Below are 144,179 nucleotides of genomic sequence, written 5' to 3'. Positions count from 1 at the left end.
TTATGGTTGATTATCGTGTCACCGAACCACATTTTCAGGCTTTGATTTCACTAATTTTCCGCTGATAACTATAGGTTGCCGATTATAAGTCCGGATCGCACTGAGCTACTTAGACACTTTGTACAAACAGCAAAGGCTAGATCGCCGATTAGAGTCACGGTTCGCCATTAGGCGTGCTCCTGCACAGGTGGTGATAACTTGAACAGATTCACAACACATCGGACAGCATGTCCGTCTGGATTTGACTTGAGTAAGAATGAACGTCGTATCTTTATTGTATCTTTCTTAAATACTAGTTTACAATTGTCTTCTTGCGTTCAGGTACGTGACCCAAACACGTGAGTAGGTAAAATAATAATATAACGGTGTGGTGTCTGACATTGGAAGTGTGCTTAAGGTTAAGGCGTTTATTGTTGATGTTTATAATGTGATGTTTTGGGCAAAACCCGTTAGTGGGTTTGTTTTAGAGTAAAACCGTAAAGAGTACTTTTCGTAGACAAATGACAATGACAAGATAATGGTAGCTAATTAGGTATTCGATAATTTATGCTAATGGGTTTATCCTTATTGCTGATTGTTGGATTTTCCTGACATGATATGCTAGTATGCTACAGCTTTTCCTTGTTGCGAATTGTAGGTGGAAAACAAAACTTGTGAGATATCCGAATTCCATTTTTAGTTTTTTTTATTGAGTATGAAAAATCGTCTACATTTATCAGAAAACTGTATTTAATCAAGCATCTTAGATTCAATTGCTTGTTGACTATTGGTTAGATTAGAGTGCTCCTAGCAGAGCAAAATGACAAAAAGTATTTTCCCGTTTATAATATTTGAAGTTTTATATGATCTTACATCAGCTGTAATAAACTTTATGTTGCTTAATTTGTATACTGCAATCTATCATTAGAAAGTACATTTAACGGAAAAGACTATTTCGAAACAAATAATCAAAGAAAGGGCATCCCTATGTGAGAAAGAATGGGAACATTCGCTACAGCGCGTCACATGAATACATACACAAACAACACATACAAGTGGAAAGAATACATTCATTCATTTTTATTATTAATATTATGATAGCTATGATTATTAACCAATATGAGAAAGTACTATTATTATATTTCGATTCGACGGGAAATGATAATATATTCTGTATATGATCGTGAGATAAAACAAGGAGAGGAATTTGGAGACGCTATAAACATATGACTGATCCGAAATTCATTGAACTATCTGATAAGAATGTATTAGGGCGGTACACAGCAGCGCCATCCTTGCGTCAATGAGGCACGGATTGGTGGGTCAACTCATTGCTGATGTAGTAGGAGTGTCATAGTTTTTATCGATTACAGCCCCCCACCGATAAACCCTGTGGTTGCGTCACTAATAAGTTTTCTTAATCATCAGCTTCGTTCTACTGATAGTATTCTGCAACTAATGTGCTTCTTCGTTGGCTTTGGCTTTTGTCTGGCTGTTGTAGCTCCACTTTGAACTTGACGTAGGGGAAAGAGGGGCAAGATCGCCGGCCTAAGATCGTATTTTTTTTAAAAAACGATCCTTCATTGAGAAAGCCCTTAATTGGCAAACTCTGGCTCTTGTGGGACACAAAATCCTTTATCCTTTATCTCTTATCCATCTGTTTTGGGTCTATTCTATAATATTAGCATGCAAGAATATTGATTACACTGGTCGATAGTAAATTTGTATTCACGAGGCTCATGTGTTGCATTTGTAGTTCTCGACCTCCAAAATCGACTGTTTACTGGCGTTTGTTGTTTGATTGGGCAAATTCCGAGATAATTTGGTCACAGAATAGGAAGGGGATCATCGCTTTAAGGGCATTGAAGTCACTTGCATGTTTGCATGATTACATTTTCAGATAAGTTAAAAGTTATTACGATATCTGAATGTCCCCAAAAAAAAAAAATCCCAGGCAAAAATGGGCCTCACAGAGGAAACGATAGGTAGGGATTTTGAAACTAATGGGAACTCCGGATACAAGCAGGGAAATTAAAAAAAAAAGACGTTTACTAGAACTTTTTTGTTTCGACCCATTTACTCGCCAAGTCGAGTCGAGTCAAGTACGAAACATTGAAGACGGCATTACTGTTGATGTCGGAATTAGCATCCGTCCAGTAGCGTCGCGTAACCCAACTTTTCACCTGTGCACTGAAACAAAAAATGACCCCACTATCTTACCTGTTTGAGAGTGAGACGAAGGGATTTAATGACTCATGTTACATAATTGCTCAGCCCCATATTACCCGAACATCCCCACAGAGAGGCAAACACTCTCACCTAAAATCAGCTTGAATCATTGAATTAATCGATACTTGAGAGTAATAGGCAAGCTCAAACCAGTGCGCAGGAAGCCACGATAGGGTCCAAACACACTAAGGACAAGCGCATTTAAATGTCCATTGTTCTGTTTTAATTGTTAAACAACTGTAATAAATGTAAATAGTTCTAAATAAATGATTGTAGTGTTAATGTAAATCATGTTGTTGTGAACCTAAATATACTATGTGGAAAGCGTAAATCTTGTGTTAATTGTGAAGAAGTAAGAACATTCTAAGAGACAAGAAAGGAGCAAAGGAAAATGGCCACGCAGGAAAACAGTTCGTTTGGTTTTTTTTTTCTAAAACATGTTGGGCCTAGAACAATGATCATTCATTTCATTTTCATTTATTTAGTCTACATCTAAACAGATAACACTGAATCAACAATTTGACGCCACAATACACGGTTCGAGGCCGCATCTCTCCATCCTCGGATACGCCCCACGCTCGCCAAGTCGTTCTGCACCTGGTCTGCCCATCTCGCTCGCTGCGCTCCACGCCTTCTCGTACCTGCCGGATCGGAAGCGAACACCATCTTTGCAGGGTTGCTGTCCGGCATTCTTGCAACGTGTCCTGCCCATCGTACCCTTCCGGCTTTAGCTACCTTCTGGATACTGGGTTCGCCGTAGAGCTGGGCGAGCTCATGGTTCATTCTTCGCCGCCACACACCGTCTTCTTGCACACCGCCAAAGATGGTCCTAAGCACCCGTCTCTCGAATACTCCGAGTGCTTGCAAGTCCTCCTCGAGCATTGTCCATGTTTCATGTCCGTAGAGGACTACCGGTCTTATTAACGTCTTGTACATGACACATTTGTTGCGGTGGCGAATCTTTTTCGACCGCAGTTTCTTCTGGAGCCCCTAGTAGGCCCGACTTCCACAGACGATGCGCCTTCGTGTTATGACTAACATTGTTAACAGCCATTAGTAAGGATCCAAGGTAGACGAATTCCTCGACCACCTCGAAGGTATCCCCGTCTATCGTAACACTGCTTCCCAGGCGGGCCCTGTCGCGCTCGGTTCCACCCACAAGCATGTACTTTGTCTTCGATGCATTCACCACCAGTCCAACTTTTGTTGCTTCACGTTTCAGGCGGGTGTACAGTTCTGCCACCTTTGCAAATGTTCGGCCGACAATGTCCATGTCATCCGCGAAACAAATAAATTGACTGGATCTGTTGAAAATCGTACCCCGGCTGTTACACCCGGCTCTCCGCATGACACCTTCTAGCGCAATGTTGAACAACAGGCACGAAGTCCATCACCTTGTCTTAGTCCCCGGCGCGATTCGAACGAACTGGAGTGTTCGCCCGAGATCTTCACACAGTTTTGCACACCATCCACCGTTGCTTTGATCAGTCTGGTAAGCTTCCCAGGGAAGCTGTTCTTGTCCATAATTTTCCATAGCTCTAAGCGGTCTATACCTGGTATTCCTGGTCGGACCTGGTATTCACGGCAGTTTTGAAGGATTTGCCGTACAGTAAAGATCTGGTCCGTTGTCGAGCGGCCGTCAACGAAGCCGGCTTGATAACTTCCCACGAACTCGTTCACTAATGGTGACAGACGACGGAAGATGATCTGGGATATCACTTTGTAGGCGGCATTAAGGATGGTGATCGCTCGAAAGTTCTCACACTCCAGTTTGTCGCCTTTCTTGTAGATGGGGCATATAACCCCTTCCTTCCACTCCTCCGGTAGCTGTTCGGTTTCCCAGATTCTGACTATCAGTTTGTGCAGGCAAGTGGCCAGCTTTTCCGGGCCCATCTTGATGAGCTCAGCTCCGATACCATCCTTACCAGCTGCTTTATTGGTCTTTAGCTGTTGAATGGCATCCTTAACTTCCCTCAAGGTGGGGGCTGGTTGGCTTCCATCGTCCGCTGAACTGACGTAGTCATCTCCTCCGCTGCCTTGACTTTCACTGCCTGTACTCTCAGCGCCATTCAGATGTTCCTCGTAGTGCTGCTTCCACCCACGTTCGTCCGTCAAGATGCTCCCATCTTTATCCCGGCACATTTCGGCTCGCGGCACGAAGCCTTTGCAGGATGCGTTGAGCTTCTGATAGAACTTGCGTGTATCTTGAGAACGGCTCAGCTGTTCCATCTCCTCGCACTCCGCTTCTTCCAGGTGGCGTTTCTTCTCCTGAAAAAGGCGGGTCTGCTGTCTCCGCTTCCGTCTATAACGTTCCACGTTCTGCCGGGTACCTTGCTGCAGCGCGACCGCCCGCGCTGCGTCCTTCTCCTCCAGAATCTGTCTGCACTCTTCGTCAGAACCAATCGTTCCGTCGACTTCGACCCATATACCCGACGTTGTTCTCCGCTGCGTCGTTAATGGCTGCTTTAACTGTATTCCAGCAGTCCTCAAGAGGGGCCCCACCGAGCTCACCCTCTTCCGGCAACGCTGCCTCGAGATGCTGCGCGTATGCAGTGGCGACATCAGGTTGCTTCAGTCGCTCTAGGTCGTACCGCGGCGGTCGTCGGTACCGAACATTGTTGATGACGGATAGTTTTGGGCGCAGTTTAACCATCACCAGATAGTGGTCAGAGTCGATGTTAGCGCCACGATATGTCCTGACGTCGATAATGTCGGAGAAGTGCCGTCCATCAATCAGAACGTGGTCGATTTGTGATTCTGTCTGCAGTGGTGATCTCCAGGTGTACCGATACGGGAGGCTGTGTTGGAAGTAGGTGCTGCGAATGGCCATATTCTTGGAGGCGGCGAAATCAATTAGTCGTAGGCCCTTTTTCGTTCGTCAGCCGGTGTGCGCTGAACTTCCCAATAGTCGGTCTAAACTCCTCCTCTTGGCCAACCTGAGCGTTCAAATCTCCTATGATGATTTTGACGTCGTGGCTTGGGCAGCTGTCGTACTCACGTTCCAGCTGCGCGTAGAATGCGTCCTTATCATCATCAGTGCTTCCGGAGTGTGGGCTATGGACGTTGATTATGCTGAAGTTGAAGAACCGGCCTTTGATCCTCAACCTGCACATTCTCTCGTTGATCGGCCACCACCCGATCACGCGCCTTTGCATATCGCCCATCACTATGAAAGCTGTTCATAACTCGCGTGTGTTGCCGCTGCTCTGGTAGATGGTATGTGTTCCGGAGAACAACGGGCTCTTTCCGAGTCTTGAAGCAGATCACAAAGTCGCTTTTGCTGATTCAGCTATTAGCTATAATGCTTTTATTATTTCATTAGTAATTCACAAATACATGTACTCACATAATTCGGTATATGTAGAGCGTTTTTTCTACTGTTCTGCTAGTGTCTCTGTTGTCTAATTGAATCGATGTATCCACTCTGTTTTAATTTATAGGTTAGAAATAGTATAATCTTAAGTATAAACTAAAGACTTACTTTCTCTGTGATACAAGCTGTGATTATTTAGATTAGGATGTATTTTAGCTTCAGATGATATTAGGTTTTAACTAGGGGTAATGACGGCTTTGGCAGATTTTGTTCTATTATTGGCAGGGGGTCTTTTATGACTGATTATGCTCAAATTTGGCCCAAACATTCTTTGCATATCAAAGAATATTGTGGCCAAATATCATAAAATTCTGTCGACAAAAACCCCCTGTCAATAATAGAACAAAACATGCCAAAGCCGTCTGTTCCCCTACATATAGGAATAAGAATACAATTTAGTTATAAATTTAATTATTTCTGGTGCAACCTCATTACTTATATGTACTGTTCCACACTTCTATATTATCAACTGATCTGCTGGTCTCGAGGAAATATACTTGACATTGACATTTCTTGGTGACGTACTCGTACGTTAGCATCAACTACCCTAGCAGTGCGCCCAGTTCTCAACAGTATGAATGCCTCTAAACGTTCGCACCATTGATCCCTTCCAACAAACCTCCTGCAGCGCTACGATGCCGAATCCACGGTCCTTGAGCACATCGGCGAATATGCGTGTACTCCCGATGAAGTTGAGAGATTTGCAGTTCCACGAACCGAGTTTCCAATCGCTAATCCCTTTTCGTCGCGGTGGTCTTCGCCGATGGTTCCGGTCTGTACTAGAGATGTGCAAAACAGCTCATTGCAGTGAGCGGATCTGATCCGTTCAGCTCATTGAAAAGAGCCTGCTCCTTAGATCAGCTCTTCAGTTCTTTAATGCTACATATATTAAAAAATAATTTTTATTATTATTATTATTTTTATTTTAATTATTGTTAAAAAATTTGAAACATGAAATTGTTGAATGTTAAACCATATAGTGACGTAATGGGACCCTTTCTGAGGGTGGTTGGGTTCGATTCCCGGTGCCGGTCTAGGCAATTTTCGGATTGGAATGTCTCTCGACTTCCCTGGGTATAAAAGTACATCGTGTTAGCCTCATGATATACGAATGCAAAAATGGTAACTTGGCTCAGAAACCTCGCAGTTAATAACTGTGGAAGTGGTTAAAGAACACTAAACTGCGAGGCGGTTCTGTCCCAGTGTGGGGATGTAATGCCAATAAGAAGAAGAATAAGACATAAAGTGTAATCAATGGGCAGTACCTAATACCTCAACAGGTTTACAGAGCCTACTATCAAACCCCACCACATCCAGAGCGAGAGTTAGGTCGAATGATTAGAGTAGTATGTGTTAGCGCGAACTGAATGAAAGAGGTGAGCATCCAAGTCAGACTCATATGGAGCGTTAGCGCGAGTGCAAGCATGGAGTGCATGAGCGTATATCAGGTGGTTGGGTGAGCATACAAGTCATATTCACACTGTATGATAGAGGTGGGCATACAAGTCAGACCCACATGGCGTCAAGCTCGGTGAACTCGGCGCCGACGTACGTCGAATAAGACGTACCCGGATGGGCGAGATGATCCTCGAGCTGAAGCGGGGCGTCTCGCAAAAGGGCGCCGCCTACAAGAAGTTGGCGGAGGAAGTCCTAGGCGAGACGGTCAAGGTGAGGGCACTCACGACGGAGGTGAATCTAAGGGTTAAAGACCTGGACGAGATCACCGAAGTCGAAGAGCTCGTCACGGCACTGCGGCGACAGTGTGAAGTGGAGACGCCCACCGCAGCCGTTCGGTTACGGAAAGGTCCGGCAGGGACGCAGGTAGCATTGGTTCGGCTATCTGCAGCGGACGCCTCCAAGGTAGTCAAGTTAGGGAGCGTCAAGGTGGGATGGTCGGTATGCCCTGTGCGCATATACGAGCAACCCGAAGTTTGTTTCAAGTGCCTGGAACCGGGGCACAAGCAATGGGACTGCAAAGGCCCTGACAGAAGCAATCTCTGCCGACGCTGTGGATTGGAGGGACATAAGGCACAATGCTGCACGAACCCTCCCAATTGTTTGATTTGTTCCAGCAAAGCTGTGAACAGCAAGCACCCCATGGGGGGTTCAATGTGCCCGGCGTTTAAGCGTGCTGCAAAATCAAAGTGCAGGTAACGCAGCTGGCTTGCTCGGCCTCGGCCGAGTGCTTGGTGTGCGCAGGTTCAGAGGAAACGGCGGAACACGTGTTGTTCGTGTGCTCACGTTTTCGCGCAATGCGTGACCACATGCTTGCCACATGTGGTCTGGACACTACCCCGGACAACCTAGTTCGGAGGATGTGTAAAGATGAAGTTGGCTGGAACGCCGTTTTATCGGCTATCGCCCAAATCGTCTCGGAGCTACACAGAAGGTGGCGCGTGGACTCAAGGATGGCTAGGTCAGGCGCAAATAAGAGGTCAAATAATAAGGTCCAAGGGATCGTAGTCGGCTTCATGGGTCATACCGGTGGTCATGCTCTGTGGTCGAACTCGATCCTTCTACCGAACAAGTGGCCGCGCGAAGAACAACATGGTATCGTCGCTTTCGCGGCGTCGGTCAACCGGGCGGGTTCCGAGCCCGAGGACGGAAAGGGGTCCTCGTCAAGGCTGGGGCAGGCGTAGGCACCGCGTCGGCAAGTCCCTCTGTGTACTGGCGAATAGGCCCTATCGCAGAAAGGTCAATTTGGGGTGCACGCGGCATCATCATTCTTGATACCAGTCGTGCAGAGGGAAGCAGGCGCGAAGTCGACCCTTCCCACCTTCCGAGGACATAGGGCGTGGTAAGGCCACCTGGAAAGCCGGCAACGCGCTGGCACGATACCATGGTGTTCTTCTAAAAAAGCGAGTTGCGATGTTCGGTGCTGCAAGGACACGCAGCTAACCTCGAGGGTGCGTTGTGCACTGGCCCCCCTTTGAAGCATTACTTTCTGGTTGTACCGAAGGGACTATGGGCTTGGCGACAATGGAAACGGTTTAGCGGGTCGAGGATGTAGTCCTGCCTCCTTCGGTGAACCCTAACCCCGCACTTCCTGGTCAACCCAGGATGTCTGTTGAGCATTGTTTAGGAAGAAAAAAAAAACATGGCATGATAGAGGTGAGCATACAAGGCAGACTCACAGGGTGTGACAGAGCATGTAGGGTGTGTTAGAGGGTGCGATAGAGCGAGCACCCAAGTAAGACTCGCATGGGACGGGTGATTGTGTGAGCGAGAATGGCGAGTACGTTAAGTACTGCCATCCCCCAGAAGTAGTACTGGGAGGTAGTTCATGGGGGAACGATGGCGGAGCCCAAGGGAGTTTAGTCACCAGTACCGGTACGGTCGAGTCCGAAACTCCAGCACACTTCCGTGTGGTAGTTTGGCAAATATAATGCACGTGTGCTGGGTTAGTGTGTAAATGCATTCTCCCTTGCAAAAAAACCACCACATCCTAGCTAGTCAGTTGCTCTAACTCGCAGTAGCCATGGGGAGGGTTCGTCAAGCCGTTGGACATAGTCCTTGGTGCCTCTGAGTTCAAGTGGTCTTGACTTGTGCTCTATTTTGTCACCGAATGCTGCTGCCGCTACTCGCATATCAGTCCCATTTCGGTTTTCTTCACTTTCGAGTTAACTCCTTGAATAGTATTCAACTTTATCATACTTCCTCATAACATGATAAAAAATGAGGCTTTGTTCGGGAGAAATGTGAAAAAATACCAAATCAACCTTGTCCCATATTGAATGTACCCGCATACCAGTCCCATTAAAAATTTACATAAGCTGATTGCTAACATTAACTCATTGAATGAGGAATGATTCTGCAAAATTTGAAACAAATCGCAGAATGTTTGAATTTATTAGATTTTTTAAAAGTTTTACATGGAAAATGCGTTTTGAAACTTCATCGGCTATTATCTCAGTATGCGAAAAAACAATATGGGACTGATATGAAAGTACCGGCAGTGCTGTAAAATGAAAATAATATGGAAATGATATGCATTATACGCTTTATTGATTGGCTTGATCCTTATGATACTATGCGCGAGAAATATCATTATTAGGGGTCATATATTGATAATCCTCCTTAAAGTTGCCATAAAATATGATAAAAGTGCTGTAAAATTGAAATTGAATCATCATCCAGTTCATTGACTCGTTCATTCTTCGGTAAGATTATTTCACTCCACCTTGAGCAATCTGAATCTCAGCTCGAGATCCGCCGACCGGAGACATGTGATATTATAAATTCCATAGCTTTAACTACCATTATTAGTAAATCTCCTCGAGGGATTGCGAGAATAAAAACCGAAAACACTCTTTCCGAAATCCATGCCATAAATATACAAGCTGAAGAACCCCCTCACCTTCGGCAACAACGGCTTATGTCAAAAGACGTGTGAGTGAAGAGCCATCGTAAAATATGACGATTGTGCGCATCTGAGGACAAAAACAAGCAGATCACGACGACGGTGTTGCTGCGCGTTCCAAACCACCTACCACCCGGCCTACTATTCCATTAAAACTCGACGCATCGCCGCATCATCATCCGCCGCAACAACGGTAGTAGGCCAGAACGCGCGGCAACCGCTCTCTAGCTTCAGGCCAACACGCACTACTAATCCTTCTCAATTACATTCAAAATACACTCATCAAAAACGATAAATTTTCCGAAATGATATCTTTATTGGTCGACTGGGTGTCGTCGCATTCGGAGTTCTTTTTGAGTGTTTTTTTCCTCCATGCCCCGTTGGAAAATCGTGAGTGGGGTGTTCGGCGGAGGCGTCGAGGCGCGCAAACAAATTGAGAGGATCGACCGGATCATAATCGGGGGATTTTTATACATTGATATAATTTATTGAATGTCTTCGTCCTCTTGACGAGAGTGTGAGGCCTTTGATTGCATTCTCGAGTCTCAAGTGACTGATGCGTCTATTATAAACTCGTTATTCCTCTGCACTCGAGTTCGGATGCAGATCGGTTCGTGTTGGTGATGAGCGCTTTCATATATTTGTTAAATTGGGTTACGAGCTAGTTTTCTTCTAACAATAATAGACAAGCATCTCATATTATTTCATAGAGAATTATCAGTAAATGATTAAATAAAATACACGGGTTTTAAAAGTTTATTAAGAAAACATGCAGACATGACCCTAGTAACATTTTGTTGTATACTGGTTTTATAACACTCTTGAAGGGTAAATTATGGTATTCAAGAGTGCTATAAAACTTAAAATATTAATTGGGGATTTTATTCCAATTCATCTCAGTAGTAAAGAACAGAATGTACTGATTTGGCAGGAATTTAAAATCTAGCCAAACCTAGTTCCGGGTTATTGTTCGTTCATTCACGTAATCTAGATTCTCTTAAATAAAAACCAACTTAATTCACCGAGTGGTGATACTGCCTTTCTCGCATTTAGCCAAGACACCAACCTTATATGGCGCTTATATAGTTCGATTCCATTTTCTTAATAACTTTTAAACGCGATGGCCGATAGTTATCAAATTCAATAGTGATCAACAAGACTTTGTCCCCTGTCGAATGCAACTTATTGCGAGAAAAACGGTTAAGAATTACTATATGAAAAAGTGGCTAATGTTTTTCGGTTTTCGTGTGCACACACACACACACACACATACACACGGACAGACAGACATTTGTTCAGTTCGACGAGCAGAGTCGATTGGTATATAACATCATGGGTCTCCGAGACTTCTATAAAAAGTTCGATTTTGGAGTGAAATGATAGCCTTTCGGTACAACTTTGTTGTACAAAAAAGGCAAAAAAAATGTTTGAATAACTCTAGCATTTCAGCACATACTAGTAGCCATTTTCAATGATGAACATGTCAAGAGAGAAAACCTGGTTGAAACTGGGTTTGCATCCGCGCAGCCAAGTGGCGAGCTGCGAAAAGATCGACATTGCCGCCTCGCTGCTTAGTGTTCATTAAGCACTTCCACAGTTATTAACTGCGAGGTTTCTAAGCCAAGTAAGTTACCATTTCTGCATTCGGCTAACACGATGAAACTTTCATGCCCAGGGAAGTCGAGACGATTTCCAAACCGAAAATTGCCTTGACCGGCACCGGGAATCGAACCCAGGCACCCTCAGCATGGATTTGCTTTGTAGCCGCGCATCTTATCGCACGGCTAAGGAGGGCCCCGTCACCATGTCGTTATTATCACTGAATTCTGCGAAAGGTCAGTCCGTATTCTTTCATTGTTGGCCCAAGGTTACCTATCCACCGGGATGAGGCTGCCATCTTAGTTATAGCTTCCGGGGAATAACATTTCAAGTTCAGCCGCTGGATGCCAGGACAGACGCTGTTTCCACCCAAGGACCAGGACTAGGCTAGTGCGCTTTGAGCGGCATAGGTCGCTTTGATAGGGCCTGCTTTTGCGGATACTTGCAGCTTTTTAAAGAAGTTCAACAGTTAGAACTGCTACAAAAATATTTTGTGCATAAACTTAGGTGTTCAGATCATACAATGAACACAGCCCATATGCTTTAGCGGTCGCTTATGGAACTTCAACGACGAAGCCAAGGGATGAAACTTAACAGAATTAAAAAAGATGAGTATACAAATTTACGTTATGCAGAAATGAGATGGCAGTAAATATTCCATCGTTGATTTATGACGGGATAAATTTAGTTCGGAACGTTGGAATTAGCTTCTAAACCGCTACTTCTGATACAAGATTTACAATCGGTTGATAAAGCTAAACGCGACACGAAACATTTACATCAGTGTACGAGCAGTTGATATCTAATCGCCGAAGCTTCGCGTTGCTGAAAATTTTGTTTATTTTTCGGTTACATGACTGGTGACTTTTTCGATAATTACATGACTGGCGAAATCGTCTTTTGATATTGATTTAATGCATTACAAAATCGATGGAAACGGGAATGATTTATAACTTGACCACCTTAAATCTATGAAAGAATGAAATGGCAGTTTTCTTTCCAAGGCTTATGATAGAAAAACAATAGTTCAGGAACGCCGCTGTATCGGTCTTTGAGAAGGTTCAACAACCCAAAAACTTTTTTGGACCATGTTGCGGCGACACCCCTCGTTGCGGTAACATTCAAGGATGTTATCGATCATTTAGGAATTCGCGTTCGATCATTTAGTAGTTTGTCAATAACTCATTACAGAAGCTGAATTTCAAAATGTGTTGTATGGTGGACTTCTAGTGCGAAGGTTTTTCTACAACTCTGCCTAATGGTTCGTTGTTAGAATTCAACTAATAACGGAGTTATAGCGCTAGTTACAGTAACTTAAACTAAATGATTGGAATTTTGTTATCATTTAGTCTAAGTTACTGAAACTATAGTTATAACTCCGTTACTAGTGGAATTCAAACAACGAACCATGAAGCAGAGTTGCAGAAAAACCTTTGCACTAGAAGTCCACCATACAACACATTTTGAAATTCAGCTTCTAGAATGAGTTATTGACAAACTACTAAATGATCAAACGCGAATTACTAAATGATCGATACTTACTTATGGATCCTGTACACCTCCGGTGGTACAAAGGGCCGACTTGAAAGATCTCCATCCTGAGCGTTGCCCGGCTATCGCTTTAACCTGTTGCCAGGTTAGATTTCGGTCGACTTCTTTTCTTTCTTTATTGAGGCTTCGCCGCCATGAGCCTCTGGGTCTACCTCTGCTGCGATGTCCCCCTGGGTTCCAGTCTAATGCTTGTTTACAGATTTCGTTTCCGCCCCTACGTAGAGTGTGGCCGACCCAGCTCCACTTTCGATCCCGAATTTCTGTTGCTATCGGCCTCTGGTGACAACGACGATGGAGCTCGTTGTTTGAGATCCAGTTGTGAGGCCACCAGGCCCGAATTATATACCGCAGGCATCTATTAATGAACACCTGCAGCCGTTGAGTGTTCTCCACTGATACACACCATGTTTCGCTAGCGTAAAACAGCACAGATTTCACGTTAGAGTGAAAATTCGTATTTTGGTGCGTTCACTTATCTGCCTGTTTTTCCAGATATTTCTTAAACTCGCAAAGGCAGCCCTTGCTTTCTTTATCCGTGCGCCTATGTCGATCTTGGTACCGCCGTCTGACGCCATTTGGCTACCAAGATATTGGAAGCTTTCAACATTCTCCACTGGTTGCCCGGCTACTGTGAAACTGGAAGGAGTCACCGTGTTTACATCCAACGATTTGGTTTTGTTGACGTTGATGACTAAACCTGCCGAAGAGGAGTGTTCGGCAAGGTCGTTGAGCTTACTCTGCATATCAGAGCGCCGTTGCGCGAGGAGTGCAACATCATCTGCCAATTCGTAGTCATTTATGTGCTCCATGGTTACAGGCTGCCATAACAGCCCGCGGTTTGGTTCACGGTCAATCGCATCTACCAGAATCTCGTCGATTACGATGAGGAACAGTAACGGTGATAGAATACATCCTTGCCTCACACCAGTTACGACCCGGATAGGGTCGGACAAGACCCCATTGTGCAGCACTCTACACGAGAAGGCCTCGTACTGTGCCTCGATGAGGCCGATGATTTTCTCAGGAACTCCCTTGCGTCTCAGGGCGCCCCACATATTCTCGTGATTGAGACGGTCGAAAGCTTTTTCGTAGTCAATGAATACCAAGTAAAGGGACTCTTGGAATTCGTTGACCTGCTCCAGAATGATGCAGAGCGTGACAATATGGTCCACACAGGATCTTCAGGCACGAAATCCGGCTCGCTGTCGCCGGAGAGTTGCATCGATCTTCTCCTGAATCCGGGCTAGGATAATTTTGCACAGAACTTTGAGAACGGTACACAGCGACATAATGCCTCGCCAGTTATCGCATACAGTCAGGTCACCCTTTTTGGGCACCTTCACTAAGATACCTTGCATCCAGTCGACCGGGAAAGTTGCGGTGTCCCAGATATTACGAAATAAACGATGCAGTAGTTGAGCGGATGTCATGGGGTCAGCTTTGAGCATCTCGGCTGATATGCGGTCGACCCCTGGGGCTTTATTCAATTTCATGCTTTGGATGGCTGTTTGAATCTCTAGCAGTGATGGAGCTTCGGTATTGACGCGTGTTATACGTCGGATCCTAGGCAGATCATGCCGAGGTGGTGATGGCCTGGCTGGCACTTGAAAAAGTTGTTCGAAGTGCTCGAACCAGCGTTTCAGCTGGTCAGTTGGGTCGGTCAATAACTGATCATTCGCGTCTTTCACAGGCATCGTTGCATTCATATTCGCCCCGCTTAAGCGTCGTGAGATATCGTAGAGGAGGCGAATGTCCCCGGTTGCGGCGGCTCTCTCTCCTTCGTCGGCCAGAGAGTCTGCCCACGCTCGCTTGTCCCGTCGACATGAGCGTTTTACTTCCTTCTTAAGAGCCGAGTATCGTTGACGGGCTAAGACTTTGGCTCCTCTGGTTTTCGATCGCTCTATCGCGGCTTTGGCTTCTCTTCGCTCCTCTATCTTTCTCCAGGTCTCATCGGTGATCCATTGTTTTCTCTGGGTGCGTAGTTCGCCCAGATTGTTCTCGCTGGTGGTGATGAAGGCATTCTTGATGGCGGTCCATTGGTCTTCCACGCTGCCACCTTCCGGAATATCTGCAGCACGCGTCTCCAGTTCTTCAACGAAGGACCGTTTCACCGTGGCATCTTCCAGTCGGCGTGTGTTGAATCGTCGTCCAATTTTTTCCTCCTGCCGACGAATCCGCGCAATGCGCAGGCGTATTTCGCCGATCAGACGCGATATCGGCCCTACGTTTATTCCGTACATCAAGAAGGCTCCGTTTCCATTTCCGGCTGATGCAGATGTGGTCGATTTGATTTTCTCTAAAGCCGTCACGGGAGACCCACGTGACCTTGTGAACCGGTAAGGAAGAGCGATCCCCCGATCACCATGTCGTTATTACCACAAAATTCTGCGAACAGCTCTCCGTTTTCGCTCATTTCTCCGAGACCATGGCGTCCCATAATGCGCTCATGGTTCGAGTTGTCGGATCCGATCTTCGAATTGAAGTCGCCCAAACAGATCTTGATATCACCCTTCGGAATTCTATCTACGACGGCATTGAGTTGACTGTAGAAGTTCTCTTTGTCTTGCAGATCGGCAGCATCGGTTGGCGCATAACATTGGATTATAGTAAGGTTTCGGACCCGTGTTCTAAATCTGGCAACGATTATCTTTTCACTTATAGGTTCCCACTTCATAAGTGAAAATGTGCCTGAGCGCTTAGTAGGAAGCCAACTCCGCGATGCCGGGGAGCGTGTTCACCTCGTAAACCAGAGTATAGCAGAACCTGTACTGATGGCGTTCTGTGTTCTCCAAAGTTTGGCCAACGGACTTCACTCAGTCCCAGGATCTCAAGCTTCATGCGGCGTGCCTCATTGGCAAGTTGTGCCAATTTACCCTGCTGGGCTAGGGTTAAAACGTTCCATGTTCCTATTCGTGTCCGTTGTTTCGCGCTAAGAGTCGTCGCCGTAAAATCAGTCCGTATTCTTTCATTATCGGATTCTCGAACAAATTGATATTTCGGGAACAGTAGGTTGTTGGCTCAAGGTTCCCTATCCACCGGGATGGGGCTGCCATCTTAGGTATAGCTTCCGGGGAATAGCATTTCATACTCAGCCGCTGGATGCCAGAACAGAATGATCGATAACATCCCTGGTAACATTACGGATTGAAGCACACCTGGCGGTAGAAGAGAAAACTTCATTGGGGTAGAACCGTCAGATGAGCATGATGCAGCGCTATTGAACTTGTTTTGATTATAGTAGCTAGATCGTCTATATGAATGACATGCAAACTACCGTGCCGAAGTATTATTAAAATTACAATTTTCCCTAATCAACGTCACAATAGAGAAATAATTCGACGGTTTTCATTATCGTGAGTAGTAACTAATTATAGCAAACGTTTGAAGTAGAACCTAATTAGAGAAATACGGTTTAAGATTCCCTACATACGCTGCGCCTTATTGGTCGTGAATTGATCCTTATCTGCTAGGTTGATCACCAAATTTGTAGGTATAGACAACATTACATTGTATTCCCAACTGAATTCATATTAAATTTTAGCTTGAAGCTGCCCCAACACTTACTGTGTTTGCTATCGAGACTTGGAGAAACCTCATTCCCACAGAACTTCAAGAAATTTGAGATTTGTGGATCGAAAGATGGAAGGACTTTACGAAGGTAGCAGCAATTTCCATTGCCGGAGATGCCACTGACCAGACGCAGCCGAGTCCCAAATGGTCGCCTGCGATGTTTGTAAGCAGTGGGGATATTTTGGATGGGCAGGAGTCGATAACTCGGTGAAAACCCGCCCATACAGCTGCAGGGAATGTATGCTGGGCAAATGTTCTCAAGCGAAAAGTAACATCAAACCAAACAAATCAGGGAAAAGTATTGCCTCCAAGCGGTCGAAGAAGACGTCATGTGCCCCTGCTGTCAGTATTTCATCTAGCGTACGGGTCGCCTTGCTAGAAGCGCAAATGAAATTGTTGGAAGAAGAACAGTCGATGAAGGAACAGGTCGCCCAAGAACACGAAGCACTACGGGAATGGAAACTTAAAGAGAAACAACGGCAAATTGAAGAAAAGAGAAAAATGATGGAAGAGGAGAAAACGTTGAGAGAGCAGAAGCTTGCAGATGATAGGAAATCTCAGGCTACGCAAGCATTAATGAGGCAAGAGTCACTGGATCAGAAGCGGAAACTATTGCAGCAGATAGCAGAAAGCAGCAAAGGAGATTCGTTCGTCAGCTCGGTAAGCGGCGCTAATGCAAAGGTGAAGAATTGGCTAGAATCACAAATCGGCGAAGAACTGGAAGCTGCTCAGTTTGATCCTGTGAAAACCCTTCAAAAGGGCCTCTCGGCAGTAAATTTAGACGAACGGCGACAGGCATTAGATACAGCGATTCAACGAGACAAAAAATCGACCCTAAACCCAAGAGCTACCAATGAACGTATCCCAAATGATCCCATGCGATCGGAGATCCCTACTGGTGAGAGCATTGCGAGTTCCATTGAAACTGTGGCGTTACTGGGAACACAACAAATCGCAGCTAGACATGTACTGGGCAAGGAGTTGCCAGGTAACCCGGAAGATTGGCCAATTTTCATAAGTAGCTTCGAGCAGTCGACAATAACTTGTGGATTTTCGGAGGCCGAAAACTTGGTGAGGCTACAACGTTGCTTAAGGGGTCACGCACTCGAGTCAGGGAAGGGGGGGTTTGCTCCTCTCCGGAGGTGCAAATCTTACTGAGCGTCTGTTCTCCATGTCAGTATCGGCTCATAACAGCGTCTGTTCTTCATGTTAGGGGTGGCTGATCATCGTCCGAGTGCCAGCAAGGGACTCTAAGTGAAACTGTGCACCATGGTCCACCGGGAATAAGGAGGAATGGTCCTCCGGAAATTTAGGGGGTTTGGTGTCAGGCCCTGCAAGCCAACCTTTAAAAAAACATAAGCAACGAACAATCAACAAGAGAGTACGGACCGGAACCATCGGCGAAGACCACCGCGACGAAAAGGGACTAGCGATTGGAAACTCGGTTCGTGGAACTGCAAATCAACTTCATCGGGAGCACACGCATACTCGCCGATGTGCTCAAGGACCGTGGATTCGGCATCGTAGCGCTGCAGGAGGTTTGTTGGGAGGGATCAATGGTGTGAAAGTTTAGAGGTAATCATACCATCTACCAGAGTTGCGGCAACACACACGAGCTGCGAACAGCTTTCATAGTGATGGGCGATATGCAAAGGCGCGTGATCGGGTGGTGACCGATCAATGAAAGAATGTGCAGGTTGAGGATCAAAGGCCGGTTCTTCAACTTCAGCATAATCAACGTCCATAGCCCACACTCCGGAAGCACTGATGATGATAAGGACGCATTCTACGCGCAGCTGGAACGTGAGTACGACAGCTGCCCAAGCCACGACGTCAAAATCACCATAGGAGATTTGAACGCTCAGGTTGGCCAAGAGGAGGAGTTTAGACCGACTATTAGGAAGTTCAGCGCTCACCGGCTGACGAACGAAAACGGCCTACGACTAATTGATTTCGCCGCCTCCAAGAATATGGCCATTCGCAGCACCTACTTCCAACACAGCCTCCCGTATCATCAACAATGTTCGGTACCGACGACCGCCGCGGTTCGACCTAGAGCGACTAAAGTAACCTGATGTCACCACTGCATACGCGCAGTATCTCGAGGCAGCGTTCCGGAAGAGGGTGGGTGAGCTCGATGGGGCCCCACTTGAGAACTGCTGGAATACAGTCAAAGCAGCCATTAACGACGCAGCGGAGAACAATGTCGGGTATATGGAACGAAGTCGACGGAACGATTGGTTCGACGAAGAGTGCAGACAGATTCTGGAGGCGAAGGACGCAGCGTGGGCGGTCGCGCTGCAGCAAGGTACCCGGTACAACGTGGAACTTTATAGCAGAGCGTTAATGAATAAAGCTTCCAATGAATGATTAAATTAGTTATGATTAAATCATTCAACTCTATGATTAAAGATTATGATTAATGATTTATTCATTTTTGACAATGAATAATGATTATGATTAATGATTAAATTAATTTTTGACAATGATTAACGATTATGAATAATGAATAAAACGTTTTAAGTATGATTAATGATTACCGATCGTGATTAAATGTTGACACAATATGTGTATGATTAATGATTAACGATCGATATGATTAATGATTAATGATTATGAATAATCAAATTAAACGATTTGCATAGTGATCAATAATTAAGTAACCGTTTGACAAAATTATGTTTTTCACCTTTGAAATTGTATGATTATGATTAAAGATTAATGAATAAAAGCGACGTATGCAATGATTAAAATTGATGATTAATGAATAAACTCAAAACAATCATGAATATGATTAGTGATTAATGATTAAATGCAAAAATCTATTATTAACGATTAGTGATTAATGATTGAATCGTATTTTTTGTATGATTATGATTAATGAATAATGATTAAATAACCCATTATTCATTAATCATGATTAAATCTATGATTAATCACTAATGCTCTGCTTTATAGACGGAAGCGGAGACAGCAGACCCGCCTTTTTCAGGAGAAGAAACGCCGCCTGGAAGAAGCGGAGTGCGAGGAGATGGAACAGCTGTACCGTTCTCAAGAAACACGCAAGTTCTATCAGAAGCTCAACGCATCCCGAAAAAGCTTCGTGCCGCGAGCCGAAATTTGCCGGGATAAGGATGGGAGCATCTTGACGGAGGAACGTGTGTTGATCGAAAGGTGGAAGCAGCACTACGAAGAACATTTGAATGGCGCTGAGAGTACAGGCAGTGAAAGTCAAGGCAACGGAGGAGATGACTACGTCAGTTCAGCGGACGATGAAAGCCAACCAGCCCCCACCTTGAGGGAAGTTAAGGATGCCATCCAACAGCTAAAGACCAATAAAGCAGCTGGTAAAGATGGTATCGGAGCTGAGCTCATCAAGATGGGCCCGGAAAAGCTGGCCACTTGCCTGCACAAACTGATAGTCAGAATCTGGGAAACTGAACAGCTACCGGAGGAGTGGAAGGAAGGGGTTATATGCCCCATCTACAAGAAAGGCAACAAGCTGGAGTGTGAGAACTTTCGAGCGATCACCATCCTTAATGTCGCCTATAATGTGATATCCCAGATCATCTTCCGACGTCTGTCACCATCAGTGAATGAGTTCGTGCCGGCTTCGTTGACGGCCGTTCGACAAAAATGCCGCTCCTTCAAAAATGCCGTGAATACCTGGTCCCAACGCGCCATCTGTTCATTGATCTCAAGACGGCATACGACAATATAGACCGTGTAGAGCTATGGAAAATTATGGACGAGAACGGCTTCCCTGGGAAGCTTACCATACTGATCAAAGCAACGGTGGATGGTGTGCAAAACTGTGTGAAGATTTCGGGCGAACACTCCAGTTCGTTCGAATCGCGCCGGGGACTAAGACAAGGTGATGGACGTTCGTGCCTGTTGTTCAACATTGCGCTAGAAGGTGTCATGCGGAGAGCCGGGTCTAACAGCCGGGGTACGATTTTCAACAGAACCAGTCAATTTATTTGTTTCGCGGATGACATGGACATTGTCGGCCGAACATTTGCAAAGGTGGCAGAACTGTACACCCGCCTGAAACGTGAAGCAACAAAAGTTGGACTGGTGAATGCCTCAAAGACAAAGTACATTCTTGTGGGCAGAACCGAGCGCGACAGGGCCCGCCTGGGAAGCAGTGTTACGATAGACGGGGATACCTTCGAGGTGGTCGAGGAATTCGTCTACCTCGGATCCTTGCTAACGGCTGATAACAATGTTAGTCGTGAAATACGAAGGCGCATCATCTGTGGAAGTCGGGCCTACTATGGGCTCCAGAGGAAACTGCGGTCAAAAAAGATTCGCCACCGCACCAAATGTGTCATGTACAAGACGCTAATAAGACCGGTTGTCCTCTACGGACATGAAACATGGACAATGCTTGAGGAGGACTTGCAAGCACTCGGAGTAATTGCGAGACGGGTGCTTAGGACCATCTTTGGCGGTGTGCAAGAAGACGGTGTGTGGCGGCGAAGAATGAACCACGAGCTCGCCCAGCTCTACGGCGAACCCAGTATGGGCAGGACATGTTGCAAGAATGCCGGACAGCAACCCTGCAAATATGGTGTTCGCTTCCGATTCGGCAGGTACGAGACGGCGTGGAGCGCAGCGAGCGAGATGGGCAGACCAGGTGCAAAACGACTTGGCGAGCGTGGGGCGTATTCGAGGATGGAGATATGCGGCCTCGAACCGTGTATTGTGGCGTCAAATTGTTGATTCAGTGTTATCTGTTCAGATATAGACTAAATAAATGAATGAATGAATGAGGAACATAGCCAAACTTTCGCAATCCATTTTTAAAACCAACTCTTACACACGCATTGTTTTTGTGCAATGCCAACCGAGTGGATGTGCCTAGTGTTGGAAATAAATTATAAATGGCACACGCCCTTATCAATCTATGAAATCTATAGTCAAGCATATCTGATAGACGCGATTAATCTTGTATGCAAAGTTTTTATTAAAATGTGTGTATGAAAAATGTAATAAAGTTAAGTTTTTAGTAACTTGGCGCAATATATGGAAAGATTATTGAGAAAACAAAATTTATCTAGTGAAAAAGCCTTAAGGGAACGGAATCTTAAAATTTATTTTTTAATTTAATGTTGATCTAAAACCATATTTGGACGTCAGCTGCCATCGGTTGTGTAATTTAATTGAGTCTATTTTCCCACAAAATGCTCGTATTAGATGACTGGCGCATTTTAAACCTAGTTTTTCTTCTTTGGCCTTGTGGATTAAGCCAGCAAGCCAGCATTTCTAAAAGTTCCGGTTGGCCGTGAACAAGGAGAGGGTTGATTATAGCTGAATTGTTCCTAACGTTGACTTTCAGAAATGGCAACATTGCTTCATTTCTCTGCGTCAAGTCAATCAAACTGTCTAACTTTTTATTTGGCTGTATACTGTGTTACCATAGCAACGGAAACGCATCCAACAACTAGAATGCGTTGAAGGGCATAGATGTGGGTAATGTTGTTCAGAAAAAGGAAATTCACAAGGGATGCACAGCAAAGCAGACGAGAGGAGAAGACAAAACATGCATATCGTTCGGAAATAGACCGTGTCAGTTTCATGCTTTCGAGTGACAATTTACATTGATGCTGGAGTTGCTATGCAACTGTACTGTGAGAATCTAGAGGGCAAAATGTCGTGATCTTATATGCCTCTATTAATATTTAAGTTTATCATTTTGAACGTTTGAATACTATATCTTATAAAACTTTCAACCTCGAGAAAAAAAATACGCTATGCTGCTTAAACCTCTAATAAATTTAAGTATTTTGGCTTCGTAATTTTTTAAGATACTCATGGAGTCTTCTATCAAAACAACTTTTTTGATATAATATTACAGCCTTTCAATTAAAATATAAAATAACAAATCACAATATCTAAAATTGTAACAGATAATAGGTAAATATACACATTTTTTAGATTTTTAACTACTTAGAACCGAAATTTCTCAAAAGAATTTCTTGATGTCTGTATACATAGAAAAATATCGATTTATTTTTCTGCACTCAGACAAAATTTCTATTTCTCTTGGCAACGAGAATCTTGTTCAGAACACATGAAACGTGCATAATAATTGAATATATTTAACCACCTTTTTCCACATGAATACCCATAGTGAGCCGTTTTCCTCTGCAGGAAAATGGATGTTATTTCAAATCGGAAAAATGCACCCTGACGGACGGATGCCTGAACGTGCCAAATCTTTGTTTATGTGCTGGGATTATCCCCATGGAATGAAGTGCTGCACGGCTCATCGGTTGCTTGAGGTTAGGGTCGTTGTCGGTGAGTTTCAGTCTGACAGATAGTTCCGAGTTTGGATTTATTTTTGGCTCATATTGTTGTCTTTTCTCTTACTAATTTTTCTGTGACTAAATGAGTTTCAATTAGGCGTAAAGTATGGAATGCACAGACTTGGGAGGGACCTCCAGTTGAGTCAAACCCCGTTCCGGGTCGTGGATTGTCAACTCACACGAACTGGATTTTCTGAAATTAAACAAAGTTTGATTTACTGTTGGTTCGATTTGTTTTAGATTGAACATACTTGTTGTAAAAAACTAGGACTGTCCTATTATCTGGTCGCTCAAACCCTACAACAACAATTCCAGAATAGTCACTTTTCACTTCAAAGCGAACCGATCCCTCCGTGATGAATCGTGAAAAGTGACCTAATGCGTAGAAAATCGGTTGTTTGTACACCTCCTCTCCTGACGTTGCATTAACTACCACCGCCGTTTCCACGTAATTATTAGCGTAGTTGGGACCGCCAATCTCATTCAACATCAAATTCCAGTCGATCCAGCCATGTACGCTGTGCTGTAAATCCTGCATTATGCTCGTTATGTAGGACTCAGCACGAGCCCAAGACCCCAGTATGGGTCCATGTGTTTGAAATGGTTTGTCACCTAGCGATGCCTCTGTGTTGAAGATTAGCTTGTCCGGATACAAATTCAAAGCTTGATCCAACAATTCAGGAGGAGTCACTCCATCCCAGTACCAATGCACGGCCAAACCATCGACGTACTGCGTAGCATTTGGATGACCCTGATCCATCTGTGAGAACCACCAAGGAAACGTGTATCGTTGATCATCTCCCGCAAACAGTTTGACATTTTTGAACTCTGAATTTCGCAACGCTGGTCCAAGATTTTCACCGACCCATTTTCCTTGATTCGCCGCTATCCAACCTAAGCTCATGAATCGGATGAATAAGAATCCAATCACGGCATTCATTGGTTCATTGCCCGTTGAAATCGCCCAATAATCCAACCCGGCATCCTTCATCAGCTGCAAGTACTTGATATGGTAGTCTGCCCACGTCTGATAATACTGTGGCTTTAGTCGATTTGATCCACTCCAATCGTTATTGGATTTCATCCATCTCGGTGGACTCCATGCTGTTCCCATTAATTTAATTTCATGATTATCCGCCACCTGCATTAGCTCTTTGATCTGTTCGATCCTCACCTGATCTCTTTTGTCCAATACAGTGAAGTTCAGCAACAGCTTATCATCCATTGGGGACTCATTGTAGGCCCATGGTTTCAAATCAAAATCACTGCCTCCAATAGGAATTCGCATCAAACTGTAACCGATTCCCACCTTCTTCGAGTAATACGAACGATACATGCTGTCCCTCAACTCCGGTTTTAACAGTCCCAAATTGTAAGAAACGGCTCCGGTAAACGCCCCACCAAAGCCCACAATCTGTTGATATTTCCGTCCACGATTGATTTCAACACTAACCGGCCGCGTGCTTCTCACCATCCGTTGTTTAGACCGCAACATTACCGCCGGTAGGAACGTTGCATTCTCCGCCTGCACAAACCTTCCACGGGCTTGTCCGAATCTGGTGCCATTGCTAGCGCTCGAAACCAGTACGAATTCTCCCGGTTCGGTTGGATCCTCAAACTCCAAGGTATCGCAGTAGGTCACATTGCACACACAAACCGAACCGGTCGGGTACTGACGTAACGCGCATGGTAGCGAAGCGACTGCAACATAGCAAACCCAAACAAATTAAACCGCAGTCAATTTGTAGCGCACTTTGGAGACAAGAGAGGTGCGTATTATATTCCGCCTTGCGTCATGCTTACTTACCTCTGTCGAAGTAGCTGCTGCCGATCACAACGCTGGCGATCGTCGAAAATAGCGCCAACCGCAGTAGGCTATCCAGAGCGCCGATCAAGTTCAAGGTTGGCGTGCTCCTGCACGAAGAAGGGGGAGGCATTGTTGCTCTCTTTCTACGGCGATGCAATCAAGCACCGGAGTGACAATGTTCTGTCCGGTTCTAATGGGTGGAGAGCGCAAATTTAAATGTTTGAAGCGATATTTGCGCGACAGCGGTGCAAAGTGGACTGGATTATGCACTCACTTCGTAACGAAATGTACGCCATACGACGCAATGGCACTTATGTTCGGTGGATGGAAACCAAAGCGCGACGTGAGAGAATGAAGAGGAATTTGCGATAACGATGAAAGGTTGATGGGCGATATAGAGAATGAGAGCTAGACATAAATATTGTGAGTACAAAAATTGATAATGCTAAGCTTTGAAACATTGAAACCAGTTTATTGGACTTATCTACAAATCCAGAAGATGAGGTCTTGAAATTTTACATTAGACAGTTAGGGAATATTATTAGGATATCGCCAAATATTCAACGGCTGCAATGCTAGCAATAAATAATGCAGGGGTGTTCAAGGATAAGCAAGGGTTTCAACTTTTGGTGGGAAATTCTTGATCCCGATAGTCAGAACCAACACCGTTTTTTTACAGTTGCAGGCTGAGCAGCTTCAAGTTGTACTTTATTCAGGAAATTAATACATGATATCAGCACACATTATCATTTATTTATTTATTTATTTATTTATTTATTTATTTACTTTTCTTCATCAACAGACTACAGTTAAACCTCCATGAGTCGATGTTCTATGACTCGATATCGACTCATAGAGACAAATTATGCCATATTAAAAAATATTTTCTGGGTTACTGTGACGGTCCCTTCAAACAGCTTTGATAGCGTTTCGCACAGTTCCCTTCACACATTGTATGCGCTTCACTCTTGAAGTCGATAGTTTCACAACACTTATTGCACTGCATTGTTCTGTATCTCAAAGCCAATATCTCTGTGCCAATATGGTGATTGGTTCGCGATTACTTGATTTCGATATTGCGCACTTAGTTCACCACTGGACTCCGCACTTCATAAGTGCGACTACCATCGAAGTGCGGATTAAGTGCGAAACGTCAAATGAAATGTCAGCTGAAATGTCATTCTGATTTTTGTTTTGTTTGTCGCCGTACCTGTTGCAAAGTTCATCAGTAGCTTAGAATCAAAACTGATTATTTTTCATTAAAAGCAAATGAAAATGTTTCCTAAAACATCTAACAACATCCTCTGCAATGTCCTGTATCGGCGAGCTAGTGTGAACACCAAATACCACTGTTTGTACGGATATTATTTCTTGGGTTTATCGAGGGCCCGCCTATCGGTGATCTACCGGAAAAGTAAAACCACAATTTCCGGATGGATCCAAGACTATGAGGACAACGGCTTATTAACGGAAGCGCAGCGCACTAAGGTGTTCCGGAAGTTCAGCGTTGAACATCGCAATTGGATCATTCAGTTGTACATGTCTCAATCAGTGCTTTTCTTGGACGAATGCTGTCAGCTATTCCTAAAGCATTTCAACATAACCATCAGCGCCGGAAGCGTTTGTCGTATACTACATGCGGAAGGACTAACCTGGAAGGCTCTAGAGAGAAGGGCCATCCAAGTAAGAGAAGATCAAATTTTTCACTTCTTCTCTGAGTTATGCTCCATAGACTGGGACCTGTATAACTTGGTCTTTCTTGACGAAGTTTCTCTAGATAGCAGAGACATGCTACGAAACCGCGGCTATGGCATGAAAGGCAAAAAACTCATATTCCAAGGCGAGTTTGTGAGGCGTCCAAGAGTGTCTTTCCTATGTTTTTTGGGACAGCAGGGAATGTTAGATAGCTTCCAGACAGAAGGCACATTTACAAGAGCAATATTCTTTGAATGTTGTCGATCATTTGCCTTGAATAATGAAAATGTGCGGTGCTATCCTGGTCCAAATTCAGTCTGGATCATGGATGGCGCTCGCATTCATTGCGATGAAAACATAGTATATTATCTACGGTCAATTGGAATCATTCCACTGTTCCTTCCTCCCTACTGCCCTTTTTTTAATCCCATCGAGATAATATTTGGTCTCACTAAATCTCGTATGGGTCGACTGTACAAAGAAAATCGAAATGAAATTCCATCACACGTTGCGATTTCAGCGTTTACTGAATATTCATCATTTGATTGTACCAATTTGTTTCGCCATTATGGTTACCTACCAAATGGAGTTTTCGATCCTAGTATTGGCCTTTTACAGAACCAAAATGATTCAAATTTTGATGTTTCTAATGAGTAATAGTTTTAAAGTAAAAATGATAAATATTGTTCAGTTTTGTTAAAATCGTTTTATTAAAACAAATAATTTTAAAATCAACAGTATTTAAATTCATTCAGAAATAAACAACAAGCAGTTCATAACAAAAGTTGCAATCCCATAATCAAACCAGAAATAAATCATTTATGCATGGTCTACATCCGGCATATCCGAAACCCTGCCAGCAATGTCTCGATTAAATTCATCCTCCTCTGGCCGCACAGCAGAACTCATTGCTCCGACCAGAGCCGAATTAACATCCGAACGTGTCCTCATACTTGCTAAACGGCTTTTAAGTCGCTGAGCCCAAAATAGTAGCTGATCAGTATCGTTTTCGAGTGCTTCCAATTCTGCGACAAATCCTTGGTTAATCGTATTAGCCACGGACAAACCACTTCGAACTGACTCTAACTTCACAGCCTCGGAAATTGGAACGCTTCGGAAAAACTTCAGCAGGTGTTGTGGCGGCATTTCAGTTAATCTTTGTTCACGTTCGTGGGCTGGTCCAGCATGTATGAAATTTGCCCACAATCTCCATGCACTTGACTGTGCTTGAAAATGACCATTCTTGTGCCGAAGTTCTTCAGCCAATGACGTCACGGCCTGGTTGCTAGGAGCACCCGATCGATCTGCATTTTGATGACGAATCAATTGTTTCTCAGTAACTTCCCACAGTGACTTGCAAGAAATCGAAGTAGAGTAAACATGTACATGAACACGTATCTCTTTGCACCGCCAGCTTGTCAGTAGTTTGCTGCTGACTTTTTCTATGGTCACTCGTTTCTTCTGGCTGTGGTCCTGTAAAACGACGAACTTGCCCATCTCTTCGAAAACGGGTAGCCTGTCAGCCCATGTAGGAACTTGCGTGCCACTATTCTCGACAAAAATCACTTCACGGCATAGAAGTGGCTTACATATCCCATATTCCGGTCAAAATCTCTTGTACAGTATCACCGGAGATCAAACGAGTACCAATCAATCCGCCAGACGTTTCCCCGATGAATCTACGTTTGTAAAACTGGCCATTGAACGTAAAATTTGCATCGCCGGTGCTCAATTTCATTAACTTTGCGTTGGGGGTTTCGTTTGATACTGACGGGATTGATGTTGGGTCGATTTCACTGTCGTCCCCTACGCAGTGCTGTTCTTCAGCTCCGGACCCTGCATTAGCATTCGCGGTGGTTGCGGATTCATTTTCGTCCGTCGCATCTGCGTACACATACTCGGGAATAGTGTAATCAGATTCCAGGGCTTCCACAATGTATCCATCTGGTTCCTGGGCATCATCCTCCTGGCCTCCATGATTCGAAACAATCGAGAAGGCAGCCTCAAAATCGTCGCGGAAATCCATCCAAAATATGGACTGTAAGGATGCATTGCAGAAAACAAATTCCATAATTTTAATATTACGAACTTACCTAGCCAGTAGTTTCACAATAATACAGCCTAATTACGGTGAAATTAACGAAACAATTAGTAGAACAACCAAGATAAAAAAACTTTTCGTGCGATCGCTTTCTTCAATGTAAATAAACAGTGAGAATGTTTTTGTTATGATATGGGCGAAGGCTTTCTGGAAGGGCTGCCAGATTAACTGTATTAATATTTTTTTTGTTTATTATAAATCTTTAGCGATTTCAAATATATTTTTTTATGGTTTTCAATAATTGAAGCAAATTATTTCTAGGAAAAGTTCATTCATTTGAATTTAAGTTGAAAAATTGAAACTCGTTGGTATATAAAGACGAATGTGATCGGAGTGTGTACATTTACTAGTAATTAACGTTGCATTCATTTAATTTGGCAACATTGTCGTTCCACTCACAACTGCGACACCAGAAGTCGACAGAAGTCCATTGATGAACGCAAGAAGCAATACGATGTTTGCGGCGAATTTAAACTATCATTTAGTTCCTTTACCTCATGTAATTTATTATCCTCAAACGGAATGAAGGTAAAAGTGATGATGCGGTTTATTAAAACTTATTTAGCAGTCGTTAGTTTTAAATAAACAGAGACCGAAGTGGAGTACAAGAGACAAACAACCGTTCAGCAGCAGCGACTCTTTCCCTTTCCCTTTCATTTGAACATTTAATGATGATCCTGATAGCCAGCGCAGTTCGGGGTTTGTTCATGTTGCGAGGGTTTTTCTATACAACAAAAAAATTTCTTTGCGCTTTGTTTACTGAGCAAAAACATAACTTAGATCGATATCCCTTCATTTCATCAGTATCTTTTCTCAGAATGATGGGATGGATTACAATGCCTGTAATTGATGGAAATGATCAATCAATGATCATACAAACTTAGGTGGGAGGGTTGAAAATCAGTTAAAAACCCAGATTAATCCACCTAGCAGTTATGGTGCCTTTCTCGTGCGAATGAAAAAATAGTATTTTGGCCATAATTTCCGAGCCCATAGTCCGATCTGGGCAATTTTCAATAGGAAACAGTGGTTTTTGCGTCGAATGCAATTTATTGCAAGCAAATCGGTTAAGGATAAGCGCCTGAAAAATGAGTGACACTTTTTTATGCGATCATTCCGTAGAAAAAGTATTTTGGCCATAACTTCCGATTCCATAGTCCAATTTTCAATAGGAAACAATGGAATAGAAGTCTGCGTCGAATGCAACTTGTCGATGAATGCAATCAGTCGATGATAAGTACCCGAAAAATGATTGACACTTTTGCTACATTTTGGTACGTGAGTGCGCACAGACACACACACTGACACACTGGGCTGCGAAATGGTGAGTTGACATCTGGGAAGGAGCAACCTACACAGCTCTGGTCCTCACAAGTTCCAACACTCAAAATAATTATCACTTTAATTCCACTATAAAAAGTCATGTAGACTTTAAAAATCGAAACTTTCATCGGCCTTACTGGAATCAGATAAAACTTACTCAAATCACAAGTGCATCTTAATAAGAAAAGTAGTGGAATTCATTAGAAAACATAGAAAATAATATCTATATACTCTTCTAGTGAATTCTACTCAAAATGAATGTATGAAAAATATATGAGTGGGGCTCTCAGAGCGAAATGCATGTTGATTAACCATCGCTAATGAAACATTTTGCAGAAGCATTATGAGGACGATTTGCACAAATTATGCTTGAGTGTGAATTAATTTTCTACTCCTATTTTTGCCCTCGTCCGCTTCTAGTGGACGGGATATCAACTACAGGGATACTATAAAAAAAAATCTCGAAGTTTCACTTAAAGTTTAAGTACATGGCCAAACGAAAATTCACTTAAATTTTATTTTATTTTCTAGTGAATTAAGATTAATGAGTGCCATCACTAATGAATCATTTAACTTTTACACCCGAAACTACATGGAAAATATCTGCATATGTTTTCAAGTAGCTTCTAAGTGAAAATTATTTTGAGTGAATCTCACGCTTCCACGGGTCTTCCGATGACAATCGACCACAAGCACACACACTGACAAGCATCCCATGGGGGGTTCGAAGTGCCCAGCGTTTAAGCGTGCTGCAAAATCACAGTGCAGGTAACGTAGCTGGCTTGCTCGGACTCGCTCGAGTGTTTCGTGTGCGCAGGTTTAGAGGAAACGGCGGAACACGTGTTGTTCGTGTGCCCACATGCTTGCCACATTGGAAGACATTGGTCTGGACACTACCCCGGACAACCTTGTTCGGAGGATGTGTAAAGATGAAGTTGGCTGGAACGCCGTTTTATGGGCTATCGCCCAAATCGTCTCGGAGTTACACAGAAGGTGGCGCGTGGACTCAAGGATGGCTAGTTCAGGCGCAAATAAGAGGTGGTCCAAGGGATCGGAGTCGGCTTTATGGGTCATACCGGTGATCATGCTCTGTGGTCGAACTCGATCCTTTTATCGAACAAGTTGCCACGCGAAGAACAACATGGTATCGTCGCTTTTGTAGCGTCGGTCAACCGGGCGGGTTCCGAGCCCGAGGACGGAAAGGGGCCCTCGTCAAGGCTGGGGCGTAGGCACCGCGTCGGCAAGTCCGTCTGTGTGTTGGCGAATAGACCCTATCGCAGAGAGGTCAATTTGGGGTGCACCGGCATCATCATTCTTGATACCAATCGTGCAGAGGGAAGCAGGCGCGAAGTCGACCCTTCCCACCATTCGAGGACATAGGGCGTGGTAAGGCGTGGAAAGCCGGCAATGCGATGGCACGATACCATGGAGTTCTTCTAAAAAAGCGAGTCACGACGTTCGGTGCTGCAAGGACACGCAGCTAACCTCGAGGGTGCGTTATGCACTGGCCCCCCTTTGAAGCATTACTTTCTGGTTGTACCGAAGGGACTATGGGCTTGGCGGCAATGGAAACGGTTTAGCGGGTCGGGGATGTAGTCCTGCTTCCCTCATTTGCTGTTGGAGGTGGTCCCTAACCCCGCACTTCCTGGACAACCCAGGATGTCTGATGAGCAAATTCCCCCTCCATTGCTTAGGAAAAAAAACACACATGGGCTGCGAAAAGGTGAGTTGACATCTGGGTAAGAGCGACCTACACAGCTCTGGTCCTCACAAGTTCCAATCTCACGCTTCCACGGGTCTCCCGATGACAATCGAGCGCCAGCTAAGGGTTTTGTACTTAGCTGGTAGTGCAGCCTGGGCACTGTTGTCCTTCTGACATCAGTTAGAGTGAGGGGGTGCGACCAAGGGGACCATCGTCCCTAACCCCTAATTCCAAGGCGTTAAGCGATCCGTGCCGAGGGGATGCATGGCCAGGGGGGGTGAAATAATAAGCTAGGCCTTTAACGGAGCCTATGGGGTACCTGGGCACCCTCCACAGTAATTGTCCCTTACCGCGTCATGCTGGGCTCTGGTGTGGTGGACCTCTTTTCCCGAGCAACTCGTGGGATCAAAATGGAAAACCAAGTTAATTCTTCAATTGATGGTAGTAGTGTAGGCGACAACCCCTTCATAAGAAGTGGGTTATCCAGGTCTCCGCCTAGGAGGCTAGAGGCAATAGTCGGCAGCTTGGTGCGCAGCGCCAGCGTGGGCCACTTAATCTTCTTCCCGGCTACACCGGTAGAGGTTATAGACGACTCATTGCTTGTGAGGGCGATGAACCGCAAACGCGATGGGCTTCCGGCCTTCGAGGTGGCGACGGAACAGCTGGACGCCATCATCGAAGCATAATATCAGTAAGAACCTCAAGGGGAGCTTGCTTAAGCTTCGAAAGCCATGTGCCTAAGAGTTGCGAGCGCGTACCGTACCGTGTCGCACGATGAACTCTGCGTCATCACCGGTATGATGCCTATTGACATCGTTATCGGTGAAGACATAGAGTGCTACGAAATACGCGGCACGGGAGGCATCCGTAGAACTGTCAAATGGTCAAATGGCAGCGTGCGTGAGACAGTTCCACTAAGGGTAGATGGCGAAACTGGCGGGCCAGGTTGCTACAGGGAAGAGAGAAAACCTAAACTGTAATATCAAACGACATCCTGATGATCCGCAACATCCAAAGCCGGACAGTCGTCGTCCGGAAAAAAGCGGGAACCCCGGAAATGGCGACTAAAGTTCTGCAAGTGAACCTCCACCATGCTGAGAGCGCCACGGGTGTGCTCTGTCGGAGGTTCACCAAAGAGAATTTAACCGTGGCCCTCATTCAAGAGCCATGGGTCAATAAATCCAGAATACAAGGTATTCCACAACACTCATGTAAGTTGGTATATGATGACAGCCAGCTTTCTCCTAGAGCGGCTATTTCATTACATAACAACTGTAAATACTTTCCAATTTCAGAATTCATTAAAAGGGACATCGTAGCGGTCAGGATGGAGGTACCTTCCGCCAGAGGGAGTAGAGAGATCTTGGTGGTCTCGGCATACTTCCCAGGTGACGTGGACGAAATCCCTCCTCCAGAAATAGCTGCGCTCGTAGCCTACAGCCACCGACACAACATCCCCTTCGTCATAGAGTGTGACGCAAATGCACATCACACCGTATGGGGAAGTACAAATATAAACACCAGAGGTGAGTACCTGTTACAGTTTCTCTCTTCCAAGAACATTGACATTTGTAATGTTGGTGACAAGCCCACGTTTGAAAACTCCATTCGTCAGGAAGTTTTGGACTTGACTCTATGTAGTCGGTCTATCTCTGATAAAATAAAAAACTGGCATGTTTCTGAAGAAATATCAATGTCAGACCATAAACACATCATCTTCGAATGGGAAGGGGGTCTAACGATGGAAAAAACGTTTAAAGATCCTAAGAAAACTGATTGGGAATCCTACTCAGCTATCCTACGATCCGAAGAGTACATCATAGAAAGTCACATCAAGTCTATAACATAATTGGAAGATGCGTCCAAATCCATTAAAAACAAAATCCTTAACGCCTACCAAGAGAGCTGTCCAACTAAATCAACTAGTTCGAGTAGAGACGTTCCATGGTGGAATAAAACTCTTGAGAAGCTTAGGAAAACTGCGCGTAGGGAGTTCAACCGTGCTAAGCGAACCGGCGATTGGAGCCTATACAGAAAGGCCCTGACGAACTACAACAGAGAAATAAGGTCAGCCAAACGGAAATCGTGGATTCTAATGTGTGAAAGCATAGAGATTACACCCGTAGTGGGCAGACTCCAAAAAACTCTTTCAAAAGACCACTCCAATGGTGTGGGTAGCCTCGGAAGACGGATGGTTCGCTCACTGTAGAGCCTAGCGATACACTGAGCGAATTGTTAAAGATCCACTTCCCTGATTCAATCCCTGAGTCGAGCATCGGCGACCAAGGCACTGGAATTGTTGTCTCAGATCCACAAGAGATCCAATCATGGGTTTCTGGATCTAAAAAAGATGCAATAAAGGTTGCAAAGGAAGCTTTCACTCGGGCCAGGGTTGAGAGGGCAGTGAGATCTTTCGAGCCATTTAAGTCTCCTGGCATGGATGGAATATTCCCAGCGTTGATCCAAAAAGAGGAGAAAACACTGGTTCCACCCTTGGTTGAAATTTTTAAGGCGAGTCTGATTTTGGGGCACATACCTAACGATTGGCGTCAAATCCGGGCTGTCTTCATTCCGAAGGCAGGCAAGAGAGATAAAACTAACCCCAAAGCATTCAGGCCGATAAGTTTATCCTCTGTAATGCTCAAAATTATGGAAAAGGTACTATGCGAGTACATAAATTACAAATTTATGAAAGCAATGCCTTTGTCAAAAACCAATTCGCTTATCAAAGTGGAAAATCTACGATCTCGGCACTACATACGGTAGTTCAAAAATCGAAAAGACACTTAATGCAAAAGAAATTGCTCTTGTAGCATTTCTTGATATTGAGGGCGCATTCGATAACGCTTCTTATTCGTCTATAGGGTCAGCAATGTTGAGGAGAAAATTCGACCCATGCATTGTTACCTGGGTACATGCTATGCTAGCTAATCGGAAAATCTCCTCTGAGCTTAGCGGTTCATTCATCACTGTTAAAGCAACAAGGGGGTGTCCGCAAGGCGGAGTGCTTTCTCCTTTGTTGTGGTCACTGGTGGTGGATGAGCTTCTAGACAGCTTAGAGAGAAGAGGCTTCGAAGTGGTTGGATATGCTGATGACGTTGTCATTATTGTACGAGGCAAATTCGAAAGTGTTATCGTGGAAAGAATGCAATCTGCCCTAAATCACACTTTTCCTGGTGTCAAAAGGATCAACTAGGCATAAATCCTACAGAAACTTCCATTATCCCTTTCACCAAACGGAGAAAGGTACAACTGAAACCCTTTTCTTGAATCAAACACAATTAGTTTATTCAAGTGAAGTAAAATATCTAGGTGTCATACTCGACGCAAAGCTTAATTGGAACTCTCATCTCCAATCAGTTGTGCAGAAAGGTCTCAATACACTTTGGGTTTGTTCAAAAACCCTTGGTAAAAGATGGGGCCTAAAACCAAGTATGATCATGTGGATATATAAAACCATTGTCCGTCCCAGGACAACTTACGCTTCCCTTGTCTGGTGGCCTAAAACTAATGAGGCTGCTGCAAGGGCTAAGCTCAACAAAATCCAACGCACCGCTTGCATAGCCATCACTGGTGCAGTTCGTAGTACACCCACTTTGGCCCTAGACGCAATGCTTCACCTGCCCCGGTTAGATCAATTCATAAAGCTGGACGCGGAAAAAAGTGCTCTAAGGTTAAAGAGAACAAAAACACTGCTGTCGGGAGACCTTACGGGTCACCTCAGCATATTAAATTAATTTGCCATAAATCCCGCAATAGGTATTTGTAGTGACTGGATGGAAACGGTAGTCAATTATGACTTACCTTACGATGTGTTCATTCCTTCCCGCCAGGAGTGGGAAGGAGATGGACCAAGCGTTCCAACAGGCTCTATAAATTTCTTCACAGATGGTTCGAAAATGAATAATCTGACAGGATCCGGAATCTATGGCCCCACAACAAAAATTTCTGTCCACTTAGGACAGTGGCCCACAGTATTTCAGGCGGAAGTATTATTATGCCTGTTATTATGCCTGAGGAGAAAGTATAGATTTGCAAAAATATGTATTTTCTCTGACAGCCAAGCGGCACTTTAGTCGCTTAATAACTACACTTGTAACTCAAAGCTAGTGTGGGAATGCATTCTGGCTTTGAAAAACTTATCCATACGCATTCGAGTCTACCTATATTGGATCCCAGGACATACGGGTCTAGAGGGAAACGAGATTGCTAATGAGCTAGCCAGGAATGGATCTAATGAAAGGTTCATTGGCCCTGAGCCCTTCTGCGGGATCTCAGACTGCTCTGTAAAAATGGAACTGAACAAATATATGGTCAGTCAAATCACATCAAACTGGAATGCACTTCCCCATACGAGCCAATCCAAAAGGCTCGTAACGATTAACCCCAAGAAAACCCAACAACTATTAGGTCTCAACAAAAGGGATCTCAACATCTACACCAGTCTAATAACTGGACACTGCCCCTGCAGATACCATCTACAAAAGATCGGAGCAATCCAAACCTCAAATTGCCGCTTCTGTGACGAGGAGAGAGAAACATCAGAACACATCCTCTGCTATTGCAGTGCACTCACCCAACGTAGGTTCAAAGTTCTCAGCAAGCCCTTTTAGGGCCTGCTGACATATGGATCTTATCCCCCAAGGACGTGGTTGGCTTCATAAAGCTAGTCTCGCCAGAATGGGGGAGTCACATACTGTAACTCAGGATCTCTATTCATCAATAATAGATGGTCTTGAGTTCAGTCGATACCAAGGTATCTCAGTGACAAACATGTTACTGAGATAACTTGCGTATTTCACAGCAAAAGGGTATATCACAATAGTCCTAAAATCTGGACGCAGTGATCTTCACCCGACAAACGAGGAAAAAAAAAGGGTAGATGGACACATATTTTGATACCGGAGATAGGTACGTGGGTCAAGAGGCGCCATGGGGAAATCACTTTCCACCTGACCCAGGCCCTTACAGGCCATGGTTGCTTCAGACAGTATCTACACAGGTACTTCATAGGACACTCGGCCTCGCCCGGGTACTTGCTGTTAATAGGTCAGAAACGTTTCAGATTCACTACTTCACTACTACTATTTCGTTACTTACCTCAAAGTTATAGGAAAACGAGGAAATAAATTTTAAAAGTTAGAGAGTTACCCCAAATTAAGAATTACAATGGCGGGAGTAGCATACACAAATATTTCTGACGGCTGGCTCATGAAACTGAAAATCATTCCAAATACAAATGATGTTCGTTAAGGGGCAAGACTAAACAAATAAGCATTCACAATCCGGAAGATTTTTTTTACACTATTTTGTACTACCATAAACGACTGACAATACATCTAAGAATCAAAACAAAATCATCCAGTGATGAGATGATTCTCTTTTGAATTTATGGCGATGCAGTCTACGAGCATTTCGGTCATATGGAAAGCATCGGAAGCGAAGAGAACCCCACGCGGATGATAAATCTGTTCCTAACAGGATTATGATTTCGTTCAGTGTAGTAATTCGCGGACAGGTAACGGCCTAAATTAGTATTAGCATTAACAATTGCATTTTTCTCCCACAAAAAAAATTTTTCTCCATAAAAAATAAAAACTTTCCACGAAAAAATCAATAAAGAGCAATAAAAAAATATGAAAATTTTCACAAAGAAATATGAAAAAGCAATAAAACTGAGCATTTTTCCATAGATGACACCTTCTAAAAGCGTTTCAAATTCATGAAAAAAATATTAATTTTATTGGTTTTTGTACTTTATAACGGAAATTTTCTTATTTTTTATTGCTCTTTATTGATATTTTGTGGAAAATTTATAATTTTCTATGGAAGAAAAAAAAATCTTTTTAGGAAAACTTCATAGTTGTTTATTGTTAAAATTGATTTATTTATGGAAATTTTGTATATTTTCCGTGGTACATTTTGATTTCTCTATGAAAAGTTCTTCTTTTATAATTGGAATTGCAATTTATGCTTTTAAAATTCTAATCTATTTTAGTTTCTAATTCTTCATAGAAATTTTATTTTGCTGACCATAGATATTAAGGTACGTTACATTGCAAAGATGGAGGAAGCCTACATCAAACAGAAGAGTGAAAAAAAAAACATTCAGTATTCAATTAAATTTGACTGAATTTTACAAGCAAGCACAGTTTAAATTTATTTCGATTTGAAGGATCAACGAGATCGAATTAATATTATGTTTATTTGCATGCTCCAAATATGTGCATGAAAATACATTTAAAACCACAACATATCTTTATCTGTGCTCTGGGAGTTTTCGAAAGGAAAGAGCTGCGTACTATCTATCGTGGAGTGCAGATGGTGAACGGTGCGTGGGGGAGGCGAATGAACCACGAGTTGCATTAGCTGTTGGGGGAACCATCCATCGTTCACACCGCGAAAATCGGAAGACTGCAGAGGGCCGTGCACGTAGCCAGAATGTCAGATAGTAATCCGGTGAAAATGGTTCTCGACAACGATCCAACGGGAACATAAAGGTGAAGTGCACAGCGAGCAAGGTGGATCGATTAGGACGATTTGCGGACCCTCCGCAGACTGCGTGGTTGGCGACGTGCAGCCATGGATCGAGCTAAATGAAGAAGACTTTTATGCATTGCACAGTCTTAGCAAATAATAATAATAATAATACCAGTCGATTCGTGAGAAATAACCTATCAATATTGAAAAATATAGGAATACCACTGTTTTGGCGTCGCATGAATCACGAGTTGTACCAGGTGTATAAAGGGCTGAATATTATTAAGGTTATACAGCACGGCAGACTACGGTGGGCTGGACACGTTGTTCGTATGCCGGAAGAACGTCAAGCGATGATAATATTTAGTAGAGAACCCGGAAAAGGCCGAAGGCTTCATACACAATGTTTTTTTGCAGTTGAAGAGGACCTGAGAGCGCTCAATGTTCAGGGTGACTGTAAGCGATTGACCTAGGATCGAGTCCAGTGGAGAAGGATACTCCATTCGGCGTAGGTTCTTCGAAGAGCTGTACTGCCGTTCTACGCATACTTGTACCAAATAAAAAAAACGCAACTGAGAAAATCTCAAATAGAATAAAACTGCAATTTTCATTTGTGGCTTCTAGCGGGTAGGAGATTTAAGGAGTTTACATCTCTAGACTAATGGGAGAGCTCCATTCTATTGAAATCATTCATATTTTGAATATATAAATATAATTTGCAGCCTAAATCATGAAAATAGTTTAGCGCACGGTATACAGAACACTAGCTTATGGGAAATTTTCTTTCATCATACAAAGTTCTTAATGCTCTGACAATTAATTATTGTATTCATACTATATCGGTACTTTACTTCTATAATTACAATCGCTAATTCTTCTTTACATTCTCTTCAGCCTCACCTAAACTAAATAATCTTTGGCATTCTAATGACTCGAAAAAGCGATACCCAGGACAGCGTTGTTGTTCTCTGTCGAATGAATCCCCTATCTCGTTCCTAGACTATTTATTCTGTTCTCTATAAACTAGCCTGAACGTAAAACCTACACAAGCAGAACTTAGCTGCAGAAATGCGCGTAATTTTCCATTTCACCTTTCACTTTTGCATCCCGCAAGAATGTCGTAAATTGACTTATGATGCTGCACTGCAGCCGCGCCAAAGAACGGAACACAAGAAAAGCATTGTTAATTCTCAACGTAGCGAATATTTACAATTAATTAGCGAGTGAGGATCCCCCTTGATGCCGCTGGCCTTTCGTTTATGCGGCAGTAGTCTGCAACTAGGAATGTCCGCGGGCAACAAGAGACATTTAATATTATATTGCACTTATTTGAACTATGGCATTTATCTACATTACAAATACGAAACGAACGCACCGATCCATGGGCAGTCTGCCCTGGTACCTCATTTCTAAGGTAACGCTGACGTTGTCCGGATCGCCGTTGTTGCCGCCGACAACGATGGGCCAGGTAGCGGGGACACCGAAGCCGCCGAGGATGAGGTTGACGACGAGGACGATGGAGACGCGAATGCAATTTGGTTGAGCGGTGCGCTGCTATGATGATGGTGGTGCCCACTCGAAGAGGAAGGCCCGCCACTCAGGCCATTAGACGCCGACCCAACGGCCGCTGCCGCCGTTGTCACGTTGGTAATACTTTGCACGATCAGGTTCAGGCAGTCCAGACTCGAGCCGTTGGCCGCGCTCGATGGTGTGTGGCCTGCGGGGATGAAAGAAAATGAGGAATGCATATCAGCTCGATTTAGAACCAATCAGAATCAGAGGTTTGTAGCCTCGAGATGGATGGTTGCAAGATTTGTTATTGTTTTATTTTTGGTAAATTATTAGCGTGTTGACTTGATGGAGGGTTATGATAAGTCATAATTTAAACTTACTACCGAATATAAATTTAAATGATGTAAAAATAGAAATATCTAACGTTTAACTCTCATGAGATCACTGCCTTTCATAACTAATCCAATTATTCGCTGTTTCAAGAATAATAAACCGCATTCAAATCACTGGCAAGAGATCTTACACGGTGAAACACAACTGAGATAAATCAAGGCACGGATGAATTCCTAATTTTCTAATTTGGAACAAAATCAACTCGCTTGCCGCTTTCTCCTCCCTCTTATGTTCACCGATGGTATGGTGATATAGTTTTGATGGCATTAGATGATGAGTAGTAGCATCATAGCTGTAGAACGTTTCTGGTTTCTTCGCCAAAGGTCCGTTGGCACATCATTAAGTGACGAAATGCACCACTTTATCGAACCGAGGTAGTCTTCAATTTGATGAAGCTTGGCTAGGGCGAGTCTACTAATGCTTTAAAAATTATGTGCAATAATATGTAGGTACATACTTAATGTTTTGTTGCGCTCAGAATCGTTGTGTTTTTTCATTGTTACATGTTTGTGCGTAAATAAATTTGTCGACTAAGCAATTTCACATTACCGGAGATTGGTGTCCTTTAAAGTCTTATTCACAAACTGGAGTAATATCGAGAGGCACGGGCTTCATTCGAATCCACTTATTTAAGACTAAAGTGATTCATTTTGTCCAAAATTCGTACAAAGCGAGAGGCACCAAGGGAAATGGCACCTGTTCCGGCTCAGCAAATGCGAGTCAAGCTGCCGGAGATCAAACTGCCCACTTTTGATGGCACTATTAAAGAGTGGCCTTCCTTTCGGGATTCTTTTCAGTCACCAATTGCTTCGAACATGCAACTTAGTGACGTGGACAAGTTTTATTATCTCCTTTCATCCCTCTGGAATGAGGCAAAGCGTGTAGTCGAGGTGATAGAAGTGACCTCTGACAATTATGCGGTGGCGTGGGAACTTCTTGAAAAGCATTCCCAAGCAACCAAAAGTACGGATAAGATGGAATGTTTTGGCTTAATCAGCTAGCATTTTAAGTAGCTTTTTGTATGGCGGGAGCGCAGAAGTGAACATTAAAGTTCCGTTATGGGGCTTGGAACTCAAAATGTGAACCAAGAGTGAACTAATTGGTTCGGTTAGGAACAAATTTAAGTAAAATCTGAACTTTTGGTTGCTTGGGTTATGCAAATAAATATCTAATCGTAAAGTCGTATGTCGAAGCGCTTTTCACAGCTGATCCTATTAAAAGAGAGTGTCACGAGTCTTTGAATCGCTTGATCGATATATTCGAGCAAAATTTGAAAATGCTAGAAAAGGCGGTGTGGGGAATAAAGTGAGTCCGAAAACTGCATTTGCATTTGTTGGTTACATTGGTAGATAAAGTGGAATGTATTTCTTATTCCATGATAAAAATAATGAAATTCAATCGTAGTTGGCATTTTAAATGCCAGCATACTAAGAAGCTAATGAAAAGAAATTTGAAATTCAATCTCAGTAGGCTGACAGGAATTTCAGATTATTCTAATGGTGAAAATAAACGATCATTCATTGTTCTGTTTTTGAGGCGTGAACATGCAAATTATCCTTCGGTGTTCCGCACTTGTTTTTGTTGGTAAAAGGCAAATCCGAAGACGGATTTGCTTGGCTACGACAGGCGGGAGAACAATCCTGTAACTCTCCGCAATTGGGAGACCCACCGGAAATCAACGTTGGTTCCTAGCTACACCGATCTCGTGAATTTTCTGCGCAATCATAGTCTCGTCCTGCAATCCCTTGACGCTTCCAAAGAAAGCCGATCAACTGATTCCTCATGCTTATCCACACACAGCTTCCCCTCACACCCAGCTAAGCCGAACCTAGTGCATTCAGCCGTTACCGCTCAGAAATCATGCCCCTTCTGTAAACAGTTGGCCCGCTCACCATATCAATGCGAAGTGTTTCGTAAAATGACTCCCTTTCAACGATTTGAAGCCACAAAGAAAAACGCTCTCACCAAACCAACAGATCCACAGACTTCGTCTTCGTACACTCCGAACAATCGTCAGCGGTCTGCTTCGTCGAGCAAACAGTCATTGCAACCGGAAAGCCAAACCCAAGCCAACGCGGTTCACCGATGCCGAGCATATCGTTCCTGCTACCGTTCTACTGTCGAAAGCTCTGGTAAAAGTATATTCTTCATCTGGCTCCTCGTTGTGGGCCCGCGCATTGTGGGATTCGCAGCTATATTTCGTTTCGAAGAATATTGTACAAAAACTGAAGCTTCGTCGCACAAAGGAGTTCGTCCCAATCATTGGAACTGCCAAATCTAGTTGTTGATGTCAGACATCGTATTATCCGATCCCACATTGGATCAACCTGGCACAATCGATCTGATTCTAGGCGTTGACATTTTCTATGACCTTCTACGAGATGGTCAAATTAAGGATGAAAGCGGAGATCCTGTGTTGCAGAATACTACCTTTTAGGATGGGTAGTGTCCGGGAAGGTTCAAGAACAGACAAACAGACACAACACTCGTCAAATTTCGCCAAACATCCATTATGTGTGTTTGTCTGTGGTTCAAGCAAAGGTACCTTCTGCCTCGGTATCGAATTTTGCACATGTTGCACTTAGCCCAACGATTGAAGATCAACTAGCACGGTTCTGGGAAATTGAATCGTGTCGCACGTTTAGCACTCACTCCGTAGAAGAAGCTGAATGTGAGAAGTTTTTCGAAATAACAGTCAAAAGGGATCCTTCTGGTCGTTTCATCGTCGCTCTACCGACGAAGTCGTCAGGGATTTCCATGCTTGGGAGTTCTAAAGATATTGCAGATCGTCGTTTCCACTGGCTTGAGCATCGGTTGAACGCTACTCCTGCACTAAAGGAAGCATACACTGCTTTCATACACGAGTACGTGCAGCTCGGACATATGCAGCCAATATCGGATGCGGAAACCTGTGTAGCCCCAAATGGCCGGAGCGAATTGTTATGACAGCAGCTCTCCGTGGGTGCGTGTACACGCCACCGAGGTCTGACCAGAAGAGGGCGAGTCATGGCTTGCTGCGCACTGATCGACAAGCTGAAGTGTTAATGTACAATCACACGCTGATTGTAATATACTCAAACCCCACATTTCCCTTCTTCTCTCATTAAAAAAGGCAAAATAATCCTCTAGCATAGAACGCATTGATTTTTTTTAAAGTTATTTGCGCGAGACGAAGATGAACATATTGCTTTTGAGAAACCGATGATTTCCTTGGAAAACTGAACTCTAAAATAAACTTGTATGATCATCGTGGTTTTCATTCGCAGAACAACAAAATGCAAGTGAATAGGTTGTGTCATCAAAATGTTAAACTAAATTGGTAATTGATCTCAAAAAAACATTTTATATTATAGCAATGATCTAAATATCTTATACCGTCCATTAAATTCAACTATCAGCTTCATATATAGTAATACCAGCAAGCTGACCTTCAACATATCGATGTTGAACTTGCTAACAACCGCTTAGAACATGTGTTCCCAAACTGTGGGCCGCGACTCCCAGGGAGGTCGTGGGCTGATCAATGATGGGTTGCGAAAGACGAATCTTGAATCATTATTTTGTCCCTATTTTGTCCCACAGATCTATCACAGCCATTAGATTTGGATCTATGTAGTGAATGAAGAACAATAAATTTTGAGATTTTGTCAAATACAATGAAATCCAAACAATTCAAATCCAATCCAAATTCAATCCAATTCCAATAAAAATCCAAGCCACATTCAATCCAATAATTCCAATCAACATCAAATCCTAATCCAATCTTAATCCGTTCCAAATCCAAATCAAATCAAATGCAATTCTAATCCAAATCTAAATCAAATCCAATTCAAATCTAGTTCAAATCCAATCCATATCCAATTCAAATCCATTCCAATCAAATACAAATCCAATTAAAATCTAATCCAAATCCTATCCAAATCCAATCCAAATCTATTATTCCACATTCAATCCTAATCCGTTCCACATCCATTCCAAATTCACTGCAATCAAAATCTAATCCAAATCCGATCCAAATCCAATCTAAATCCGTTCCAAATCCAAATCCAATCAAATGCAATTCTAATCCAAATCTAACCAAAATCTAATCCAAATCCAATCCATATCCAATTCAAATCCATTCCAATCAAATCCAACCAAAATCTAATCCAAATCCGTTCGAGTTCCAAATCATTGCCAATCCATTCAAAGTAATATAATGATGGGATATGAAGCAATTCATAATGGTTTGTACAATCTAACGCGAATTTTATTTTTATCCAAATTCTAAAAGCCAATGTGGGAGGGTCGCAAGCAATATGTGATTCTGCTAGGTGGGTCGCATGTACAAGTAGTTTGGGAACATCTGGCCCAGGATATGATATTTATCTAAAATTTCGCAGAGATATCATACTTAAATGGGATAGCATAAGTTTATTCCTAAATTTTAGACTTATGTTAACCAGTACTATTAGCCAATAACTCCAAAATTATGACTTTGTGAATGCTGGCATAGTTTTTTGAGCTTCATGAATGTTGGATATCTCATCCAACGGGTAATTCCGTTACGACTACTAAGTCAGCAAATTCCAAAATAACTTCAAGATAATATATCAAGCCTTCCAAACAACTTTGTAGCATATGATAGAACTCCATATCTCTCAGATTTCGATAGAACTAGCTTAACTGGTAGTCTCATGTACACTAAAGCTAAGTTATACATTTCAAACTAAATTTATTTTAACCAAAATAAATGTTTCCTTGGGATTTTCTAGATTGTCAAAACAATTTTCGGCAGTCTCCCAGACATGCCATGTGGTATTTCAAACCACAAACCAGCGGTCTCCCATGCTTTGTGATTTTCCAAACCACAATCCATTTTCCAGCGGTCTTCCAGACGCGCTTTGTGGTTTTCCAAACCACAATCCATTTTCCAGCGGTCTTCCAGACACGCTTTGTGATTTTCCAAACCACAATCCATTTTCCAGCGGTCTTCCAGACGCGCTTTGTGATTTTCCAAACCACAATCCATTTTCCAGCGGTCTTCCAGACACGCTTTGTGATTTTCCAAACCACAATCCATTTTCCGGCGGTCTTCCAGACACGCTTTGTGATTTTCCAAACCACAATCCATTTCCCAGCGGTCTTCCAGACGCGCTTTGTGATTTTTCAAACCACAATCCATTTTCCAGCTGTCTTCCAGACACGCTTTGTGATTTTCCAAACCACAATCCATTTTCCAGCGGTCTTCCAGACGCGCTTTGTGATTTTCCAAATCACAATCCATTTTCCAGCGGTCTTCCAGACACGCTTTGTGATTTTCCAAACCACAATCCATTTTCCAGCGGTCTTCCAGACACGCTTTGTGATTTTCCAAACCACAATCCATTTTCCAGCGGTCTTCCAGACACGCTTTGTGATTTTCCAAACCACAATCCATTTCCCAGCGGTCTTCCAGACGCGCTTTGTGATTTTTCAAACCACAATCCATTTTCCAGCTGTCTTCCAGACGCGCTTTGTGATTTTTCAAACCACAATCCATTTCAAGCGGTCTTCCAGACACGCTTTGTGATTTTTCAAACCACAATCCATTTTCCAGCGGTCTTCCAGACACGCTTTGTGATTTTCCAAACCATAATCCATTTTGCAGCGTTCTTCCAGACGCGCTTTGTAGTAATACAAACCCATTGCCTTGTGTTTTTTTAATCGTCAGATGTTTTAACACATTAGCACATTACCAATTGAATTCAACTCACCTTTTGAAATCAGCATCAGGATCCAACAAATAACCTGGCAGGATCGCCAAAATGTGTAGCCCCAAATGGCCGGAGCGAACGTGTGGTTTTCGATGCGTCATGCTCAAGCGACAGCGGTGTCTCACTCAACGACGCGCTTCTGGTTGGTCCTATCATTCAAGATGATTTGCTGTCTACCTTTCTGAGATTCCGGATGCCGCAGTTTGCAATCATCGCCGACATTGAAAAAATGTACCGGCAAATCAGGGTGAGGAAGTGTGATCATCCATTACAACCTATTTCGATGGAGAGATTCCGCAACCCAACCGCTGCAAACGTTTTAACTTACAACGGTTACGTACGGAACATTTTCGGCTCCGTACCTCGCGACTAAATGTCTTCAGAAATTAGCTGAAGATGGGTCCGATAGTCATCCAGAGTCAACAATGGTTCTTGGGCGTGCTTTTTATTTGGATGACATGCGTACTGGAACAGATAGCATCGAAGAAGGTCAGGAGCTCTGTCAACAGCTAATCGACCTGACTAATTCCGCTGGTCTACCCCTGCGGTAATGGGCGTCTGTTTTAGCAGTAATTCCATCACACCTGAGAGATGAGCGCACCCTTTTCGAACTAGACTCTGTTGCTGCTCTCATAAAGGCGTTAGGATTACAATGGGACACTATTTCGGATGAGTTGCAGTTTAATGTTCCAAATTACAACACACAACTGCCAGTAACCAAGCAGATAGTACTTTGGGATATCGCCCGCCTATTTGATCTATTGTGTCTAGCTGGGCCAGTGCTGGTACAAGCAAAGTTGTTTCTCCAAGATCTATGGCGAGATGGCTGTGATTGGAAGGAACCGCTAAACGAAAATCGTCAACATCAGTGGCTGGAACTTCGGGACAGTTTTCAGCACTTGGCGGCCCTTAGAATCCCTCGATGGGTCGTTGCAACTACCGGAGTCGTGAGTTTAGAAATCCATGGATTCTCCGATGCATCGGAGAGAGCGTACGGGGGCTGCATATACCTCCGTGCTGTGTCGTCGACAGGCAACATCAATGTCAACCTGCTTACCGCCAAATCAAGAATAGCACCAAATAGCAAAAGCAAAAGTGCAGGAGTCGTCCACGTTTGGAACTGTGTGGAGCTCTGCTATTAAGTTATTTGTTCGAGAAGGTCGAGTTCAGTCTGAAACTTAAGGCCCAGAACTTCTTCTGGACGGATTCGGAGATCACGCTTTACCAAATTACAGCCAGTCCCTCACGTTGGAAAACGTTCGTCGCAAACAGGTGTTCCGAAATCCAGCGTATCACGGCGAATGGCATGTGGTCGCATGTTCCTGGCTCGGAAAACCCGGCAGACATAATTTCCCGAGGAATGTGTCCAGAACAGCTGCAAAACTACACAGTCTGGTGGCATGGACCAGATTGGTTAACGCAACCATCACGCTTTTGGCCGCCACTGGGGCGGCCGACTAAACGAAGCTTGAAGAACAAACGGTATCGCTTCCTGTGCAAATACAAGAACCAAACGAGTTATTTTTGTTGTATTCCACGTACTCTAAACTCGTTCGAACCGTAGCTTGGCTACAAAGATTTGCTCACAACGTAAGAGCCAAAGATAGAATAAACTGTCGTAATAGATTTCTCTCGACCGCGGAAATCAATTATGCTACCCTGCTACTCGTCAAAATCGCTCAACACTTCGTCAAGACTTGGCGGAGATCTCTCGAAATGGACAAGTTAAGTCCAATTTTCGCTTGAAGTCACTATTCCCAATCCTCGTAGATGGTGTGATCCGTGTAGGTGGCCGGTTACGTCACGCCCCTGTTCCGTATGACCAACGTCACCCTATAATCCTGTCGGACAAGCATCGTCTCACAGAAATAATAATGGTGCACTACCACCGGAAACTTCAACACGCCGGAACGCAGCTCTGGTAGCTCTCGTACGGGAACGGTTTTGGCCGCTTCGTATACGGAATCTCTCTCGTCGAATAGTTCACGCATGTACCAAATGCTTCCGGTGCAAACCCAAAGTCTTAGAGCAGCTAATGGGAGAACTACCGGTAGAACGTGTTACACCCACCTTCCCTTTCGCTCATACTGGAGTGGACTATTGTGATCCATTTTCATATCGCCCAACCCGCCGTGCTACTGTCATCAAGTGCTATGTCTCTTTGACCACCAATGCATTCAAACGATTCGTGGCACGTCGGGGCAAACCCGAAATGATCGAGTGCGACAACACCCTCAACTTTCAAGGTGCTAAGCGAGAGAGCTAACTCGCTTGTTTCGGTCGCAGCTGTTTGGAAGACGGAATAACTTTTAAATTCATACCACCCAGGTCCCCGAATTTCGGAGGACTCTGGGAAGCCGCAGTAAAGTCGATGAAGAGCCATCTACGCAGAACTGTGGGCAATGTGATCCTCAGCCTGGACGAATTTCAGACTGTTTTAGCCCAAGTCGAAAGCTGCCTAAACTCTCGTCCGTTGACACAGCTGACATTCGATCAAAGACTAATTAGTCTTTGATCCGATCCAAATGATCTGGAGTTCCTCACAACGGGGCATTTCTTGGTGCATAGGTCCCTCACCGCTATACCGGAGCCCAGTCTTAACGGCATCCCGACAAACCGACTAGACTGATACCAACAGACTCATGAGTACGTTCGAAGAATTTGGAACCAATGGCAGTCCGAATACTTATCCGGGCTACAACCCCGTACGCGTTGGACTCAGCGGCGTAACAACATAAAGATCGGAACTTTGGTTCTGGTCAAGGAGGAGAACCTTCCTCCACTGAAGTGGAGAATAAGGGGGATCACAAAGATCTTCATGGGAGATGATAATTGCATTCGAGTCGTCGTTGTGCCAACGAAAGACGGCGAATTTTACTTACTTACTTATGGATCCTGTACACCTCCGGTAGTGCAAAGGGCCGTCTTGAAAGATCTCCATCCTGAGCGATGCCCGGCTATCGGTTTATACTGTTGCCAGGTTAGATTTCGGTCGACTTCTTTTATTTCTTTATTGAGGCTTCGCCGCCATGAGCCTCTGGGTCTGCCTCTACTGCCATAACAGCCCGCGGTTTGATTCACGGTCAATCGCATCTACCAGAATCTCATCGATTACGATGAGGAACAGTAACGGTGATAGAATAAATCCTTGCCTCACACCAGCTACGACCCGGATAGGGTCGGACAAGAACCCATTGTGTAGCACTCTACACGAAAAGACCTCGTACTGTGCTACGATGAGGCCGATGATTTTCTCAGGAACCCCCTTGCGTCTCAGGGCGCCCCATATGTTCTTGTGATTGAGACGGTCGAAAGCTTTTTCGTAGTCAATGAATACAAATTAAAGAAACTCTTGGAATTCGTTGACCTGCTCCGGAGTGATGCGGAGCGTGACAATATGGTCCACACAGGATCTTTCGGTACGGAATTCGGTCTGCTGCCGCCGGAGAGTCGCATCGATCTTCTCCTGACTCCGGGCTAGGGTAACTTTACACAGAACTATGAGAACGGTACACAGAAACATAATGCCTCGCCAGTTATTGAATACAGTCAGGTCACCCTTTTTGGGAACCTTCACTAAGATACCTTGCATCCAGTCGACCGGGAAAGTTGCGGTGTCCCAGATATTACGAAATAAACGATGCAGTAGTTGAGCGGATGTCATGGGGTCAGCTTTGAGCATCTCGGCTGATATGCGATAGACCCCTAGGGCTTTATTCGATTTAATGCTTCGGGTGGCTGTTTGAATCTCTAGCAGTGATGGAGCTTCGGTATTGACGCGTGTTATACGTAGGATCCTAGGCAGATCATGCCGAGTTGGTGGTAGCCTGGCTGCCCCTTGAAAAAGTTGTTCAAAGTGCTCGAACCAGCGTTTCAGCTGGTCAGTTGGGTCGGTCAATAACTGATCATTCGCGTCTTTCACAGGCATTGGTGCATTAATCTTCGCCCCGCTTAAGCGTCGTGAGATATCGTAGAGAAGGCGAATGTCCCTGGTTGCAGCGGCTCTCTCTCCTTTGTTGGCCTGAGAGTCTGCCCACGCTCACTTGTCCCGTTGACATGAGCTAAGACTTTGGCTCCTCTGGTTTTTGATCGCTCTATCGCGGATTTGGATTCTCTTCGCTCCTCTGTCTTCTTCCAGGTATCATCGGTGATGCATTGTTTTCTCTGGGTGCGCAGTTCGCCCAGATTGTTCTCGCTGGTGGCTATGAAAGCATTCTTGATGGCGGTCCATTGGTCTTCCACGCTGCCACCTTCCGGAATATCTGTAACACGCGTCTCCAGTTCTTCAACGAAGGACCGTTTCACCGTGGCATCTTCCAGTCGGCGTGTGTTGAACCATCGTCCGACTCTCTATTCCTGCCGACGAATCCGCGCAATGCGCAGCGTATTTCGTCGATGAGGAAGTGATGATCAGACGCGATATCGGCACTACGTTTATTCCGTACATCAAGAAGGTTCCGTTTCCATTTTCGGCTGATGCAGATAAGGTCGATTTGATTATCTGTAAAGCCGTCACGGGAGACCACCGTGACCTTATGAACCGGTCGATGAGGGAAGAGCGATCTCCCGATCGGCATGTCGTTATTACCACAAAATTCTGCGAAAAGCTCATTTCTCCGAGACCATGGCGTCCCATAATGCGCTCATGGTTCGAGTTGTCGGATCCGATCTTCGCATTGAAGTCGCCCAGACAGATCTTGATATCACCCTTCGGAATCTGCGACGGCATTGAGTTGGCGCATAACATTGGATTATAGTAATGTTTCGGATAGACCTGTGTGCCGGTCATATAATCGGCGGCGGCGGCGTAGTGGTCATTTTTGCCTCGGCGGCGGCGCCGTTGGCTTTTATCGGCGGCGGCGGCGTGAACCGGCGTGAATAAAAATTCAATGAAAAAAAAAAACAATTTTAACGCGGATTTTTGAATTCACGTGGTTTTGATTCACACCGTACGAATCGCCCGTATAAAAATCGACTTCAGTGGATTCAAATTGAAATATTCTATTTTTGTCGATCATCAACAGCACATTACATTGTAAATTACCAGCGACACTAATAAGTACCTGATCTCAAAATGTTATTTAAATTAAAACTATTTTATTATTCTCTGATTTTGATGAATCAAAATTTAACAACGAATCCTGCTTCACTTTTCGTAACCCTTGAGCAGTATTGAGCATTAGACTTCGGTGTCATAAGACTAATTTGTTAATATTTTTTCCAAAAGTTTTCCCAATTTATGATTTTGATAAACTCCAGTCGATTTACTTCTCAATATATCTAAATTTCAAAAAAAATCTAACTACTATTCTTTGAGTTACATATACAATTGGGCAATGTTTGAGCGGCTGCATATATAGTATATTTAGAGAATTTGCAGTGCTACTCCGTTCATCTGCTGTGACCCTTGGATTCTAGAAGGTCATTCACGATGGAGTCCAATAATGACAACCACAATGGACAGTTTACTCCCCACCTCGCGTTCTTGTATGCACAAATCTCAAAAGACGATCAACATAACTAAAATGAGCTCTGGCTGAGTAAGACCAAATTGAATATTGATCAACCAAATTGAATATTTTCCTCAAATTTTTGCAGGAATTGATTTTCGGAAAGTATATCCGAAAGAATTTCTAAGGGAGCTACGAAAGAATTCCTGAAGGATTTTATGAAGCAATTCCTAAGAAATTTTCAAAGGAATTTCCAAAAGAACCAACCTTAACGAATTTCCTAAGGTTTTCGTAAACAAAAGAATACGTGGAGGAAATTCTGACGTAATCCCTGATGTAAATTTTAAGAAATATCCGAAAGAATTTCCGAAGATCTTTCTGGAATTCGTTTACGGAGGAGTTTTTGTAGAACGTTTTGAGGCAATTTTCTAAGGAATTCCTGGACAAATCTTCAAAGGAATCTCTGGAGGAAATTGTGAATAAATTACTGATAAAAATTCCAAAGGAATTCTTGAAGAAACCTAGGAATTACATCAGAAAAACCAGTAGGCATTTTCTCTGAAATTCTATTAGGATTTTCTTCGTAATTTCCTTTGAAAATTCCTTCGGAAATTCCATCATAAAATCCTTCAAAAATACCTTTATTGATTCCTCTGGAAATTCCTTTAGGAATTCTTTATGGAAGTATTTTACCTTCAAAAAATCTTTTAGAAGTTCCTTTAGGAATTATTTTCGAAAATCCATTCAGGTTCTCTTTTGGGAATCTCTTCAAAAGTTTATTTGGAAATTCCTTGAGCTTGAGCTTGAGCTTGATTGACTGCTCGTAGTTGCTACTCCATTATGACCAAAAAGCTGTTCTTGCACAAGGAACCAACAGATTTGCTTGGGACTAGCACACATCTTCAATGTACAAGTACTGGTGATCTCATTTGTAAGGTCATACTGGCGCCTGCCACGTCAGAATGCAAGTCAATGTAGGGAAGGGGGAGGAAATGATGATGCAATCACTCGCCCACTGCAAGCCGAATATACCTCTGCACTTGCCACGAGTTCATGCGGAATTTGTTGGAATTTCTGGGTTAGGTTGGAGAGGCAGGGGTCCGTCTTGGTTAACGAGCTGCCAATGTGATAGATAGGAGAAGGTAACTGATGGAATTTCTAATTGGATGTAGGAAACGAGCTCTATAGTTCATTTCCAATTCTAGCAGATTACTGATAGAATACTCAAGTTGAAGGTATAGGAATAGTAATGGAAACGGTATGGAAGTCCATTTCCAGTTCTAGCGATTGCTAGAACATGAGAAATAAAGAGAAAGATAAAAAGTAGGAGAATGGAACGGACCTGGGATTGAACCCACGACCTCCTGCGTATGAGGCAGAAGCAGTAGCCATATGACTACCAAGCCCGCTTCTGTTTATTTGGAAATTCCTGCACTAAACCCAACACAAATTTCTTTAAAACGCCTCCAAAAATTTATTTGGGAATTCCTCCAGAAATTTATTTCTTAAATAATAAAAAAACCGCCAGGAATTTATTCGGATATTCCTCCAGGGACTTCTTTAAAAGATTATTCGTAAAACCTCCGGAGATTTCTCCAGATTTTTTTTTTCGTGTGATCTTTTAGGAAATCCTTTGTAATTTATTGAAAATCAAGTAGTTTGCGATGTAGTTACTTATCGAATTTCCAAAAAAATCCAAGAATAAACAACAAACAAACTAAGACTTTAGGAAAGATGAAGGCATTTTCGAAGAAATTCCTACAGGAAGTTCCGGAGGAATTCCCGAAGAATGTTTTGAAGGAGTTGCTGGAAGAAGTTCTGAAAAAAAATTTTAGGCAAAATTTGAATGAATTCCTTATGGATATCTAGAAGAACTTTTTCCAGCGATTCAAGAAATAAATTCCGAAATAATTTCAAAAGGAGAAATTTCTGAAGAAATTCTCAACAAAATTCCGAAGAAATTCTCAAAAGAACGAATGTATTTGTTTGAGGAATTCCTTAAGGAATTTTCACAGAAATTGCTAAAGAAACATCCAAAGGAATTCCTCAACGAGTCTCCGAAGGAGATTGTAGGAATTTTTTTTTATTCCTTTCTTTATTTGTTAGGCGTGTTACTTAACCGCTGATGTGCCGAGATCTACTGTGGTATTCTGCTGTACAGAATCCACACAGAATCTATTTTTAGATTTCCATTACTATTATTGTTGTCGTTGTCAGTCCATCTCATCGTGAGTCCATTGTGTCCATTTGTCCATGTCGTGCATCCAATGTTCGTTGCATTGTTCAGTTACCATTAAGCCGGGTCCGTTGGAGGGATGCCTCCAAGAAGATGTTGTCAGTCGTCATCAGGCAACCGTGACGGTGAGACGCGTCCCCAATACGTTACCGCATGGGCTGCGCATCCGGTGACTGACAAGGGTTTGGTGGAGGGGCTGGGAATCGAACCCATGACCATTCGCTTGTTAGGCGAATACCCAAAAAAAATTTAGGAAGGATTCCTAAAATAATCTTCTAAGGTTTTCAAAAGAAACTTTTCGGAGGAATATCTGGAGGAATTATCAAATAAATTTCGAGATTTATTTCCGAACTAATTTCTGGAGTATTTTTCGAAGGAATTCATAAATGAATGTTCGAATATTCTCAGAAATTCCAGGAATTTCACAATAAGGCTTTTACAATACAGTATTAAATAATTTCAAGACAATAACATTAAATTAAATTATGTTTGAAAATACCTGACGTTTAACTAAATAATTTGACTAAATACTATTCAGCGAGGCGACAACCAGGGAATCAATTTTTCTTCGATGCGCATGCGAAACAAGCAACAAAAAAGAGTCAACGACAAAGCTTTGTTTTTGTCGGAGATAATAATGACAAAGATCCGAAAAGTTTTATCAGCAATAAAAAAGAAGACAATTTTGTTAATAACTTTTCATCCCTTTATTTTGCACCATCTATACAGAAAATCTTTGTTTTATGCTATCGTAGTTTCTGATTTTATGGAAATATTCAAGAATATAACTCTGATTACAAAACAGTATCGTATTCTCGGAAATATCAGAGCATGCAAGGCAAATGATTCTTGTCATATTGTGTTCGGATTCTGATAAAGGCTTGTTGCGAGGTGCGTTTGTCAGTAACAAACTCTTGTGATGACAAAGGGTATATTGTTAGGCGTTGCTCGAATATTGATTCCCTGGCGACAACACCCCAGTTCTGGGTTACAATAGCTGTGAATAAGAAAATAAGAAGCGTTTTCAACTGATGCTCGTAATATTTGCTCAGCAATATTTGCTTTGCTGATGCTCAGCAAGTGGTTTTGTCAGTTATATTCAGAAATTGATTTCAAAATATAAATTACTTACTCGGGAGTCGGAACAAAAAAATCGGTAAAGCATTCACAGTTGAGATTTAACTATTTTGCTAAATCAGTTTGCCTTATAAGCCGAATAAAACCACCGGCGGCGGCGGCGTGGCGCAGCGGTGCACAGGTCTAGTTTCGGACCCGTGTTCTAAGTCTGGCAACGATTATCCTGTCACTTATAGGTTCCTACTTCATAAGCGCAGTAGGAGGCCAACTCCGCGATGCCGGGGAGCGTGTACACCTCGTAAACCAGAGTATAGCAGAACTTGTTCCGACGGCGTTTTGTGTTCTCCAAAGATCTACTAATAGCGTCCTCGAGTACAATGTTGAACAATAAATTCGAAAGTGCATCACCCTACTTTAATCCGTCTAAGGTCACAAACGAGGTTGACACTTCGTCTGCACGCATCAGTCTAATCAGTTTTGTCGGAAAACCATGTTCGGACATTATCTGCCACAGCTCATTTCTCTTCTTTGAATCGTACGCTGCTTTGTAATCAACAGATAATGAACAGATGGTGAGTCTGCAAGTTGTTCTTCCGAAATTTATCAAGGATCATTCGCAAGCTAATCATCTGATCCGTCGTTTATCGGCCATCACGAAAACCTGCCTGGTATTCGCCGACGAAGGACTCCTCAAGCGGTCTCAGTCTGTTAAACAGAATTTTTTTACGCCGAGTTCAGAAGGGTGATCCCTCTGTAATTGGCACACTCTAGTCTGTGCCCTTTCTTATGGATTGGGCATATGAGGCCATCCAACCAGCCGGCAGGCAGTTCTTCATCCTCCCATATTTTCTGGATAATGTGGTGGATCGATTGATGCAGCTCGTCCTTCCCAGCAGCTTTACTGTTTTTCAGCTCGTTTAGAGCCTTCTTAACCTCGTCCAGCGTTGGTGGTTTCACAGCTTGACCGTCGCCGACTATGTCCATCCTGCTCCTTAATACACCTTCATTTTCACCGTTCAACAAATCTTCGAAGTGCTCCTTCTACCTGGCTGCCACCCCTCTCGGTCATTGCACATGGTGGGCATTGGCGCAGTCTTAGACCGCGCGCCATTGACAGTTGCATATCGTTTCTATCCATGCGCTCCTGCGCTGCAGCTATCACACTCTCTTCGTGTTGCCTTTTTCTTCTGCGGTGGGTTCGTTTCTCTTCTGCCCTTGCTGTACTGTACCGCTCTCTGTTGGAACGCGTACGAGCCACTAGCATTCGACTCCTAGCAACATTTTTCTCGTCCGTCACTAATTGGCAATATTCATCAAACCAACCATTTTATTGGCGTCGCTGTGCAATGCCTAACACTTCCTGCGCTGTTGTAGTCACATATTCGTGAATATTTTTCCTCAATCTGTTGACGTCGCTGTCGTGTCCTTAGGAGACGGCTGCATCCGAATCAGCCTTCTCCAACTGCTGCTCGATTCGTAGCAGCTCCGAAGCACTACTGCTTCCCGCGAATATATCACAAAACTGAATGCTCACTTCATTCAACTGCAACCTCTCGCATCTAGTACTCATGACTATATGCCTTTTTATTCAGTCAATATATTTACTTATACCCCTCTCAATCCCAAAAGTCGCCAGATTCGGTGGCATCTCCTATCCGCTCGTCCAGCTTCTGGTGGTACTGTTCAGCAACTTCTTCAACTGACAAGCGTTGGATATTGAAACGCATCGTTCTGTTGTTTCGTGAATTCGTGACGCTGGAAAATCGCGTCCGAATTTTTGTAACTATACAAGGTTGCGATCCGAGTCAATGTTCGGATCTCTGAAGGGCCTTACATCTATAACATCCAAGAAATGTCGTCCGTCGATCAGCACGTGGTCTATCTGTGAGCAAGTGTCTCCACTCGGATGTTGCCAGGTGTGTTTGCGGATATTCTTACGTGCGATGGAGGTACAGCTTATTGCCATCCCTCTAGCATCAGCAAAGGTACCAAAGCGCAAACCATTATTGTTGGTAGCGGAACGAAGGCTTCCCGTACCAATGACAGGGCGATAGTCACTTTCTCTTCCGATCTGCGCATTTACATCCCCGATGACAATCTTTAAATCGTGTGTTGGGCACTCTCCGTATGCCTTATCAAGGCATAGAACTCATAGAACTCATCCTTCACGTCATCAAGCGTATCGTTCGTTGGGTCATAGACAGGGTTCGGATTTCTCACTCACTCACGTGACAACTGATCACTCCACCATGTATTTAATCCGGATAAATTACAGTGCGATAAACTGCGGCACAAGCGATGGTGCGAAAAATTGTTATCCTTCTTCCCATGTTTCGCGAAAATCAAATGTTGCTTACTTTGCCTCTCCAAACTGATTGAATCTGACGATGCGCCACGATAAGCAAAAGGTTAAATACAGCAGTTTTTCCCTTCGCTTTCAATCAATTCATGTGGTGGCGTGGTTATAGTGGGCGCTCTAAACATTTTAAAATTGTTTTGGGTTCGAATCCCGTTGCGGTCCTAAATTTTTGTAAATATGCTTGTAAAATTTATCTGGTGAGGCGACGAGAAGGAAAATTTGTGGATTAAAATTAAATTATCCGGCGAGCCGGCGCTCACGAATTTATCACCCGCCATTCTATCCGGATAAAAATGTTGTGTGAGAATACTTCCTCACAGGGCAACATGAAAAATCACACTCCGCTTAATGGATTAATCGCAGGTTTTTATTCATATGAGTGAGAATTCCGAAGCCTTGTCATAGATGCTGATCAGACTATGGTTGAAGAATTTGTCATCCATTCTCAACACGCAAATGCGGTCACTTATCGGCTTCTACCGGATAACACGCTTCATCTGCTTCCCGATCACCATGAAGCCAACTCCACGTTCTACTCTGTCACCGCCGCTACAGTAGATGTGGTACTTGAATGAAGTGTTCGCTATGGGATCCGCCGCCCGGAATTCACGTTCTCCAGTTCTGGGCCACCGTATTTCCCGGATTGCTGTCACACTCACGCTGACCTTCTGCTGCTCACGAGCCAGGAGCCCAACACGTGCGGGTTCATTCAAGGTTCTAACGTTCCAAGATCCGACTTTCCAATCGTTTTCCTTTATTCGTTGCCGGGTCTGTTGCCGTTGAATCAATCCGTTGGCTCTACTTTTGCCTTTCTTAGTAACTACCTACATCGTGTTGAAGGGGCTACCATCTCGATGCTGATACGATGCACTCGGACGATGATCAGCTGCCCCTAACATGGGGAACAGGCGCTGCGCTGTTGTGGTGAATCGCTCCTAAAATGGAGAACAGACGCTCGATCAGATTTGAACCCTTGAAGAGGAGCAAATCCCCCCTTCCCTGTCAGCACACGACCAACGGGGTTGGTTACCAGATCTTCCCTTAGGTTGCTCGTATCCCGGCCAGCGCCACGAGGAGGCAGGGATAGGAGTTTCTGGGTAAGAGGCTAAGGACGAGATGGGGTCTAATTTATTCCTACAGGTACGCGAAGTACCAACACGGTTATTGTGGAAATCCTCTTAAAATCATTCTCTTAACTTAAACTAATTCTAATGACTTTTCACATTTTCCGTCTCTTTTACAAAGTTGTCAAACTGGCAAAAATATATGTTTTTACTGAACATTGTAACTTTCTATCTCTTATTAAATCAAAGTTATTCAAATATTGTGATTTTTTATGGTTTTACAAGTTTTAAACACAGTAATCGAGAAGACTCTTGTCGACAAAAGTTTTCAATGTCAGTATGAAAATGAAATAAGCGATTTTCAGCAAATCGTGAAGAAATTTGCGACTTTTTGCAATTAAGGGAGTAATCACAGGTGGAAATACCTCTAAAAATATGTATAATTTAAAGATAACTTTTGTTGTATGTGAGATGGAATGTTACAATGTTTAGCAAAAACATGTAATTTTGCTTGTTTGACAACTTTGTAGAAAAGACGGAAAATGGAAAAAATCCTTGGAAAGAGAAATATGAAAAATAAGATTTTAATGGGGTTTTTACATAAAACGACTTAAGTTTGTTATATATGAGAGATAGAAACTCGGGATGTTCAGCAAAGTTGCTCGTATTAACATTTACTACAACTTTGCGGAAGACACTACGTGTCTATTTCATTCTGGTGGAGAATAATTTTCTCAACTTACTTTTAGGGGGATTAATCATCAAACTGTTTTTCTCGAAAGATGCGCTCCTAAATATCTTGAAACTTCTGTGAACAAACCCTATATCCAAAATCAACACTTTTCGAGTTTTTGAATTTCGATCGTGAAAATGACGAAATAAAACACTGTGCAATGGTACGCTTTACCCAGTATTTGCCGTACCTCTGCTTAATTAAAACTAATCAAATAAAACACTAATACGCAATAAGCTTTTACAAACTAAATTATTTGAATAATTGACTATATGACTTTTCAAACCATATCGAAATAGCTCCTTCCGAGTCAAAAAAAAAACGTTGCATTTTAAATAGTTATTTGAAAACTACTAAATTGTAATAGAATTGTGGTTTAATATAATCATTTCAACCCTTTGATCATGGACTAATTTGCATTCACTTACATTTTGCATTAGTGTCGAGCCTCACTTCAACCCATAACTATCCTACCCCATGGCGTTTGAGTGCAAGGACTCTTCTGCCATTATTACCACCAAAGAGAGATTGTTTTGACGTTTTCAATCTATCCCATCTCTATAGACTCAAAGGATTATAAGATAATAAGGTAAGACAATATGATAATAAGATAATTCATATGATTTATTAGGGAACACATCAGAACAAAATTCTGCACATTCAAATCATGTTCCAATACATACGCATAGTAAAATCACTCACAATTCATTGTCAAACCAAACCTTCCACATGTGTATGCGTCCGATTTGAGAATCTCGTGCTCATTCAGTAGCCGCAAAGTTGCGAAAAAGCCGAAGGAGGTCCTTCGTAGCTTAGTTGGTTAAAACTCCAGTCTAGCGTACTGAGGGTCGTGGGTTCGAGTACCTCCAATACATTTTTCAAATCATTATCATCCACATAATGTACATAATCACATCTGAGTTTTCAGAACATTGTAAATTAATGTCCAAGTCGGAAACATAGGCAATTAACTTTGATTGAGCTGCAAATCTTTCAACTTCATCGGGAGCACACGCACACACTTAGTTTTTATTTCTGCAGCTCGGCAAAAACCTGCACAGCCGTGCGCCAGCAAAATAAAAAACTGATTTTTCAGCAAAAATAGCGTTTGTTAGCTGATCCTCGGCAAAATATTTGCTGATTTTCAGCAATTTTGACAGAAATCTCTGCAAAAACATGTTTGCTAGGACACGGCTGTGCGAATCTCGGTAAAAGTTCAACATTTTGCTGAAATCCCGGTAAAAAAATTAAGTGTGCATGCTCGCCGAAGTGCTCAAGGACCGCGGTTTCAGTATCGAAACGTTGCAGGAGGTTTGTTGGAAGGGATCAATGGTGCGAACGTTTAGATGTAACCATACCATTTACCAGAGCTGCGACAACACACACGAGCTGGGAACAGCTTTCATAGTGATGGACGATATGCAACGGCGCGTGATCGAGTGGTAGCCCATCATTGAGAGAATGTGCAGGTTGAGGATCAAAGGCCGGTTCCTCAACTTCACCATATAATCAACGTCGAGTCAGTGTTCGAATTAACTTGAGCAGGACTGGCTAGTTATTGTTATACTTGTAACTTACCGGTGATCGGTGAATATCGATCGCTATCCTTGCTTAGCTGGTGTAACCGTTCACGCAGGTAACTGTTGGAGCAGCAGTTCTGAAAGTTATAGAAAAGAAACAAAAACAAGATAAGTCGATATTGTCTGACAAATCCGATGTTACGGTGAACATTGTAGTCAAATGGCATTTTGATCCGTCTTTGAATAGCATCGAAACCTCACAACAAAATTGAAGCGGCAACAAAATAGCCCTAATTTAAACGAACACACGAAAGCCGACAACTTTTCAGTTCATCTCGGGAAACGTCTCATAACTCGGAAGAGACTTTCGAAGGGGGGACAGTTTTACGACACTTCTATATCGTCAATTAAAAAGATGACATTCGGTAGTAAAATAGAATGAAGTCGTAACTTTTGGTGGGGATATGCTCTTTCCACTGTTCGTGCTTCGGCGAAGGCTGAGTGAGTAGTCGTACAAATAGATCTTCACTGCGGAAAAGGTACGGCTGTAGGTCTATTTTTGGAACTCTGCAATTTGATTTCAAGCCGGAATTATGGGTGAACTATCAATTGTGTTATTCAGCAAGCTTGTTTTGATCGGTTTTCTAATGTTGTTGAGAAATATTATAGGAGAAAAGAAATTTGTTAAGGACTAAAGATGGTCACGACAGGTCACGACAATGATCGACTGCATTTTATACCACGCAAAATAAATATCCAATTAATTTTTTGCTTACTATTTAATAATCTCGAATTTAACAACTATCAAACGTGTTTTCCGCGCTCCAGCTGATGTGAATGCATAGCAAATAACTTTATTTTGCTAGAACTGTGCATGATTGAATTAGAGGAGCACATGCCACATCAAATTCAAGTAATTTAGGGATTTTATCTACATTGAAGATCAATATAAGGCATTTATCTCCAGACAAGCAGGGAACCTGGAAAATGATGGAAAGGATGGAGAGAACCCTCAAAAGTGTTCGAACGATGTATGTTTGTTTGGCCGTTCATAGGATAAGATAACCTGCCGCCTGCGTATGAACTCCTAAATTCCAAAGAGCTGGCTTCCTGTCAAAATAAATTTCCCACTCATCTCACAGCACGGCGTTGCGAGCCGAGAGTTCAAAGAGTTTCACGGCATCTGTTAAACGACGGCGGCGAAATTTCACCGCAAACTGTAAGGTCCAATTAAACTAAACGTTTTTCCGCACGCGCTTACGCGCATCCGACGGACGAACAACCGCCCGACCCGAACTAATGAGTAAGTGCTAATTGCATTAAACAGTGTCAGAGGGCGTGTCGCTGCCGCAGATTTACACCACCAACACATAGCATATAGTGCGTATGTGCAGCCCTATCGCACAATTCCCGCAAGTTTTATGATCCTTTCAACAGACGATCACATTGGATCCCGTCGCCCCCACACTCGCGTCCGTTGTTGGTAACCGCCTCCCGTATACGATCATCGTTACTCGAAGTTCAAAGGAGAATATTTCCTGAATGGTACCGCCGTCTTCGTTTGTCGCCTTAGCGACATCTTCTTACATGACGCTTTCTTTCGGGGCTACTTGGATCAGTGCATTTGATTAATTAGGAAATTAGAATTTACACTCAGTGCAATTAATTAGTGGAAAGTTGGTTGTATCGCTTGTTTTGGTTTGATGTCTTCGAACTGGAGCGAATCTGCAACTATTTATTCTGAATGTTACCACGCTATGTGAACCGTCTGTATCAATCGTTTGAAATTTCCTTTGCTGAAGCGCAAACCGCAAAGTTCTGCTCTAACAACAAGATGATTTACGGTCCCTGCGGGGAACAATATTTTGAAAGCAATTACCACGAGATCGATTATCGCTCAAATTGCCGCTCAGCGTAGGACGAATTGGCCTCGTGGGACATCAATGAGTAATTTTTCGGTAGTTTCAGTTTCAAAGAAGTCAGCACCACATGTAGGGTAAAGGAGGTATTTTGGACCGCTGTAGGAGATGGCCGAACGATTTTTCGAATAAAAGTTAGATGTGGTAATAATGCTTGATCAATACCCTATGAAACTATAAAGTGGTGAATGCTAGGTAGGATTTGTAGGTCAAAATGTTGTAAGTCCCACTGAAAGAACCAAACTATCATAAATTCTGAAGATATGTAAGATTTAATTTTGGACCGCCTGTTTTTATTTTGGACCACCTATTGAACATATTTTGGACCACTCCAATAATTTTGTATTGCTTGCAAAGTTATGTTACTATTAGATTAAATTAGTGATCTCCAGCATTTTTGGGGTTTTCATCCTGAAAGTCCTTGTTAAGCAATCCATGTTTATAAGCACTCAAAAGCTTAGATATCTACAAGCTAAGGGTATTGAAACTAATATCAATTTCAGTACCACTCAGTACAGCATCATGAAAGCAAAACAAACGTGCGGCCCATGGCCGTGATGTATGCACCTGGTTTATGTAGTTTGCCAGATCTGTTCCATTTGCGCCATTGATAGTAGTGGGATGGCCGGTTCTTTCTTGCTCCTTGCTCCTCCTAATCGTAGAACGCGAAACTCTGTTGCATTGGCAAGACGGAGCACAGACGGAGAGCTCTAGCAAAGATTGATTCTTGTCATGGAGCTTTCTTAACTATTCTGCCCACAATAGCATATTTGTCCCATATGGATAGGAATTTCAGTAAAGATGGGACTGATATGCGATAATAGGCAGTATTTTCGTATGGAAATAATAAAAACATTTACATGTTGGGTTGATAGACATTTTTTAATGTCTTTCATTTTTCTACATCAATGAACGGTAATTTATAAATGCTATATGAACAGTAATTTATTAATGATTTGATACTAGAGAAACAAATGGTTGGTAAAAACAAAAGTTTAAGAGATCTAGAACTTAAAAAGAAGATATGTCGAAAATTTGTTCGGCTCAATGAAAAATGAACCTATTTTGGACATGCCTCAGAATACTGTTTTTAAACTTACAATGTTTTGCTCGAGATAGGAAACTGCTTCTATTAGGTTGTAATAAGTCAACAACATCATTCACATGTTTTAAATCTATGTACAAATAAACTTACAGCTTTTGAAAGTTGACTTCAATTTTACAATGTCGTCTTAGTTTTGGTCTAATCCAGCCAGAATGGGTAAATGCGTGCAAATATTTTTAATAATTGCAATATTTTTTAAGAAACAAATGTAGGAAATACTTTATGGATAGTTTCGTTTTGCAATAACATTTAAATGTTGCATGTTTTATTTAGTTTTGTGTGATATAAATACAAAATTCAGCTGGGTGGTCCAAAATATGAGCCCGGTCCAAAATACAGCCGTTACCCTACAACATGTGCGTTACAAACTGTAACCGGAACGCAAGAAAACTAAGGTAGAGCATTATGGAATCGAAATGATACACATGCACGGTGTAAAATATATACTCATATAAATTCAAACAGCCATTATTTCACATAAGGAATTCGGATTTTTATGGTACACTCCCTCCGCAGTTATGGAGCACTTTCTCAACAATGAATTACATTTATAACGCCACGAACTGAATCAATTATCGATAATAATACATAAATACCATCGTTAGGATTAAAGCTTTCAATCCGCTTTATGATATCGAAGCTAAAATAGGTTGGATTATAAAAAATAACTGGACCTCAGATCGATGGTCCATATTATAGAACACTTTGTGTCCAAGATGGCACATGTAAACAACGCTGTTTTACTGCAAATATTAGTTACAAATTTGATCATTCTGCCAATGTAATTGCTGTAATATAAAACTAACCTACAATTATTGCTTTACATGGTGGATGGCGTCTCAAAAAATGACACAAAACGATTTGTTTTGTGTGTAGCGGCGATGATGCCTTTCTTGTCCATCATAAAATGTATTGAAAAATCACATTAGAAAGTTAAAAAAAAAACACTTTAGAGGTCTAGTTCGCATTGTTTCTATCATTTTTCATGTTTTTGCATATGCATTGTCACTACTTTTGGATAAACAAAATTTTGTTTTTGAAAAAAAAATCCGTGAACCCTAGGGAAAAAAATATTTTTCAATGATTCCGAAATGCAATGTCCGATCGGGCCAATTTTCAATAACAAACAATGGGACCGCATTCCTCGTCGATTGCAACTTGTTGCGAATAAATCGGATAATGCTAAATTTTGAACACATACACACACATACACACACATAAGGGCTGCGAAATGGTGAGTTGACATCTGGGAAGGAGCGACCTACACAGCTCTGGTCCTCACAAGTTCCAATCTCACGCTTCCACGGGTCTTCCGATGACAATCGACCGCCAGCTAAGGGTTTTGTACTTAGCTGGTAGTGCAGCCTGGGCACTGTTGTCCTTCTGACATCAGCTAGAGTGAGTGGGTGCGACCAAGGGGACCATCGTCCCTAACCCCTAATCCCAAGGCGTCAAGCGACCCGTGCCGAGGGGATGCATGGCCAGGGGGGTGAAATAATGATCTAGGCCTTTAACGGAGCCTGTAGGGTACCTGGGCACCCTCCACAGTAATTGTCCCTTACCGCGTCATGCTGGGCTCTGGCATGGTGGACCTCTTTTCCCGACCAACTCGTTGGACCAAAATGGAAAACCAAGTCAATTCTTCAATTAGTGGTAGTAGTATAGGCGACAACCCCTTCGCAAGAGATGGGTTGTTCAGGTCTCCGCCTAGGAGGCCAGAGGCAATAGTCGGCAGCTCAGTGCGCAGCGCCAGCGTGGGTCACTTAACCTTCATCTCGGCTAAAAAAACGCCGGTAGAGGTTATTGACGGCCCATGGCTTGTGGAGGCGATGAACCGCAAACGCGATGGGCTTTCGGCCTTCGAGGTGGCGACGGAAAAGCTGGACGCCATCATCGACTTTGCGTCATTGAAGCATAATATCAGTAAGGACCTCAAGAGGTGCTTGCTGAAACTTCGAAAGTCGATGTTGGACGCCAAGCTGGAGAGGGCGGTCGGGACGGCCAAGTGTAAACCCGTGAAATCCGTGGAGTCGAGGTCTACCCAGACTGAGGCCCTAGGATTCGTGGACTCGGGCAAGGTTGAATCGACCGAGGGCGTGCCAGCGTAGACGGTGGAACCAAAGTCTACCCAGACTGAGGCTCAAGTAATCGCGGGCACCTGGTTTAGAACAAAAGGAAACCGAAGACGTCATGGGCCGAAAAGAAGGCCCAGGCGAATGAGGGTAGCAAGAAGTCTAGGGTAGGCGCCAATCGCTCCAGGGGTGATGCCCTAGCCATCAAGACGGAATTCTCCGGGAGGTCCTCTGATGATGATCATGGTCTAGCTACATACCTCTACAAAGCTTTCAGCTTGACGAGATTTGTCTATAAGATGAATTATCCAAGATTTTTCCGAAAACTCTTCTGGTAGTTTCGCTAACAGTTCCTATGGGTGTTGGAAAATTCTCCCGGGAGTTTCTTCAGAAATTCCTCCGAGAGTTCTTTCAAGAATTCTTCCGAGAGATCCTCCAGGAATTCCAAAGGCAATTTATCTGGGAGTTTCTTCGGGAATTCCTCCGGAAGTTCCACCAGTAGCTCCTCCAGGAAATCATTCCCGCTTTTTTCAAGAAACCATTTAGGCTTTCTTCAGAAACTTAGCTGGAAATTCCTCCCGAAGTTCTTCGATAGTTTCTCTGGGAGTTCCTCCGGCAGGTCCTCTTGGAATTCTTCTAGGAGTTCCTCCTGAAATTACTCCGGGAGTACTTACGGGAGCTCCTCCGGCAGTTCCTTCGGGAATTCTTCCGGGAGATCCACCGGCAGTTTCTACGAGAATTCCTCCGGAAGTTTCACCGGCAGTTCCTCCGGGTGTTCCTCTGAGGAGGAACTCCCACAGTAATTTCCGGAGAAATTCCCGGAGGAATTTCTGGAGGAATTCCTGGATAAATTATCAGAGGAATTCTCGGAGGAACTGCCGGTGGAACTTCTGGAGGAATTTCTTGAAGAACTACAGGAAGAATTTCCGGAGGGAATCCTGGAGGAACTCTCGTAAGAACTCCTGGATGAAATCCCAAATGAAGTTTCGTAAAAATTTCAGGAGGAACTCCTGGAAGAATTCTCAAAGGACCTCCCGGAGGAACTTCCAGAGAAATTCTCCGAGGAACTTCTGGAGAAATTTGTAGATAAATTCCTAAAAGAAAGCCTGAATGAATTCCCGGAGGAACTACTGGTGGATCTTCCGGAGGAATTTTCAGAGGAACAGCCGGTGGAATACCCGGAGTTGAATTTCTAGAGTAACTTCCGAAATCCCATTTTCCGTGAAATTCCTGCCAAATATCCTGCAGGAATTCTTAGTGAAGTTCCTGGAGAGTTTTCCAGAGGAACCCTTGGGAAAACTCCTGGAGGAGCTCCCGGAGGAACTACCACAAGCACTTTCGGAGGAATTCCCACAAGGAAATTCCCGGATGAAATCCTGGAAGTATTCTCAGATGAATTGCTGAAGAAATTACCGGAGGAGTTTCCGGTTTTTTTTTCAGAAGAAATTCCTGGAAGACCTCTTGGAAGATATCCTGGAGGAACTCTCAAATTAATTTCCGAATGAAATTCTGGAGTGAACTTCGAGTGAAGTCCGGAAAGATTTCTAGGACAATTCCGCGGACAAATTCCCGGAGAAGTACCTGAAGGAATTCCTAGAAAATACCTGGAAAATTTTCCGGGGAAATACTTGGACGAATTCCTGGAGAAATTTCTAGAGGAATTCTTGAAGCATATTCTGAAGTAATTGCGAAAAGAATTCCAGAATGAAATCCTAGAGGATTTCGCTATTGAATTTATGGAGGTATTCTCGGAAACATTCCTGGAAGTTTTCCCGGAGGAATTTGAGGAAGAGTTCCTAGAGGAATGCCCGGAAAAGTTCCTAGAAGACCTGTCATAAGACGAATTTAAACAATCCCATTGAATTCCACCACTTAATTGTATCTTGACAGATACGTATTTCGACCTCAACAGTAAGGCCGTCTTCAGTGTCTCGTACTTGACTCGACTCGAGTCAAGTACGAGACACTGAAGACGGCCTTACTGTTGAGGTCGAAATACGTATCTGTCAAGATACAATTAAGTGGTGTAATTCAATGGGATTGTTTAAACTCGTCTTATGACAGGTGAAAACATTCCACTAAAAAGCTTAACATAATTTTCTTATCTTCCTAGAAGAATTTCCGAAGGAATTTCTGATAGATTCACAAGTGAAATTATGGAACGAAATCCGAAACTTCTGGTGGAATTTTGGGAGGCAATTCGGTATGTATTCTTGAAGAAACTCTCGAATGCATTCCTGAAGGAAATGCCGGAGATTTTTCTGGAAGAATAGCAGAAGAAATCTCTAGAAGTAAATCTTGGAGAGGAGAAAAGGAATCTTCAAGGAATTTCCTCATGAATTTCCTAAAAAAAATTAGTGATGGTTTTTTAGATAAGGAGGAATTACAATTACATGAAAAGGATTTTTGAACGATTTTCAGAGGAATTGTATGTGGAAAACTTTCCGAAGGAATTTAGAAGTTCCCAAGGGAGCTTCTAGAAGGATTTCGAGAAGAATTCTTGAGCCCGAAATGTTTCGAGTTGTTTTGAATTTTTTTTATTTCATATATTTTTCATATATTCATATATTTGTCCTGGATACCCTAATAAGTTTTTAGGAATCTTTTGAATTTCAACCACCTGAGCGGGCTTGGTAGTCATATGGCTACTGCTTCTGCCTCATACGCAGGAGGTCGTGGGTTCAATCCCAGGTCCGTTCCATTCTCCTACTTTGTATCTTTCTCTTTATTTCTCATGTTCTAGCAATCGCTAGAACTGGAAATGGACTTCCATACCGTTTCCATTACTATTCCTATACCTTCAACTTGAGTATTCTAACAGTAATCTGCTAGAATTGGAAATGAACTATAGAGCTCGTTTCCTACATCCAATTAGAAATTTCATCAGTTACCTTCTCCTATCTATCGCATTGGCAGCTCGTTAACCAAGACGGACCTCTGCCTCTCCAACCTAACCCAGAAATTCCAACAAATTCCGCATGAACTCGTGGCAAGTGCAGAGGTGTATTCGGCTTGCAGTGGGCGAGTGATTGCATCATCATTTCCCCCTTCCCTACATTGACTTGCATTCTGACGTGGCAGGCGCCAGTATGACCTTACAAATGAGATCACCAGTACTTGTACATTGAAGATGTGCGCTAGTCCCAAGCAAACATCTGTTGGTTCCCTGTGCAAGAACAGCTGACCTGGTCATAATGGAGTAGCAACTGCGAGCAGTCAATCAAGCTCAAGCTCAAGCTCATCTTTTGAATTTCAACCACCTATTTCTGAATATGATTGGAACGTAAAGTGCACATTAGGGTGGCTCAAAAAACACTTTTTCAAATTTTTTGATGGGCCGCCCTTTTATTCGGTTCTATTTGATGCCCTGATGCTCTGGACAAAATTTCAGCCAAATCGGTCAACGTTTGAGCGGTGCTAAACTCGTTGGAAGTTTATATGGAAAAATGTATGCAGAAACATCCAAAAACAGTGATTTGCAGTTGGATGGCACAATTTACCATCAAGAACCATGATATTCATTCAGTTCTTGTAGAATAAAATACAAAATGTTATGCAGAAAACCGCGAGAAGATTAGAGTTTGGTAGGCAAAGATATTAGCATTTTACTGGAGGGTTGTAGGGGTGAATTTATTTCTTTTCAAAGGTAAAAGAAACGAAATTTGCTCAAACCCCACTTCAGAGAAATGCTAATAACTTAGCCGGGCAAACTTTAATCTTCTCGCGGTTTTCTGCATAACATATTTTGTATTTAAATCTTCAAGATCTGAATGAGTACCATAGTTCTTCATCGTAAGTTGTGCCGTCCAACTGCAATTCACTGTTTTTGGATGTTTCTGCATACACTTTTGCATATAAACATCCAACGAGTTTAGCACCGCCCCAACGTTGGCCGATTTGGCTGAAATTTTGTCCAGAGCATCAGGGAATCAAATAGAACTGAATAAGAGGGCGGCCCATCAAAAAATTTGGAAAAAGTTTTTCCCATACTAATTTGAGCCACCCTAGTGCACATGTTTAAGGGAATTCATTTCAGTACCCGTTCAATCTTTCCACCAATTAGGGGAGGACTGCCCCCCTCTAGCTACGCCCTTGTTGAGTGGTGCTGCTGTTAGCGACGGCCATTCGTTGATCCGCTTTCTGCTGGGAATGCTGATACCGGCGTCATCGTTGTGACAGTACTCTCGGTGAAATCTTGATTGATTAGAGCCTTGCCCGTAAGTTGCATTATTGATGTGAGACTATCTTAGACTTATACGGGATGCTCTCAAGCCTCACGACGACAACGACTCCCGGATAACTAGCTCAGCAACATGGGACCCCTGAACTGTGTCGCAGGGCCGGCATGCTACTGGGTAATTCGGAGGGGCTACGCGGAACAACGGATATGCAAACTGTGGAATTCTTTAATTATTAGGATGAACTGTACTTTATGTGTGGGTCTGACTATGGGTTTATTTGAAACTATTGTTGATTAGGAATGGTTTTTATTGTACTATTTGCAAAATGGGGGTCAATATGGGTGGGTGGCATCCGTTGTAGGTACGTACCGTTGGTGATGTTCGACGACGTTGACGAGCGCTCGTTGTTGTTGCGGAAAAGAAGCTTGACGACTTGGTCCAATTAAGATGGCAGGTTGTTGGCTGGATTAGCACGGTGTCAGGCCATTTGGCAGAATGCCGTTTGGCCGAATAGTTAAAAAAAATTGACCTCAGATTACGAGTAGTCCTTCTTCCTCCTTCCTTCTTCTTTCTTCCTTCCTCCTCATTCCTTCTTCCTTCTTTCTTCTTCTTTTTCCTTCTTCCTTCTACTTTCTTCCTTCTTCTGCCTTCCTTCTTCCTTCTCCCTTCTTCCTTCTTTCTGCTTTCTTCGTCCTTCTTTCCTCTTCTTTCTTCCTTAATTTTTCCTTCTTCATTCTTCCTTCTTCCTTCTTTCTTCTTTCTTCTTTCTTCTTTCTTCTTTCTTCTTCCTTCTTCCTTCTTCCTTCTTTTCTTTCTTTCTTCTTCCTTCCTCCTTATTTCTACCTTCTTCTTCCTTCTCCCTTCTTTCTACTTCCTACTTCCTTCTTCCTTCTTCCTTCTTCCTTCTTCCTTCTTCCATCTTCCTTCTTCCTTCTTCATTCTTCCTTCTTCCTTCTTCCTTCTTCCTTCTTCCTTCTTCCTTCTTCCTTCTTCCTTCTTCCTTCTTCCTTCTTCCTTCTTCCTTCTTCTTTCTTCCTTCTTCCTTCTTCCTTCTTCCCTCTTCCTTCTTCCTTCTTCCTTCTTCGTTTATCGTTCTTCCTTCTTCCTTCTTCCTTCTTCCTTCTTCCTTCTTCCTTCTTCCTTCTTCCTTCTTCCTTCTTCCTTCTTCCTTCTTCCTTCTTTCTTCTTCCTTCTTCCTTCTTCCTTCTTCCTTCTTTCTTCTTCCTTCTTCCTTCTTCCTTCTTCCTTGTTCCTTCTTCCTTCTTCTTTCTTCCTTCTTCCTTCTTCCTTCTTTCTTCTTCTTTCTTCCTTCTTTCTTCTTCCTTCTTCCTTCTTTCTTCGTTTTTCCTTCTTCCTTCTTTCTGCTTTCTTCGTCCTTCTTTCTTCTTCTTTCTTCCTTAGTTTTTCTTCCTTCCTCTTCCTTCTTCCTTCTTCCACTTTCCTTCTTCCTCCTTCCTTCTTCCTTCTTCCTTTTTCCTTCTTCTTTCTTCGTTTTTCCTTCTTCCTTCTTCATTCCTCCTTATTCCCTCTTTCTTCTTCCTTCTTTCTTCTTCCTTCTTCCATCTTTCTTCTTTCTGCTTTCTTCGTCCTTCTTTCCTCTTCTTTCTTCCTTAGTTTTTCTTCCTTCTTCTTCCTTCTTCCTCCTTCCTTCTTCCTTCTTCCTTCTTCTTTCTTCCTTTTTCCTTCTTTCTTCTTCATTCTTCCTTCTTCCTTCTTCTTTCTTCCTTCTTCCTTCTTTCTTCTTCCTTCTTCCCTCATCCTTCTTCCTACTTCCTTCTTGCTTCTTCCTTCTTCCTTCATACTTCTTCCTTCTTCCTTCTTCTTTCTTCCTACTTTCTTCTTCCTTCTTCCTTCTTCCTGCTTCCTTCTTCCTTCTTCCTTCTTTCGTCTTCTTTTTTCCTTCTTTCTTCTTCCTCCTTCTTCCTTCCTCCTTCCTTCTTCCTTCTTCCTTCTTCCTTCTTCCTCCTTCCTCCTTCCTTCTTCCTTCTTCCTTCTTTCTTCTTCCTTCTTTCTTCTTCCTTCTTCTTTCTTTGTTTTTCCTTATTTCTTCCTTTATTCTTCCTTCTTCTTTATTGCTTTTCACCACTCACTTCTCACTTCGTAAGAAAGCGTATTTCAACTATTCTGCCAAATGGCGTTCGGCCAAATGACCCTTTCGGCCAAATGGCATTCGGCCAAACGACATTAGGCCAAATGACCCTAAACCATTAGCACGATCCAATGGCGGGATCGAAGGCTTTCTGGGCCTGGCGCGATGGCGGCACACCAGAGAGGCTACCTTAGTAGTCGGGGATTAACGGCGTTCCCTTCTTTGACGGTATCGACGGACCACGGGCGAGACCGTATTGGCCACGCCGAGAAGGGTTCTCTCCGGCGGAAGTAGGGCCTGGAGTTTCGCTCCTTTACTGTTAGGCCAACTCAACTAGCTTGTTGAATTGACCGATCGTGCACTGTGCGGTTCATAGATCTGATGATTTGACAAACAAAAAAGGTCCTGAAGACCAATTAAGCTTTAATACTTAGGCTTTAGCTATTTCCGGTGGTCTAGTTTACCTGAACGAGTTTTTCGGAACTTTGAGTTTTTGGGAAGAGGTCGTTCACTAAAGCCAATTTCACTTTTGGATACTGCTAAAGCACTTTGGATAATCACGCACTCACAAATGTGTCGCATGAACGCCGATTTACTAATGAGCCAACTACTCCCCAAAGGTATGCTAGCTCCCCTTTTCATATGGTTTCCCGCGCAATTTTTCCTCCTTCCATTATCCTTCCACATGCCTTCCATGTCGACTGTTTCCACCCATCCAACACGAATCCTTCTCCCATTTCGTACCACAGTTGATCAACCTCACCCCTTTATAATTTTGCATACATTTTCGAACAGGATTTTATTACTACTAATACAATTCGTCTTTTCCTAATCCTACTAACCCAACACAATTATAATAAAAAAGGACACAACAGTTTGGAAACATTTCAACATACACATAATTTTAAATAAATGCAAGGATTTTGTAGCCGAACGGTTACAGCCCTTGTAACATTTTGGTTTTATGCTGGTTTTATAACACCCTTGAAGAGTAAATTATGGTCTTCAAGAGCGTTATAAAACTTAAAATGTTACTTGGGAGATGTCTGTGTTTGCGATGCACATACGGGATTGGATAGTTTACCGATTTTTAACATTTGTAACAATTCTCCAAATCCGATGCGTTTTAGTCAGTCCCGTGGAAATTCCGAAGAATGTTTCGCGGATGTGTTGAAGAAGTTCCAGTCTAAATTCCGAATAATTTGCTGAACCTTCTCCCGTATAATTCCGAAGAATTTTCCATGAAAATACTAAACAAACTCTCGTGGAAAATCCGAAGATTCTCGTGTGTAAATTTCGAAGTATTTTGAATAAATATTTTGAAGTTTGTAAATTTAAAAAAAATCCTTGTGTAAATTCAAAACAATTTTCCCTGGAAATTTATGCAAAATTTCGTTTCATGATACAACTTTTAAAGTATTTCTTCTGAAAATTTTGAAGAATTTCTGTAGAAGTTTTAAAAAAGAAATTAGAAATTTCGGCAAAAAAAATATATTGCCATGCTGCGTCACCGAGCTTCGTGGCCGTGCGATTAGCGACGTCAATCGTTTAGACGCATGGACTATGAAGCGTGGGTTCGATTCCCGCCTCGGTAAGGAGGAAACTTTTCGTGATCGAAAAATTCTCCACCGGTCCACTGGGTGTTATGTGTTCTGTCCGTTGTCTAGGTGTTAAGTGTTCAGTCTGTACGACCTCTGGTTGAAGACGGTGTTCCTGTCTCTCTGTCTCTCAAAACTGCAATAAACGCTGCCGCTGACGATTTTTGGATCGGATTACCTCTACTCCACTGTTTGCAGAAGCGTGATTCCTGAACCATTCAGGATAAAATAATCAAAATACTTCGATGAAATCATTGTTTAAAAAGTGGTACAGATGCATTTCTTATCATTGTCATTCAAGGTGCTTTCTGATTAACAATAATTCTTTCATGTGGTTTCTGTAGAGATGCAGATGTAGATAAGAGCTTCATCCAGAAAAAAAAACAGATACTCATATTCCTTGTTTCTGCTTAAATTTTCAGAGATACTTGATTTTTGAGTCCAAAGCTATCTTAAGTGATCGAGAAATAACGAAATTGTGAAGATGATATTCACATATACTGTAAGTCAAATAGTCCGATAGTCAAACAACATGCAAGAAGCATATAGTCAGAGCATATCACTAAACATATTTGAATTCCGAATTATTCGTATAACCCTGAATGTTCGTCAGAAACATTAATTTTAATGTATTTCATATCCCCTCCCCTTGCGAAAATGCTGAACTATTGCCGGTAGCTGAGAACCGACCATCCGATGCTCCGCTTGTGCCGAGATATTTATTGAGACATGCAATTAAAATTCATTAAAGAGCGTGTTCGTGCAAATGCGTCGCCCCCTCTTTCTTTCCTTCCCCATCGTAGAACGACTGATTTCCATTCCAAAATTAACCCCTTTGGGATCGCTTGACGGCGAAGTTACGGTGCGGTTGTGGCGAAAAAGCGGAATCAGAGCGTGTTTAATTTTGTTGTAATTTTGAGCACATTTTGACTTTTTGGACAGCAGTCAATTTTCGCCAGGCGACTCGCGCGCACACATGACTCCTTTCGTTTTCCATCTGCAGCATCCAACGAACGGCGGCATCTCTTTTAACTGTGTCATTCCCGGTCGCGCGTGTCCAATTTGTTCGATTGCGACGGATATGAATGGGCCAAGGAGCTTTTCCTTCCTATCCGCGGGAGCTTGCTTGACACGATGGAGGATATCACTTCTTACTTTTAACTCATCGTTTCCCCTAGTGGCACCAGGGACACCAATATCCATCATCTTTAATGTACGTTGCTTTTGATGCAATTAGTTGTTTGCAATTCAAGATATTGATTGATTACTAAAACGTTCATTTTCTCCGATGATCAAGCCAAAATCATATACATACACATCATCAAATTTCCCTTTGACACCTGGTTGAAGAACAACGCGTATCGCATACCCTTGGTATTGCTTCGGGTCGTAGCGTGGGCAAATGCAAATTGTATCAACTCTCACAGCGTGTCACAGATCATTCCCCTCACGGGATGAGGATACGCAAGGCGGATTTCCCGACCGGCTGCTCGGGACGTGTAACATGTTTTCTTGTTGCATTTGTGCAAGCATAGCGAAAGATGAAGTTCCAGATGGTGCGTTGCGGCAGTTAACCATGAGCCGAAAGAAGGTATTCGATTACACATACGCCGTGTGCGGTTCAACTCTGTGAAGAAGATACGTCTCGTTGGACTGCAGCTCAGTGTTATGACAGACGTCTGAACTGCAGACATTCGATGTGAGATTTTCTAAAAAAGGTCACTTGACTTTGTGCAGATACAATTTTACGAACCTGTCGAGACTGTAGGCAGCAGTGAGCTCCACTGCATTTGCGTGGCATAAATATGTTGTATAAAGTTGGTGCGAAACTTCATCTAAGAAGGCAGAGAAGAAGTTGACCACAAAGCTAATAACTTTTATTAGAATCCATCCAGCCGTTTTCGTGTTATGCGGATACTAACACAGACCATTTCATTTTTATTATATAGAAGATAAAAAAAGCTACTCCCGATAAGGATTCTTTTTCTGACACATCATCAATGAAATTCATTTTATTGTCAAGCACAATATCTTTCAACTTCCAAAATTAGTCCTTGTCTACTTGATCGACGCTTCTGTTAATATTGCTGCATTCAGCAGATCCTATATGAACCACCGATGTGAGATCAGAGATTTCACCTGAATAAATTTGAAAAAGATGTTCAAAACTAGTGGATCGATTTCAATCAATCAACCCAAGCTGAATGTAGCTAAAGACTATACAGTTACGGCCGGCATTCAGAGTTGAAATTGTTCCCGAAGAGTGTCGACATTTCGATGGCGAATGTTCCCCAAGTCGTCGCCTGTTTTGCTCCGAACAGCCAATAATCGAACCGCGTCGTCGCCAAAGGTTATGCGTCATGTGGTGACGTGTCCTCCCCAAGCCTCACATCAACCAAGTTTATTCCCTCTTTCACGATCATGTACATAAAAGTGTCACCATTTATTTTTGTTTATTTTCGGCAGACGCTGCCGCAATCGGTTCGGATCGGCGAAGGAAGATGTTGGAAATCAAATTTATACTTTTAGAAGAGACTGTAAACACAAATCCGCGTCGTCTCACGTGAAATCTACGTGCCCGCGAGTTAATCAAAGCAATCGGGCTGCTGCTGCTGGGAGGCCACACCGCACGCATACTGCGATGATGAGACGATGAGTGGAATGCGATTATCCACATTCCGCGCTGACATCGCCGATGGGGTGGCAGGAAAATTATGCTTGTGCCTTTTACTTTGTGTGCGCGGAGAAAAAGCGTAAGTGAAGGGAAAATAAAGAGGAAAAATGGCAATGGAGTTAGACTCTTTATTTTGTATGCTTGGCTGAGGTCGATCAGCACATAAATTGTGAAGATCATTTTTCAAGAAGTTCATTATGATGGTTTATTCTTGAGCAGTCTATCTTAGTCGTACATGAGGTGAAAAATGCGACGCTAATTGGAGAATGTCACCGATTTTAGCAAAACGAAGAGAAATATAGGACTTAATGTTACTAGGCGGATAATATTTTCAGGACCTCTATACAAGCAAACGTATGGTGTGTTGGAGTTAGGTTTGAACTAAAATGAACTTACACATTGTGACATTTGCGCAACGACCTAAAGCGGCTCGTCTGCAAAACAACAACATCGAACAGGGAAGCCGTCCGTGCGACATTTGCCTTAGCAAAACAACCAGCACTGTTTCCCTCTCCTTCGCGATGTGACATTTGGGCAACGACCTAAAGCGGCTCGTCTGCAAAACAACAACATCGCAAAGAAACCGTTGAATTCACTTGATAAAATGATCCAAACTCTAACTAACAGGTTACGAAACTCCGCTTCTATTCCGCTTAATCGCCACGCCCCTGGACTAATTATTGGAAACCATTGGAAACCAACAGGCTGTTGTTTACACTCACCTCGATGTACTTCGATGAAAAAAAAAAGCACAAACAACTCGATTGCACGGAACCGCACCGCGACGTTTTATGTTGTGCGAGGAGCGGTTCTTCCACTATCTTATAAACTAGCCAGATAATTCAACTTTTCTTTGGATTTTTTTCAAGAAAAGGCTGGCAGGATCGCCATTTGTGAAACCTATTTCCAGCTGGGAAGAACCGCTCCACTGCCACAACCTTGCTACTCGAAACCCCGTGAATGAATGAGGCCGAGACGTCAGCCTCTGTACGTTTGTAGTATGTTAAGTGGAGCTTGCAGTGCTCCCAGTAGCATTTACAGAGTGCTCACTCAACACTTATAGCACAACCTTTGACTGAAGTTACTTTATATCACCAGGGACACTTTCGGTATCCCACACACATGATAGGGTAAGACGGTATAATGCGCCCCACCTGGCCAAAACGCCCCCCTTTGATTTCTAGAAAATTATAACTAATTAAGGGTCAAAATCAGTTGGTACCTATAAGTATTTATAAACCCATCATACTATGTGAATGTGGAAGTATTTTTGTACTACACAATGAAAATAATAGCAAAATACAAAAAGTTACAGTTCTGATGTAACTTTTTATGTTTGTTACCCCAACATTCTGGAGCGACTCTGGCATACTGTCCACAAAACTTGCACTGGAACACTCAGTTGGGCAACAAAATAACTTTTCTCAGTGGTTAATATGATATAAAATTGCTTCCATCTTAAAAAATGTAACGATTTTCGAAAACATGTTTCACTGGCCAAAACGCCCCAGTGTAGGCAGGACGATATGCCCTTACCAACTGGACACAAGCGCAGCGAGCCTGCAGCAGTTGCTACCAAATTATATGGAAAATATTGAAATGTAATTCACACCTGCTTAAATGGACCTATGTTGGTTTTTTAATATCAAGCGCATAAGGATTTGTAACCTTTTTATTATGGGATTGATAAAATACTAATTAAGGGCTATGAAACGTCTTTGGCTAAGGTGGGGCGTATTGCCCAGGCACTTGTTGAAATCCATTTTTTCGCGACTTTTCAAAAAAGCTTTATTACGTGTTATCTGTAATATTTTTATATGACTACTCACGGGCAATGCATTTGCGACTTCCTAGACTACCAAATAACACAAAGTTTGCATAAATTGCGTTGAAAAGTAAAAATTTATCAAGGAGTTGCCTTAGGAGGGGCATATTATACCGTCTTACCCTATTATTAAAAACATAATGAATCGACCAAAATCATTCCGTAAAACGAGGCCTTGGTAAAATAAGCCTTAATAGAAGGGGTCTCCAGTAGCCTTGCGAGCAAAGGCGTAGGACTGCCAATCCGGAGATGGCGAGTTCGATTTTCGGTCCTAGGGTGTTTTTGGGTGGGAAACTTTCTCGACACCCTGAGCATAGTGTATCCATTGTACTTGCTACAGAAGATGCATAGGGGTACCTGGGGTAATATGCACCTCCGGGGCAAAACGACCTTTTGGCATTTTTAGCGTTGTTCCAGGAATATTTTCAATAATGTTTACTGCTGGATTGGTAGTTCAAGATCCGAACTACATGCGCTGTAGTAAATACTCTGAAAAAACTGATGAAAATGTACTCAAAAATTCCAAAGGGTCGTTTTGCCCCGGGGGTGCATATTACCCCAGTTTCCCCTACTCATGCAATGGCGACATAGAAATGCTTTCAATTAATAACTGAGGAAATGCTAATAGAATACTAAGTTGCAAAGCAGGTGAAGTTCCAGTTGGAATGTAGAGCCATTGAAGAAGAAGACGAAAAAAGAATCTTCTCTATGTTTGATGGTCCATTGTTAATTGTTAATTGTTTATTCGTCTTCGATTGGATCGTACAGACTACTCTTATTCTAAGTTCCTTATTCTAGATTTGAAACAATACTTGGACACATTAAAATCAAACAAATTACAAACATTATTAAAAGCTCTAAGGCAGGAGCTCAAGGGATTATTGTATCCGTACGTTGTTCGGTGGGTTGGGACAGCGAGTAAATCAGCGTGACGCAGGCTATGGCTAGGTATGCTCAACTGTACATCCACGAGCAAGTCCGGACAGTCTATGTTACTACTGATGATGTCATACACTACAAGTCTTCTGAAGGTGAGTCGTCTTGTTGAGAGTAGTTCCAGGTTAATTAGCTGACATCGGGCTCTATAGTCAGGTAAGTGCATTGGATCGTTCCACGGTAGGTGCCGAAGTGCAAAACGGATGAACTGCTTTTGAACTCGTTCAATGCGAATCACTTGGGTCGTATGGTACGGCGTCCAAATAGGGGCAGCATATTCTAAAATACTCCTCACAAGTGCACAGTACAGAGCTTTCAAGGTGTAAACATCGGTGAAATGAGCTGCATTCCTACGAATAAATCCAAAAACTGCGAATGCCTTCGCCGTTATTGCAGAAATATGTTCGTTGAACCGCAATTTTGAGTCCATTGTAACGCCCAAGTCACGAATCGACGAAACACGCTCTAGTGCAGCATCGGCAAAAGTATAGCTGTACATTATTGGGGATATGATTCGGCAGAAGGTGATGACTTTACATTTCGCCACATTCACGCTCATTCCGTTTTCATCGCACCAACGGCGGAGTACGTCAATATCAGTTTGTAGAGCAACACAATCCAGCAAAGAGTGTATTACTCTGAAAATTTTGAGGTCGTCAGCGTACAGAAGCTTTGCAGAGGTAAGGCAGTTGGTCAAGTCATTGATATACAGGATAAACAGTAAAGGTCCCAGCACGCTGCCCTGGGGCACACCCGAGGTAATGCTGAAAGTCCTAGACCGTGAGGCATCAACACGAACGAAAGCCTTTCTGCCAGTCAGGTATGACATTATCCAATCTGCTATCCATTCAGGGAAACCCAAGTGCCGTAACTTTGCAACGGCATGTTGGTGAGGCACGGTGTCGAAAGCTCTCGAAAATACGTATACGGAGTCCACCTGATTGCGCTTCCTGACTTTACGGAAGAGCGCAATACAATAGCATAGCAGATTCGTTGTACTAGAGCGTTGAGGAAGAAAACCGTGCTGATGAATTGAAATGAGTGGTTTAACAGCAGATAACAAAACTTTATGAACTAATGATTCAAGAAGTTTTCCAACACAACAAAGAATGGAAACTCCACGGTAGTTATTAACTTTGCGCAAACTTCCAGATTTGTGAATTGGAATCATCGTTGCTGTTTTCCATAGTCCAGGGAACGTTTTTTCACTCAACGATCTGTTGAAAAGTAGTGTTAGTGGAGCCGCTAGTGATTCAGCACAGGCTTTCAGCAGGAAAGGTGTTAGGCCATCCACTCCGGCACCTTTTGAAGCATCTGAATCGCGAAGAGCTTTCATTACTTCTAGATAGGAGAACTGAAAGGGTGCGAGGTTAATATCATGCGGTAGAACATTTGAAAAACTACCTGGGTGAGGGTTCGCATTGAACACACTCTGAAAAAGTCGGCGAAAAGGTTCGCAGCTTCATCAGATGTGGTAGCTGTAGTGTCGCCATAAACAACATTGTTCGGAACTTGATTAGCCGTCTTTTACGATTTGATAAATCTCCAAAACCTGGACGGATTATTTTTAAGATTTGACTGGAGGTCGTTCATATATCTTCGGTAACTGGCATCGAGGAGGTCGTTATAAGAGGTTTCTACCTGATGGAGGGAAACTCTGTTCCCGTCAGTTTTGTTAGCGATGTACTGTTTGCGTAGCTTCCTCAATCTGTTTCGCAGGTTTCTGAGTTGAGCATTCCACCAAGGCTTGTTATTAACACCACGATTAATGCGACGACGACGAGGAGCTATAAGGTGCAATATTTCGTACAGCTTGTCGTAGAACAGCAGTACGTTAGCATCTACTGAGTGCCCATGGAAATGATGACTCCAATCAACCGCAGAAAGCTCTGTATTAAGTGAAGTAAAATCGCACCGCCGAAAGTCGTAATCCATGGGATCCGGTTCCTGGTCAGAATAACGCGGTATTAGGCAGCAGGTGTCGATATGTAACACTACCGGTGGATGGTGCTCGTCGATTGGTATGAGCGGCAGAACGGGCTGAGAGATGTCCATGTTGTCAGAAGCATTTGTGAAAACCAAATCGAGTAGCCTATTGTTACGGTTAACGAAGGGGTTGATTTGCACCAAACCACATGTCGAGATAGCTTCGCTAAGGGAAATTTCTTGCTCGCTAGATGCGTTAGTTGTCAGATAGCCGTTGATGTCGTCATCGAAGATCCATTGAAGATGAGGGAGATTATAATCCCCAAGCAGCAGGAAAACGTCATTAACGGATGATTTATCAATTAAGCTTTGCACTGCCGTACAGTGGGTAGCATAAAGCTCGCAATCGGAATTCGGGCGAAGATAGATACCGAAAATATGCAGAGAGTTATGAGGGAGTTTCAATGTGACTGCGACTTGTTCAAGCGCACAGCAGTCAGATAGGGACACTTCAGTACATTGCAATTCACGTTTGACTGCAACCAATACGCCACCGCCTCTAGAAAGACCACTGGTAAACTCGTTACGGTCGCAACGAAAAATGGAGTAGTCCGATGAAAGCTCCGAATTACAAATATCGGATTTGAGCCAAGTTTCTGATAGCACAACAACATCGCAATCGCAGGATGAGAGTCGTAACTTCAAAACGGTTGTCTTAGTACGCAGACCCCTGACGTTTTGATAGTAGACGCTCAGGTAGCGGGAATCACTTGCAGCGGCGTCCTCTGCTGTGACGATCCTGTTCACGCAGACCGATGACTGAAAGCCATTGAACAATGCACTGGAAAGGGCGTTTGATTGAGGAATCGAACTGTTCGAATCTTGAAGGTACTCGCCTGATAATTGATTTTGGAAGACTCCTTCCCCAAACTCAACCTCAGGGCCAGGACGGCTGATGAACGTTGGCGGGATGGGCACACCGCGTATTTATAATTGTATCCGTATAGCATTAGCATTTCGCACAAATTCGTAGGTGGTACAAGCCAAGACTATCGTATGAGAGTAGCATCACTTTCATCCGTTACCACAGATATTGATTTGGGACTAATCACTATCTCTTAGATGGAAGCAATGCACTCTCCAATAGTCGAGATCTGTCCTGGCCACGTCCTTGCGAATGCTGAGGAAGGGGAAGGATGGTTTGTTGGACACCTACTTAAGAAAGATGCAGAGAACTCTACACAGCAAATAATTTTGAAAATTCAACGACGTGTAAAACTGCAGGTTACCCCATCAATCGAATTAACACTCGATATTCAATTAAATTTGATTGAATTTTACAAGCAAGCACCGTTTAAATTTATTTCGATTTAAACGAATAGTGAAATCGATTGAATGTTACGTTTATTTGCATGCTCCAAATATGTGCATGAAAATACATTTAAAATCACAACATATTTTTATCTGTGTACGACCTCTCATAGGTGCCACGGGAGGTTTTGGGATTGTGTGGGAGGTTGTAACAGTAGGAATCGTTTTGGTAGAACGTGAAACACAGAAAGAACTAAGATAGAAATACAAAGTAGGAAAGGGAATTGAACCCACGACCTCCTGCTTATAAGGCAGAAGCGGTAGCCACTAGACCACCGAGCTCGTCATATTGATGGTCCATTGTATCCGTATAATGAAAAAAATATATGGTCAGAATCATCATTACGATGTAAGATTTTACGTTTAATTTTCCGTCCACTCAACCATAACTAATCTACATCAATACTAAATTCCACACCACTTGTCATAAGACGAGTTCGTACTATCCCATTTAATTCCACCACTTGATTATAATCTTACTGGGGTTGGGATCGAAATACGTATCTGTTTAAAAGTTACAATTAAGTGGTTGAATTAAATGGGATAGTACGAACTTGGCTTATGACAAGTAAAGATATTCCACTAAAAGCTCAAAATAATTTTTTTTTAACTAAATGTAATTATGTAGCGTGTTGTCATTGAAATGACGGAACGCATTCCTGTACCTTTTAACATACTATCGAGCAAAATTGGCCGATTTTTTGTGGTGGCATAACGTAACTACCCATTCAACATATATGTTATTTGTCTAATAACCTTTCCAAGAACTGTTAAAACTGTATATGAGCTTGTTCATTAACAGTTGTCAACCTTAATGGTAAGCGTCATAACAGTAATGGATACTGTTGCCGAACACACGGGAAAATATCCACATACAGTTCTTAATTATGCGGGTATTCTTCAAATCTTTAGTTTTCAACCTTGACCATAACCAGAATCTGTGTGATACGCCACCGCGTATTTATAGCGGGCTGGGTGTTCATACAGACTACGCAATGGTGAATTTATGATTCCAATGATAATGACCCACAGTTATGGAACGTACACACGGTCAAGCAGTTTGACCAACATTGACTCCACCTCTCGTTTGTTCAAACATCCATCAAGTTTTACCAACAGCGGCACGAACAATCAATTTATTCGACCAACAACATCACACACGAACGACCGAAACGCGAACTTGAGCACCAACCATCAAAAAATATATGGGGGTTTGTGCAACTTCACTACAAATGCTCAAACATGTTCGGCGAACCTTGACTCCACCCCCGACAACTCAAACCAAAATCAAACCGTTTTATTTTTTTCCAACCGAGTCGCCAACTGTCAAATGGTTGTTCGAACAACTTCACACACGTTCAAACAAAGCAGCAACCGAAGCGTTTTCTTGGGGGCGGAGTCAATGTTCGTCAAACTGTTTGACTGGTGTGTACGTTGCTTTATGCGTTGTGTACTAACCTGGTAGTGTAGTCTAAGCACTGTTGTTCTTCTGACATCAGTTAAAGTGAGAGGTTGCGTCCTGTGGAGTCTACCTAAATGTGGTGGGGTTTGACAGTTTGACAGCTGTGTTGAACTTTTATAAGCTGCATGTATCCGCAAACAGGCCCTGCCGTATAGCGACTTGTGCCACTCGAAGCTCACTATCCCTGTCCTGATTTGGAGTAGGACTATAGGCAAATCTGTTCCGACTGATCGAGCATCTATCCACCAAAAAGGTGCGGCTCAGACAGCGTCTGTACTGGTATCCGACGGCTGAGTATGAAATGCTAGTCCCCGTAAAATATACCTAAGATAGCAGCCCCATCTCGAAAAAAGAACATCCGAAAGCACACCTGGAGACACCTAAATGGTGAAACTTGCAACCAGATAGACCATGTTCTGGTGGATGGGCGCCACATCTCGTAATTTATCGATGTGCGGACATTCAGAGGTCCGAACGTTGACTCTGATCACTACCTCTATTTATTTATTCAGACTAAGGCCGAAGTGGTCTGTGCGGTATATATTCGGCTCGGTTCATGGGTACACGTCGCCAACCACGCAGTCTACGGAGGGTCCGCAAGTCATCTTCCACCTGATCGATCCACCTTGCCCGCTGCGCACCTCGCCTTCTTGTGCCCGTCGGATCGTTGTCGAGAACTATTTTAACCGGGTTAATGTCCGACATTCTGGCTACGTGCCCGGCCCACCGCAGTAATCCGATTTTCGCGGTGTGAACGATGGATGGTTCTCCCGGCAGCTCTTGCAACTCGTGGTTCATTCGCCACCTCCACGTACCGTCCGCCATCTGCACCCCACCATAAATGGTACGTAGCACTTTTCTTTCGAAAACTCCAAGTACGCGTTGATCCTCCACGAGCATCGTCCAGATCTCGTGTCCGTCCAGGACTACCAGCCACTATGCGTCTCCGAATTTCTCTGCTGGTATCATTATCAGTCACCAGTGAGCCCAAGTACACAAATTCTTCTACCACCTCGATTTCGTCACCACCGATGCAAACTCGCTGTGGGCGGCTCACATTGTCTTCTCTTGAACCTCTTCCTATCATGTACTTCGTCTTCGACGTGTTGATGACTAGTCCGATCCGCTTAGCTTCCCTCTTCAGTCTGATGTAGGCTTCCTCCATCTTCTCAAAGTTACGTGCCGTAATATCTATGTCATCGGCGAAGCCAAATAGCTGGACGGACTTATTGAAAATTGTACCACTCGTCTTAATCCTTGCTCTTCGTATTACCCCTTCCAAAGCGATGTTGAATAGCGGACATGAAAGACCTCACCTTGCCGTAACCCTCTGCGCGTTTCGAGGGGACTCATCACCCAATCCATCGTCGCATTGATTAACCGTGTCAGTTTATCCGGAAATCCGTGTTCGTGCATTAGCTGCCATAGCTGGTCCCGACCGATTGTCATAGACTGAAACATAAATTAGACGTGTTCAAGTTTTTGATTCGCAATTCCGATTGCGATATATTTGCACTTTGTGAAACATGGCTTTCTTCTGAAGATGAAATCAACTTCTACGATTTTAATATTATTCGCCAAGATCGGGATGATCATTATGGTGGCGTTCTTTTGGGGATCAAAAAGTGCTACTGCTTCTACAGAATTCCCATTCCGACTGTTAATGGCCTAGAGATCGTCGCTTGCCAAATAAATGTAAAGAATAAAGATCTTTGCATAGCTTCAGTGTACATTCCTCCAAATGCCTCTATTAATCGTCGACATTTTTGGAGCGCAGTCTCCCTCCTATCATCTCCAGTATTGATATTGGGTGATATGAACGCACATGGTATTGGATGGGGCGAAAGATATGACGATTATAGAGCGCCTATTTTCTATGATTTGTGTGACGATTTCAATTTGAATATTTTGAACACTGGTGAAGTAACTCGAATAGGACCAAATGGTCAACAAAGCCGTATTGATCTGTCTTTATGTTCAAATTCACTATCATTAGATTGCACGTGGAAGGTAATTCAAGATCCCCATGGTAGTGACCATATGCCGATAGTCACCACAATTAAGAGTGGCTATCAACAATCTGAGCCAGTTAATGTTCCTTTCGATCTCACGAAGAACATTGACTGGCAAAAAATTGCATCGGCGGTAAAATTGGTATTGAATCAACTGATACTCTTCCACCTTTGGATGAATATCGATTCCTTACTGAGTTGATTCAAAAAGCGCACTAGAAGCTCAGAAACGACGCGTTCCAAGTACATCTGTCATAAGAAGACCAGCCACTCCTGGATGGGATGATGAATGTACTAAGTTGTATTCTGAGAAATCTGATGCCTTCAAGGCCTTCCGTAAACACGGAAGGTCAGAGCTTTTGGAAGAGTATTGGAGGCTCGAAAGAAAACTCAAAAATCTTCTCAAGGCTAAAAAACGTAGCTACTGGCGACGTTTTGTCGAGGGACTATCACGAGAAACCTCAATGACAACACTTTGGAAAACGGCTCGCAACATGCGGAACCGCATTTCCACCAATGAGAGTGAAGAATACTCCAATCGATGGATATTCAACTTCGTGAAAAGGTCTGCCCAGATTCCGTACCAGCAGAACCGCTATTTCGAGAATCAGTCACTGATCCCGGTTCTTTGGGTGGCCCATTCACAATGCTGGAACTTTCTATGTCTCTTCTCTCATCGAATAACTCTGCTCCGGGATGCGATAACATCAAATTAAATCTTCTGAAAAACTTCCCAGATATCGGAAAAAGACGATTACTTGACCTGTACAACTGTTTCATGGAGTACAACATTGTGCCACCTGAATGGCGACAGGTCAAAGCGTCTAATCACAATTCATACCGACCGATTGCCATGCTATCATGCATGAGAAAATTATTGGAGAAAATGATCCTTTCAAGAGTCGACCATTGGGTCGAAGAAAATGCATTACTTTCAAATACTCAGTTTGGATTTAGAAAAGGGAAAGGAACAAACGATTGTCTAGCGTTGCTTTCTTCAGATATACAACTGGCCTTTGCGCACAAGGAGCAATTGGCTTCAGTATTCTTGGATATTAAGGGCGCTTTTGATTCAGTTTCCATAGAAGTACTGTCAGACAATCTGCACAGTAATGGATTACCCATTATTTTGAATAATTTCTTTTACAATTTGTTGTCAGAAAAACAAATGAACTTCGCACTCGGCACTCTGACAACTTCCAGAACTAGTTACATGGGCCTTCCCCAAGGTTCATGTTTAAGTCCCTTGCTTTATAATTTCTATGTCAAAGATATTGACAATTGTTTGGAAGGCTCAGACAACTTGCAGATATGATGCCGTGGTCTCTCTAAGAGGTCCATGTGCAGCTGTCTTGCAAGGACCATTGCAAAGTACCTTAGATAATCTGACTGTTTGGGCCAGACATTTAGGGATCGAGTTTTCACCGCAAAAAACTCAGTTGGTTGTGTTTACTAAGAAGCGGTATCCTGCTCAACTGAAACTCAAGCTGTTGAATGATGACATCAACCAATCTTTATCTTCTAAATACCTTGGGGTCGTGTTTGATTCGAAATGTACCTGGAAACTCCACATTAAGTATTTGATACAAAAATGCCGGAAAAGGATCAATTTTCTACGTTCTATCTCCGGAACATGGTGGGGTGCTCACCCGGAAGACCTCATCAAACTCTATAGAACGACTATTCTCTCTGTTTTAGAGTATGGCTCCTTCTGCTTCCTCTCAGCAGCTGATTGCCACCTGATCAAATTGGAACGAATTCAGTATCGTTGTTTGCGTATTGTCCTTGGCTGCATGCATTCAACGCATAACATGAGCCTGGAGGTGCTTGCTGGAGTCACTCCTTTAAAGCACCGTTACTGGGAGCTCTCGCTTAGAATACTCATCAAATGTGGAACAAGTAACACACTTGTTCTAGATAACTTCGATAATATGCTTGAACTAACTTGTCGTTTTTTCCGATTCCGATTCCTGAGAATTTATCTCAACTACATATCGTCAGATCTTTGTCTTCCGTGTTATAATCCACCTCGAGTTCACTTCACCAACGACAGTTCCTCAATTGTATACGATCTGTCCATGAAACATGCTATTCAAGGAATACCAGATCATCTTCGACAAATATCTATTCCCTCACTTTTTTCTGAAAAATATGAACATGTCAATTGCAACAACATATATTTCACTGATGGTTCTCGCATCAACGGATCCACTGGCTTCGGTGTTTTCAATGTAACTTCAACCACCTTCCAAAAACTTCAGGAACCGTGTTCGGTTTATGTTGCTGAGCTGGCAGCAATTAACTTCGCTTTGGGGATAATTTCCGATCAGCCCGTAGACCATTATTTCATCTTCTCGGATAGTCTTAGTTCTATCGAGGCACTCCGGTCGATGAAACCTGTTAAGCATGCATCTTACTTTCTTACAAACATAAGAGAGCAGATGCGTGTTTGGTCGAAAGATCATTCAAGATTATCTTTGTTTGGGTCCCATCTCACTGCTCAATCTACGGCAATGAGAAGGCAGACTCGCTGGCAAAGGTGGGCGCACAGGAAGGTGAGGTTTATGATAGACAATTCTCGAGCAACGAGTTTTTCCCATTAGTCCGTCAGAGTACTCTTCAAAGTTGGCAAAGGAATTGGACACACAATGAACTCGGACGGTGGCTATTTTCCATAGTTCCAAAAGTTTCTGGGCGAGCGTGGTTCAGAGGTAAGGACTTAAGTCGAGGCTTCATTCGCGTGATGTCGAGACTTATGTCCAATCACTATTCACTAAACGCACATCTGTACAGAATAAACCTTGTCGATAGCAACTTATGTAGGTGCGGAGCCGGTTATGATGACATCGATCACGTAGTTTGGTTCTGCTCGGAAAATGACGCCTCCAGAGAGCGACTATTGGATACCCTAGTGGCCCGAGGTAAACAACCCTTCAGGGAAATTCGAGGTGTTTTGGGGGATCGTGATGCGGTCTATATGCAGGCCATTTATAGTTTCATTTGTGATTCTGACATCAAAATCTAATTTTTTTTTCTTCTGTCAAAGTTTTTTTTTTTGTACTGTCTCTGTCTCTATGTTCCGTAGATCTCCGTTACTCAGGCCATCCGGAAGACGCTCCCAGTAGAACCAATCCTCGAGCACGACGACACGCCACATCGTCCCTTACGCCAAATGCCCGGATGAGCAGCCGAAATTCCTTGATTCCGAATCCTAAGCCTCGTCCATCCTTTAATATTGTAAACTAACCTCGAGTCACCACGAGTACGCTGGCTCCTATCCCTCTCTTACTAACTAAAAAAAATGACATTAATTGTATATATCACAAAGAAATATGGCTCCGTAAAGTGTTATACACGCCTGAGCCTACCAAATAAACGAAATTGAAAAAAAAAAATCACTACGTAGTCAGGAAGTGCGGACCCGGAAAAGGTGACGCAGAAAGAGTCAGACGGGGAATAAATCCGCTTCTCTCCCTCCTGCGACACCGAATATATTTGTTTGCAATCCAGTATCGCAACAGGCGGCAAAGAAACGTTTTTGAAACAACCGAAACAACCTTGTTTCAAAACGTCGCCTTCGTCACCACCCCCGCGAACTCACACACTGCTAACGGTAAATAGACCTTATATTCGAGAGTGAAAAGCTCGCAGGTGGCAATCTCGTTGGCCTGTTTGCGATCACTGATCGTGACGCGAAGTTTACTGGATCCAAACATGTCGATGGTCTTGACAGACGAGAATCACTTTTCCAGATATTTGCTTATCTGGCTGATATTCAAACGTTTGCCTTTGGGTCGAAAGAAAACAACATACGGCCCACTAGAGTCGTGAGGGTAGACCTTGGGACGGGGGCTCGTAGAGGAAATTTTAGTGTTACTGGTATCCATTTCGTTTTGGTTTGGAACACCCGAATGAACGAAACATTAGACATGGTATACGAAGTACCCCCGCCATTTTTGCCTTCGTGCATTGCGGACACGAAATGCGCCGCTGCAGCAAGGCACAATCTATTTTAAAATTAACCCTTAAAGGCGCAAGGCGATTTTTTTAGAAATCGTCGGAAATATTTTTAACGTAAATAACCATTGAAATTATTAACATTGAACGTATTTCCGGTTTGTTGTTTTAAAACAACTTGGCGCATTTAAGGGTTAAACAATTTTCACAAGGACAGAAAAAAAAAACACACATTCACAAAATATTGATTTGGAAAAGTGGAGACGAGACGAGACAGGGAAGACGAGTAAAAAAGAAAAAAAACTATTCCAATAAGATGGAGAAGAGAGGGGAACAATGAGAGGGAGCTCAAGTAAATACTTGCGTTCACACTGCTGTGTCGCCGGCTAACAGTGCTGGCAGCACACACTGGGCTGTATAGACACTCGCCGGTGGTGCGGTAGAAGCGAACCACGCTGTTGTTGGTGTTCTCGCTGCACACAACACTGCAACTGAGTGGATGGATGGTGACAGGACGGCAGCGTCTGTGTTGGAGGAGACGCACGATGGATGATGACTTTTGGCGTAGGATAATGATGCCTGCGCCTGCGATGGACGCCGAAGGAACTGCAAAGTTTTGCTTTCTTTCGGAAAAAACTTTCGAAAAAAAATCTTTCGGAAAAAAAATCGCTACCTTTACTTCAGTATAAAAAAAAAACGAATGAGAAGCAGACCGTACGCCGACTTACAACCGTCTCGCACGGATGCTCGAGGTGGAATGAAAAAAAATGGAGATGTTGGAAATAAAATAGTTTCCGAAACTTTTAGTCTTCTGATGCAATAGCAGTGAAGGAGGCTGGGTTCGATTCCTGGTCCGGTCTATATTTTTTATGAATTTACCTGGGCATTAGAGTTTCATCATGCCAGCATTTCAAAAATAATAACCTGGCTTTGAAACATCGCAATGTATATTATGTAATATCAAAAAGATGAAAAACAAATAAATTCTAGAAGGACATTGAAATAATGACCTTTTTATTAGTTCAAGATTCGAATATTTTAGAACATTTTTAAAATATGAGATTCTTAATCAAACTTTGCAATTCTGATCGAAATTCCAGGATATTACTAGGAGTCAACTTCTGAAAAATTTGATTTCCTGTACTCAGAAATGTGATAGAAGTTTTTGATAGAACTTTTGAGAGTTGAGGATCTTGGAATTTAAGTGGAGAATCAGAGATTATAATGCTGTGATGTGCATGCGAAGACCTGCAGCGCAAAGCTCAGCAAATTATACATTGCTACAAAGCAGATCATGCTGAAGTTGACTGGTTTCGAGACTAGACCCGGTTTGGGTTAGTAATTTTGCATAGAGAAGTCAAGTATATACAGGGGTTGCACAAAAAAGTTGAGATTGGCAAAAATTTGACGAAACTCAATGCTTATAATAATTCGAATTTGATAAAGCCGAAACCATCGGACGTAGAAATTCTTCTAGTTTTCTATCCTTTACTTAAATCATCGATTTACGAACATTGGAGATTTTCCGGGTTTTTCGAGGGTATGTTAAAAATGCTTTTTTCATTGTTTATCATTGTTTGTAACGTGAAATTTGATAGAAATTTATGATTTACCAAACATCTATAACTAATTTTCCGGCTAACCTGTAGCTACAGGTCAAAAATCCGTTCTGAAAATGTTTCTGTAATCAGATACCCATATTGCGTTTGAATAGTAGAGCTTTATCAATAGTAGAGCGTATTGCGTTCGAATAGTAGAGCTTTATCAAAATCGGATAATCAATCTTTTTGTCTTATTCCGATGTGACGATGTTTGGCGGTTCAGTGATGAACCTGGGAGAACACGCGCAGGACATAATTTTACCGGCTCTGGATATCCAGGAAATCCAGGAGGGTAATTACCAAGGTTTGGGAGGAGGAAGTTTTGCCGTAGGAGTGGATGGATGGTGTAGTGTACCCTATCTACAAAAAGGTGATTTACTGGATTGTAGCAACTACCACGCAATCACAGTGCTGAACGCTGCCTACAAGGTACTCTCCCAAATTTTATGCCGTCAACTAGCACCAATTGCAAGGGAGTTCGTGGGGCAGTACCAGTAAAACCCGGGTTTTATGGGCGAACGCTCCACCACGGACCAGGTGTTCGCCATTCGCCAAGTACCGCAGAAATGCCGCGAATACAACAACGTGCCCACACATCATCTATTCATCGACTTCAAAGCCACATATGATACCACTGCAGCACAGTGATTGTATCTTGCATGGCCGTATTATCCATCGAAAGATACAATTTCTGCAAGAAGGGGCCATGAAACAGTCAATTGCTTCAGATAACTTTCTACTGTTGGTATAAAGAGGTCAATGAGTGGCCTCAATGAATTCGGAATATTGAACAAATTCAGAAAACGGTCCACGAGGTCCTTAAAGGAGATCAATCCTCGCTTGGACGGAATATTTTTTCTGGAAGTGCGAATTGCATTTTTTCTTTCATTGATTCTCCTAACCGGATGTTTCTTGGAAACATCGGTTTTATGCAATGGCGGGAATGTCTTGCTGCAACTAGGATCCAAACGAGCAGTGAAGACAGATTGCTTCGGGATTTTAAATAATCCCTCATTACCTTCAGATTTTGGCAAGCTGAGGCATTCCACGGGGGCATGTCAGTCGATCCTGAGCGACCATTTCGAAAATATTTGAAACTCTGCACAGTTTTTCAATTTCATCTAAATCGTCATTTTTCGATATCAAATCTTCATATTGAGTCACGACTAACTTTTCAAAGGGTGTATGTGAAAATGGTTCAAAAATATTTAAAAAGCTGCACAGCAAAAACGGAATGTTCGATTGATATGATTTTTTCAGCAAAGTTAGACAACTAAATGGTGATTCTTAAGAAAATGCGCACAGTAAAAAAAAATTTTTTTTTGCCTTTAAAATATCATTTTTGTCACAAAAACTCAAATATCTCAAAACCCTATCTTTTTTCGAACGTAATTTTTTTTAGGGAAAACGGTCCATTATATTAGCTATCTACCATAAAAATTTGGTGATGGTAAACTAATAAACAAAAAAGTTATGACATTTCAAACATTTCACAATTTTTTTCTGTGTAAGTTATTTCGAGAATTGCAGTTTGATGCAGATTTTATTGTTAAGGGACGTGATTTAAACAAGTTGTTTTCATGATATTTTGATTTAATTATTCATAGCATCTATAAGAAACTTAGACACGATCCAGTGTTGTGATCAAAAGTATTGATAGTGTCATAATTTTCATTGCACGTGACTGGCGAAAAATTCTTTTAATAGTGTTGAAACCTGTTGATAATAACGTTGATAGAAACATATCAGAAATGTTATTTTTAAGACAAAAGCTGCAAAATCAAAGATTTATATACACGTGTACGTCTATAGTTTACCTGCAAAAATATACCTCTTAGAGAATAGACTTTATGATCGGGAGGAAACGGGTATCTTCAACAACAACAAATGAATGATAGGAACATACCATGACAATGCTCACGAAAAAGCAAAAAATTACTACTACTAAGGTTGTTAAAGATCTTATAGTAATTTTTTTCTTCAGTCAAGCAAATGACACCAAACTAGTCAGTAAAAACTTAAAAGTGATTTTGTTTATTGAAATATTACGAACAACATGAGTAGCCGCTTTCTCAACTGTTGTAGGCCGTTTGATGGAAAAAAGTGTTCAAAAGAGTTACGAAATCTCACCGAAAGCACCATAGATAAACTGAAAGCGACTGGTTATGCTCCAATGTCCACATTGAATACAAATTTACGCATTTGCACGTCCTGCCGTCTAAACGTTGACAAAAGAGCAATCTGTATATCATCGGTTGAGCAGAGCGCAGGAAGTTCGAAAACGACAGCAACTGAGGAATTGCCAGATGTATCGACAACAACTGAGGAATTACCAGAAGTATTAAGTGCTGAGAGCCTTGCCACCGTACCATCAGCGAAATCTGTTTCAACAAATCAATCGGAAGATGAGTGTATCCAAAAGGTCAACATCGAACGCTTTAACGAGGGCATAGCTGGGATAAAAGTGACTCCGATTAAATGGAGTAAGATGGACTACGTTTATTACCCGGAGAAAAATACCGTGAAATAAACGAAGCTGTACGAAGAAACCTCTTCAAATTAGGACCTGATGATGTGGAAAATACAGACTACGATGAGGTAATTATAAATATGAAGGAAAGGTTCTCGAATGCAGCCACGACAAGGAAAGAAAAATTATTGATTTTGTCGATGCTGCCAAGTTCGTGGTCTATTCAGGATGCCATTGATGAGTTCAAAACCAATAGAAATACAGTAAAAGAGGCAAAACAATTGAAGAATAACTGTCTTTCAACCAAAAATACTAGGTCTAGTACTGCATTAACAGATGAGACAAAAGAAATAGTAGTTCAATATTTTGAAGATGATGAAGTAAGTCGAGCTATGCCTGGTCAAAAAGATTATGTATCAGTAAAAAAAGATGGAAAGCGTCCAAAAACGATTAATGATGACGACTTTGAAAGAAGCGTACACACGCTTCAAGGAAATTCACGATAATATTAAAATAGGTTTTTCCTCATTTGCAAGCCTTCGGCCAAGGCAATGTAAGCTTCTTTCCAATTCAGGAACACATAATGTGTGTGTGCACAACCCATGAGAATATTAATCTTATTTTACATAGTTTGAAAAGAATCAATTTAACAAAGGATATTAAAATGTTAACTGGTAGTCTTTTGTGTGAAAATACAACATCAAATTGCTATCTACGATCTTGTTCGGATTGTCCAGATTCTTCATCATTGGAAAATACTTTATTCGCTGAGTTTGAAGAAAAATATATTGATCAGTTATCATTTGAGCAATGGGTGACCACGGATAGGTGTGACATAGAAACTATTGTAAAACCTGTAGATGAGTTTGTGTCATATTTTTGCTTGAAATTAGAAAGTTTAATTCCTCACGATTTCATTAAAACAGAACAATCCAGCTTTTTAAAAAATACGAAAAATACATTACAAAATGGTGAATTTTTAGTCATTTGTGATTTTTCTGAAAATTACAGCTTTGTATTGCAAGATGAAGTGCAGTCCCATCACTGGAATGTACAACAAGCTACAATTCATCCATTCGTTATTTATTTTAATGGAAGTACGCTAATTGAACACTTAAGTTTTATTATAATTTCCGAAGATTTAAGACACGATTCAGTATCCGTAAACTTGTTCATTGAAAAAATGATTAACTTTTACGCGTTGATAAGCATAAAGAAGTCAAAAGATATATTTCATGTCTGATGGAGCAGCGTCGCAGTATAAAAATCGTAAGAATTTTTCGAGCCTATGTCAATTTAAATCAATGTACGGAATTGATGCAGAATGGCATTTTTGCTACATCACATGGCAAAGGTCCTTGTGATGCTATTGGAGGAACAATAAAGCGCATGGCCACAAGAGCAAGTTTAGCCAAAGAACGTGAGCATCCAATTAAAACTGCGAAAGAACTTTTGATTGGGCAAATCGTAGAAAAGAAAAAGATTTAACCAAATTATCATTTTGTTTTACTACTACTGAAGAGTACGAAATAAAGGCTTCAGAGCTCAGCGAGCAATTTAATAACGCGAAAACGATCCAAGGAACCCAAAAATTTCACTGTTTCATTCCATTGTCGGAAAATAAAATTAAAGCAAAACTATACTCAAACTGTGCTGATAATAATTCAAAAGTGTTCGATATTTTAAAAAATTTGAATAAAATAAATAAAAAATAAGTATTAATAAACTGTTTTCATGATATCATAACCCATACTAAAATTCAAACCCAAAACTCTTAGAGTTTCTATAACAACATTGTGTAACTGCCACATTTAATTTAATACTTAGGATAATATTAATTCATTTTTATTTATTTATACATATAATATTTATACATATAATATACATAATATCGATGAATACATAAATATGGAATATCATACAAACAACTTGTTTAACTCACGCAAGGCCCTTAACAATAAAATCAGCATCAAACTGCGATTCTTGAAAAAAAAAATACACGGTTTACTATATGTGAAAATTGTGAAATGTTTGAAATGTCATAACTTTTTTGTTTATTAGTTTACCATCACCAAATTTTTATGGTAGATAGCTAATATAATGGACCGTTTTCCCTAAAAAAATTACGTTCGAAAAAAGATAGGGTTTTGAGATAATTTTATTTTTAAAGGCAAAAAAATTTTTTTTTTACTGTGCACATTTTCTTAAGAATCACCATTTAGTTGTCTAACTTTGCTGAAAAAATCATAACAATCGAACATTCCGTTTTTGCTGTGCAGCTTTTTAAATATTTTTGAACCATTTTCACATACACCCTTTTGAAAAGTTAGTCGTGACTCAATATGAAGATTTGATATCGAAAAATGACGATTTAGATGAAATTGAAAAACTGTGCAAAGTTTCAACTCAATAGAAAATCATGAATTAAAAATTTTCTTAAATTTTGATGCTGTTGCTTGGAATCGCTCAGCTTTTATGGATGACTTTTGTTCTCTTACGGCGCGATCCCGGGGAAGACGGTTGCTTCCTCTTTTCGGGCACGTGTACCTCCGAAGAATCATCCATATCAGCTACGTCGGAGTCCAATTCATCAGTGGCAATAGAATCGTAGTAATCACTTACTCGAACGGCAGCTGAAATAGCAGCCGTGGCGGTGGTTGTGGCGGATGTGTCTTGCGACTTAACCATTTCCGCATACGACTGCTTGGAGCGCTGTACCAACGAGCGCTTCACTTTTTGGGTGCGCTTTTTGTACACCGGGCATTCTTGCAAACCATGGGGAGGATCCATGCCACAATAAGCGCACTTTGTAGCTTGTTGTTGACAGGACTCCTCCCTATGCTTTTCAAAACATTTGCCACAACGGGGCTTGTTGTCGCAAAACTCGGCAGTGTGCCCCAACTGTTTGCAGTTGGTACAATTGAACACCCTCGGCACAAAAAGACGCACCGGAAATAACATATTTTCAATATCTACATATTTTGGGAGAATCGAACCGGCGAACGTCAGCCTGACTTAGAATACACTTTCTTACCATCTACCATGGCTGCTGAATGCAACTCTTTGCAATCCAGAATATCCACAGTAGATTGCAGGGCGTTCTTAATACGACCTTTTCCTGCAAGTACATCCTTGCAGGTCAGGCTCGCTGCGTTTATCACACCTTCGATTTCGACCTCCCGCGAGGGGACATAAACCAAATATTGAACATTGTAGGCCTTGTCTTTAGCGATTTCGTTTGCATCCTTGTATGTAGGTGCGGTTATGCGTAGTTTGTTCCGATTTACCTGATGGAAATCAGTTTTCGGAAAACGACGTGTCAAATCTCGCTTAATGCCGAGAAAATCTAGGCTTTTCACTTTCTGCCGAAAGTAAACAACCCAAGGCCCAGGAGAAGATGCATGGTAGAATCGTGTGCGACCACCATCTTTGGGAGGCCCTAAGGTTGGAAATGGGGTTCCCTTTGTTTTTAATGGCTCAACGAGGAAGCTAATAAAACAGAGCCAGCGACCCTCGAAAAAGCCTAGAAAACAGCCGCAAAGTGAGCCCCAATCCAACATGGTTAAATTCAAAGCGGATGGAAATACTCAAACACGTTCAGCTTTTGTGGTTACACATCGGGATGATCGAGAGTTTCTACCGCTTCCGGGAACATCTAAAATCCCAGATGCCCCAATTTTTGCGATTTATCAGCCAAAAAGAGAGCATTAAGAGCGAGCAGAAGAACTCTCGAGCGCTCCAATGTTCACACTTTCTGGAATCGCGGAGCTCACCCTCAACTTCTTTGATGCTTCTGACCCCATGGAAGAACATGGTCAAAACTGTTCTTGCTATTCTGACTCCTCTCCTGAAGCAGCTGGCTTTAAAAATGCCCCTCCTCGAGTCATTTGTATCCTTCGATGTCTAACTTGGTCATTAAGGGTAACATGATTTCGATTCTACAGTGGAACTGTCGAAGAGTTCTTCCAAAATTAGATAATTTTTAGTTAACAAATTACAATGCGAAGCTTTTGCTTTATGTGAAACATTGCTAACACCAGATGTGATCCCCGTAACGCTGGGTAGACACCTTTGCGTGGTGTGTTACGGTGTAAGATCTACCACGGTCATATTGTCAGCTACAGGCAAATCCTGACCCAACGAATACCTTCCCCAATATCCAACTCCGTGGTACTTATGAAGGTGTCGCTGAGTCGGGGGCCTCTCGTTAAGTAAGTACTACATCAACACTTCCTTCCCCTCCCAAGTTACGGTGAAGATGGGCGTGGCCAGGAGTAGTAATCCTCATGCTTTTGTGATTTTTATCCTAGATTAAAATCAAGGACCACACCCACCTTGATTTCTGATAGCAATCTGAATAAGGATTTCAAAAGAAAAACATGAGTATCACTAGTGTCCAATCTACGAAGTACACCATAACTATGCTATGCTATGCTAAGGGGTGCTTGTAGGGATCAAAAAATCTAAGTTCCTTGGAGGCTGTTCGGTCAATGAAACCGGTTAAGCACTCAGCGTATCTTCTGGATGGAATACGGAAAGCTTTGAGTGCCTTATCACAACGGTCTTACACAATCACCATGGCTTGCGTCCCTTCTCATTGCTCGATCCCGGGAAATAAGAAAGCGGACTCTTTTGCTAAGGTGGGCGCTATGGAAGGTGATATTTACGATAGGAAAATTACCTTCGTTGAATTTTTCACATTAGTTCGCCAGGAAACCTTGAACAGCTGGCAAAAGAAATGGACAGATGGAGAGTTGGGTAGATGGCTGTATTCAATTCGCCCGGAGGTGACGAAGCGTCCATGGTTCAACAAATTGAATATGGGACGAGACTTCATTCGAACCATGTGTCGTCTAATGTCCAATCACTACACTTTCAATGCACATTTGTTCAGGGGGGGGACTCTCGGAAGGTAATCTCTGTGTTTGCGGCGAGGATTATCAGGACATCGATCATGTCGTGTGGGCGTGCGAGGAGCATCGTGGCCCAGATCTGCGCTAACTGAACATCTCCGGGATCTCCGGGTCCGAGGAAAACAACCAAAGCCTATTAGGAAAGTGTTGTCGGGCCTTGACCTTGAGTACATGTCCCTGGTCCACCAATTTTTAAAAGTTGCTGGTGGAAGACTGTAATTATTGACTGCCCATTCTCTTGTCTGTCGTACCCCATTACGAATGCCTTTCTCTTGTTGTACATTTCAATGTCTGTCGTTGATCTCTTCCGCATGTCTTCCTCTCGTCGTTGTCTCCCAAAAAAAGTTTGTTTGTCCCGTTACAGATGTGAAACATCGCGAAGAATGTGGACTTTGTGAGCATCAGCATTGTAATTACTTAAGTACCCTAAAATCCTTTCCTTTCCTACCGTGTTATTGTATTCCCTAACCTCGACTAAACCACGAGTCTTTCGGTTCCCCAAAACTAACACTATGTATAAGAATCAAGAAATATATTGTTAAACCTGATTTCGGCTCCGTAACGCTTCACGGCAAATGAGACTTCCAAATAAACGAAAGATTTAAAAAAATCTTCATTTTTTAACGCTTTAATTGCAAGTATCTAAAATTTCGTTTTATATTCGTAACGCATTCGTGTTATAATTAAACCTAAACAGTTACCAAAGTTTAAAATAGCGAAGTAGAATTACGTACATTCTTCGGAAGCCCAAAATTATTTTAGGAAAATTCAATCGGTTTGATAGAAGCCACATGAGAATCGAATACGAAATTATCACTTTTACATACCTCTAGATAAATAAAAAAATCCAAGGTGTACATCAAGCTATGCAAACGTCTGAAACCAGTGAAGGAAAAGGTTGAGAACTGAGTAATTCTCGCTGAAACCGGGCCACTATTTGCACGAGGTTCTTAAAAATGCCTAAATTTATATTCTTTCGAAAGCTTTCGGCGAGTATATTAAGGATCCAAATTAAATTCTTCCGAAAGATGAACCCCTCGTTAGTTATACACGAAATCATTTTAATGGACCCCTCGATTTTTGTCAATTCTTGACTCACCAAAACTATCATAACTCTATCATTTCTCAACCGATCGTAGATATCAGCATATCGTTGGAAAAAGGAAGAGTGTATCCTCAATTTGCAATAGTAAAAATAGAAGCAGCCATATTGAATTTGGCTGCCATCTTGGATTTCTTTTTGAAAACTATTTTTACGCTAGGTTCGCAACTACCGATTTAGATTATTAATACATCGATGGAAAGCTAAGCTTATATTGTGCATTGTGTCCAAAAATCTCAGGTGTATGTTTTTTCTATCAAAAGTTATGTATGATTTACCAAATTATTTTTTGAAGGGCCATCTAACCAACGAACATTATTTTTATGGTTAATATGGTACTACGACGTCAGTTCCTTGATTTCATACACTATTCTAAGCTAAGTATGTTTCAAAAATGAAAAGCATATCTACAACAGCATAACGGAGCCGTTTTCAAGTTATTGTATTAAACAATTTTGGTATTGGTAAATAGTACATAACTTTTGATAGAAAAAACATACACCTGAGATTTTTGGACACAATGCACAATATAAGCTAAGCTTTCCATCGATCTATTATTATTCAAAATCGGTGGTTGCAAACCTGGCTGAAAAATAGTTTTCAAAAAGAAATCCAAGATGGCGGCCAAATTCAATATGGCTGCTTCTATGTTTACTATTGCAAATTGAGGATACACTCTTCCTCTTTCCAACGATATGTTGATCTCTACGATCGGTTGAGAAATGTTGGAGTTATGATAGTTTTGGTGAGTCAAGAATTGACAAAAATCGAGGGGTCCATTAAAACGATTTCGTGTATAACTAACGAGGGGTTTATCTTTCTGAGGAATTTAACTCGGATCCTTAATATACTCGCCGAAAGCGAGAATTACTCAACTGCTGCTGGAGAACATTTCTCTAAATTTTCAAAACAGCAGCATGAATAAGAAAATGTTCCGTGTGCTGGAATACAGTTATTGAGTCAAAAGTCGAATGAAATATATTTTTACAAACTGACTAGTTCCTCTATGGTTTATTCTCCATTTCCATATCCCAGTTCCTATGCTCGCATGTTGTTGATTTTTTGGTAGCTTCAAACTGATGCTGATGGCGTTTGCATGCCAGTTTTTCAAACTTGCATGGAACATTTATAAGTTATTTTCACAGAACTAAATCCAAGAAATACCAAATAGAAATCAGTTATACACAGCAAATAGATTGGAAAATTCAATAACGTTACCGCCCACATGGGTCTCAATGATGCACTGTTTGTTACCTTCAACCCCCCCAAAGCCAACATTTTGCGCTCTCGCAGGTGCGGTTTCGCACTGCTACCGCCCACATGGGTCTCAATGATGCACTGTTGGTTACTATCAACCCCCTCAAAGCCAACATTCTGCGCTCCAGCTGGTGCGGATTCGCACTGCTACCGCCCACATGGGTCTCAATGATGCACTGTTGGTTACTATCAACCCCCCCAAAGCCAACATTCTGCCCTCCCGCTGGTGCGGATTCGCTATACCAGCACCCAGACTGGTCCCAGTTTCGTATTGGAAGTATTGATTTGTTCCCCTAAAATCCCATTTTCACACCGCATGAAAAAATAGTTTATTTTGGGATACTTGGGTCATACAGCCCTGCCGTCCTTCTTAGTCACACTTGGTCGACAACTAAGAAGCTTTGCCCAAATCCAAAAATTTCTATTAGTCTCTTTAGGCTATATGTGTGCATGTGAGCGTGTATGTGTGTACAAAAAATAGTGTGCCGTACGGCCGAACACCTTTACAGTCTCTTTAAAATGCTCCCACAGGTGCGGATTCGCACTGCTTCCGCCCACATGGGTCTCAATGATGCACTGTTGGTTACTATCAACCCCCCCAAAGCCAACATTTTGCGCTCTCGCAGGTGCGGTTTCGCACTGCTACCGCCCACATGGGTCTCAATGATGCACTGTTGGTTACTATCAACCCCCTCAAAGCCAACATTCTGCGCTCCCGCTGGTGCGGATTCGCACTGCTACCGCCCACATGGGTCTCAATGATGCACTGTTGGTTACTATCAACCCCCCCAAAGCCAACATTCTGCGCTCCCGCTGGTGCGGATTCGCACTGCTACCGCCCACATGGGTCTCAATGATGCACTGTTGGTTACTATCAACCCCCCCAAAGCCAACATTTTGCGCTCTCGCAGGTGCGGTTTCGCACTGCTACCGCCCACATGGGTCTCAATGATGCACTGTTGGTTACTATCAACCCCCCCAAAGCCAACATTTTGCACTCTCGCAGGTGCGGTTTCGCACTGCTACCGCCCACATGGGTCTCAATGATGCACTGTTGGTTACTATCAACCCCCTCAAAGCCAACATTCTGCGCTCCAGCTGGTGCGGATTCGCACTGCTACCGCCCTCAATGATGCACTGTTGGTTACTATCAACCCCCCCCAAAGCCAACATTCTGCCCTCCCGCTGGTGCGGATTCGCTATACCAGCACCCAGACTGGTCTCAGTTTCGTATTGGAAGTATTGATTTGTTCCCCTAAAATCCCATTTTCACACCGCATGAAAAAATAGTTTATTTTGGGATACTTGGGTCATACAGCCCTGCCGTCCTTCTTAGTCACACTTGGTCGACAACTAAGAAGCTTTGCCCAAATCCAAAAATTTCTATTAGTCTCTTTAGGCTATATGTGTGCATGTGAGCGTGTATGTGTGTACAAAAAATAGTGTGCCGTACGGCCGAACACCTTTACAGTCTCTTTAAAAACAATTGCAGATAATCCCAACAAACAAAAAAACATTCGATATTCAATTAAATTATATTGAATTTTACAAGCAAGCACTGCTTAAATTTATTAAGATTTAAAAGAACATTAAGATTGATTAAATGTTGCGTTTACATGCATGCTCCAAATATGTGTATAAAATTACATTTAAATTCACAACACATTTTTATCTTTGTAACACCCCAATCTGATGATAAATCATTAGATCAGATGTGCTTAGACAGCTTTGGGTATTCATTGACCTAGAATTATATTTATGTATTACATGACAGTTCTTCGAAAAATTCCAATTTGTTCAAATTAGTGGTATTCATTTAGTTTTGACGTATTTTTAGTTTTTTTGGACGTGTTAGAGCATATCTGAAGATAGATTTGGATTCAGCGAGCCGAAATCTATTGGAGACATGTCGTTTGGCTCTAAGGACACGCAAATGGTTATATTCTGTTTTGTTTTTTTTTAATTGGCTCCACTTCCTGTGTAATGTACATAGTAGTTAGGTTATCATATTTCCAAAACACCAGCGCCTCTTCTAGGTCGTTATGATCGAGCCTGTGGTAAACGCGGTGTCATGAAGTAGACATAGCCCGCTGTCATAATTAAAAAGCAATGTGCCTTCGATCTGGTGATGGGCTAAACAATAGCATGTCAGGAGCCTGGTTATGATAAACTTTATATGAATATTGAAACTTAGTAAATAACATGTATTAAAAAGTATCATAAGTAAAAGGGCTAAGTAGGCCAAACATTTAAAATGTATGAATATTGCACACCAAAATTCAAAATTAAATAAAAATGAATTTCACTACTACCTCTATGCGAAAGTTGAATCACGAAAAAATCAGTTTCATATCGATCGTTGATTGTAGAGTGATAATTATGAAATTAAATTTGAAGTTGTGATTCAAATTAGATATTGAATTAAAATTGTAGATTTAGAGATTGCTATTCTGATTTGCAGTTTGAAACTTTTATTTTGATAAGATTTCCAAACTGAAATTTGTTATTTACAGTTCGGATTTTGAAATTGTATTTGAAGACTCGTGTCTGTAAAAAAGTATTTGAAGACTCGTGTCTGTAAATGATGAATTTCACAAATACGTATTAGAAATTGTATTAGGAGAATTTGCATAATATGCGACAATACTTAATCTACTTTACATTCTATTAACATCTAGAAAGTTCCAAAATTGTTCTGGACGGAAACTGGAGTCATATTACATATGAACAAATGAATGCAATGGTTCAAACACTTTTTGTTGAGTAATCCAATAAAAAGGTTGATGTGTTGATATTCAACAAGCTTTCGTCAAATACTCGTTACAAACAATCCTAAACATCTAAATTTCCTACGAAATTTTGTGACACATACTTGAAACCCCGTATCCAAGTAGGCTGTCAGCTATTAAAGATCACTTAGCTCTAATAGTGGCGTTGGGTTACACTTTCATGTCTGATACTGACTACCCACTTGAGAAAGGAAAACCGCTCCCTCAGGAGCTCGTGCAACATGCTGGAAAAGTGGCGAGGGTGTACTCCGACAACGTTTCAGCCGCTCAAAATATTTGTCCTCACCTCAACAGCAGCGAGCACCGGGCGGAACACCAAGCTGCAAAGGAAAAGGTCGTAAAATTTGGAGTAACGAAACGAACAACGCACAAAACGAAAAAAAGTGCAGAGTGTCAGCCATAATACGGACCACTTAACGTAAGATTTAGGATGGCATTTAAGATCGCATATTACAAAATCATGTATCCATCGGACAGGCAGCTATTTGTATCTTCGGCAGCGGTTTACGTTTTCTTCCTCCCATCGGTCCGTGATTTTTTCCCCTATTTCCCTTCAGTAAGAGCAGCGATACTTGAAATTTGAGGTGACAACTATAGCGCTACTATGTGTCGCCCTCGATTCCACGTTTGTCAGTGACTACAGATTGCGCAGCAGGCGGATGGGAAAATGACTTTTGACGGGTACGTGTCAAAAAATGATAACCACCGCGCGAGCAGTCGTCACATGGCGGCGCAGTATGAATAAAGGGCTCCGGAATTCATAAACTATTCTATATTTAGAAATGCTTATAAAAAGGTACCTATACTTATGATAAATTTGTGGTTTATGAAAGGAAGCTATCGTAATCGATTGAATGTAATATAAGTTGAGGAAAACGAAGTAGGCTTTTCAAGAAAAACAAAACCCCCTTCTTGTTTGAATATGGCGTATGTACGTACGTTCGTTCGGTCGCTCATCCGTTCCTTATACAGATCATAACAGGCACGTTTACCGCGGATAAGCGTTGTTTGTTTTCGAAATATTTTCCCCGGCTTTGGCTCGGCTTAACCGTTTTGCCGAGCTCGCGTTTATGCTATTTTATGGCGACGGCTATCAATTTATTATGTTTGAAGCCATCCGTGTGCCGCAATCGTAAAATATTAACGCGCGCTTCGCTGGATTAAAATACCCGGGCGATGGTGGCGCGACCGGGATTCCTTGGTCGTCTGCCGCGCTTGCAAAAAATGGCCGCCCAAAACGTCCAATTTTCAGAAGAATTACATCGCTGGCAACGGATTGAGCGTGATGAGGCGAAAACTGTTTCAAGCCTAATAATATTTCTGCTCGCCGAGGGGACAGAAAACCATAAAACAACTAGATCTGTGGGGTGTTTTTGTCAGGTCAACGCCATTTTAGTTTGAGTGCTGGCGATGAGTGCTCTGCATGCTGGTAACGCTGTCAGATCCGATGAATATGGATAGTAAATTAATCTTCCCTGGGAAAGATCAAAGCGTCGCTTGGTCCTAAATTGAATGATTAATTAGATTTAATTAGAACATCATTTTCCTAATCATCATTGGCTGAAGTTTTTCCTGGTTGTTGGTTAGCATTTTTTGCTTTGAAATCAGAGAGATGCGCAATCCTATTTCAACTTTTAACATGTGGGAAGAGAGCACTTCAAAGCATATCCCATTTCTTTCAAGGTTAAAAGACTATTATTCTTCCATTTACTTCCACTGTTAATAGTGGAAGTAAATGGAAGAATAATAGTCTTTTAACCTTGTAGCATTTCCCCTAAGACGCTCTAAAATAATTAATCACCATTTCTTTCGTTTTTCACATATTTCCTGAGTTTAGTTAATGTGATGAATATTCTTCGGCACATTTTGTTGAATAAATAAAACTACACAAAAAAGACTACCATGACGAACTATCGTAATACATACAATTTCTAAAGAAAATTATTCTGAAACTGCGAAAGAAATTCTCCAAAAATTTAATCCAAAATTTTCCAGAATTTCCAGAACAAATTCTCCATCTAGCATGGCAACATTCGTTGCAGACCTCCCCCCCCCAAGTCCAGTGGCTCTCGGTATAGTTACATCCTCGGCTTGTATCATCCGTGCGGCCAGCAGTTTCTCGGTAGAGTGAGATCTACAAACAATGCGACGTCGCCCATCTTGGAAAATTTGTTCTCGGTGTGAATGTAGACAAATACCGTTTTGACTCAAATTCCGAACATGACTCATATTACGAACACTGGCTTTTAAATGGTCATTTTGGCTTTATTCGTGTAATTTGCTTTACAGTAGTTAAAATTCTATTGTAATCTTGATCCTCAGTACCCTCTCGCTCACTAAGTAGCGATTCAAATATGACTTCCACTAGTTTTTTGGGATTTTGAGACGGACGAATCGACATAGCCAGTAAACTGTTTTAGTACGTCAGAATTTTCAACCTGCCATCTGATTTCGAGGACAAGGACGTAGCTACAGTGTCAATTTGGAAGCATCTGGCACTTCCAGATAAATAAAAAAACGCCAAACTTGTTCCAATTTTGAACGCCAAATTTGTTCCAATTTTGAAATGTAACAAATATATTAAGTGTCTATATCCACCTATAAACTTTGTCTTAAGAACAAATTCTGGATTTACAAACAAATTTTTAGACCAGCCATGTAGTATGTTGTGCCAATAATGTCTAGTTATTGCAATACCATAAGGAAGACACTTCAGAGGATTCAAAATAATTTTTTTAAATGATTCTGAAGTTGCCTCCGTGGTATAGTACCAATAAACTTCATAGAATTTCTAATATTGAGACATTGCAACAAATGTCCAACAAAATTGTTGCAATCCTTTGCTAGCCCCAGGGGGTACCTCGGAAAAAATGTGTAATGGCGGACTTAGTACAATTCCAATCAAACCACATTGATAATGTTTTGATAATTGTTTATTTTTTAATTTCAAAACTTTGTCTTGTACAGTAGCCGTTCGATAACTGCAAAATGTTTACGAATGCCGCTCGATAACTGCAATGCATTTTAGACGTCAGACGGTTGTCAATCGACGTCAGATGCAATAAAAGTGCATCTAAATGTGCAGCACAATGCAGCTGCCATTGAGTCTGACATTAATTTGAAGTTTAGCGGTCCGATAACTGCAAAACTGGTGCAACTATCGAATTGCAGTTAAATGACTTGCAGTTATCGAACGTCTACTGTACATAATATGCATAGCGATCAGTAAATCAAAGCCAATTGAATCCTGACCTCCACAACCAAAGGCTACGGTTACAAAAGATCGAACAAATGAACGAATTAAAAAAATCTTCTATGCAATCTACCTGATCGAAACAAAATGTTGAAGAATATGCTTCTTAACTACAATCTAGAATTTGAAGGTTCGGAAGCCTTCGCTTGAGAGGCATCAGGCTTTTTTCGAAAAGCTCGATTGTTTCGTTGCAAGAGGATTAGAAGCATCTTTCTACGCTTCTCGGAAACGTTCTTCCAAGCTGCTCGAAGGCCGCCTTTCAAAAGGCCCGGAAGCCTCCTTTCAAGAGGCCCGGAAGCCTCCTTTCAAGAGGCCTGGAAACCTCCTTTCAAGGGGCCCGGAAACCTCCTTTCAAGAGGCCCGGAAGCCCCTTTCAAAAGGCCCGGAAGCCTCCTTTCAAGAGGCCCGGAAGCCTCCTTTCAAGAGGCCCGGAAGCCTCCTTTCAAGAGGCCCGGAAGCCTCCTTTCAAGTGGCCCGGAAGCCTCCTTTCAAGAGGCCCGGAAGCCTCCTTTCAAGAGGCCCGGAAGCATCCTTTCAAGAGGCCCGGAAGCCTGCTTTCAAGAGGCTTGGAAGCCTCCTTTCAAGAGGCCCGGAAACCTCCTTTCAAGAGGCCCGGAAACCTCCTTTCAAGAGGCCCGGAAACCTCCTTTCAAGAGGCCCGGAAACCTCCTTTCAAGAGGCCCGGAAGCCTCCTTTCAAGAGGCCCGGAAGCCTCCTTTCAAGAGGCCCGGAAACCTCCTTTCAAGAAGCCCGGAAACCTACTTTCAAGAAGCCCGGAAACCTACTTTCAAGAGGCCCGGAAACCTCCTTTCAAGAGGCCCGGAAGCCTCCTTTCAAGAGGCCCGGAAGCCTCCTTTCAAGAGGCCCGGAAGCCTCCTTTCAAGAGGCCCGAAGGCCTCCTTTCAAGAGGCCCGAAGGCCTCCTTTCAAGAGGCCCGGAAGCCTCCTTTCAAGAGGCCCTGAAGCCTCCTTTCAAGAGGCCCTGAAGCCTCCTTTCAAGAGGCCCTGAAGCCTCCTTTCAAGAGGCCCTGAAGCCTCCTTTCAAGAGGCCCTGAAGCCTCCTTTCAAGAGGCCCTGAAGCCTCCTTTCAAGAGGCCCTGAAGCCTCCTTTCAAGAGGCCCGAAAGCCTCCTTTTAGGAGAGCCTCCTGGAAGCCTCCTTTTAAGAGAGCCTCTTGGAAGCCTCCTTTCAAGTGGCCTGGAAGCCTCCTTTCAAGAGGCCTGGAAGCCTCCTTTCAAGAGGCCTGGAAGCCTCCTTTCAATAGGCCTGCAAGCCTCCTTTCAAGAGGCCTGGAAGCCTCCTTTCAAGAGGCCCGAAAGCCTCCTTTTAGGAGAGCCTCCTGGAAGCCTCCTTTTAAGAGAGCCTCTTGGAAGCCTCCTTTCAAGTGGCCTGGAAGCCTCCTTTCAAGAGGCCTGGAAGCCTCCTTTCAAGAGGCCCGGAAGCCTCCTTTCAAGAGGCCCGGATTCGTAGTTTCAAGGGGCCCAGACCAGTCCTTTCAAGAGGCCCGGTAGGCTCCTTTCAAGTGGCCCAGAAGCCTCCTTTCAAGGGGCCAAGAAGCCTCCTTTCAAGAGGCCCGGAAGCCTCCTTTCAAGAGGCCAGAAGCCTCCTTTCAAGAGGCCCGGAAGCCTCCTTTCAAGGGGCCAGGAAACCTCCTTTCAAGAGGCCCGAAGCATCCTTTCAAGAGGCCCGGAAGCATCCTTTCAAGAGGCCCGGAAGCCTCCTTTCAAGAGGCCCGGAAACCTCCTTTCAAGAGGCCCGGAAACCTCCTTTCAAGAGGCCCGGAAACCTCCTTTCAAGAGGCCCGGAAGCCTCCTTTCAAGAGGCCCGGAAGCCTCCTTTCAAGAGGCCCGGAAACCTCCTTTCAAGAGGCCCGGAAACCTCCTTTCAAGAGGCCCGGAAACCTCCTTTCAAGAGGCCCGGAAGCCTCCTTTCAAGAGGCCCGGAAGCCTCCTTTCAAGAGGCCCGGAAACCTCCTTTCAAGAAGCCCGGAAACCTACTTTCAAGAGGCCCGGAAACCTCCTTTCAAGAAGCCCGGAAGCCTCCTTTCAAGAGACCCGGAAGCCTCCTTTCAAGAGGCCCGGAAGCCTCCTTTCAAGAGGCCCGAAGGCCTCCTTTCAAGAGGCCCGGAAGCCTCCTTTCAAGAGGCCCTGAAGCCTCCTTTCAAGAGGCCCTGAAGCCTCCTTTCAAGAGGCCCTGAAGCCTCCTTTCAAGAGGCCCTGAAGCCTCCTTTCAAGAGGCCCTGAAGCCTCCTTTCAAGAGGCCCTGAAGCCTCCTTTCAAGAGGCCCGAAAGCCTCCTTTCAAGAGGCCCGAAAGCCTCCTTTTAGGAGAGCCTCCTGGCAGCCTCCTTTTAAGAGAGCCTCTTGGAAGCCTCCTTTCAAGTGGCCTGGAAGCCTCCTTTCAAGAGGCCTGGAAGCCTCCTTTCAAGAGGCCTGGAAGCCTCCTTTCAATAGGCCTGCAAGCCTCCTTTCAAGAGGCCTGGAAGCCTCCTTTCAAGAGGCCCGAAAGCCTCCTTTTAGGAGAGCCTCCTGGAAGCCTCCTTTTAAGAGAGCCTCTTGGAAGCCTCCTTTCAAGTGGCCTGGAAGCCTCCTTTCAAGAGGCCTGGAAGCCTCCTTTCAAGAGGCCTGGAAGCCTCCTTTCAAGAGGCCTGGAAGCCTCCTTTCAAGAGGCCTGGAAGCCTCCTTTCAAGAGGCCTGGAAGCCTCCTTTCAAGAGGCCTGGAAGCCTCCTTTCAAGAGGCCTGGAAGCCTCCTTTCAAGAGGCCTGGAAGCCTCCTTTCGAGAGGCCTGGAAGCCTCCTTTCAAGAGGCCTGGAAGCCTCCTTTCAAGAGGCCTGGAAGCCTCCTTTCAAGAGGCCTGGAAGCCTCCTTTCAAGAGGCCTGGAAGCCTCCTTTCAAGAGGCCTGGAAGCCTCCTTTCAAGAGGCCTGGAAGCCTCCTTTCAAGAGGCCTGGAAGCCTCCTTTCAAGAGGCCTGGAAGCCTCCTTTCAAGAGGCCTGGAAGCCTCCTTTCAAGAGGCCTGGAAGCCTCCTTTCAAGAGGCCTGGAAGCCTCCTTTCAAGAGGCCTGGAAGCCTCCTTTCAAGAGGCCTGGAAGCCTCCTTTCAAGAGGCCTGGAAGCCTCCTTTCAAGAGGCCTGGAAGCCTCCTTTCAAGAGGCCTGGAAGCCTCCTTTCAAGAGGCCTGGAAGCCTCCTTTCAAGAGGCCTGGAAGCCTCCTTTCAAGAGGCCTGGAAGCCTCCTTTCAAGAGGCCTGGAAGCCTCCTTTCAAGAGGCCTGGAAGCCTCCTTTCAAGTGGCCTGGAAGCCTCCTTTCAAGTGGCCTGGAAGCCTCCTTTCAAGAGGCCTGGAAGCCTCCTTTCAAGAGGCCTGGAAGCCTCCTTTCAAGAGGCCTGGAAGCCTCCTTTCAAGAGGCCTGGAAGCTTCCTTTCAAGAGGCCCGGAAGCCTCCTTTCAAGAGGCCTGGAAGCCTCCTTTCAAGAGGCCTGGAAGCCTCCTTTCAAGAGGCCTGGAAGCCTCCTTTCAAGAGGCCTGGAAGCTTCCTTTCAAGAGGCCCGGAAGCCTCCTTTCAAGAGGCCCGGAAGCCTCCTTTCAAGAGGCCCGGAAGCCTCCTTTCAAGAGGCCTGGAAGCCTCCTTTCAAGAGGCCTGGAAGCCTCCTTTCAAGAGGCCTGGAAGGCTACTTTCAAAAGGCCTGGAAGCCTCCTTTCAAGAGGCCTGGAAGTCTCCTTTCAAGAGGCCTGGAAGTCTCCTTTCAAGAGGCCTGGAAGTCTCCTTTCAAGAGGCCTGGAAGCCTCCTTTCAAAAGGCCTGGAAGCCTCCTTTCAAGAGGCCTGGAAGCCTCCTTTCAAGAGGCCTGGAAGCCTCCTTTCAAGAGGCCTGGAAGCCTCCTTTCAAGAGGCCTGGAAGCCTCCTTTCAAGAGGCCTGGAAGCCTCCTTTCAAGAGGCCTGGAAGCCTCCTTTCAAGAGGCCTGGAAGCCTCCTTTCAAGAGGCCTGGAAGCCTCCTTTCAAGAGGCCTGAAAGCCTCCTTTCAAGAGGCCTGGAAGCCTTCTTTCAAGAGGCCTGGAAGCCTCCTTTCAAGAGGCCCGGAAGTCTCTTTTCAAGAAGCCCGGAAGAATCCTTTCAAGAGGCCTGGAAGCCTCCTTTCAAGAGGCCCGGAAGCCTCCTTTCAAGAGGCCCGGAAGCCTCCTTTCAAGAGGCCGGAAGCCGCCTTTCAAGAGGCCCGAAAGCCTCCTTTCAAGAGGCCCGGAAGCCTCCTTTCAAGAGGCCCGGAAGCCTCCTTTCAAGAGGCCCGGAAGCCTCCTTTTAAAAGACATTGGTAAGATATCCTTTGGACGTAGAACTACGTCTGTCTTTTTTATATTGGGAGTACCCTTTACGATTGCAAAAAATCCAAAAACGTCACAAAAATATAATAGACCTTGATTGTTAATATCTTAGCCGCTTCTCGATGGATGTCCAATTGTCTTGGACAATTCGATCAACGAAGAGTCAACGCTTCCTACCCAAAGTACACTGAGATCGTTTTCCATTCGGTTTTTTACACAAATTGCTTTTTATGCGATTTTTCACACGGTTTTCACACGGTGGTCTGCTTTTCAACTTAGTAATTTATTAGCTATTTTTAGTTATTAATTGAAAACTTTCTATGCCCGCCTTTGCATTGGTACGCTTCAAATCGAGATATTGTGAATTTACTCGATATCAAGATTTTCCCGATTACTTTTACGGCTACTCAGTGTAAGCACAAAAAATCGAGGGGAACGGCAATGTTAATGTCCTATAAAACTTAATTTCAGTTAATTTCAGTTATCGAACGATTCTTACTCTCTAGCGAGTTTTTATCAATTGATAATTTTTATATGTGATCGCTCAAGAGGCCTGGAAGCCTCCTTTCAAGAGGCCTGGAAGCCTCCTTTCAAGAGGCCTGGAAGCCTCCTTTCAAGAGGCCTGGAAGCCTCCTTTCAAGAGGCCTGGAAGCCTCCTTTCAAGAGGCCTGGAAGCCTCCTTTCAAGAGGCCTGGAAGCCTCCTTTCAAGAGGCCTGGAAGCCTCCTTTCAAGAGGCCTGGAAGCCTCCTTTCAAGAGGCCTGGAAGCCTCCTTTCAAGAGGCCTGGAAGCCTCCTTTCAAGAGGCCTGGACGCCTCCTTTCAAGAGGCCTGGAAGCCTCCTTTCAAGAGGCCTGGAAGCCTCCTTTCAAGAGGCCTGGAAGCCTCCTTTCAAGAGGCCTGGAAGCCTCCTTTCAAGAGGCCTGGAAGCCTCCTTTCAAGAGGCCTGGAAGCCTCCTTTCAAGAGGCCTGGAAGCCTCCTTTCAAGAGGCCTGGAAGCCTCCTTTCAAGAGGCCTGGAAGCCTCCTTTCAAGAGGCCTGGAAGCCTCCTTTCAAGAGGCCTGGAAGCCTCCTTTCAAGAGGCCTGGAAGCTTCCTTTCAAGAGGCCCGGAAGCCTCCTTTCAAGAGGCCCGGAAGCCTCCTTTCAAGAGGCCCGGAAGCCTCCTTTTAAGAGGCCTGGAAGCCTCCTTTCAAAAGGCCTGGAAGTCTCCTTTCAAGAGGCCTGGAAGTCTCCTTTCAAGAGGCCTGGAAGTCTCCTTTCAAGAGGCCTGGAAGTCTCCTTTCAAGAGGCCTGGAAGCCTCCTTTCAAAAGGCCTGGAAGCCTCCTTTCAAGAGGCCTGGAAGCCTCCTTTCAAGAGGCCTGGAAGCCTCCTTTCAAGAGGCCTGGAAGCCTCCTTTCAAGAGGCCTGGAAGCCTCCTTTCAAGAGGCCTGGAAGCCTCCTTTCAAGAGGCCTGGAAGCCTCCTTTCAAGAGGCCTGGAAGCCTCCTTTCAAGAGGCCTGGAAGCCTCCTTTCAAGAGGCCTGGAAGCCTCCTTTCAAGAGGCCTGGAAGCCTCCTTTCAAGAGGCCTGGAAGCCTCCTTTCAAGAGGCCTGGAAGCCTCCTTTCAAGGGGCCTGGAAGCCTCCTTTCAAGAGGCCTGGAAACCTCCTTTCAAGAGGCCTGGAAGCCTCCTTTCAAGAGGCCTGGAAGCCTCCTTTCAAGAGGCCTGGAAGCCTCCTTTCAAGAGGCCTGGAAGCCTCCTTTCAAGAGGCCTGGAAGCCTCCTTTCAAGAGGCCTGGAAGCCTCCTTTCAAGAGGCCTGGAAGCCTCCTTTCAAGAGGCCTGGAAGCCTCCTTTCAAGAGGCCTGGAAGCCTCCTTTCAACAGGCCTGGAAGCCTCCTTTCAAAAGGCCTGGAAGCCTTCTTTCAAGAGGCCCGGAAGCCTCTTTTCAAGACGCCCGGAAGAATCCTTTCAAGAGGCCCGGAAACCTCCTTTCAAGAGGCCCGGAAGCCTCCTTTCAAGAGGCCCGGAAGCCTCCTTTCAAGAGGCCCGGAATCCTCCATCCAAGAGGCCCGGTAGCCTCCTTTCAAGAGGCCCGGTAGCCTCCTATCAAGAGGCCCGGTAGCCTCCTTTCAAGAGTCCTGGAAGTCTCCTTTCAAAAGGCATTGGTAAGATATCCCTTGGACGTAGAACTACGTCTGTCTTTTCTATATTGGGGTACCCTGTACGATTGCAAAAAATCCTAAAACGTCAGAAAAATATAATAGACTTTGATCGTTAATATCTTAGCTGTTTCTCGATGGATGTCCAATTTTCTTGGACCATTCGATCAAGGAAGAGTCAACGCTTCCTACCCAAAGTACACTGAGATCGTTTTCCATTCGGTTTTTTACACAAATTGCTTTTTATGCGATTTTTCACACGGTTTTCACACGGTGGTCTGCTTTTCAACTTAGTAATTTATTAGCTATTTTTAGTTATTAATTGAAAACTTTCTATGCCCGCCTTTGCATTGGTACGCTTCAAATCGAGATATTGTGAATTTACTCGATATCAAGATTTTCCCGATTACTTTTACGGGTACTCAGACTAAGCGCAAAAATCGAGGGGAACGGCAATGTTAATGTCCTATAAAACTTAATTTCAATGATTACAAATATTTAGTCAAATGAAATCAATTCTTCAATATTACAGTCGCAGAACTTCATGAAATAATGTAGATATTTTTTTCGCGGTTTTTTGGGGCAAGTATTAAACATTTTATATCTCACGCTCAGGTAATAAATATCATATACATCTAACTACCCCTCAACTACTGGGACACGTGGTCATTCTTTTATCCGCCAAAAATGCAAATGCCAAAAATCACGTGGTTGTAGCTAAACAAATATTCGCTCTTTCACTCAGATTGCTGGTTGAAATTGTTTGACGTTTACTTTGTCTCGCTCAAACCAACAGCGAATACTCTAGCGACTACTTCAACGAACACTTGGTGGAACGGCTACTCTAACCGACCGTGTCCACCTAGCAAGTAAACGTACAATACAGTTATCGAACGATTCTTACTCTCTAGCGAGTTTTTATCAATTGATAATTTTTATATGTAATCGCTTGAGAGTGTTGTTAATTCTCAATTATTTGAAGATTTTATTTTTATCATCCTTCATAATGCTCACTCAATCTCAGGAGCACATGATAAGCAACAGGATAAGTCGAAAACCTTCACATTACATACAGCTACGTAGTTCAACGTCACTTTTGCGTACAACCCGATTGGGCTTCACTTTTTAGTTTTTTACAGTTGATAATCAATTTGAATTGATTAAACTGGCAAATTGGTGGCGAGTTTCCGAGTAAGTTTTTATGTAAGAATCGGGTATGGCCAGGTATGGCTCCTGCCAGAATGTCCGCATTGACGTTGTCTGACACCCCACAGTGCCCGGGAATCCAGGCGAAGGTTGTCGATTGTTGTTCACTAGCGAGGATGGCCTGGATCCATGGATGTTTCGGGTGGTCACTTTGTACCGCAGCGATGGCACTAGCGGAATCAGTCAGAACTAGGGCTGGTTTGTCGGAGGGGGTAGTAGCGGCAATCAACGGAGCTGTGGTTTCCGCCGAGAAGACGCTGCATTGTGTAGAAAGGCTGTCCGAGAGCGTTAGGTTGTTCCCAGTAACTCCTAAGCCGACCCCTTCTCTCGAAAGGGAACCGTCAGTGTATCGATGCTCATGGACCCTAAACTCTGGAGGAGTGCCAGCTCCTCGCTCCATACCAGTCGACCCTAGCCACCGGTTAGAAACTGACGTCGGCCTTCGTGTGCATGATCCGAACCCCTTTGAGCTAGGAGAGGGTTCCTATGGTTTTCGGATGTGGCGGAAGCGTATGCGGCGGATTTTAGGCAAATAGCCATTTGTACACGATGGCGAAATGGGAGGACACCTGCTTCCCTGCAGGCAGCCTCAGCGGATGTGGGAGAAAGAAGTCCGGAAGCTATGCATAGGTATTGGTTGAATACTGGGGAGAGTATGTTGACAAGCTCACAACGTGCTACACAAGTCAGTTCCAGTCCGTACAGAAGTCTACTGTCAATCAGCGCTTGGCTGATACGATACCGATTGGCCCTGTTGTTCATCCTATGCGGTCTTGATAAAGTTTTAACAAGGTTGATCCTTGATTTGCAGCCGACTTCGGTAGGATGGGGTCGAAATTGAGTATTCAAGGAAGGAACTGGATCAACGAAGTGAACGACCTAACGATTGATGGGGAGAGAGCCGAGAGTGCCACAGAGTCCTTTAATCTTACAGGACATAATTCTGCCCGGAATATGGGGCAAGTTCATACTTTGCCGGATTAGGAGACGTACTCTAAATCGCCTTTGACCAAGGGAAACACGTCGATCTAGTTTCCCTGGATATTTCGAAGGCGTTTAACCGCACTTGGACCCCACTAGTGCTCAAGCAGCTGGTGGACTGGGGTTTCACTGGTAACATCCTAGCTTTTGTGCACAACTTCCTCACCCGCCGGTCCTTCCGGGTCTTTATCGGCAATTCCGCCTCCAGAACCTTCCCAGAGGAGACTGGGGTCCCGCAGGGGTCTGTTCTGGCAGTAACCCTGTTTCTGGTTGCCATGAATGGGGTCTTCAATGCCCTTCCCAAGAACATCTACATCTTCGTCTACGCGGACGACATCCTGCTTGTAGTAGTCGGATACAGCGGCTAGTGCAGTTCATCGGTGGGCCTCGTCGGTTGGCTTCACCATGTGGGCCGGAAAAAGCGTCCGCGGTCATGTGTGCAATGGACGGCATCATCTGTCCGGTCCTAGTCTCAAGATTAATGGGCAGCCGATCCTGCGTAAAATTGGATAATTTTTCATTGATGCTTGATGCGGATTAGCAGAACCCCAATTAGTCACTATTTTTTTTTTACTACGATGCGCAAGTTTGAGTTTTTCTGATTAATTTGACTGAGATCTTAGCAAAGGCAACAAAGTGTTATTGATATAGACACATTTTGAAAAGGTATCCTATATGAGTTATTATTTCGCACGCCCGCTTCACCCATATAAACAACACTATCGTTCTACCAAAGACAGATCATACATATGCATAGGTCAACAACGTCATCGACCTCCAACCAAACTAATTTCTCAATTTCCACATTTCTGTTGACACGCACGGGAAACATCGTTGAAAATGGCAATGGCACTTCTGTCCATGTTGTCCAAGTCGCCGAACCCAAACAACACCCGTTCTAACATAATAATATCCTCAACTATCCAATTGTAAACTGTCCACCTCGTCGCGGTGCCACCCACTTTGACATTTGTCCCGCTTGGCTTGGCGAACAGGAGCACCCGTACAGTCAGCCAGCATGACAACGTGACATATTATGACTAGCGGCAAAATAAATGGTTCGAAATTTTTCAACTGCCCCCCAAACTGCTGCATCTACTTTTCAGTACTGTGCCGTCATGCCTTCTGGCTTGTGCGTTCCAGCCAGCGGCCGCATCGTACCCTGCGATCGAGCATGACGTCGTCGACGTCGCCGCCGCGCCGTGATCTGAGACGAAAGATTTTGGAGAATCTCCCGCCCAGCAAACCGAACGCAGTCAGTCAGCATCATCAGGGAATGTGTTGACACCGGATCACTGCGATCACTGCACTTAGAAACTAATTATGTTTTCAAATCTGGCCGTCGGGAGGTGCTGATGCCATGGTGACGTGGTGTCACGAACTTGCGCTACAAGAACTGTCAGCGGGCGTTTTCGTTTTCACTAATTGAGATTTCTGCTTTCCACACCTTTTCCGCAAACAAGTCAGAGTAGACAAATTCGTAGAGGTTCGATAAATGGCAGTTGCCCGTAAGGTTATTAATTTTATTGTAACCTACACAATCTACAGTGATTTTTCACTATACAAAAGATAAAAAAAAGATTATCCACAGACAAAAGAAGTTTGGAATTCTTCATCTGGTAAAAATTATCGTTACTAATAGTTGATGATAAATATCATATTGCATCACAAAACAAAAACTATACTTATTTAATAATATAATTAAATGAATGAACGAAAAGCCATTCAAACAATATTGCACCTGATTTCATTTCTTTTCGGTGTAGTCACGCGGTCATTTGTGACGAGAAGTATCCCCACACTCGAATGGAATTTCGCTACAAAGTATTATCGTTTCATTTTATTTTTCGCCTTGATCCTCATCATCATCTCCGAACGATTAATGATCTACCAAGCCATTCCATTCGTAAACGACATTAATCAACTTTTGCGTCCGATCGTGTGTGCAAATGAGCAAATGAGAGTTTGGAATATAATGCAGTGCAGCATCAGGCGCCATCCATAAAACAAGTAACGCAAGCATACGAATGCTAAGCAAACTTTTGAATGAAATTGTAACTCTTCAATGAGTGAGCCTTTTTACAAATCTTCCAATTAGTTGACGGAATGCTCAACTCAAAATGTGCTCATGTACTTCAATGAAAACAAATGGATTCCAACACGCGTGTTTATCAACAAAAATTAAACGACAATATTTTCATCGTCGCCGCATCACCACGCAGTTATTATGCCCACCCACCTGCCTACTGTGTGAGCAATAGGCGACGATCGTCATTGCAGAAAGTCAACGCGTTGTAGTGTCGCGAGGAACGACTTCCTATTCAACGAAACCGCGTGATCACACGGTTGAGCGCTAATGGATCAAGGTGCGATTTGACATGGCAAGCCACAGCGAGAAACACTGCTAATAGGACCGAATGACGAACGTATAGTCGGTAATATGCGTTTCACTCACCATGTAGTCCTGGGGTGTCGAAAAGCTGGACGCCGAGCTGCTATCGGTTAGAATATCGTCCGAGCTCGGTCGCAGAGGGGGCGTTTCCTGGGTAAATGAGCGAGTAAGAATGGCTTTGAGGATTCAATGTCATCGAAATTAATGGGGTAGCATTACCTCTAGGAGCGCCTGCAAGCTGTCAATGTATTCAATAGCATTCCTCAGGATTTCCACCTTCGGTAATCGTTGATTTGGGTTTGTACTGGTGCGGCGTTTTAGGACTTCGAAGGCTTCGTTCACCTGTAGAAAAGAAAATTGATAGATTGCGATTAATTAAGTCACAAGGCCAAAAGAACGAATTAGTGACTACGGCAGTATACTTGTCGTTCCATTATAATTTGTTGAGAGACGATCTAGATGATCTACACATGACAGATTACAATTACTGAATACGTCAGTTTGCCAGAAATTTTGGAAGAACATGCATGTATAAAGTTACTTTGGTTACACTTCAGAGACGTTGAAAATACGACAAATCCCTGAATTACCACAACTGGGGTTTAATCACCGTGGAAACTTATGTGTTGTTTTAATTGGCTTTTTTTTTCAGTGAAAAATAAATCAAAACAGCAATTTAGCGTTACGCGTTTCGGCTCACTACACTTCAACCATCATCAGATGCCTAAAATCACATTTATTGCGCTTAGGATCATATGGGCGTAACTGCATTGATCGATTTCTTTTCGTCGATGTTTTTTTATCAATGGTTTGTAATGTAATGGTTTGGTGAGATAAAGGGTCTAAAGCAGAGTATGATTCTTAGCGCGAGATTCGTTAAAGTATAATTACAGATAGATATTAATCGACATGTCGAGCCAAGTACTAGACACTGAAGATGGCCTTACTGTTGATGTTGAAATATGTACTTTTCATCATTGCTTTGGAAGGTCAGAAGGGTTTCTCCATGAAAAGCGAGGCCTAGGAGTTTGCGTTGTACTGATACGATTCTAGCAATATATGTTTGGTTATATGGAGCCTGCATGTGGAACAAAATTTTAAAATTGATCTAACTTAAGAACATGGCTGGGGGGACTTTAGTAGAGCTTAGCAGCTTAGACTGACTGTACATTAGAGTGTAGTTAGAGTTTTAATAAACTTCCTAAATTTTTAGCAATTTTGGATGTAATTTGACTGTGCACACGTCATTTGAAGTTTGTATGGAAAATACTGTGAAAACTGACCCTTATGTGGAAGATCGTTCCGAGAGGTGGTCCATGAACTATTTAAATATAATCAACACATTGCCTACACAGAATACTTCTCAAGCTGAGAGGCAGTTATTGTTGCAAAGCGATTTCTCGTTTGGAAGCAAAGTTATGAAGAAAACAAAAATGCTCATTATTGATATTGATGTTATTCTTTTACGTGTTAAATTGAAATTCCCCCGATTCAGTATTTCCTTTAATAACTTTTCTTGCGAGCATTAAATCGTTTCGCAACAAAGACGGCCTGTTTCCTTGTAAAATTTCCTATGTTGCCTATGTACTCATATGTTGTTAGAGCTAAAAGGGAAGCGTTGGGGAACGGTTTTCCATGAAAGTTACCGTTTTCATAGCAATTTTCATACAAACTTCAAACCGCGCGTGCTCACTCAATTTACATCCAAATTAGCTAAAAATTTAGGTGGGTTAATAAAAAGGCAAATGCAATCGTTTAAGCACCGGGGGGCAAAAAAGTCAAAATTTGAATCACTCTACTGTACATATCAATGGTTGCTACTCCGTGATTGATCAGAGCTGGCACTTCGATCCAAGTGAATAGTGGTTGAAGTTTGTCATCTAATTTATTCTCGGGGTGCAGGTTCCAGCAGCTCTCAAATGTTGATCAATAAAGGTGCCGGCCGCTAAGTCCTTACAGTCAGTTGGGAAAGAAAGGGAATGTTAGCGTGTGTTTATTGTTGCTACAAGAAACCGACAATACCTCTGCATCTCCACAATTACCACGGGAAGGAAGTTGGGTAAGTTGGGCGGGGTAAACAAAAACATAGATCAAAATTCACCATGGAAAATGATGTGACCTATATGCAACTTCTATTTTATTAATTAGTGCGGATATTTTTATATACAACAATATTAGCATTTACTTATCTGATATTTTAGAAAAAGTGTTGAATTGTTTATCCATCGTTCGGCTAAACAATCGATCGCTCTAAGCGAACGATTTTTCATTTGAATTTGAACTAAAAATTCATTATGTTTCAACACGAGGATATGCAACGCTCACAGCGAAGGGGTGACAATGTAACAATGAATTTATTCGAAAAAAAATATCCTTAACAAAACTACCAATGGTATAGTGATTGGACATAAGCCTCGACATCACGCGTATGAAGCCTCGACTTAAGTCCTCACCTCTGAACCACGCTCGCACAGATATATTTGGAACTATGGAAAATTGTGTGAACAAATCATTTGCCAATTTTCAAGAGTACTCTGACGGACTAATGAGAAAAACTCGTTGTTCAAGATTTGTCTATCATAAACTTCGCCTTCCTGTGTGCTTTGCTAGCGAGTCCGCCTTCTCATAGATTCCCATAGATTAGGCAGTGGGATGTGCCCATACAAAGGTAATATTGAATGATCAATGATCATTCTACCAAGTCACGCATCTGCTCTCTTAAAGTTGTAAGAAAGTAAGATACACGCTTAACATGGTTTCATCGATCGGAGTACCTCGATACTAAGTTTAAATCTATCCAAGAAGATAAAATAATGGTCTACGGGCTGATAGGAAATTATCCCCAAAGTGAAGTTAATTGCTGCCAGGTCAGCAACATGGTGGTGGTGAGTTCAGTGCGTGATCTCTCTTGTTCCGGACAGCAGAACGATCGCGCGGTCGGCCGAATTATTGTGTTCTGCATTGCGCGGCCGGTAATAAAATTAATCATTTTCCTACATCCAATTATAAATTCCATCAGTTACCTTCTCCTATCTATCACATTGGCAGCTCGTTAACCAAGACGGACCTCTGCCTCTCCAACCTAACCCAGAAATTCCAACAAATTCCGCATGAACTCGTGGCAAGTGCAGAGGTATATTCGGCTTGCAGTGGGCGAGTGATTGCATCATCATTACCTCCCCCTTCCCTATATTGACTTGCATTCTGACGTGGCAGGCGCCAGTATGACCTAACAAATGAGATCACCAGTACTTGTACATTGAAGATGTGTGCTAGTCCCAAGCAAACATCTGTTGGTTCCCTGTGCAAGAACAGCTGATCTGGTCATAATGGAGTAGCAACTACGAGTAGTCAATCAAGCTCAAGCTCAAGCCAGGTCAGCAACATGGTGGTGGTATTTTAAAACCCATAAGGTAGCGTTGGCTGCATACATAGGGAATAGATATTTGTCGAAGGTGATCTGCTATTCCTTTAATAGCATATTTCATGGGCAGATCGCATTCAATGGAGGAACTGTCTTTAATGTAGTCAATCTAGGCGGATTATAACATGGAAGACAAAGATCTGACTGACTGACTCTCAGGTATCTTGACCGATGAACTTGACCTTTGAATTATCAAAGTTTTCTAAGACAAGTTTGTTACTTGTTCCACATTTAATCAGTATTCTAAGTGAGGCTCCAGTAATGATGCTTTTCAAGAGTGACTCCAGCAAGCACCTCGAAGCTCATGTTATGCGTTGAATGCATGCATTCGAGAGCAATACGCAAACAACGATACTGAATTCGTTCCTATTTAATTAGGTGGCACTCAGCTGCCGAGGAGAAACAAAAAGAGCTGTACTCTAAAATAGAGAGAGTAGTCATTTTATATACACCTAGGTTTTTTTTTACGAGGGGGATACGTACCTCGCAAAAAAACCGTGTAAAAAAACCGCGTTAATTCGAAAATCCGTGTAAAAAAATACCATCGAAAAATTTTCTAAGTCCTTTTCATTGAAAAAGACTTAAAAGAAATTACTGATAAGTGAAAATTTTATCAGTCTATTTGATTGACAAAAACTTGGGTATTGCCGGAACGGGCTCGATTAGCGGAAGCCGGAAATTGGTGTTTGGCGCCATTTTGAAATTTGAGATGGCCAACTTCCGGTTAGATCTGTGATTTTCTTATGCCGTCGCCGCGTCGGCGTGCAGCTGTATGCAAATTTACCACGCCACCGAATATTTTCTACCATGTCGAACTATTAAAGAAGTAGGTTGAAGGGTATTGTACAATTTTGAAGAGGATTTTTACTGTTAAGTTCAGTTTTATCTAGCAGCATGGAGGTTATTTAATTACTTACTTATGGGTCCTGTACGCCTCCGGTGGAGCAAAGGGCCGACTTGAAAGATCGGCAAAGTCGTTGAGCTTACTTGCATATCAGAGCGCCGTTGAGCGAGAAGCTCAACGTCATCAGCAGTGATGGCGCTCCGGTGTTGACGCGCGTTACATGTCGAATCCAGGGCAGATCATGCTGAGGTGGTGGTGGCCTGGTTGGCACTTGAAAAAAGGTCGGCCAATAACTGACCATTCGCGTCTTTCTCAGGCATCGTTGCATTCATCTTCGATCCGCTTAAGCGTTGTAAGACATCGTAGAGGAGGCGAATGTCCCTGGTTGCTGTGGCTCGCTCTTCGTTTCGTCGGCAAGCGAGTCCACCCATGCACGCTTGTCCCGTCGAGAAGCATAATTAAGTACAATTTTATTTTCATTAGAAGCTTGCATTCTTGGCGCTTTTTTTTCTAGTTTTTTTTTGTAGTAAGGAGGGATTTCAGCAGGAATCATCGGAGGAATTTCTGGAAGGAATTCTTGAAGAGTGTCCTGAGAATCTTTCAGAAGATTTCCTGGAGGTACTTCGTATAAATCTCCTGTGGAGCTTTCGGAAAAATCTTTGAGGAACTTCCGCATGAATTCTCGGAGAAATTTCAGAAAAACAACGCCGGAGAAATTTCTTTGAGGAACTTCTGGAGGATTTTTTTATTCATATATTTATTTAGTAGGCATTCCGTGTTCTTAAGCGCTACTGACCCGTGATATACTGTAGTATTCTGATGTATAGAATCTATGGTTTCCTGTAGTTCGATATTGATGTCGTTGCCGATATCATCGTGAGTCCTTGTGTCCATTTGTCCATATGGTGAATCCAATGATCGTTGCTTTGTTCGGTTGCCATTAATATCGAAGTACGTTGGAGGAATGCTTTCGAGATCAGTTTTAACAGTTGTTGTCAGGCAGACTAGTCCGTGAGGGGTGACCCCAAACGCCACCGGTAGGATTGCGCTGCCGGTGACTGACGAGGCTTTGGTGGAGGAGATGGGAATCGAGCCCATGTCAATTCGCTTATAAGCCGAACGTATAGCCAACTACGCTACGGGACCACCTGACGGAAGAATTTTTTTTGAGGATCTTCCGGAGGAATTCCTTAGAGAAACTTGCGGCGGAATTACTTTGAGGAACTTCTTGAGGAATTCCTTTGTAGAACTTCAGGAGGAATTCCTTTGTAGAACTTCAGGAGGAATTCCTTTGAGGAACTTCCGGAGGAATTCTTTCGAGCAACTTCCAGAGGAAGTTCTCTGAGGAACTTCCGAAACGTCTGGAAGAATTTCTCTCTTAACTTTTCAAAAAGACCTAAATAACATTTTTTAAATTAATTAATTTGAGTACTGCAATCAAAAGCTTTCATATTTGTCTGTGAATTGAATATTCAAATTATATCATGAAAACAAATGTTACTTAGGTCCCGTTAAAAGTTAAGCTAGATTTCTCTGAGGAACACTCGGAGCAACTCTCGGAGGAAATTCTGGAGGAACTCCCGGTGGAATTTCAGGAGGTATTCCCGGAGAAATTTCTAGATGAATTTCCAGGGGAGTTCTTGGAGGAAATTATGAAGAAATTTCTGGATGATTTCCTGGAGGAACTGGTGGAGGAATTTCTGGTGGTACTTTCGGAGGGATTCCTGGAGGAACTTCCGGAGGGATTCCTGGAGGAACTTCCGGAGGAATCCCTGGAGGAACTTCCGGAGGAATTCTTGGAGGAACTTCCGGAGGAATTCCTGGAGGAACCTCGGGAGGAATTCTTGAAGGAACTTCCGGAGGAATTCCTGGACCAACTTCCGGAGGAATTCCTGGACGTACTTCCGGAGGAATTCCTGGAGGTACTTCCGGAGGAATTCCTGGAGGAACTTCCGGAGGAATTCCTGGAGGAACTTCCGGAGGAATTCCTGGTGGTACTTTCTGAGGGATTCCTGGACGAACTTCCGGAGGAATTCCTGGAGGAACTTCCGGAGGAATTCCTGGAGGAACTTCCGGAGGAATTCCTGGAGGAACTTCCGGAGGAATTCCTGGAGGAACCTCGGGAGGAATTCTTGAAGGAACTTCCGGAGGAATTCCTGGACCAACTTCCGGAGGAATTCCTGGACGTACTTCCGGAGGAATTCCTGGAGGTACTTCCGGAGGAATTCCTGGAGGAACTTCCGGAGGAATTCCTGGTGGTACTTTCGGAGGGATTCCTGGAGGAACTTCCGGAGGAATTCCTGGAGGAACTTCCGGAGGAATTCCTGGAGGAAAATCCGGAGGAATTCCTGGAGAAATATCCGGAGGAATTCCTGGAGGAATATCCGGAGGAATTCCTGGAGGAATTTCCAGAGGAATTTCCAGAGGAATTCCTGGAGGAATTTCCAGAGGAATTCCTGGAGGAACTTCCGGAGGAATTCCTGGAGGAACTTCCGGAGGAATTCCTGGAGGAACTTCTGGAGGAATTCCTGGAGGAACTTCCGGAGGAATTCCTGGAGGAACTTCCGGAGGAATTCCTGGAGGAACTTCCGGAGGAATTCCTGGAGGAACTTCCGGGGGAATTCCTGGAGGAACTTCCGGAGGAATTCCTGGAGGAACTTCCGGGGGAATTCCTGGAGGAACTTCCGGAGGAATTCCTGGAGGAACTTCCGGAGGAATTCCTGGAGGAACTTCCGGAGGAATTCCTGGAGGAACTTCCGGAGGAATTCCTGGAGGAACTTCCGGAGGAATTCCTGGAGGAACTTCCGGAGGAATTCCTGAAGGAACTTCTGGAGGAATTCTTTTGAGGAACTTTCTGAAAAAATTTTCCAAGGAACTTTCTGAGGAATTCTTCTGAGGATCTCCCGAAGAATTTTTTGTGAGGATCTCGCGAAGAATTTTTTGTGAGGATCTCCCGAAGAATTTTTTGTGAGGATCTCCCGAAGAATTTTTTGTGAGGATCTCCCGAAGAATTTTTTGTGAGGATCTCCCGAAGAATTCTGGAGGATCTTCCGGAGAATTTTCTTTGTGGAACACTCGATTGAACTCCCGGAGGAAAATGCAGGAGGAATTCTTATAATGGTTTCCGGACATTGGTATTGACCCTTTCAATTATCAAACCGGAAAACAGCCATCTTGAATTCAGAAATGGCGTAAAATAGATTTCTGGCTTCTATTCGTCGAGCCCATTCCGTCGATACGCATATTCCAGGGGTTAACAGTCGTTTTAATGAATTGGAATTCGGCCATCTTCAAATGGCGCCAAACATTGATTTTCGTTAAGAAAATTATTTTGAGCTTTTTAGTGGAATGTTTTCACCTCGAGTCAAGTCGAGTCAAGTACGAGACACTGAAGACGGCCTTACTGTTGAGGTCGAAATATGTATCTGTCAAGATACAATTAAGTGGTGGAATTCAATGGGATTGTAAAAACTCGTCTTATGACAGGTGATTGATTTTCGGCTTCTACTCATCGAGCCCATTCCGGCAATATCCATATTGCATGGGTTTTCGGTCGTTATAACAAACCGGAAGTCGGCCATCTTGAATTCCAAAATGGCGCCAAACATTGATTTCTGGCTTCTACTGATCGAGCCCATTCCGGCAATATCCATATTGCATGGGTTTTCGGTCGTTATAACAAACTGGAAGTCGGCCATCTTAAATTCCAAAATGGCGCCAAACATCGATTTCCGGCTTCTACTCGTCGAGCTCATTCCGGCAATACCCATATTGCATGGGTTTCCGGTCCTTTTATCAAACCGGAAGTCGGCCATCTTGAATTCCAAAATGGCGCCAAACATCGATTTCCGGCTTCTACTCATCGAATCCATTCCGGCAATACTTATATTGTATGCAGTTTTATACTCTGCAAAACAATCGTTCCCACATCCATAAAATTATTCTAAGTGTTTTCCATTCAAAAAGACTTGGAAAATTTTTATCTGGGTACCGCGTTAATTCGAAAATCCGTGTAAAAAAAAACTCGCAAAAAAAAACGTGTAAAAAAAGACCTGGGTATAGTTTGATGAGGTCTTCCGGGTGAGCGCCCCACCAAGTTCCGAAGATACTTAGAACGTGGAAAATGGATGCTTTTTCGGAATTTCTCTATCAAATACTCAAAATGGAGTTACCAGGTACATTTAGAATCAAACACGACCCCAAAGTATTTAGAAGATAAATATAAGTTTACGTCATCTTTCAACAGCTTTAGTTTTAGTTGAGCTCAGTACCGCTTCTTAGTAAACACAACCAATTGAGTTTTTGCGGAGAGAAATCGATCCCTAAATGTCTGGCCCTAACAGTCAGGTTACTTAGAGAATTTTGCAATGGTACTTGCAGGACATTTGCACATGGACTTCTTAGGGAGATCACGGCATCATCTGCAAGCTGTCTAAGCATGCATTGTCCATCCAAACAATTGTCAATATCTTGACCATAGAAATTATAAAGCAAGGGACTTCAGCATGAACCTTGAGAAAGGAAGTTGCCAGAGTATAAAGTTCATTTGTTTCACTGACAACAAATTGTACAAAGAAATTATTTAAAATAACGGGTGATCCACTACTGTGCAGATTTTCCGACAGTACATCTATGGAAACTGAATCAAAAGCGCACCTAATATCCAAGAATACTGAAGTCAATTGGTCCTAGTGTGCAAAGCAGAGTTCCTTAAGGACAAGCATCTACGAATAACTCAATATGAAAGCATCGCACAACTGTCATTTCCATTATTCCACGCACACGGAACCGTGAAACAACTCACTTTACGGTTCCTTTCACTCAAATCCGCCCTTGCGTGAAAGAAGCAAAAAATAAGTAAAATGCGAAAAAACCGGTGAGTACTTTGCCTTTACTCCCGTGTTGAATTTTCACCCACTATGAAGTTTCACCAACTCAAATTTATGTTATTTTCACTCACTCGAGACTATGGTGAAAACAACTCAAATTTGGCTTCTTCCACGGAACAGCACACGTTGAGTCGATGCAGCTCTCTTTGTTTATAATATCATTCATGAGAGGGAGTGAGAAAACTACCTAATATTGAGTTAAAAATTTGAACTTCGTACTCAAAGTTGAGTTCTTTAAACTTTTTTTTTGCAATTCCTGATCATAATACCTGGTTTACAGTTGTCATTTGAGTGATGAAACGGCCTACTTTTCCATACCAATGAAATGGGTGCTTTAATGAACATTATGCAACTCAAATGGGTTGCATAAAATCCATTAAAGCACTCATTTGGGTGCTAAAATGAAAAACCAGCATTAGAACAGTAGTTACATGACCACATTTAGCTCAATTAGCTTGGGTGAGTGTTTAAATAGTGTATTCTCCGTGTCACACAATAAATTAAATAATTTGATGGCCATGACATCAAATTTTCCAAAGGAGGGTTTATCTATCGCTTTATGGTCTGTCGAGCATACAGTGAGGCATAATAACATGGAATATGTTTGTTTCCTGCAGCAGAATGATCTTTTGGCAAGATTAATCATGTGAAGTAAATAAAATTGTACCATTTTGGTACAGATTTAATATCAAAGCCCATTTGTCGTCATTGCAAAAAATAGCGTGTGCAACTCGTTGCAAAACTCGATTTTTTCAGCTTTCGTAGTATTTATCCAACTCGGCAAGCCTCGTTGGATAAACGTACAACTCGTGCTGAAAAAATCATATTTTTGCAACTAGTTGCACAAACTACTATTTTAGGTTCTTTATTTTTTTCTGTGCATACTGCGACGCACTGAGGAGTATTTCAGCCCAAATCCTGGCGGAAAGTCAAAAGCAATTTTTTCATATATTTCCATAATATGTTTCGTTTTTGAATTCTCAAATAGTGATACTAATTTGCAACCCGTAACGCTGGGTAGCCAGCGTTACGGGATCCAACTCCGTGGTATTTATGAGGGTGTCGCTAAGTCGGTGGCCTCTCGTTAAGTAAGTACCACATCAACAATTCCTTCCTCTCCCTAGTTACGGTGAAGATAGGCCAGGCCAAGAGTAATACTGGTTTCCCAGGCTTTTGAATAGAGAATGGAATTTGCCATAATAGGAACCAAAATTAAAAATAGTGCCACAACTGGTACATGCGTTCCTTTTATTGATTAAGCAATTTTGGGCGCTATTACTTTATTTATTGCGGTTTTCACCTTTGATCTAAAGAGTAGGAAGGGAAATATTTCATTTGTCATATGAACACCATCCATATGTGCCGAATGTGCGAAATTGTCTATTTAGACATCTACTTCATTAACGAAAATAAAAACCCTTTCACAGCTGCTAAAAAACTGTTAGAAAACCGAGTCAAATTGGTTGTTCACGCAGGTTTATTGCATTTATCGATTGAAGGCGTGCATGAATCTAATGTAATGGAAAATGGAACTACAATATGCTTGATGCACTTTTTTGAAGAAGCAGTGATAAATATCTCTCTACAAAACGACGTATTATTGCTGAATTATTGATTATTTTGCGTGATAAACCAACGTTACATCCAGGGCTATATGTACCTCCCATTACTCTAATTATTATTAATCTTAGTACCTGTAAAAAATACTAAGAAATTTCAATGGGTCGCTATGAATTTCAAAGAAATATCAGACTGACCTTTATTTTTTTTCAATCTCCTTGGATACCTATAGAGACTTTCGGGAGCTTTTATGAATCTTTTTTTTATAAAATTTGGAGGAAAATCAGTTTTTTTTTTCAGAACAACTTCGGCCAATTTCGATTTTGTGGGTCACGTGCCCCATCGTGCCCCTGCTTAACTCAGCCTGTGATCTTTTTCTTTTTAATATTAGACAACCTTATAAAAACGCCGAAGAAGTTTCCAAGTAAGAATTGGAATACGCAAGGCATCATAAGTGTACTTCAAATAATTATGCTATTTCTGATAAGACGCTCATGTAAACAATTTTATTTTAAATTGTACTGACTCACTATTCCACTAATAATCATTACTTCCAGAAAGTTTTCAATAATTTCACAAAATACCCAAAAGCATTGAAAACTTTTAGATTTCTTCAAAACCTTCTACATACCCAGATATTATTTCTGTAGCTCGGCCTAATATTCCTGCTAAAATATAACATTTGTTAGCTGATATCCAGGAAATTATTTGTTGAGCCTCGGCTACGAAACATTATGTTGACAAAAATCTCCGCAGAAATATGTTTGCGAGCGCTCGGCTGTATGTAAATAGTTACATCTCGGTGAAAATTCCTAAAACTGCTGATATCCTGGTAAAAAATAAGGATGAAGATATTATTATTATTATTGAGAATTTTTGGCTTTAAAAAGTACTTCCTGGGATTCTAATGGAGTCTAAATAAATAAACTCAAAAACCCAGAAATATTTTCGATCTGAACCAGGGCTGCCCAACGTACGGCCTGTGGGCCGTATTCATTATTATATATGTAATTTTTAAAACAAAGCTCACGCTGTAAAATCAATATTTTGAATTTGAAACGAAAATAATATTTTACATAATTTGAAAAGATTGCATTAAGCCACCCCAAGCCACAAAAGGTTGATGTAAAACATCACGTTTTTAATAGTGATTGGTCAGAGTTGTTCATGTTCACGTTGAAAAAAGGAAGGCCGGTTTGCCTCGGTGGTCGGAAAGCTTTTATATAAGGTACACTGGGGCAAGTTGAAACGGTTCTTTCAAAGTTGAACTTTGTAGTGCTATATAAAATTCATTCTTTGATAAGTTTTGAATTCGTTTGCGGGATTTGCTAGTTCGGAGCAAAGATTATACATAAAAAATTAGCAACCTTACCAAACCTCTTATAAATAGTTAGTTTACTAAAATTATATTTTTATATGCATCGTTTCAACTTGCCCCACGTATCGGGGCAAGTTGAAACACTGCGCTATATACAGACATTAGCTGATTTTGCCGTATCAAAAACAAAATATATGTATTCAGTGAAACTCAAGATGCACAAGGTTGGTATGGTGACTATAATGCCAGGACACGCATAAGAGTCCCATGTAAATGTTGATGTAAACTTCTGATGATTTTGATTATCTTCCAGACGTTAGCTCAAAGTTGTCTCCTGTTGAGGAAAAGTGATAAAATAGTAGGCTTTGTTCTAGAATTTTGAAAATCGAATCCTTCTTGTGTTTTCTCATCTATACTTACTCGGATTACTTTTCAGGATGGTTCATTATTCGGTTCGCTGTTATTGTGCGCTTGATCAATTCGTTTGTGGCTTCTTCGTAAATTCACATTAATTAACCGGCGTATCTTTCACAAACCCTTCGATTGAAGAAATAGGGGACTAGGGAAGTCAAAGGTGGAGTTAACAAAATGGTTACATGCTCTGTTTTTTTTTAAGCCAATGCTCACTACGAGGAAAAGTAGATTAAGAATCTGAAAACAAGACCATGCTGTTTGAACATGACCCCTTTTAATTCTATTCTATAGTGGAAATTGCAGGTGGGTTGCATACATGACGGGATTGGTGAAAATTTATTTTCAGAAGCTTGGACCTTTTTATAAATTTATATTATCCGAATGTATTTACGGACCAATGTGAATTCTGAAAAAAATATTACTTTTAATTGCGAGGCTGACGTTTTGAGCCGTTGTTTCAACTTGCCTCGCACGACGCATTTTTATTTGCCCCGATGGGTTGAAAATGCGGAGCATTTTTAAATGACCAAAATATGAAAATTTATCAGGTCTTTCATCGATTTTTTATAATCATTATGCTTATTCAACATTGGATGATTACCTACCGTGAAAATTTGATGGAAAAAACTCTAACAAACACCATTTTGAGACTTATTTCATTGGCACGCCAAAAACTTGGTTTGGGTTTTGCAAAGGGCGAAAAATAAACAATGGCAGGAGTTACTTTCAGTAGCAGCAAATTTCCGGGAATGGCAGCCAGAAGGTGCGTTTAGAGGAGTATGTAGTTTGTTGAAAAAAATAATCAGGGCAATCGGTCATTTTCGATATAAATTACAGCTTCCGTTTCACCTTACCACGTATTTCAACTTGCCCCGGTGTACCTTATTGAAGGAATACAATCTGAATCCAAGCATTCTGTGAAATATGGTATTTGAAAGGACGCAAGTAGGAAACAAAAGTTGATAGAACTTCCTAGGCTTCAATTTAAATTTCCATTTGTTGATTAAAATTATTGGTACTATGGATTATTGAAACAACAAGCTAAAATGAAGTCAAAATATTCAGTACGGGCCAGTTTCGGTGTTAGTTAGATTTTGCGAATCTTTCCAGGGCGGAGCCGTGAAAAAGCCGCTTGCTTCGAATTTTAATCTCTCGCAAACGATGAAAATACTAACGTGAAAAACGTGGCAAAGGTGGCTGTCTTCATAAGAGGAATTGATGGTCATTTTCGAATGACAGAGAAATTGGCATCATTTATCTCAATGCAGGGAACAACTAACGGGAAAAACCTCAGGGCTGTTAAGACCTGTGTAAAGGATCTTTTTTTTCTCTTTCGAAAACTTAAGTGACCTCAAACAGCACAAGTCAATCGAATATGGTTGCAGCAACTCATTGGTATTGGTGACTGCATCTGGCCATATATAAGTCACTGTAATCTATGTGTAACATGTGTGCTGCTCGGGATACTTACGATTGATGGAGTACCAGCAATGACAGGTAAAAACAATGGCCTTGTGATAATTCTAAGCACGGAAAAGCAATCACATAGGTATGGCGATATTTCCCTGCCATTTCATATTCACCTAAAAGAATCGATATGCGAAACGATCAATATTCCTCAAGTATTGACAATAAACTTTATCATCGTTAGAGAACTCAAACCCCACCAATTATAAAAGATGTTGACGGAAATAAAAGCCGAATACGGAGACTTGCTATATTGTTGCGAATTTCATTGCCTAAGCATTGGTACCATGCTTGAGAGAATTAATTTTTTTTCGAAAAGAAAATGACACACGATGACTACAAGATAAAGGAAAACCTCCGAGCTGAATGATCCTGAATAGATGAGTGACTTGACTTTTCTAGCAGATATCGCCAAACATCTTAACATAAAGCGCCTTGGCACAGTGGATTGCTGATATCTGGTACATTTCTCTCATCCTGTTAAAAGCAGTTCATGCAAATCTGTTCAATTTGCTGGTAAAATATCGATATATCCATTTTTTAACATCCGGTAAACGGTGTGAATAGTTTAATTTAATGTTTCAAATGGATTTCTAATGCAACGATGATGATGATGATGATGATGATGATGATGATGATGATGGTCCCGCCACATACCCCTACAAAGGTTTGAGCTAGACGATTTATATTTAAGATAATTAATTGAATTTGATATAACATTTTAATCAGATTTGCAAAAAAACAAAAACGATCTGATGACAATCACAGATATGAATTACATAACTTTCCATTACTATCCAGCAAAAAAAAGGTAAATTAAGAAAAAACTGTTGTTTTCATCTACAGATTCTCATAAGCATCGGTAGTGATACTTCGAGTTTATACTAAAATGCAAAACTTGTGATACCTCTCGCACAGATTTCAAAAGCTCCACCAAGAATCGCGTTTCGCCCACTTAACGTTTATCACTCATAAGCATCAATGAAATTAATAATCTAAGTCGTCAATCTAAGTCGTTGCGGGCAGCAGGGACTATGTCCAAGGGCTTGACGATCCCTCCCCAGGCCATCTGCGAGTTGTGGGGCTTGCCTAGGATGTGGTGGGGTTTGACAGTGGGCCCTGTTAAACCTCTATAAAAAGCTGCATGTATCCGCAAGTAGGCCCCACCAAAGCGACCGTGTGCCGCTCAAAGCGCACAAGCCCAAGTCCTGGTGTTAGGTGGGACGCTAAACAGCCCTGACACGACGGCCCTCCGACGAGACAGGAGGTTTGCGCTGGCCCAATAAGCCGCCTAGAAAACCAATCATTACGAACAATATAAGAGATAATGCGACTCGATATAATCGGCAAAGACCTAGGCGACGAATACAGGATCACGATTGGAAGCTTGGAACATGGAATTGCAAGTCGCTAGGTTTCGCAGGTTGCGACAGGATGATCTACGATGAATTACATCCCCGCAACTTCGACGTCGTGGCGCTGCAGGAGATTTGCTGGACAGGACAGAAAGTGTGGAAAAGCGGGCATCGAGCGGCTACCTTCTACCAAAGCTGTGGCACCACCAACGAGCTGGGAACCGGCTTCATAGTGCTGGGTAAGATGCGCCAACGCGTGATTGGGTGGCAGCCAATCAACGCAAGGATGTGCAAGCTGAGGATTAAAGGCCGTTTCTTTAACTATAGCATCATCAACGTGCACTGCCCACACGAAGGGAGACCCGACGACGAGAAAGAAGCGTTCTACGCACAGCTGGAGCAGACATACGATGGATGCCCACTGCGGGACGTTAAAATCGTCATCGGTGACATGAACGCACAGGTAGGAAGGGAGGAAATGTATAGACCGGTCATCGGACCGGATAGTCTGCACACCGTATCGAATGACAACGGCCAACGATGCATAAACTTCGCAGCCTCCCGCGGAATGGTAGTCCGAAGCACCTTCTTTCCCCGCAAAATATCCACAAGGCCACATGGAGATCACCTAACCAAGAAACGGAAAACCAAATCGACCACGTTCTAATCGACGGTAAATTCTTCTCCGACATCACGAACGTCCGCACTTACCGCAGTGCGAATATTGAATCCGACCACTACCTCGTTGCAGTATGCCTGCGCTCAAAACTCTCGACGGTGTACAACACGCGTCGAAGTCGGACGCCGCGGCTTAATATTGGGCGGCTACAAGATGGTAGACTTGAAGATGGCTGGAGAGATATTCGATCCGCCATTGGTAGCACCGCAACCGCTGCACTTGGCACGGTGCCCCCGGATCAAAGAAACGACTGGTATGACGGCGAATGTGAGCAGTTAGTGGAAGAGAAGAATGCAGCATGGGCGAGATTGCTGCAACACCGCACGAGGGCGAACGAGGCACGATATAAACAGGCGCGGAACAGACAAAACTCGATTTTCCGGAGGAAAAAGCGCCAGCAGGAGATCAAGACCGTGAAGAAACGGAGCAACTGTACCGCGCTAATAACACACGAAAGTCCTATGAGAAGTTAAACCGTTCACGTAAGGCCACGTGCCACAGCCTGATATGTGTAAGGACATAAACGGGAACCTTCTTACGAACGAGCGTGAGGTGATCCAAAGGTGGCGGCAGCACTACGAAGAACACCTGAATGGCGATGTGGCAGACGAAGATGGCGGTATGGTGATGGACCTGGGAGAACGCACGCAGGACATAATTCTACCGGCTCCGGATCTCCAGGAAATCCAGGAGGAGATTGGCCGGCTGAAGAACAACAAAGCCCCTGGGGTTGACCAACTACCAGGAGAGCTATTTAAACACGGTGGTGAGGCACTGGCTAGAGCGCTGCACTGGGTCATTACCAAGATTTGGGAGGAGGAAGTTTTGCCGCAGGAGTGGATGGAAGGTGTCGTGTGTCCCATCTACAAAAAGGGCGATAAGCTGGATTGTAGCAACTACCGCGCAATCACATTGCTGAACGCCGCCTACAAGGTACTCTCCCAAATTTTATGCCGTCGACTAGCACCAACTGCAAGGGAGTTCGTGGGGCAGTACCAGGCGGGTTTTATGGGCGAACGCTCCACCACGGACCAGGTGTTCGCCATTCGCCAAGTACTGCAGAAATGCCGCGAATACAACGTGCCCACACATCATCTATTCATCGACTTCAAAGCCGCATATGATACAATCGATCGGGACCAGCTATGGCAGCTAATGCACGAACACGGTTTTCCGGATAAACTGACACGGTTGATCAAAGCGACGATGGATCGGGTGATGTGCGTAGTTAGAGTTTCAGGGGCATTCTCGAGTCCCTTCGAAACCCGCAGAGGGATACGGCAAGGTGATGGTTTCTCGTGTGTGTTATTCAACATCGCTTTAGAATGGTAATACGGAGAGCAGGGATTAACACGAGTGGTACAATTTTCAATAAGTCCGTCCAGCTATTTGGTTTCGCCGACGACATAGATATTATGGCACGTAACTTTGAGAAGATGGAGGAAGCCTACATCAGACTGAAGAGGGAAGCTAAGCGGATCGGACTAGTCATCAACACGTCGAAGACGAAGTACATGATAGGAAGAGGTTCAAGAGAAGACAATGTGAGCCACCCACCGCGAGTTTGCATCGGTGGTGACGAAATCGAGATGGTAGAAGAATTTGTGTACTTGGGCTCACTGGTGACTGCCGAAAATGACACCAGCAGAGAAATTCGGAGACGCATAGTGGCTGGAAATCGTACGTACTTTGGACTCCGCAAGACGCTCCGATCGAATAGAGTTCGCCGCCGTACCAAACTGACAATCTACAAAACGCTAATTAGACCGGTAGTTCTCTACGGACACGAGACATGGACGATGCTCGTGGAGGACCAACGCGCACTTGGAGTTTTCGAAAGGAAAGTGCTGCGTACCATCTATGGTGGGGTGCAGATGGCGGACGGTACGTGGAGGAGGCGAATGAACCACGAGTTGCATCAGCTGTTGGGAGAACCATCCATCGTTCACACCGCGAAAATCGGACGACTGCGATGGGCCGGGCACGTAGCCAGAATGTCGGACAGTAACCCGGTGAAAATGGTTCTCGACAACGATCCGACGGGCACAAGAAGGCGAGGTGCGCAGCGGGCAAGGTGGATCGATCAGGTGGAAGATGACTTGCGGACCCTCCGTAGACTGCGTGGTTGGCGACAAAATAAACAAAAAAGATTGTTTGAACGCAATTAAATCGTGTTTAGTTTTTCTGAAAAAAAAAAAACAATGATTATTTTGAAAATATTCAAAAAGTTATGTACAAAATATTTTCTGGCCCGCCAGCAACTGTGAATTTCAAAAATTGGCCCGTGGCTTGAAAAGGTTGGGCAGGTCTGATTTAAACTGTTAAACTTGTAAATAATTCCCTTTTACACAGATACTTGACAACAGATGACTTCATACAGAATCACATGGACTAAACCTTTAAATTTTTAGTAAGCACTACCATTGCGAGAGATCGGCTGGTACCTGGTGCTGGGAATTTGGTTTCATCAGTACCCGCTAAGCTGCGGTGGACGACGGCGGTCCTTCGTAGCTTAGTAGAGAAAGCACCTGTCATGCGAACTGGGGTCGTGGGATCAAACCCCACTGAAGGGGCGGTTACCCTCCAATACCTTTTTCGAACTAAATCTATCACATGTTGTACATATGCATAATCAAGTTTCAGACATAGTAATTAATTTCCACACCGGGTGGCTTAATACCCGGCATATAGGAAATTAACTTTGAATGTACCCCACTACCATTTACCATAATCATGCGTAGGACATGTCTCACGTGCTCCATCCACTCCACGCGCCACTGACGGAGACAGTCCTGCTTTCATAGAGCCGCGACATTATGCAAAGTTTATCAACTAACTAATTTCGTTTGAACTGTAGCAAAAAAAAATGATTCATTGTCGACACTAACCTTCCTCAACCGTCGTCGTTCCCGCAGCGTGGCGGCTTTCCGCCGATCAACGGTAACACCTTTTTTCTTACAGGCCTTGCAGGCCCACGCCAAGCACGGCCTATTGGGACTGGCCATACATCCGGAGATCGGAGCCAGCACATGTGTGTCCTCCGAACTGACACTGTTATCATCATAGTCATCGTTTTGCAATTGCAGCTGCTTCTGCCTAATCTGCAGCTGTTGTATGTTCAGTTTCAGCTTCTGCTCAGCCGTCAACCCTACACCGCCTCCACTATTCCCATTATACCCACTTCCGCACAAAAACTCACTATCACTGACCCGCTGCAGTTGCTGATGTTGCTGCAGTGCCCCCACAAGCCCAACCCCACACATGAATCCACCGCCACCAACCATAATACTCGCGGCCGAATCACTTTTATGCTCCATTTCGTAACCGTGCTTTGCCGATGCTGGTTGATTCGCCTTCCTGCACAGGTTCTTGTTGAACTTGGTCATGGTCGTGTCGGTTGAATTGCTTCGCAGACTTAACACCTACTCTTCTGTTCTTCAATTTGCGCCAACTCGCCGCACTTCTTCTTTTTGTTATGCCTTCTTCCAATAAATCCGCTTTTCCTCGCGCACAACCGATCCAAGACGGCACCACGAACATCCGCTTAACATCGACCAAATCCGCGAGCAGACTACCGTGCGGGAAAATGCTTTGCTCCGAGCTACGAACGCGGTGACGATCGCGACAATTTCCCGGTGTTTGTGTCACACCGCGGTGACACAATTTAGTGTCGCCTATTTAGCCAAACCAACCGAACATCCCGCATCGAATGGGCGAGCAGTGTTTTCCTTATACCAAAAATCCTCATTAAATTTTGTCGTCACCGAGAAGCCGATGGGAAGATGGTGCTTCTTCTTCTCCACATGCAACATTTTCCATGCTGGAGTTATTCTGGTTTTGGGACTTGGGTTGAAGGGACGGGTAATGTGACACTTTTCACGAATGTGCGACAAATGTTGATGTTGCTTCTTAGCCGGGCGCAGTTTCCTTTTTCTTTGCATATGCTTCGTGCAGGAGGCGGGACCATGGCATGTCCCTCCCACAGATTCCGAAGGTGAATATGCTACACATGGGAACGATCGTGATCGAGGAAAGTTTTGATCAAATAGTAGCTTGCATAAATTAAGGCGAATGATGGCAGCTTTACATATTTCCCGCTTTTCCTAGTAGTGAGTACACATTTCTCATTACTGCCTGAAATGTACTGAAAAGCGTTGTTTTTGTACATAATGTATACATCCGATACCCTGTGTAATGTGCGTCCTAAATAAATCAAAACTTTGTACCATTTCCATAATAAAGCTTGATCCACTTAGAATTTGGCCGCACGAAATTAGACATTTCTTTGTCGAAAAAGTACATAAAAAGGTGGTTCAGGTTTTATTATACAGGGAATTTAATAAACTTTGAGGAAAAAATATCGAAAAATGATTCATTGGCATTTCGGATGAATTCTCGGACTTTTCTCTCAATACCACTCGTTATTTTTTGCACAGTAGAACGGTCAACTTAATCTGCCATTTTTTCACACCCCTTTTCCATATAAGATGGGTTTCTGATTGTTTTGCACCATTTCTCGGTTTTCCCTATGATAATTGCCTAATATTTTTTGTTGGGGCGAAAATTTGGGCATTTTGGTGGGTTGATAGGTTTCCAATATCGTCATTATCATTCGGTTCATACGATTCTATTACATCCCGTCTGTAATGGTAGCTTATTAAGTCAGGCCAAAGCAACACCGGACAGTCGTGTAATTGAATGGATAGCAAAAATCGCTTCTGAAGACACTCCTCCTTGTATATTTGCCCATTTATGGTCGCTCCAGTGATGAAAATTTTAGTTTCCTTTCCACAACTGCAGATGCTTCGACATACCATCAATTTGTGGGCAATCCTGCCTGCATAGACATATTTGAATTTTCCTGGGGCATTACCCTTCCGTTTGGCAAGGTATAATGTGTGTCCCGGGAATTGAAAGTCAATTTTAATATTAATTTCATTGCCCATCAAAATACATCAATTGTATTTCGTCAGAACTCGAACTCGACCAGCATTCTTGCGCGATTTTTGGTAACCAGGTTCTGTTTCAGGGTCCTGTTAGGTCGCTTACTGACATCATACGACTTGAAACCTTCGCGCCGATTATTTGAGCTTTGTTCAGGAAAACCTTGGGAAAATCATTAAGGTATTCCTCCGAAAATTCTTCAGAAATTCTTCTAAGAACTCTTTTGGATTTTTTCGCAAAGTTCTTGGAGGAAATTTCCTTAAGTAATCCTGAACAAGTTACTGAAAAAATATAGGGAAAAAATCCAGAAGGATTTTTTAAAGGAACTTCCAACAGTCTTGTATTTCTCCGAAAAATCATTTGGACATTCCGTCAAAACTTACTTTTGAAATATCTACGGAAAATGTGTCAGGAGTTGCTTCGGAAATTGTTTCAGAATTCCTCCAAATATTCTCTAAAAACTCCTTAACAAATTTATTTACTGATTACTTCGAAAATTTCTTTGAGATTTGGAAATTTGCTTAGGAATTTGTTCACAAGTTAAATTAACTAATTTCTTCGGAAGATTTTTTTAGGAATTTTCCTTGTTCCTTGACATTTTTCCTGAAATTTCCATGGGAAAGCTCTCAAAACTACCTTAAGTAATTTTGCTAGAGAATTTCGCAAATTCCCCCAGTAAATTATTTGGTAACTTTAGAAAGCTACCTACAAACACTGACAAAACTAGATCTGTAGGCATTGTTCATTCTTCCAGTCACCCTGTACGATCATGAAGCATAGACGTTAAAAAATGCAGACTATCAAATTTTCTAAGTATTTGAGTGGAAAATACTTGGCCGTGTGGTAGAAAATGGTGAACGGCGCACGGTGTAAAAACATGGATTATTATCGAAGTTTCATGTACCTCATTAGAAATGAGGTACGGGGTGTTTTAAAATATTTCATCGGCGATTTTTTGAAAAAAGTGATTTTTATTGTTTTCTTCTCTAATATACCGTACAAAAAGTCAATTGATAACCCAACATTGGATCAATCATTGTAATTAATCCTCAAAATTGAAAATGTACACATTTGTAGACTTTTTTGAGTAGAAAATCTATCTTGAAATAGATCTAAATATTTGAAAAATATCAATTTCTGTAATTCAAGCCTTCCTAAACTATGTTTTTATTATTATTTTTTTATTTTTGCGTTATTTTCAATTTTTTTTAGCAATTATCATCTTTTTCAAGCCCAAATATGGCTCTTTATTGAATGTTGTAATCATGTTTCTTTCATCTGACCAGCCCATTGTCAGTCTGCCATATCTTAAAGGGTTCATATTTTCCTCTAGATACAGTGTCTCATTATTTGTGGGGTACATACCATGTACAATAACCTTACCGAACATTGTTCGCAGCACATTTGGCTTGAAAACACCAAAACCTTACTGGCCTGCTTCTTATAATTACCACGCTTCATGTCCGGAATAGGTTTTTGGATAAAGTTATACACAGCTAATTCCATTTCCGGTTGCATGTTACGGAAGCTATATTGTTGCTACAAGCACAACTGTCTCACATTTGAATGATTCCATATTTGTGTGGGTCATTCATACTTTTATGAGCAGTAATCTGGTAAGCTGTAAAAAACCGTTTTTGCACCCAAGTAATAATTATGATTTTATAATGTTTTTGAAGATAGCGATTTACTCTTCAGGTGTGCTATGAAACCATTATACATAAGTACAACGATGTTACTAGGGATCATTATCCCATTTCACAAGCATTCCAATTTGAACTATTTCTTCAACGCCTCTAATCATCTCCTGTACATTCTCTTATTTCTATTTCTATCCGTAACAATGTACTTCATACTGGCAGTGTGAATGGATATGTCCTTTCTCACCATCTCAATCTTCAGTGAGACGAAAGTCTCCACCACTACTATGCGATTGTGTCCTAAGGAGCTTAATTTCATCTACAAAACCTAGGAGCATATGCATAAGTTCTGCCAAGATGAAGTACATAATTACATGCATAGACAGAGATAAGCTTAGTGTTGTTTGTGCTAAGAAAGTAAAGGGGATATGTTTGAAGATGTATAAACAAAATTTACCTTCGAAATGCTGACAAACACTAACAATGCTGTAAACACTGGCAATGACGTTTCCTATGAAGATTGTCTGCAAAATAAAAATAACACTAAAAATACTTTGGAAACGCTTGAACTTTAAAAATGTTTTTCAAAATTTTATTCCCGTGGCAAGAGACCTGTGCGCCGGTCATACAATCGGCGGCGGCGGCGTAGTGGTCACTTTTGCCCCGGCGGCGGCGGCGTCACGGCGGCGCGCCGTTGGCTTTTATCGGCGGCGGCGGCGGCGTGAACCGGCGTGGATGAAAAAATTAATGGCTAAAAAAATCAATTTTAACGCGGATTTTTGAATTCATGCGGTTTTGATTCACACGGTACGAATCGCCCGTATAAAAATCGATGATTAAAATTGTAATATTCTATGTTTGTCGATCATCAAACAGCACATTCCATAGTAAATTACCAGTGACACTAATAAGTACCTGATCTCCAAATGTTATTCAAATTAAAACTATTATATTATTCTCTGATTTTGATGAATCAAAATTTAACGACGAATCCTGCTTCACTTTTTGTAACTGTTGGGAGGAGGTCCAATACCTTAATTTTGATAGCTCAACAGTGGATTGCAATAAATCTTCCACCCCAACATTGACGATGATGCTTGGAAACCAGACCAACGGGATAGTTTGTTGCATGCACTCGGTCTTCTTCAATCCTAGGTCCCTTCAGCCTTCCAGATGCTTCTGGTATTCTATCCAGTAATTAGAATAACACTCGCGTCGATTAAATAAATTAACTACACTTTATTTTTAACTATAAAACGAAACAGTCACATGCACAAACTTTATTGGTCTTATCACTAGTGGAGTCTAAATCTAATAAAACAAACGACCGTGAGACTTCTGCCCGTGCGTTCTTCGTGGTGAACTGGATGATGTGAACTACTGCTGCTGCTCGTAAGCTGCTACCGGTCAGCCTGTCCACCGTTGATGCGATGATATTTCCATAGGGTTAAAGAGCGGGTGATATTCTCGCCGCTCTTATCAAGCATGCTGGTCATCCTTATCACTCCCTCACGTCGGGTGGCAATGATGATGGTCATGACGGTGGTAATGATGATCGTGCTCAGAGAAGCTACTACTCGGCAATCGTTAGGCTTCTGCCTAGGTACTGTTGGACAGCCGATACATTGCTGTGCGGCGATCTACGTGGAATAAGGAGCGGTGCACATCGTCGGTGGCGTGGGAATTTGTTGGCTTCAAATCACATTAACGTTTACGATGACAGGGCTGTAGTAAGTAGGGTTCGTTGTACTCTTAAACAGTAACCCTTGAGCAGTATTGAGAATTAGACTACGGTGTCATAGATCTAATTTGTTAATATTTTTTCCAAAAGTTGTCCCAATTCAGGATTTTGATAAGATCCAGTCGATTTACTTCCCAATAGTATATCTAAATTTCAGAAAAAAATCTAACTATTATTCTTTGAGTTACATTACAATTGGGCAAGGTTTGCGCGGCTGCACATCTAGTATATTTAGAGAATTTGCAGTGCTACTTCGTTCACCTGCTGTGACCTTTGGATCCTGGAAGGACATTCACGATGGAATCCACTAATGACAACCACAATGGACAGTTTACTCCCCACATCGCGTTCTTGTATGGACAAATCGCAATAGATGATCAACATAACTTAAATGAGCTCTGACTGATTAAGACTGGGGCACGATTAAATATTTTCCTCATAAGCTGGTAAAATATGCCAAAAAAGTTCTTGGTGGAGTTCCTGAAGGAATTTCCGGAGGATTTTTTTTCTAAGTTTCATTAGAAATTCCTTTGTAAAACCCTATAAGAAATTCTGTGGAAACTCATATAGGCATTTTTTCAAAAACCATTAAGGTTCTCGTTGGGAAATTCCTTTAGTAAAACCACAGGTAAAACCATAGAATATTCTTCCAGGAATTCATTCGCAAATTTATTAGGGAATGAAATAGTTTCCGAAAGAATTCCTAAATCAATTTTCGAAGAAATTGCTGAAAAAATCTTCGAAGGGGTTCAGAAAGGACTCTCCGAGGGAATAGCGAAATGAGTTTATAAAGACATTTCAGACAACATTTTTGAAGAAATTTTCGAAAAAACTTAGTGTAAAAATACTTCGTCCGAACTTGTCCAACTTCACTATTGATCCCAAGACTGACTTCCCACAAATCACACCGAGGAAATACAAAACCGAACTAGCTTGTTTGCCTGCTAAATGTAGACTCGTTTATGCGTCATAAGGAACAAAGGTTTGGGCACGCAGGCCTTGCTTATTATATGTATAGGTATTTTATAATTTTGCCCTGTAGCATCGACTTCAAAAATAGTTAACATTAGGGAACCGAAGGAATTCCCGCAGAAAATCAGGAAGAATATTTTCAGTAAATTTCGAAAAAAAAAAAAAAGTCTGGGGAATCCCTAGAAGAATTTCCGAATGGTTCCCAAAAGCAATTTCCGAAGAAATTTCTTTGAATTTATTTTTTGAAGAGATTCCCGAAAAAATCAAAAGAAATGGAGAACGTTGTGACGGAATTATTGGGGGCCTTTCACAAATTACGTAACGTTGAATGGGGAGAGAGGGGGTCAAGCCGAGCGTTACGATCCATACAAAAAAATAAAACTTCCATACAAAAGGGTGAGGGTCCAAAATTACCAAATTTAGCGTTACGTAATTCTAGAAAGAACCCTTGAGGATAGTGCTCAAGAACTTCTTGCTAAAGTTACCAAAGAATTTTCAAAGGATTACCCGTAGAAATTCCTAAGGAATTGTTTAAGGTAGTTCTTGAACAATTCCAATGGAAATTCAGGGAAAAGTTGTCGAAGAACTTGCTTAAGAGCCCCCAGAGGAATTTCTAAAAAAAATTCAAGGTTTTTTTTCTAATAAAAATTCGGAAGAATTCCCAAAATAATCCTCCGTATTAATTTCTGAAGAAATTCCAAAGCAAATTTTCAATGAATGAAATTTCGAAGGAATTTTTAGAGGAATTCTAAAATATTTTCTGTCGATATTTCAAAAGGAATTTGCGAACGATTTTCGGAAGGTATATCTGAAAGAATTTCGTACGAAATTTTCAAAGGAATTTCCAAAAGAACGAAACTTAATGAATTTCCTAAGGTTTTTGCCTTTCTCGTACAACTAAGTTGTACCGAAAGGCTATCATTTCACTCCGAATACGAACTTTTTATAAAAGCCTCGGAGACCCATAGTATTATATACCAATCGACTCAGGTCGACGAGCTGAGCACATGTCTGTCTGTCCGTGTGTATGTATGTGTGTGTATGTGTGTGCACAAAAGCTAAGAAAAACATTAGACAACTTTTCATATAGTAATCTTTAACCGATTTTCTCGCAACAAGTTTTATTCGATAGGGGACAAAGCCTTGTTGATCACTATTGAATTTCAACCGCTGCGTTTGTAAGTTATGAAGAAAATGGTACATCGAACCATATTAGCCCCACATAAGGTTGG

The 144,179-nt window shown here is 42.6% G+C and overlaps 2 protein-coding genes and 1 pseudogene across 2 annotated transcripts; all 3 read right to left on the bottom strand.

The window, feature by feature from the left end:
• Positions 1–22,745: 22,745 nt before the first annotated feature.
• LOC134208031 (lysosomal acid glucosylceramidase) lies at positions 22,746–25,074 on the bottom strand. The gene is made up of 3 exons (XM_062684134.1): positions 24,780–25,074; positions 23,224–24,673; positions 22,746–23,165 (listed from the first exon to the last, which is right to left on the bottom strand). Exons 1-3 carry the CDS (start codon positions 24,907–24,909, stop codon positions 23,066–23,068), a joined length of 1,680 nt encoding a protein of 559 aa, XP_062540118.1. The 5' UTR covers positions 24,910–25,074; the 3' UTR covers positions 22,746–23,065.
• Positions 25,075–27,046: 1,972 nt separating this feature from the next.
• LOC134205930 (uncharacterized) lies at positions 27,047–28,370 on the bottom strand (annotated as a pseudogene).
• A 10,500-nt stretch (positions 28,371–38,870) lies between these two features.
• Positions 38,871–137,571, bottom strand: LOC134220160 (myogenic-determination protein). Its single transcript, XM_062699154.1, has 5 exons — positions 136,539–137,571; positions 117,920–118,042; positions 117,764–117,850; positions 60,218–60,296; positions 38,871–39,797 (listed from the first exon to the last, which is right to left on the bottom strand). Exons 1-5 carry the CDS (start codon positions 137,034–137,036, stop codon positions 39,490–39,492), a joined length of 1,095 nt encoding a protein of 364 aa, XP_062555138.1. The 5' UTR covers positions 137,037–137,571; the 3' UTR covers positions 38,871–39,489.
• Between the last annotated feature and the right edge of the window lie 6,608 nt (positions 137,572–144,179).

Source organism: Armigeres subalbatus, chromosome 1 (assembly GCF_024139115.2).
Source record: "Armigeres subalbatus isolate Guangzhou_Male chromosome 1, GZ_Asu_2, whole genome shotgun sequence".
NCBI lineage: Eukaryota > Metazoa > Arthropoda > Insecta > Diptera > Culicidae > Armigeres > Armigeres subalbatus.
This window is presented reverse-complemented; position numbering and strand designations above follow the sequence as displayed.

Coding starts and splice junctions, on each gene's coding strand:
- LOC134208031 (XM_062684134.1), bottom strand. CDS start 24,909: ATGCCTCCCCCTTCTTCGTGCAGGAGCACGCCAACCTTGAACTTGATC. Junction 24,674..24,779: donor CAGCAGCTACTTCGACAGAG/GTAAGTAAGCAT, acceptor GCTATGTTGCAG/TCGCTTCGCTACCATGCGCG. Junction 23,166..23,223: donor GTCCTAGTTTTTTACAACAA/GTATGTTCAATC, acceptor GTTTAATTTCAG/AAAATCCAGTTCGTGTGAGT.
- LOC134220160 (XM_062699154.1), bottom strand. CDS start 137,036: ATGACCAAGTTCAACAAGAACCTGTGCAGGAAGGCGAATCAACCAGCA. Junction 118,043..136,538: donor AACGACGACGGTTGAGGAAG/GTTAGTGTCGAC, acceptor TCTTTTCTACAG/GTGAACGAAGCCTTCGAAGT. Junction 39,798..60,217: donor TCGATATTCACCGATCACCG/GTAAGTTACAAG, acceptor TCATCCCCGCAG/GCCACACACCATCGAGCGCG.